Source organism: Tenrec ecaudatus, chromosome 9, assembly GCF_050624435.1.
Source record: "Tenrec ecaudatus isolate mTenEca1 chromosome 9, mTenEca1.hap1, whole genome shotgun sequence".
Taxonomy (NCBI): domain Eukaryota; kingdom Metazoa; phylum Chordata; class Mammalia; order Afrosoricida; family Tenrecidae; genus Tenrec; species Tenrec ecaudatus.
The window spans coordinates 19,565,093-19,709,271 of NC_134538.1; the positions used below are offsets into that span (position 1 = coordinate 19,565,093).

General features: G+C 43.1%; 1 long non-coding RNA gene and 2 pseudogenes across 3 annotated transcripts; 2 read left to right on the top strand and 1 right to left on the bottom strand.

The window, feature by feature from the left end:
* The first annotated feature begins 914 nt into the window (after nt 1-914).
* LOC142456718 (uncharacterized) lies at nt 915-59,433 on the top strand. 3 transcript variants are annotated; one of them, XR_012786091.1, is made up of 7 exons: nt 915-1,005; nt 1,326-1,369; nt 7,612-7,929; nt 11,532-11,723; nt 17,541-17,666; nt 58,109-58,201; nt 58,279-59,433. It is a non-coding gene; the product is annotated as an uncharacterized LOC142456718 (long non-coding RNA). The 3 variants fall into 3 exon arrangements; XR_012786090.1 differs by lacking the exons at nt 58,109-58,201; nt 58,279-59,433 and adding exons at nt 42,780-42,918; nt 44,834-47,115; XR_012786092.1 differs by lacking the exons at nt 1,326-1,369; nt 58,109-58,201; nt 58,279-59,433 and adding exons at nt 42,780-42,918; nt 44,834-47,115 and having other exon boundaries at nt 932-1,005.
* LOC142456302 (protein C1orf43 pseudogene) lies at nt 9,363-10,156 on the top strand (annotated as a pseudogene).
* Nucleotides 59,434-69,629: 10,196 nt separating the features above from the next.
* On the bottom strand, nt 69,630-76,708 carry LOC142457142 (targeting protein for Xklp2 pseudogene; annotated as a pseudogene).
* Between the last annotated feature and the right edge of the window lie 67,471 nt (nt 76,709-144,179).

Consider the following 144,179-nt stretch of genomic DNA (forward strand, 5'->3'; position numbering starts at 1 on the left):
TAAATTGCAAACCTCTCAATTTGGAAGAGTCTCTAAAAACATCTGCACATTCACTTGAAACCACTGGATTGATAGAACCTCTGGTCAGTGATAAATTAAATTATCAGTGAGATAATCATGATAGGCCTCATTGAACTGAACTGTATGTTTAATTGCCCCAATAGCATTCAAGCAAAACAAAACAAGATAAAAATACAAACTCCAACCCTAAGGGCAGTCAAGTTGAACAACCATCCCCCAAACCCCCCCTTTCTCCCATCAATATTTAGGGCTCCTGCTTGTTTTATTTTTAAATTTTGTTACACTGACATACTTTTCCTAGACCATATGATGCCAGGTATTTCTCTTTTCCTAAAGGCAGTCATACACGACAATGCTTTGGGGCGCGGAATGGTCCGTCACCTCAAGGTCATTAGTTTCGGTTCTTGCTTCAGCCCCATTAACACCTTGGCAGGGTTGGGTGGCTGGGTGGTTCGCATTAGTTACGAGGAGTCCCCATCTGGGGAATCTGATCACAGGCTTGCACATGTTCATTGTGCATCATTTTAAGTCCCCTGAGCACGCTCTCGGCGCTGGGGGAAAGTATCATTTCTGCCCGCAGGTGCCTCAGCCATCATTACCTGAGCCTTTGCAGCTGCAGCCTCAGCCAGCCTGAGGGCCCATTGTTGCCCGACCGCCTCTCCCTGGCTCCTCCCCGCGCCGCCCCAGGCCCCGCCCCCCGCCCCCGGCCCAAACAGCACCGCCCCTCTGCGCTTCGCCAGGCACCTGCATAGCAGCAGCAGCAGCAGCAGCAGCAATGGGCTGGTCCAGAGCCGCCTCAAAGGTGAAGTGAAGGCGGAGACCCTGACCCAGCAAGCTCCTCCCCCCGGGGGGTCGCTGTGAGACAGGACGGAAGTGGCGGTGTCCTAGCCGGAAGGGTGGCTTTTGGGGCGGGTCCTACTTTGCGCTGCGCATGGAGCAGGAGGAGCTTCCGCAACCTGAGCACCATGTAGCCCACGCTCCCAGGTGAGGGGCGCTCCTCTCCAGGGACTTGCTTGTGGGCGGCGGCCAGAGTGGGGTACCCTGGCGCACACAGCAGCCCTGCTGGGGTGCAAGCGCCCTTTCTCGCCTCCCCTTCCCCCATGCGGCGCCCCTCTGGTGGTGAGAGAGGAGAGCGGGCGCCCGGGGAGGCTGATCCCTTCCCCCAGATTTTGGATTGGCTGGGGTTCGTGGTGGGAATCCCTGTTGGAGAAAGGGCTAATCCCAGACTTGGGTTCTTGTCTTCGGGGGTTCCCAGGTTCGTTGCCTGGTGGGTTTCCACCTTTCTTTGTTTCCTTTCCGCACAGCGGTGCCTTCTCCAGGAGACTCCTTGCACCTCTTCAGCTCAAAGGTGAGCCCCGGGGTCTGTTATTTCTCTCACTACGAAGAAGAGAACACGTCTCCGGAAGCGCGTGGCTGAGGCTGGTGCGCAAAACATTAGGGCTTCCTCCGCAGGATTGCTAAATCTTGTCACCTGTGCGGGGGGTGGGGAGAACCCAAGGTCCAGGTCTGGAAACACCCTGGCTCTTCGTGCCAGCTGGTGTGTGGCCGCAGGGAGCACACTCAGCCTTGTGGGTGTTGAAGTAGGCTAGAGGAAGAAATCCATAGAAACGCATGTGTGTAAGAGTTTTCTATGAAGGGTAATGTAAAGGTGAAACTGAGGAACAGGGAGGAAGACGGATATAACTGACAGGACGAGGGAGAGCAGAAACAGAAATAGCTTTATTATGGGGCGGGAGGTCCAGGACGCGGTTCCGTGACCTAGGCAACAGGTCTGTGACGTCTACTCAGCAGCTGGGGGCGATGGTTCGTAAAGGGGTGGTGAGGCACGTATGGCACTTAGCTTATGGAGTATGGACGCCTCTTTCTTCGAACTTGGAACATCTGGTTTCACTGGTTACTTTATTTGACGCCGGCTGCTGCTGACCTTTAGGATGTGCAAGGAAGCATGTGCTTTGTGAATTGAGTACCCAAAGTTATATTTGCGTGTTGAAATGTAGCCTACAACGTTTATATATTTATTACCTATTTAAGGCATATCTTGACTATTTCATGGATACGATCATTAATGTATGATTCAAGCACTTTTTATTTCTCTTTGGCAGCCTCGTCCCTAAAAAACTTATTCTGAATGCGGTAGTTTTAATATACAGTCAATTTTGAATATCATTGGTGAAAGTGGATATTTTTGTAGTGTTTCTGAGGTGGGGTGATGTTTTTTCTCTTCTCTCTAATTCTGATATTTTGACCTTTTTTTAAAAAGGAGTGCTTATTAGCATATTAACATATTGAACTATATCTCTTGTATGTAAGGTTTGTGGAGGGTTTTTTCCCTTAACATTAAAATCCTTTGACTTTGTTTAGTATGTTTTATGTGTCTAGGTAATTGATAATTATCATTTTTTTTCTCTTTTCTTCTTTTACATTTTATTAGGAACTCATACAACTCTTACCACAATCCATACATATACATACATCAATTGTATAAAGCACATCCATACATTCCCTGCCCCAATCATTCTCAAGGCATTTGCTCTCCACTTAAGCCCCTTGCATCAGGTCCTCTTTTTTTTTCCCCTTCTCCCTCCCCATTCCCCCCTCCCTCATATGCCCTTGGTAATTTATACATCGTTGTTTTGTCATATCTTGCCCTATCCGGAGTCTCCCTTCCCCCCTTCTCTGCTGTCCCTCTCCCAGGGAAGAGGTCACAGGTGGATCCTTGTAATCAGTTCCCCCTTTCCAACCCACTCACCCTCCACTCTCCCAGCATCGTCCCTCACACCCTTGGTCCTGAAGGTATCATCCACCCTGGACTCCCTGTACCTCCAACCCTCATATGCACCAGTGTACAGCCTCTGTCCTATCCAGCCCTGCAAGGTAGAATTCGGATCATGGTAGTTGGGGGGAGGAAGCATCCAGGATCCGGGGGAAAGCTGTGTTCTTCATTGATACTACCTCACACCCTAATTAACCCATCTCCTCTCCTCAACCCCTCTATGAGGGGATCTCCATTGGTCGACACTTGGGCCTTGGGTCTCCACTCTGCACTTCCCCCTTCATTTAATATGATATATATACATATATATATATACATACATATACATATACACATACATACACACACTTATATCTTTTTTTTTTGCATGATGCCTTATACCTGGTCCCTTGGGCACCTCGTGATTATCAATTTTTTTGTAATGTGAAAAAGAGTTTTTTTTACATTAATTGGTATATTACAGTGCTTATTGTATGTTAAGTCAACTCTAGGGCAGATTTCAATTAATCATGGTATATAATTATTATTAAATCATTTTATTGGGGGCTCATACAATTCTTATCACAATCCATACATACCTCTATTGTGTCAAGAATAAATGTACATTTGTTGCCATCATCATTCTCAAAACATTTGCCTTCTACTTGAGCCCTTAATATCTGCTGCTCATTTTACCCCTCCCTCCCCATTCCCCCCTGCCTCATTAACCCTTCATCATTCATAAATTATTATTATTTTGTCATATATTACACTGTCTGACGTCTTCCCCACCCCACCCCACCCCCGCCTTCTTCTCTGCTGTCCCTCCACCAGGGAGGAGGCTATACGTAGATTCTTGTAATCAATTCCCCCTTTCCAATGCCCCCACCCTCCACCCTCCCAGCATCACCACTCTCACCACTGCTCCTGGAGGAGTCATCTGTCCTGGATTCCCTGTGTTTCCAGTTGCTTTCTGTACCAATGTCCATCCTCTGGTCTAGCCAGATTTTTAAGGTAGAATTGGGATCATGATAGTGGGGGGCAGAAAGTATTTAAGAACTACAGGAAAGTTATATGTTGCACCCTGCTTGGTTCATCTCTTCCCCACAACCCTTCAGTAAGGGGGTGTCTGGTTGTCTACCGATGGGCTTTGAGTCTCCATTCTGCACTCACCCACCTTTTCAATGATATGATTTTTGTTCCTTGATGTTTGATACCTGATTCCTTCGACATCTCGTGGTCACCCAAGCTGGTGTGCTTCTTCCATGTGGGCTTTGATACTTTTCAGCTAGATGGCCGCTTGTTTATCTTCAATCCTTTAGGACCCCAAATGCTATATCTTTTGATAGCTGGGCACCATCAGCTTTCTTCACCACATTTGCTTATGCACACGTTTGTCTTCATTGATAATATCAAGGAGGAGGGCACCCACTGATATGGTTTTCAGCTCTTTGATGTCTGATAACTGGTCCCTTCTGCATCTTGTGGTCAGACAGGCTGGTGTGCTTCTTCCCTGTGGGCTTTGATGCTTCTCAGCTAGATGGCCTCTTGTTTACCTTCATGCCTTTAAGACCCCAGATGCTAAATCTTTTGATAGCTGGGCACCATTAGCTTCCTTCACCACATTTGCTATGCACACGTTTGTCTTCAGTGGTTGTGTCAGGAAGGTGGGCACCCACTGATACGGTTTTTAGCTCTTTGATGTCTGATAACTGGTCCCTTCAACACCTCGTTGTCAGCCAAGCTGGTGTGCTTCTTCCATGTGGGCTTCAGTGCTTTTCAGCTAGATGGCCTCTTGTTTATCTTCAAGCCTTTAAAACCCCAGGCGCTATATCTTTTGATAGCCGGGCACTGTCAGCTTTCTTCACATTTGCTTATGCACACATTTTTCTTCAGCTATCCTCTCGGGAAGGTTTGCATCCTGGAATGCCAATTTATTAGAACAACGTGTTCTTGCATTGAGTAAGTGCTTGATTATTTTAATGTGTTGTCTGACTCAGTTCCCAATAATTCTAAGAACTTTTTCATGTAAATCCATTACCAATATTGGTCTAGAGTTTTCTTAATTATCATCTGACCTTGGTATCAGTTTTTTTTACTGGTCTCATAGAAAATGTTAGTAAGTGTACCCAATAACTTGAGCTTACACAACAAAACCTAAAGAAATACTGTGTGAATGCTCTGGTCTCTAGCTACCAGAATCTTTAGCTTTAATCTATTTTACAGTTAGCCTTGAAATTTTGCATGGAATTTAATTTTGCTTCGGTGATTGTAGACCTTTTGAGTATCCTGAATCCCACTTAACTCTCATAGATAACTTGCTCTGTCTGGATCTTCTGTACTTGTAGCTGACCCCTCAGTGTAGAGGGATAAATGATTTACATTCCTCTTGACAGACAAATAGTCACTCACACCTGAGTGACTGTATACTGCCCTCACATTTGAGCCCGTTTGGGAAATACTCTGTCATAAGACATTGTTTGGTGGATCTCAGAGGATTTCCTTCAACTCCCCTCCAGGAGAATGGTGTAAATCAATAAGGGGCAGGAATTCCTCAGTGATTTTGTCATTGCTTTGTTACACACACACACACACACACACACACACACCCAAAAAAAACAACAACATTCCTTTTTAATAAGAAAGCTTATGTTCCAGCAAATGTTGCGTGAAAGATTTGGCTTCCGTTACCATGGAAACAGTGTTTTGTAAACATAACTAACACACTGGTATTTTGTGCCTGTCTTGGGTACTGATCAGTGGTTTCTGAGGTTGTTGTTAGGTGGCATTGAGTTGATTCCACATCCTAGGGACCCAGTATACAACAGAAGGAAACACTGCCTTCTCCTCTGCCAGACTCACAATTTTGGATGAACCCATTGTTGCCATCACTGTGTCAATCCCTTTAGCTTGGGATTCCTATTTTTCCCTGTCCTACTTTGCCACATATACTATCCTCCAGGGACTGCTCCCCTCTCACAACATTGTCCAAAGTATGTAATATGAACTCTCAGTATGTTTACCTCTAACTAGCACTCTGAGTTTACTTCTTCGAAGGCAAATTTGTTTGTGCTTTTGGACACCCAATGTTATTTCCGTATTCTTGGCCAGCATTACAATTCAAACAAATCAATTCTTCTTCATTCTTCCTTATGCTGGGTTCAACTCCCAGTACATATGAAACAATTGACTGTACCATGTTTTGGGTGAGGTGAACCTAGTCCTCAAAAGTAAGAGCCCTGCTCTTCAACACTCTGAACAGGCCTAATAAGGCATATTTATCCAATGCAATATATCTGTTGGTCTCTTGACTTACTTTCACCATTCTGTTTTTTTGTATTTTTTGCACAAGCTATCAGTACTTCGGGAATGAATTAAAGCTTAGTCAAGCTTAGATTAAAAGTGTTGCTCAAGGAGGGGCCTGTAAGCCAACCTTACTCTGCAACCAACCAATGTAAGAGCCCTGAGTTGAAGCCTGTCCTTAAGACACGGTGGAATGGTGAGCCGTATATTCAAGGTATGCCTGATGACTGGTATACATGAGAGAGTTTAAAACAAATTGTGTTTTTCTGTAGGAACCTGACTTACTGATTAGTTTTAGACTAGCACTAATCCACATCCTTTATCCTATCCCTTCACCTCACACATCTCTTCCTTCAGAAACACTGGGTCTTGCAAAAGGTCGGTGTCAGTGATCCAACTAGTCACTCAGGCTACTGCCTCCCTAATTTATCACAGCATAGCTTCTTCCCAGCACATTCATTTTGTTATCCTGCCAAACTAGGTTCCTGGTAGAGCATGTTTCACAAGCTCAAGCCTAGGCATTAGCTTTTTCCTTTCTCCCTAGAAGACCACGACTATGGATGGGACATCCTAGAACCCAAGCCAATAAGCCCTCTCCTACAGTTTGTGTTGTGTGTCATCAGTCAGCATTACCTAGAGCTTGGAATCCAGAATCTAGGCCAAGATGACAGAATGGTTGATCAGTCATCTCTTTCCTGGATCCTTCTTGTTCTTTTAAGCTTCTGCCTTTACCTTGGTTCTTGGCATCACCCATCTACCTATCCCTTGCCATTCTTTGACTGTAGGATGCAATCTTTCCCAAAGGCTTTAAAATTGGACATGCATCAACCCACGAACTTAAGAGGGTAGCAAATAAGCATTCCCCTGGCTTATTTTCTTGTTTAGGATAACTCTGTCTTGGCCAAGGTACCTCTAGGTTGTCCTGTTGGTGTCCTTCTGTCTCTTGTGTACTTCCATAGCAAGTTTCTCTAATTACCACACTATTGTACATAAATGGGCTACCCAACCTTAGGCATTTCTTCACACACAATAGATATTGTAAAGAATCCACAGGATGGAAGGGAATTGTGGCAGGTTAAACTTGATGAAAAGCTTAGCATGGATTGGAGGGCATATGTGAGCATGATTCAGCCAAATATGATTTAGCCAAATATGTCAAAGGTTGGTCTGAGGGTCGAGTACAGGTTAGTAAATGTTTTTCATAAAATATTCCTTTCTTCAGATTGTTGGTGAAAAGGAGATATTTAGCTTCAATTGAGCTTGAGAATTTTGAGACTTTAAATACTTCCATTTTATTCTGAAAATAAATAAATAAATACTGTATATATAGGATGTGGATCCGAAGTTGAAAACGATATTTGAGAAATGAGTAAAATTACGCTGTAAAGATAGAGTGGGCTCTTGTTTAATGTAAACACCCTCAGATTGGAGCATGGTTTTGATCCCAGGGGGTGGGGTGGTCACTATTTAGTGCAAAAAGTACAGGCCAAGAACCTGACATGCCTTTCTCAACACTGATTCCTCTTCTGTTGCAGATCAAAGATTTGCCACAGTGAAATTTGATCCAGTCTAGGGAGCTAGAAATCTGTTACTACTGTCTTGCGCATTGAAGTGTCACAAGGAAGGATTTCAACTTCTGACTGGTTTGTGAAGCAAATCCGTTCACCTGACTCCAAGTAGGGTGAGAAGGCCTGGGGTTCCTGAGGGCAGTGCTGGTCGAGGAGCTTGAGGGGAGGCAGGAGGGATCCGTGTCTCCTGGACTCTGACCCCAGGAGAACGCCAGTGTACAAGGCTGTCCTGATGGTCAGCGTCCAAGGTCTTTACTCGTCTCCCTGAATGATAGCATTCACTGGGTAAGTAACTGTTTACAATTGTATTAGAACTTAAGTTCTGAGCACTCCAACTTAACAAAAGGCTGGTGTCGTAGTGGTTACAGATTCCAAGTCACACGTGGGGTGAAAGACGGGGTGTCTACTCTTGTAGAGAGTTAGTCTTAGAAACCCAGAAACAGCAGTTCATCTTCTCCTAAAGAATTGCTATAATCGGAATCCACTTGATGGCAGTGAGTTGGGTTTTAGGATTGGGTTGCTGATGACAGTGACAACTCAGTGTCCATTTGCTGTGTCCCCACTTTGATTAAGCCGCCATTAAATTCTCTCTGATCATTAACCTAGCAGGCAGATCATTTTCCCCTGGGGAAGAATGCCTTCGAAGTAGACTGCACTCCTTTCCAGCCAGCCTCTCTCCACTTGCCTGCCTAGGTGTATCCTTGATGGAGGTCAACTTCCTGAGGGAAGTACAGGGGCCATTGTCAGGAGTCTTGCCTTGACTGGCTTTGTGTAAAGACTCTGGACCTATTTTGTAAGTCCCTCTCTCTAATAATGTGCATATCCTAATCATGGTCTCATTCCTGCTGCTGCAGTCCCATCTGTACCTGTGATGTATTCCTATGCCACCAGTCATGATCTGTGACTTGCCTTTTGTAATACGCCCTTTTTATTCAGGGTCCCGACTGATTCTTCAGTTGTTATTTTGACTTTATGCTAATGGCCTCCCTTAAATATATGTGGTGTGTGTGCGTGCGTGCGCACGCGCATGTCTTTTGCTATCTCTTAAGTTTAATAAATGATCTCCTTAAATTATATTTGACAAATGGTTCACTTTTCTACCCTAACACACAATTTAGGATCATAAATGACTCAAGGTACAGTTCTTCTTTCGGACAGCACTTTGACAGATATACCTGCATCTAAGGTCAGGCCCTGTAGCCTCTTGGTCTCTGTCCTAAATGGGCAAATGTTACAAAGGTCTTTTAGCTCTGCGGAATAAATGCTCTCTATGCCCCTTAGCCTCAGACCAAATATACTCAGCTCTGTGTGGGTCGGCAAATCTAGTTCCCAAATAAGTACTCAGATGTACAGTACTTCACCTCCTAACCTCCTGCCCAAAGGCACTGAGCTCTCTTGTTCTGTGGCCTCTAAGCCCACTGCTCTCTCTCAGTCTCTTGGTTTTGCTGCCACCATGTCTCTGTTGTTGCTCCTCCCCATCGCTCTCTCTCTTGTGTCACAGCTCTGTCTTTTGGATTGAAGAGTTTTAATACAAGAATCTAGGATGTGCCTTCCCCCACCCCACCCCCTCCCGAAGCTGCCATGTTTCTGGCAGGGTCTCACTTAGTCTTCCCCCATAAGGAAATGGCCGGGGTGCTCCCGGAAACGCAGACAAACCTGGGCTGATGAGTCAAGGCATTGGGGTAAACCAGAGCAGCTCTGTGTAGGGTGGGAAGGCCATGGCATCCAGTAGTGACTGGCTGTCCGTGGTGAATGTCACGCTGGTGATGGCCTACGGGAGCTGGGTGTTTATACTACTATTTATTTTTTGTGAAGAGGCAAATCATGCACTTTGCAATGAAATCTCAGAGGGGACCTCGTGACCCTGTGGGACACAATGCCCCCAAGGATTTGAAAGAAGTAATTGATATTCAACTGTCCAGAGTTCAGGCTAGCAAGTAGGAACCCCATCTCCTTGCAGTTGATGATGCCAAACTGCCACAGCTGGAAACCTGGGGAAATCAAAATTGCTACAACTATCTGTACAAGACGAAAGCTCTTTTCGCCATTCCTGCCTCTTAGATCCCATTTCACAGAGAAGGCCGGCATCCCTGTTCCCTAATGGGCAAACATTTCTCCTACCTGCTCTATCTTTGGAACGCTGCTCTTCCTTTCAAGGGTATGTGCAAGACCCTCATTGATCCCCTGCTGCATGGCTATGAGGCAGTCCGCTATGGGGCAGGGGTCTTTGGCCAGAGTGAGTACCTGTGCTATCAGGAGGCCCTGACTGAGCTGGCCACTGCGGTCAAAGCACCAAGTGGGAGCTCTCAGTGACACCACCAGTCAGCAGCCAAAGACCTTACCCAATCTCTTGAAGCCTCCCCAACTACCTTCCAGGTGACATACCTCCCCTCCAGTCAGAAGAGTGAACGTGCCAAGCACGTCCTCGGATTGAAGGGCTTTAAGGACAACTGTAATGCCCTGGGGAGTGCTCTGTGATGGACCTGACAGACTCGCTGGAGATGAGCCAGGACTAGAGCGTGCTGCCAGGCAGTCCTCAGGGTAGCTGGCTGGTGGCCTGCACTCTGCTGCCTGACGTTCCCGATGTGTGCAAGATCATGCCTGGACGCCCTTGGGGGATAGTTCTAAACAACAATTAAGACTATTTTCCCCACCCCCTACTCCCCCCTCCTCAATAAAAATAAGAATCTTGGATCCAGGCTCTTCTTTTTTGATGGTAGTGAGATCCCAATTTCTTTTTCTGAAATGGATCAATGAAACCTAACACGATGTCTAATGTGACTAATTCCCTCATTAGGTTTTCAGACATACTCTTAAACAAAAAAAAAAAAACCAAACTCAGTGCTATCAAGTTAACACTGGCTCATAGAAAGCTTATATGACAGGGTAGAACTGCCCTTGTGGGTTTCAAAGACTATCTCTTTAGCAGAGTAGAGAGCCGTGCCACTCTTGAGAGAAGAAAATAACATCTTTCTTTCAAGGAGAAATACATGGTTTCCAACTGTTGACCTTGCAGTTAGCAGCCCAACAGTAGCCACTATTGCCACCAGGGCTCCTTTGCTTCATTCACATTGGTGGGCAACAAACCCGCGTAAATATTTGGAAGGAGTTAAGGGGCCATCTCTAGAGGGACTGTATACTTGTATGGGCCAACTAGCAAACTGCATTAGGTAATACAAATAATGCTACCTTAAAAGCACTATAAGGGGATGTATACTTCTTACTTCATTTCAAAATATATAAGTTTCAATCGGGTATGATACATAAGTATTTATTTTGGAGCCCTGGTTTTGACATGTATTAAGAGTTGGACTGCTAACCTCATGGTCAGAGGTACAAACCCATTAGCTGCCTGTCATGGCTTTAGAGTCTCAGAAACTCTGTGCAGCAGTTTTATTGTGTCCTAACGGGTGCTTATCCTTCTAACTCTACTTGATGGTAAGTTTTAAAGTGTTTCTAAAGTGATTTTAAAATTTAAAGTTCCTCCTGAAAATAATTTTCAGTGTATAATAGTTTTTATATAGCCCATATAAAATGTTGCCAGATGGTTTAATTAATGTAATCATCTTTAAAGTTCATTGATTTGTCATTCTCTTTGAGATTCACACAGTAAGTAATTGATAGTTCTGTATGCTGTGAGGTAGGGATCCAGCTTTTTTGAGATGTATATTTGATTGTCCACTCTCTAGTTGTCACAAACTCATCTTTTACTCGCATGTCTGAAAATTCAGAGTTTTTGATTTATTGGGCATGGTATAAGCATGTTTTCCGTCACTCAGTAAGGGCACCGTTAACAGGATTGAGGACTTTGTGTAAGAAGAGGGACAGAATAGTAACACATCTGGACCTACAGGTTATGTATTACTCACGTTGCATTCTCTCACCAGCCTGCAAATTGTGCGTCAACAGCAGCGAAGAAGAAAGAGGAAGTGCCTGGTTTGGGTATTATTATTTCTGGATATCCCCATGAGAGATTGAAATTTGTGAACATCGTTAGAGCTGATACAGATAAGACAAACATAGAGCATCCCACTTGCCGGCAGTGTCCTAAAGACCAAAAGAAAATGGCCAAGACTCAGGTGATTTTGATGTATTTTATCCTTTTCTATATTTCCTACTGGAAATGTAGAAGCCTGTATAATACTGATTCAGTTCATTGGAAAAGAGGAAATTTGAAATAGAAGTTATAGATAAACTCTGATTCTGACTTCAAGATTGGTCTGGAGAAGATTAGGAGTATGTATATTGTTCATAGGATTAAAACTAAACTATTGACATTGAACATAATACGTCACTGAGGAGTCTTTGGATGACATTATCTTTCAACTAATAATTCATTATTCTATGGCCAACTCATAAATGTCATTCAAATGATATGCTATGCCAAATTTGTTTGTTGAAGTCATTTTATTTGTGGAATCGTACAACTCTTTCCACAATCCATACATACATCTATTGTGTCAAGCACATTTGTGCTTCTGTTGCGTTGCCATCCTTCTCAAAACATCTTCTTTCTACTTGAGCCCTTGATTTTAGCTTCCCATTTTTTCCCACCTTCCCTTACCCTTGATAATTTATAAATTATTATTCATTTTTCATGTCTTACACTGTCCAGTGTCTCTCTTTACCCACTTTTCTGTTGTTCCTTCCCCAGGGAGGGGGTTAAATGTAGATCATTGTGATCGATTTCCCTTTTCTCCCCCACCTTCCCCTTACCCTCCTGGTATCTCTACTCTCATTATTGGTCCTCAGGGGGTTATGTATCTTGGATGACCTGTGTTTCCAGTTCCTATCTGTACCAGTGTACATCCTCTGGTCTAGCTGGATTTGCAAGGTAGAATTGAGATCATGATTGTGGAGGGGAAGAAGCATTAAAGAACTAGAGGAATATTGTATGTCTCATCGGTGCTATAGTGCACCCTAACTGGCTCTTCTCACTGCGACCCCTCTGCAAGGGGATGTCCAATTGCCTACAGTTGGGCTCTGGGTCTCCACTCTGCACTCCCCGCTCATTCACAATGATATGATTTTTTTTGTTCTTTGATGTATGATACTTGATCCCTTCAACACCTCGTGATCACACAGGCTGGTGTGCTTCTCCCTTGTGGGCTTTGTTTCTTCTGAGCTAGATGGCTGTCTGTTTATCGTCAAGCCTTTAAGGCTCCAGACGCTATATCTGTTGATAGCCGGGCACCATCAGCTTTCTTCACCACACTTGCTTATGCACTCGGCAATCATGTGGGGAAGGTGAGCATGCCAGGTTAATAGAACAAAATGTTCATGCATTGAGGGAGTACTTGAGTAGAGGCCCAAGGTCCATTTGCTACCTTAGTATTAAAACCTATAAAATATATGCACATAGATCTATTTCCCCATCATCATATATAAATATATTTATATTTGTACATGACTGTATTTAGACCTCTGTCGATACCCTTTCCCTCTTAGTTCCTTCCTATATTTCCTTTTACTTTATTCTTGTCACACTATCATGTACAGCCTTCATGTAGATTTCAGTAATTCCTCTCGGTTACATTGTCCTTGATAAGCAGTACTAGGCCTCCTACATGCTCCTCACCATCAATTTTACATCACTTGTTGTTCCCTTGTCTCTGGATTTATTAACAACCACTTCCTTTCCCCCTGCCTCCCCCTCTCCCATTGTTTTCTCCTCCAGTTTGTTTATCCTGCCTATCTTATCTACATAGACCTGCAGAGATAATAACATGCATACAAAAGAAGACAGAGCAAAACAAAGCAACAAAAGAAAACAAAACAACAACAACAAAACCAAAAACATACACAAAAAGCCTGTAAATAATTCAATATCTGTTAACATTTAGGAGTGTTTTCCTGATGGGGTGCCATGCCCTGGACCCAAAGTCTATTTTTGGTATTCCCTGGGGACTTCATTGTTCTGTTCCCCTTGCTGTTCTGTTGCCTACCCTTGTTTCGCCTCAGTATGATGTCAGATTGGGCGCAATGCCTGCACTGTGTCTCCAGTGTTGTCCCCTGTAATGCTGTGGGTTAGTTAGGGACATCCTGTCTTGTAGTGAGTCAGGCCCTATGGTCCTCTCGGTGTGTTGGCTGCTCTGAGCGGGAATATTGTCCTCAAGCCGTAGTGGGCCAGGATGTATACCACTCTCTTCCTCTCCCTTCTTTTGCTCCTGTGTGCTCTGGTCAGACATGTCCCTCTCCCTGAGCTGTAATTTCAGTAATGTGCTCTGAAGTGAATTCTTCTATTGGAGGGGGCACTCTCCACATTGTTGGGATTGGAGCTGGCTCCTCAGACCCCCCTATTGGCTCCCTGCTTCATGCCGGTATGTTACATTCATGTCTTGGTGCAACCGGTTGAAGTCTGGTCCCTCTTTCTCTGTGGAGATATAAACAATGTCCTCCCTTTGGATGGGTTAATATTCTGTTCCCTTGCTACCCATGTCTTTTTCTTTTTTCCCCATCCCCCCCATCTTTTGTATCCCTGGATTTGGTCTGGCCCCTGCCATACTACCTGAACCTCACCCTAGGAATGTTTGTATAAAGTAGCTTTTTCCCTATGACCCTTTTGCATTTTTAAGCTTACCTCAGCAGACTCATGCTATACTTGTCCTTTTGTGCTTGGCTTACTTCACTTAGCATAATTTCCTCCCGTTCTTCCCATGCGGTGATGTGCTTCATACGTTCATCACTGCTTTTTAAGGATGCATGGTACTTCATTGTATGTATGTACCACAGTTTTTGATCCATTCATCCGTTGATTGAAATTTGGGTTATTTCCAACTCCTTGACTATGCCTAGTTTTTAAGGAGAAATAAGGTCACCTCTTTAGGACAGGTCAGTATTACATGGGAATTTTGTCTGAGTAAGTTTCTTTAATGTTTCTTTCTAAAGGTGATGCATTACATATTCTTATTAATGCAGCTAAAATGGGCCTTGTAGCAATAGTAGTTTAAAAAAGGTTGACGGCTTCTCACCTACTCTAACTATAGATGCAGGAGAGAGAATCAGCCATCAGCATCAGCTCTGATTCATGTGAGGCAGAGCATAAACATACCTGTACTCTCCAATACTTTAGCAGTTTTGACCCTAGTATCTTTCCCACAGTCCTCTCCTACTCAGCTCATCATTTTTTTGCAGTGGCCATGTACAACTTACAGTCCAGAGTCACACGTACAAGTTTTATTCGGTAACAGAATGTACCTTAGTATCAGAATCCATATGGTACTCATTGGCATTCATATTACAGAACCATGTAGGCACATTTGCTCTTCTTCAGGGCAGGCCTTTTCTCTGTGTCGCTCTCAGACATTTTGCCCCCTGAAGGTAAGCTCTCTTCATAGTGCCATCTTTATAGGCTCCTCTCAGCTCCATAGAGATGTCCTCCTCTTGATCTTGCCTGCCTGTCCCATATCTTGGCTGAAAAGCCATTTCTGGACCTCTCACAATTGGCTCTGTCACTATGTCCCTTCAGCCCTCGGCATTATCTCCATTGGTATAGCCCTTGATTCATGAATATTACAGTACATTGTGCAGGAGCAGCAGTAGATCATTCCATATGAAGTAGAGGTTCAAGATGTCCCTTGATTTGCTCTGCAGTCTCTCAACAAAACTAAATAGTCATCAGGTAATTAACTCTTCAGGATGTTGAAGTTGGTGAATCTCAGATGTCAGGCAGCAATCTGTTGGCTCATGGAGTGGAGAAGCTCTTAAATCAGGTCACACGGGCAGCTCACAGTTGACAGGGATGTTACGGAAATGGCTCATGGAGTTCTGGAAGCTGGCAAATCCCTAATCCATTCTGAACTATGTGGCTGCAGGGGCTGACAATACCAAATAACACGTAACAGGCCAATGTCTCACTGTTTGTTCTCAACAATGCTTGCATGCAGTTCTCTCTCTCCCTCTTTTTCTAGCTCTTGATATGATGGCTTCTTGGGTCAACCTAGCACCTTGCCCACCTAGGCAAGATTAGGAGGGGCCTCTTGGAGAGCATGTGACGAACGAAGACAGGTTCAAGAGGACCTTTTAATTAAAGTCAATACTGTTCCAAGGTGGCTGAGAAGAATTTTTCCTAAGATTGACAAGAGGAGCTTGTCCAAAGGTGACTTATAAGAGCTTCCTGCCTCAGGAAGGGAGATAGTCCCTATGAACTTTCTGTGTTGGGATCTGAGTTATAGCTTCTTATTCCTGATCCCAGGTTTTACCTTGTTCATTAATAGACCACTTTGCTTTATGAGTTTTGTGTGGCCATAGCAACAAATTATCAAACCCAGAAGTGAGACAAAGAGTGGTGTGGGAGGAATGACTTGTGTAAGAATTGACAAAAAATGTTGGAGAGCTGAGGCATGTTTGACCTCCCCATCTGAACAGTTCCTGATACCTATTGCCACTGAAGATGCAGAGCCTTGTATACTGGTGATCCTGCCAGGACTCCTAATTCCATTTCACAATGCGTTGTAAACTTGTTTGTTAATATAAACAGGTGATTATCTACTTTGTGTGAGTATAAATTAGCGATTTCTAGCCGTTCAGATCATTTCACTGGTACTCAAAATTCTAATTTTATGAGTGGGTGGATTATTTTGGTGGCACAGGGTTCCCCAACACTCGAACCTTAGGAGTAACATTGCAATTGTGGCAAATATTAAAATACGGAGAGTAGACAGCCGGACACCAGGGCTCTCTTCCTATGCCAGGATTGAGAGAGTGAATGTATTTTCCAGTGGGTGTATATAATGGAGCTTACAGATCTTTCATAAGGCATGTACCTCATGCAGTTAGCGTATACATGGTCAATGGGTAATATCATAAGTGGGTAACATAACAAACAAGCAAAAAAGTGAGTCACCATCTTGACCTAGGACTAATTGACATCAAACATGCCCTGAGCCCTCCCCAGGCATTTGCCACATTTTATGGTGGACTGGCTACAGAACCTGGTGGTTCTAATCCACAGATAACCTTCAAGCATAGTTAGAAGCAGCCAGGCAGAGAAATGATTCTACTACTACTGTGTTTCCTCCAAAATAAGACACTGTCTTATATTTATTTTTCCTCAAGAAGACACTCTGTGGTTGGTTTTCAGGGGTGTCTTATTTTTATTAAGTATGGTCTAACAATCTACATTTATTCAAATATAGTTAAGTCGTCTTCTTCTGGAACATCGACCCACAGTGCTGAGTAAAATGGCAGCCACAGCTTTCCTCCGTCCCCCTTAGGACAAACAATGCCTGAAGCAGAGCGTCCTGCTCCTCACTTCACTGAGGAGACTTTTATGTTCATTTTCTGTGTCTCCCGCTGTGCCTCAGCTTGCAGCACACATGGTACAACCGGGACCTGACTGGGGGGCCAGCCAGGTTGATGGGGCTGCCCACACCTCTTCGGTCACCTCCAAGATAACAGCTGTAACGATGGGGCAGATGACAAGGGCTGCCCGTCTTCATTACCTCTCCATGGCGATATGCTGCATAGCCATGCCTATCACTGTCTTATTTTGGGGGTGTGGCTTATATTGAACAAATGCTTAGAAATCCTGCTATGGCTTATTTTATGGGTATGTCTTATTTTCAGGGAAACACAGTATGATAGCTTCTTTAAGACTGCTCCTTTATGGAGCTCTGTTGTCGGGTGCACATTATTTGGAGGACGTGTATTTGGGAACATTTCTTTATCCGAACAATGGAGATCTTTCTTAAAATAGGACTAGTTTTCCGTGCCCATGGTTGCAAGTCTAGAAAAATAGGTCAAATGCTTTCTACCAAGTCCTCAGTTGACCACACCTATAGAATGTACTAACACAGAATAGTTTTTATTATTATTTTGCTTTCTTTAGTGTAAGATGTATTTTTTTTAATCTTCAAATGGAAAATATGTCATTAAATAGACTCCTTTTACTACAGGAATCACTGACATTCAGTGATGTGGCTTAAAGTTCACCTGGGAAGAATGGCAGCTCCCGAACCCTGACCAGAAGACCCTATATCAGGATGTGATGTTGGAGAACTATCGCAACCTGGTTTCCATTGGTGAGGAGAATTCTCAAGTCATTGGCCCTGTCATTAGCTTTTCCTATCTTAAGTGTTGAAATCCTTACAGTGTCTGTTGTGTTCTCAAAGAAGTAGATTCTCATTGCATTCTCTGGTCCTAAGTTAGTGGGTAAGGTCGTCTGTCCTTGAGAGACTACCCTTTACTTTGTTCATTTGAACATGATTTTCCTAGAAATACAACATTCTGCAGGCTTTATAAAGTTTAGGTCAAGTTTGGTGTGTCTAAGATTCTATAATTTCTCATGAGCAGGTTATCCAGTTGTCACCTCAGAAGCTTCCTCTCAATAGGAACAAGGAGAAATGTGGTCGTTTTTAGAGACAAGCTGTGGTGGAAATTTTTCCGGTGCGTAGTCAAAGTACCTTAAGGGTAATTGGACAGGGCAGGGGAGTTGATTCAACTGGTAGAAGGCCTCACATCCATCACAGGTGTCCTTCGAATGTGAGACCTCACTTTTCCTACCGTTGCAATAGTACTCCAGTGCTCTTCTGAGATTAGATTTTTAGATTTCTATTTATTTGATATACATTAGTATATGTTTGGGTCTATAATTTTCTTTAAGATTGTCAAAACGTTCCCTCTCTTATATGCTTCTACCTTACTATGAAAGTCCATCTTGCGATCCTCTCGCCTCCACTACTGAGCAAGCATGGATCTCGAGCTCCCACCATAAACGTTCTCCATTGTGCTAACTTAGCTTCCCCCCTTGGAGTTTGTCTATTTTCCTTCTTACTTCACAATTAATTTTGCTACTGTTAGGAATCAGTGACCCCTGTGAAGGGGCTTTGGATCCCCAAAGGGGTCACAACTCACAGTTTGAGAATGAGTAAAGGTTTCGGTTTCCATTTTCTCATTTTGTCTCCTCTCCCTTAAAGTTTTCTTCATTCTAGTGAGATTAGTTATTTGTTTCCTATTAGAGATGGTCAAATTGCCTTCTCTGTTGGAATAGTTTAACAGACATATTTCTCCATATTTTACTCTTTTTGGTGAAATACGTGTGCGACTTCTGTTATTTTCAGGTGTCTATGATCATCTTCCCAGCAAGAAAATTGTTATCAGCTTAGGATATCTTTTAGCATTTACCTTCAGTTTTTTCTACCTGTACGATTTTTTCTTTATCATTTTACTTGGGGATCATACAACTCTTATCCCAATCCATACATATATCAATTGTGTAAAGCACATTTGCACAATTGTTGCCCTCATCATTCTCAAAACATTTGCTCACCACTTAAGCCCTTGGCATAGCTCCTCATTTTCTCCCCTTTCTCCCTGGTCCCCCCTCCCTCATGAACCCTTGATAATTTATAAATTATTATTTTGTCATTTCTTACACTGTCCGATATCTCCCTTAACCCACTTTTCTGTTGTCTGTCCCCCAGGGAGGAGGTTATATGTGGATCCTTGTTACAGGTTCCCCTTCTCTATCCCACTCTCCCTCCACCTCCCAGTATTGCTACACTCACCGCTGGTTCTGAAAGGATCATCTGCCCTGGATTCCCTGTGTTTCCACTTCCGATCTGTACCAATGTACTTCCTCTGGTCTAGCCAGATTTGTAGAATTGGGATCATGATGGGGGGAAAACATTTAGGAACTAGAGAAAAGTTGTATGTTTCATTGTTGTTACACTGCACCCTGACTGGCTTGTCTCTTCCTCACAACCCTTCCGTAAGGGGATGTCCAATTGCCTACAGATGGGCTTTTGGTCTCCACTCCGCACTCCTTTTCATGCACAATGATAGGATTTTTTGTTCTGATGATGCCTGATACCTGATCCCTTCGACACCACGTGATCACACAGGCTGGTGTGCTTTTTCCAAGTGGGCTTTTTTGCTTCTGAGCTAGATGACTCGATTTTTTTTAACAATTTATTAGGGCTCATACAACTCTTATCACAGTCCATACATATACATACATCAATTGTATAAAGCACATCTGTACATTCTTTGCCTTAATCATTTTTTTCTCCTCTTTTCTTTTTTTTACATTTTATTAGGGACTCATACAACTCTTATCGCAATCCATACATAGACATACATCAATTGTATAAAGCACATCCAAACATTCCCTGCCCCAATCATTCTCAAAGCATTTGCTCTCCACTTAAGTCCTTTGTATCAGGTCCTCTTTTTTTTTCCCCTCCCTCCCCTCTCCCCCCTCCCTCATGTGCCCTTGGTAATTTATATACATCGTTATTTTGTCATATCTTGCCCTATCTGGAGTCTCCCTTCCCCCCTTCTCTGCTGTCCCTCTCCCAGGGAAGAGGTTACATGTGGATCCTTGTAATCAGTTCCCCGTTTCCAACCCACGCACCCTCCACTCTCCCAGCATCGCCCCTCACACCCTTGGTCCTGAAGGTATCATCCACCCTGGATTCCCTGTGCCTCCAGCCCTCATATGTACCAGTGTACAGCCTCTGCCCTATCCAGCCCTGCAAGGTAGGATTCGGATCATGGTAGTTGGGGGGATGAAACATCCAGGATCTTGGGGAAAGCTGTGTTCTTCATCGGTACTACCTCGTACCCTAATTAACCCATCTCCTCTCCTAACCCCTCTATGAGGGGATCTCCATTGGCCGACACTTGGGCCTTGGGTCTCCACTCTGTACTTCCCCCTTCATTTAATATGGTATATATATACATATATATATACCCATACATACACACACACATATATCTTTTTTTTTTTGCATGATGCGTTATACCTGGTCCCTTGGCTCCTCGTGATCACACTGGCCGGTGTGCTTCTTCCATGTGTGCTTTTTTGCTTCTGAGCTAGATGGCCGCTTGTTCATCTTCAAGCATTTAAGACCCCAGACACTATCTCTTTTGGTAGCCGGGCACCATCAGCTTTCTTCACCACATTTGCTTATGCACCCATTTGTCTTCAGCGATCCTATCATGGAGGTGTGCAGTCAATGATATGATTTTTTGTTCTTTGATGCCTGGTAACTGATCCCTTCAGGACCACTCGATCACACAGGCTAGTATGTTCTTCCATGTGGACTTTGTTGCTTCTGAGCTAGATGGCCGCTTGTTTATCTTCAAGCCTTTAAGACCCCAGTCACTATCTCTTTTGATAGTCGGGCACCATCAGCTTTCTTCATCACATTTACTAGTTCACCCACTTTGGCTCCAGCCGTTGTGTCGGGAGAGTGAGCATCGTAGAGTTCCAATTTAATAAAAGAAGGTATTCATGTATTGAGGGAGTGTTTGAGTAGAGGCCCAAGGTCCTTCCGCCACCTTAATACTTAACCTATAAATATAGACACATAGATCTAATTCCCCATCCTCCTATATATATATATTTGCATGTACATGTCTTTGTCTAGACCTCCATAAATGCCCTTTGACTCCTAGCTCTTTCCTCCATCTCCCTTGACTTTCCTCCTGCCCTACTACCATGCTTCGTCGCCACCTGGGCTAGAGTATACCTCTCCTCTAAGCAACCTTACCCTTGATCATTCCCCACCAGGCCTGCCACTCCCCCCTCTCTACCATTTGGGTCCCATGTTTTTCCCTTGTCCCTGTGTTTGTTAACACCACTTCCTTATCCCCCCTACCCTCACAACCGAAGTCCCCCCGGAACTGTCGGTCCCGTTGTTTTTCCTCCAGATAGTTCATCCAGCCTGTCCTATTCAGACAGACCTGTGGAGACACTAACATGCACGAAAACAAGACAGAGCAAAACAAAGCAACAGTATACACCCAGACAACAAAACAACAAAAACAAACCACTGACAAAGAACAGAACAAAACAGTTCACAAGAGAAAAGCTTGTAGTTAGTACAGGGATTGTTTGCTGGCCCTAGGAGTGTTTTCCAGTCCAGTCTGTTGGGGCATCACGCCCTGGCCCCAAAGTCCACTTTCAGCATTCCCTGGGGACCTTTCACTCCATTCCCTTGCTATTCCGCTGCACTCCCCCAGTGATTTGCCTCGGTGTGGTGGGATCAGGTCAGGTGCAATTCCCACACTGTGTCTCTGGTGCAGTCCCCTGTATCACCCTTAGTCACTGATTGGCATCATTTCTCATAGTGCGGCCAGCCACGTTGTTCTCTCTGTGAACTGGCTGCTCTACTCAGGAACATCATCCTCACGGCCTGGTGGGCCAGGCTGTGCTCCGCTCTCTCCTCCTGCCCCTGCATCTGCTCCTGTGTGCTCTGATTAGATATGTTCATCTCCCGGAGCTGCAGAGTCAATGTCGTCTTTGGAACAAATTCTTTTCGGGGGAGGGGCAGGAATCCACTTAATTTATGGTGCTGGGGCCAGCCTCCCAGACCTCTCAACTGGTTCCCTACTCCACGCCGGGATATTGCATTCACACCTTGCGGCACTAGGTTGAAGTCTGGTCCCACTTTCCCTGTGGAGATATAAACAATACACTCCCCTTGGGTGGATTAATGCCCCATGCCCCAGCTCCCCTTTTCTTCCTTATATTCATCCTTTTGTTTTCCTTTTCCCCCCTCCTCCACCATTGTCTACCATGTACATCCCTGGTTTTGGTCTGGTCCCTTTCATACTACACAGTCTTCACCCCTAAAATGTTTGTATACAGTAGCTTTTTCCCCTATGCCACTTTTGCTTTTTAAAATTTTTTTTAATTCTTACCTGAGCGGGCTCATGTTGTACTTGTCCTTTTGTGCCTGACTTACCTTGCTTAGCATGATTTCCTCCAGTTCTTCCCATGCCGCTATGTGCCTCATACTTTCATCACTGCTTTTTTGTGATGCGTAGTACTCCATTGTATGTATATACCACAGTTTTTTAATCCAATCGTCAGTTGATGGAAATTTGGGTTGCTTCCAACTCCTTGCAATTGTGAACTGTGCTGCAGTGAACATTGGAGCACAGATGTCTGGTCTTGGTTTGTTTCTTGCCTCTTCTGGGTATATGCCCAGTAGGGGGATTGCTGGGTCATATGGTAACACTATTTCCATCTGTTTTAGGTATCGCCAGATTGATTTCCATAGTGGCTGTACATACTTACAGGCCCACCAGCAGTGGATGAGAGTTCCTTTCTCCCCGCAGCCCCTCCAAAACTTATTGCTTTCTGATTTTTTGAATTGGGCTACCTTTGAGGGTGTCAGGGGGTACCTCATTGTTGTTTTAATTTGCATGTCTCTTATGGCTAAAGATCGGGAACATTTTCTCATATGTTTGTTGGCCATTCGGATTTCTGTCCCTGTAAAATTTCTATTCAAGTCCTTTGCCCAGCTTTCAAGTGGGCTATTGGTTTTTTTCTTTTTGAATCTAGCAGAGTATTGTAAATTTAGTAATAAGGCCTTTGTCTGATGTGTCATTGCTAAAGATGTTTTCCCAGTCTGTAGACCCTCTTATTACTCTCTTGGTGAATTCTTTGGATGTACACAAGTGTTTTATCTTCAGTATATCCCATTTGTCAATTTGTGCCTCCTCTGTGTTTGTGTCCTTCCCTATTTCTGATAGCCTGTGTATTTCCTGCGCCAAAGTTCTCAAGTTGGTCCCAATTCCCTCATTGATGGCCCTAATAGTTTGGGATTTAACTTCAAGGTCTGTGATCCACCTTGCGTTTATTCTTGTGCATGGAGTGAGATAAGGGTCTTGCTTCATTTTTCTGCATGTTGATATCCATTTTTTCCAGCACCACTTGTTAAAGAGGGCATCTGCTTCCCATTTGATCTTATTGGGGCCCTTGTCAAAGATCAGCTGTGTGTAGGCTGATACTTTTATTTCTGGATTTTCAGTTCTTTTCCATTGGTCTTAGTATCTGCCATTGTAGCAATACCATGCAGTTTTGAGAACTGTGGCTGCATAGTATGTGCCAAAATCAGGTAAAGCAAGCCCTCCCACAGTGTCCTTGTTCTTGAGGAGTTCTCTGCTAATTCTGGGCTTCTTCCCTCTCCATATGAAGTTGGTAATGAGTTTTTCCATTTCTTTGAAGAAAGATGATGGTAATTGTATCAGGATGGCATTAAACTTATATATTGCTTTTGGCATAACTGACATCTTAACTATATTTAGTCTCCCAATCCAAGAGCATGGAATATTCTTCCATTTGTTGAGGTCGCTCTTAGTTTCTTGTAATAGTGTTCTATAGTTTTCCCTATATAGATCTTTTGTTTTTTCAGTCAGGTGTATCCCTAGATATTTCAATTTGTGTTTGGCTATTGTGAAGGTTACCACCTTTTTGATCTCTTCTTCTGTGGTCTTATCTGATATGTATAACAGTCCGATGGACTTCTGTTTGTTGATCTTGTATCCTGCCACTCTGCCAAACTGCTCTATTGCTTCCAGTACTCCCCTTGTGGAACTTTTGGGATTTTCCATATATAAAATCATATCATCTGCAAATAACGATAGTTTCACCTCTTCCTTCCCCAGGCGAATACCTTTGATGTCACTTCTTTGCCTTATGCTGTTAGCTAAAACCTCCAGCACAATATTAAATAGGAGTAGAGACAAGGGGCATCCTTGTCTGGTCCCCTTTTTCAGTGGGATTGTGTTAGTGTTTTCTCCATTGACTATGACTTTGGCTGTTGGCTTTTCATATATAGCTTGTATTGTCTTGAGGAACTTTCCGTCCATCCCTATCTTCGTTAGTGTCTTAAACAGGAATTGGTGTTGGATGTTGTCGAATGCTTTTTCTGCGTCTATTGATGTAATCATCTGATTCTTATACTTTTTCATGTCAATGTGACTAATAATACTAGTGGTCTTTCGTATGTTGAACCATCCCTGCATCCCTGGTATGAATCCCACTTGGTCATGGTGAATTATTTGTTTTATATACTTTTGTATTCTGTTGGCTAGTATTTTGTTAAGGATTTTTGCATCAATGTTCATTAGGGATATCTGTCTGTAGTTCTCGATTCTTGTGGGATCCTTGCCCGGTTTGGGTATCAGAGTTATACTAGCTTCATAGAAGGAGTTTGGGAGTTTGCCGTCTTTTTCTATGTTCTGGAAAAGTTTGTGTAGGATTGGTATTAGTTCTTCCCTGAATGCTTCATAGAATTCTCCAGTGTATCCATCTGATCCAGGGGATTCTTTTGTTGGTAATCCCTTGATAACCTTTTCTATTTCTTCTATTGCGATGGGTCTGTTGAGATTCTTGATGCCTAACGAGGAGAGTCTAGGGAGGGATTGTTTTTCCAGGCATGTGTCCATGTCTTCCAAATTGTTGAATTCATTGGAGTACAATCCTTCATAGTATTGTGTGTAACTATCCTTTTGATTTCATTATGGTCTGTTGTAATGACCCTCTTTCATCCCTTATTCTTGCTATTGAGATTTGTTCCCTCCTTTCTTTGGTTAGGTTTGCCAATGGTCTATCGATCCTGTTTCTCCTTTCAAAGAACCAACTTTTAGCGATATTAATTTTTTCCATAGTTTTTTTATTTTCCCTCTCCTGAATCTCAGCCCTGATTTTTATAGTTTCTTTTCTTTTGCTATTAGTAGGGTTGTCCTGCTGACTCAGCTCTAGTTTTTGTAAATTTTGTGTCAGTGTATCCGTCATGATTCTTTCTTTTCTTAGGTGTGCTTGTATTTCTATGAACCTTCCTCTGATGACTGCCTTTGCTGTGTCCCATAAGTTTTGGTATGTCGTGTGCTCATTTTCGTTGGTTTCTAGAAATTTCCTGATTTCGTCTCTGATCTGGACCAGTATGCACTCCTTTTGCAGTAGAGAGTTATTCATCCTCCAATTATTTGCTCTTATTTTCTTTGTCTTCCTTTTGTTGATTTCCAGTCTCATGGCAAGGTGATCAGAGAGAGAGGTCTGTATTATTTCAATGTGCTTAAATTTATGTAGATTTGCCTTATGCCCCAGCATGTGGTCTGTCTTCGAATATGTGCCATGGGGACTTGAAAGTGAAATTTTTTGTATTTGGATGAAAAGCTCTGTAAATATCTATTAGGTCAAATTGTCTAATTGTGGAGTTTAGCTCTCTAGTCTCCTTGTTGAGTTTCTTTCCCTGTGATCTATCTTTCTCAGTGAGTGGTGTGTTGAAGTCACCCAGTATAATTGTCCAGTCTGATTTCTTTCTTAATCTTTTGGAGTGTTTGGTTGACGTATTGAGCTGGTCTCTCATTCGGGGAATATATGTTTACAATGCTTAGTGGTTCATTGTCTATCATTCCCTTGAGCATTATATAGTGTCCCTCCTTATCTCTTTTTATGGTTTGCTCTTTGAGGTCAATTTTATCCGAGATAAGATCGCAACCCCTGCTTTTTTTGTATTGCTGTTTGCTTGGTAGGTCCTTCTCCAGCCTTTGATTCTCAGCCTATTTTTGTCTGTAGCCTTGAAATGTGTCTCCTGTAGGCAGCAAATTGATGGGTTGTGTTTTCTAAGCCATTCTGCTAGTCTCAGTCTTTTAATGCCTGAGTTCAGGCCATTGATATTCAGGGTTATTATCTCCATGTGCGGGCTCTGTGATGCCATTTTATACCTTTTGTGTTGGGAGTTTTCCTACTTTCCTTTCTCATTAGTGTGTGTGTATCATTCTTGACTTCTTTCCATCCTTAAGCCATTGCTATCTTGGGGTCTGTTTTCTCTTTGTTGTGCTCTGGGTGAGGTTGTTCTATGTGTTGGTCTCTTATTTGTGCTTGGTGAGTGTTGTTCTTCTGCCCATACTGAGTCGGCGAGGATCTTTTGTAAGGCTGGGTTTGTTGTAACGTATTTTTTGAGTTTTTCCTTGTCTGGGAAGACTTTTACTTCTCCATCGATCTTGATCGATAATTTGGCTGGGTAGAGTATTCTTGGATTTGCGTTGTTTTCTTTCAATTTTTGGAATATATTACTCCACTCTCCTTTTTTTCATAGTTTCTGCTGATAGGTCTGAGCATATCCTTATGTGGGAAACTTTATATGTGATTGCTTGCTTTTCCCTAGCTGCTCTCATGATTTTCTCCTTTTCCTCAAAGTTGGATAGTTTAACTATTATGTGCCTTGGTGATTTCTTCTTGGGGTCCCGTCATGCTGGTGTTCTTTCAGTCTCCTGGATGGTTGCTTGGTTTTCTTTCATTAGGCTGGGGAAGTTTTCCTCCAAGAATTCTCTCGCTATTGTTGCAGATGACTTCTTTGATGTGTCTTCCTCAGGTAGGCCAATTATTCTAATGTTGTTCCACTTCATAGCATCAGACATAGCTCTTAGGTTTTCTTCGGCTTCTCTGATGCTCTTATTAGATTTTTGTTCACGTTTATTAAAGTCTGCTTGGCTGTCCTCCACAACACTGATGCGGTTCTCTGATTCCTCCAATCGATTCTCAAGGAACACGATTCTGCTATTGTTTTTCCTTATCTGCTCCTTAAGCTCCTGTTTTTCCCTTTGGTGTATGTCTTTTATCTCCTCTATCATTTCATCCTTTTTCTGTGTTGTTCCCTCATATCCTGCACGGCTCCAAGCAGCATTCTGAGAGTTTCTTTGTATGGCATCCCAATGTCTGATTCTTCTATGTATGTTGCTATGTTCAGGACATTTTCTGCCTTCGTCTTTTGTTTCTCCTGTTTTTTCATTGAGGTCGTTGGGGGTGATGGCTGTTTGCGTTGAGTTGTTTTTGAGGGACCAGGTGCCATTTTCTAGTCTCTCTCTGGAAGACTTATAGGAATGCTTCTTCGATCTGCCTACAGCTGATTTTGCTATGGGATTAACCTACAGCTGATTTTGCTGCAGGATTAACCTACAGCTGATTTTGCTAAGGGATTAACCTACCACTTTATCTTCCTATGGCTTCCCTATCAGGGGAGTGCCCCAGATGCCAGGTCTACTGCCTGCCCCAGTGATGCAGAGGCTGGGCTGAAGTTCCCGCTATTGGTTTGAATATTGATAAGTGTTGCCTGAGCTGCTTTATGTCCCCAGGTACACAGGCAGGAACTCCCTGGTGAGAAGTCTGAGGAGTATCCCCTGGAGAGCAAGCAGGCCTTTCCCTAGCCTTGGGCTATCTATGCAGGGTGGAGCTCACCTAGCTGGGTGTGACCCAGGCGCAAATGCCCTAGGGCAATGGGAGTGCCCCGTAAGTCCGCAATGGAGTGTGAGAGAGCAGGGCAGGAACAAGGGGTGGGGGGGAGAAAAATCAAAAAGTGAGACTAGACTGTGCAGGGGTACAGGGAAGCAAGGGAAGCAAAAGAAACTATATAGCTGAATCCCACTCCCTGCCTGTGGATCTGAAAGGGCTTACTCCCTGCCCCAAGCCCCAGCGGTAGTCTGCAGCTGAGCCCCAAGAAGGAGAAGGGTCGCAAGAAAACTTCTGAGCAGCCCCTAGAGAAGTGGGGGGGGACAGAGAGCAGAGATGTTAACAGACGCTGCAGTGTAGCTGAAGCTTGATCCCTGCCTATGGAGCTGTGGGGGTTTGGGTTTAGTCCCTGCTCAGACCATGCGGCGCGGCTGCGGCTGTGCCTTGAAAAAGCCCCTGCGCAGCCCTCCAAGGCTGTGTGGGAATATAGAGCAGAGAAGCAAACAGAAGCAACAATGTAGTTGAACCCCCATCCCTGCAAGTGGAGCCGCAAGGGTCCTGTCCCTGCCCTGAGGCAGGTAGGGGAAAACTGTGGCTGTGCTGGGACCAAGCCCTGCTACAGGCTCCAAATGGTCCCGGCTTGGGCAGATCGGGCAGCTGGACTAGGGTCGAGCCCCAGCTGGCTTCCACTGAGGTAAGCCAAAAGCCCCCAGCCCCTCAAGATCCTGTGGATCTGTGCCTACTTATCTTTATGATGCACCTCCTGCGATCCAGTGGTGTTGAATTTCACTCTGAGCAACTCTCCTTGGTTGGATTCTGCGGAGTCCCTCTGGTGTGTGTCACTCTGTCGCCATCTTCCGGGCTCTCTCTTCTCGATTTTTTTTTTAAGTTGCCTGTTCCTCCAATAATTTTGTAAGCGGAAAGGACATTATTAACACCCTGCTTTCTGTTTTCTTTTTTCACTAAACACATGTCTGATGTATATTCCTTACTATACAGTGTGCTTCCTTAAGCCCACACCTTCTTAATAGGTCCAAAACCCGAAAGATGCCCTGCTGTTTCTAAAGAATACTTTGGCTGTGTATTCCAACACTTAATTTTTTTGTTGTTATTCAAACAATGCATAGTATATTCAATATTGCTGTCTTTGTTTATTTTCTTTTTAGTAGTCTTTTGGGTTCCATGTGTATGATGTCCTTGGTGTCATCCCACAACTTATCTGCTCCTCAGTCATTAGTGTTCAGTCCTCAGTCTTTTATTCCTTAAGTTTATTCTTTAGATAGTCTCTAAGCTCTGTGATCTAAGTACTTTGGCTAGCTTCAACTTGCATTTGAGCAATTAATGATCAGTTCCACAGGTAACCCCTGGCCTTGTTTTGACTAATGAGCTTCCTCAGCATTTCTTTGTAGCGATGTGGTTGATTTGCTTTTCATTTGTTCCATTCAGAAAGATCTATATGTGTAGTTTCCATTTCTGTTGTTAATAAGGAATTTGTTGTGAAATCATTAGTCTCAAAATTTTGTTGGTTAACTTGTGTCATTTCTGTCACTAAGGCCACATTTTCCAATTACTGATAATGTTCCCAAATTTTACATTCATCAGTGCACATGATTGTATGGTTGATCAATGTCAAGTTGCAAAAATTATGCAAATTATATATATATATATATCTTTAATCATTTTATTGGGAGATCTTACAGATATCATAACAGTCCATAGTTCAATCACATCAAACAGTACTGTACAATTGCTACCACAGTTTCAAAACATTTTCTTCTTGAATTCCTTGATATCAGCTCCCCTTTTTTCCCTTCATCCCCCACCCTCAATTTCTTTATTGTAGAAATCAGAACCTGGATCAAAGTGTAAGCAGCCTTATCTCTATACTCCTGACCATAGGGCTTGGAAGATCAGTGCTAGTGTTAGAAGAAAACCTCCACAAGCCCCAAGGATAAAGCTAGAGCCAATAATGCACAATCTCCTGATAACGTTTTATCCACACTGCCCTCCAGTAAGATGTTAGTGTACAGCTCCTACAGGTGACTGACAACTTGCTACTCAGCTAAAAGATGCCTAGCTTTAAAAGCAATCAGGTTCCCTTTGTTGCTATCACTCAAGGAATCAACTATCCTTTTGTCTCTTAAATGTCTTCTGGATGGGTCCTAAGGGACGGTTGTGTAATTGAAGGGCAGACATTAAAAGGCAGTCAGAAGTATTTAGGCACTCACCTCTTCCATGATGCCAAATCTGAGCAGGATAGAGAGAGAATGTATTCTTTCACCAATTTGCCATATATGCTTGTGTATATGCCGAGTTTTTCAGCTCAATTTTTATTCAGTTTTTGTGTTATTTGGGTTGCCTTATACTCGAGTAAAAGTGGTATAAAGTCCTGGGGCATGCAACCGCACAACTCCCCCCACCCCCAACCCCTACCCACCCACCCCCCCCACCCCCAGGACACCTATGTACCTAGCAAGGTAGGCAGTATCTTTACCCTGGACGTCCCTGAAGTACTTGGCTGCGCAATTTTAGGCAAGTACTCAGGGCAGGTGGGGGTGGGGTGTGGGGGCTGGAATAACTGTCCCCTGAGCAGGGAGGCCAATAACAACATGTCTTCTCTTATAGTTAAAGCCATGTGCTTGTATGAGGCATCATTAAGGTAGCACTATAATGAGGGGATATTGTGGGCATGGTTTTTAATTAGGAGAATGTGACAGGGACTCTTTTCCAACTTACAAATATGAATGCCTCCCTCTTCCCAGATACCTGGCTTTGCAGTCTTCTTTAATTCTGAGAATAAAGAATTTGTCTGCATCCACCCTCTTCTTGGTCCTAAGTTTCCCACAACCTGCTACTTATCTTGAAGTATTCTAAAAGAATTCAGGATATTCCCACATTCCCACTTGTCCATTCTGTGTGTCTATGCCTTCTGGAGGCTTCCGCATCTTACTACTATATAAATTCACTGTTAAATGACCTCGCTGTCTTATTGTGGCATCGTAGATGAGGCCACTCGTACCCCATTTTTGCTGTCTGCTTTATCTTCCTTGATGCACATGCTATTCCTAGGGGCCCGTTTGGCTGTGGGGTAAATCCCACATTTTATGTTTGCTTTATCACTTGGTGCAAAAATTTAAATAACACTTGTAGTAACTGGTCTTACCTGCAAGCATATGAATACTAACCTACTACAGACAGAATTATACTTCAGAGAATTCTTGCAATGTACTTTTTGCTGATGAATATGACATGAGTGTTCTTGAATTTGTCTATCTCACCCTTATAAACCACTTGATTATCTCATTAAAAATGGCCAGTTCCAGTCTATTTAAGTATAATAAGCCATACACCATCAATATTTAAACATTTCATTTTGTTTTGACATCTTGCAATTGTTCTCGATAATCCTTCATTTATTCCTCCTTCAAATTATTAGAGAATGTTTGTATGTTAGACAGGGTTTTCTAGAGAGATAAAACTAGATTGTTGATAATTATGTATATATTTATAAATAAGAAATGAACAGTTAAATTATAAAGCAGTACAAATGGCTCAGTGCAACTCACTCCCGTGAGAGAGTTGTGAGACACTAGCCGTCCTTCAAGTCTTGAGGGCCGTCTGGTAGTCCTCTGTAGAGAGAGAGAGCTAGGCTATCCCAGCACAGGCAGCAAACAGTAAGGCAGGTCACCAACTGTCTTCCAGGTCACCAACAGTCAGTCCCTAGTTCAAGAGATGTAAATTCCAATCTTGTGGTCTTAAAGGGACCCCAACATACAGCGAAACAGTCCACAGGCTAGGCGTCCCACAGGTAGAGTAGCTTATAAATGGAGGCACAGAACAAGCAAGGCAACTGCACACTGGCCCGATGATAAAGGAGGGAGAGACCAGAAAGGCGAGGCTCACCAAGCCATTTATCTTTCTGTCCTTCAATTAATCCCACTCATGTTTATCTGTCAGGCTGGCACAATAAACTAACAATCTCAGTTTGCATCTATTTTTTTCTTTTCAGTCATGACCTGTCAACCACTTCAAGTTCCCAAAGCTCTCCTCCACCCACATCATCACTGTTGAATGCACTTTGAGGATTTAGTACTTGTTCAGTGTTACTTCATTGCCATTAAACCTGGGGGGTTCATGTTCCAGAAGTAGGTCACCAGGTATTCCTCGCAGTCCCTATTTCTGGAGATTCCACTAAGATCCATGCACCATGGGTGGTCCTGCTTGTATTTGAAACACTGGGTGGCATTGCTTCTGGCATCACGGCAACATGCAAGCCACCACCACAGGACAGCACTGAAAGCTGGTGGTGTCAGCTAGAATACAGGCTCCATGAACATAAAGAATACGTTTGTGTACCGTAATACCTTTCATATACACCTGTAAAAATGGTTTTCTCCCAAGTAGAACATTCTTCATTTTCACATTCCCAACTTTATGTATGTAGTACTTAGTTGTGTCTCAATAAAGATTGATGGAATGAATACATCTGTCATCTACCAATTAAAATTAGCAAGCCTTAACTACCCCTTTGGTCTATTGGTCTTAATGTCTTGTTTGTATTACATTTGTTGTATATTTTCATGGCCTTATTTAAGCAAATACCAAATCTGTGTTCATTCATTACTTTCATGTCCAATGTCGTTTCTATAATAGCTGTTTTTATAATTTGGATTGTTTACATGATTGTATTTCTTTCAATGGATAAACTTTAAACATAGTGTTTTATTTACATTTCATATAAGAGGGTTGTCACTACAGATTTACCTTGTATCAATGCAAATTTTAAGAGGTCCATTGTAAGTCAAGATAATGGAAAGATTCAATGCTCTGTTCTTTTATAGTCCTCCAGAAAGATGGTGATCATATGCTCGAACACTTGCAACATGAAAGATACATGGATAGAACAGTGCTATAAATTTAATATATTGGAAATTATTGTTTCTCAGCACAAAAATAATTTTCCTCTCAAGGAAAATTATGAGATGTTTAGCTTTCATGAAGAAGTTATAAAATCATTTTTAATCATTCTGAAATTAAATCAGAGCAGAAGCAACAAAATAAAGAAGTCAGTTGTGCTCAGTGGAGATGAAAAAACTTTTGTCCATGTTGAACAGAAGAAATTTTGTACTGACATGAAATTCCATGAGTGTGAACAACCCAGGCACATGAAATTACAGTGGATTCAGCATCAGGAATCTGATTAAATTGAGAAACAACTCACAGGTGATAAATGTGGGGCAACCTTCATTGAGGAGTCTTTGCTCTGTGAGCACCAGGTCATATGTATACTAGATAAGACCTATGAATGCAGTCAGTGTGGGCAAAAATGAGATAAAATGTTCAAACTCAATGAACATTATCAAAAAGCTCATAAAGGACAAAAACTATATAAATGCTTGGAATGTACTAAAGCTTATCACAGTATGTCACACCTCAAGGAACATCAGAAAACGCATGTGGCGCAGACACCCTGTGTATGCAGTGAATGTGGGAAAGGCTTCACCAGGAAGAGTGATCTCACTGCTCATCAGCGAATTCATACTAGAGAGAAACCCCATGTCTGTACTAAATGTGAGAAAGCTTTTATTAGGAAGAAGTACCTCACTATTGATCAGAAAAGTCATACTGGGGAGAAACCCCATGTCTGTGGTGAATGTGGAAAAGCATTCATTCGGAAAGCACGTCTCAAGAGTCATCTACGAACTCATGCAGGAGAAAAACCCTATGTATGTCGTGAGTGTGGTAAGCTTTCAGCCAGAAGCAATGCCTTATAGCACATCAGGTGTTTCACACAGGAGAAAAACCCCATGTATGTGGTGAATGAGGAAAAGCCTATATGTGGAAGCGTGCTTTCATTTATCACCAGCGAACTCATACCGGAGAGAAACCCCCTGTATGTGGTGAATGTGGCAAAAGCCTTTATCAGGAAGACTGCTCACACTGATCATCAGCAAATTGATACTGGAGAGAAACCCCATTATGTGGTGAGTGTGGCAAAGCCTTTATCTCGAAGACTGCTCTCACTGATCACCAGTGAACTCATACTGGGGAGAAACCCCATGTATGTAGAGACTGTGGCAAAGCCTTTTTCTGGAAGAAGGACCTCACTGTTCATCATCGAACACATACTAGAGAGAAACCCCATGTGTGTGGTAAATGTGGCAAAGTCTTCACTCAGAAAGCACCTCTCAAAAGTCATCTACGAACTCATACAGGAGAAAAACCCTTTGTATGTCATGAGTGTGGTAAAGCTTTCAGCCAGAAGCAATCCCTTGTAGCACATCAGGCGTTTCACACAGGAGAAAAACCCCATGTATGTGATGAATGTGGAAAAGCTTTGATCAGGAAGACTACTCTCACTAATCATCAGCGAACTCATACCAGAGAGAAACCTCATGTATGTGGTGAATGTGGCAAAGGCTTCATTCGGAAAACATCTCAAAACTCATCTACGAATTGATACCTGAGAAAAACCTTATATATGGTGTAGGTAGTAAAGTTATATCTTGAAGAATTTCCTTATAGCACATCAGAGATTTCACATAGTAAAGCAGTCCTTTGCATGTATTCAGTGTGGAAAATCTGATATGTAGAAGTCAAGTCTCATGAAACGAGAAAATTTCCAAGAAAACTTTTCATTCGGGTTAGTGTAACATGTTTTCAAAACAAATGAAGAGGTGCTAGAATTTGTCATGGATCAAGCATGGGAACCGACAATTGTGACTTACCAGGCAGGTACCCATTCTCTGAATTGCTGTTCCTCTACTGACATGGCTCATCAGTGTGGGAACAGGGCCTTCCAGACCTCCACATGGCACAAGGGCACCTCATTGCTCTTCCAGCTGTCAGTGCCTGAAAGAGCTGAACCTGTTTTTTCTGGGTCACAGCTATACCAAACAGTACATTGCCCACTCAGATGCCAGTAGTGCCCGCCCCATCTACATGCTCATTGTTACCCCCAGAAACAGCACCAAAGTACTATAAAATAAGATGATAGAAGATGTATAGGAACAATTAATCCAGAGAACCATTTCACCACAGCGAACCTCAGCCTACACAACCCTGAGATAAGAAGTAGACGGTGCCTAGCTTCACCTGCTAATTACTAAGAAAGGGATCACAAAAGAGAAGCATGAGTTGAATGGGAGAACAAAGTGGAACAAAACCACAAATCATAAACTAGATCAGGCATCCCCAGACTATGTCCCTTAGTGACTCTTCACTCCAGGAAATGTACTCACTCCTCTGCTCAGCTAAACATTATACAGGCTTGGAGGGGAAGAGAAACATCTGAGATGTATTCAGTCCTTAGAACAATCAACCATATCAGATCAAAAGGATAGCATTTGCTTATGGATAAACTCTTAAAAAGCAAGAAGGAACAGGAAAGAAGGTTGAATAATGATGGTAAAACACAGGGAGGGTGGAAGTGGGAAGAGTGCTCGTACATCTTGGGGACTGCAATCAAGGTGTGAATTGTTGAATGGAAAACCAATTTACTGTGTAAAGTTTTAAATCATAAACTTTTTAAGCTCATGTCACATCAGTTATTTCATGTAGGTTCGTTATCATTTAGCTGTCATGAGTGTGGGTAAAGATTTGCCTGTGTTTCTAAGTTTTTTGACATAAACACACAACGTTGAAAAAGCTTTAAATTCAGTCAAGGTGAGAAAGCTCTCCACAGGGAGTCATGTGTCATCACATAACACTGATCTCATGCAGGAGAAAAGCTCTGGCCTTTTAATAACTTGACAAATACTTTTGGCTTCTGTTGTGTCAGTAAACTACATTAGGATTCTAACTAATGTAGTTTGGTTGGCTGGCCAATAACCAAAAAGTAGTCGTGACAATAGGGGATTTGTACAGCAGAGAACATATGAATTTAGGGAATACCTTTAATGACTGGTAGTGCCTCCAGTATCCAATTACATTTTCTTTTATGTTTTAGAACGCCCATAGGATAAACTCTGATGCAGTAATTGGACAGGAGGGTTGAGCAAAATGTCTGCCACATTGTATGACTTCAGTGTAAATCATGCAGGAAATCAGGAATACAAAGACTGGGAAAGCCTGATAGATTCATCCTGTGTGCATACATGTACATTGATATCAAGACCAATATATTTTTTTTTACAATTAAAAAAAATCATTTTATTGGGGGCTCATACAACATCACAATCCATACATACATCAATTGTGTAAAACACATTTGTATCATGCTCAAGACTTGCTCTCCACGTGAGCCCCTGGCATCTAAGGCTCTCTATATTGTGGAGACAAACACTTTCTCCCTTGGAGGGGCTGGTGGGTTTGAACTGCTGTCTTGCAGCAAGGCCACACAGCAGTGCTCAAACCCAAGTCCCATGCCTCCAGATATTATTTTAATCGTTTTTTAATTGTTTTATTAGGGCCTCATACAACTCATCACAATCCATCCATACATCCATTGTGTAAAGCACATTTGTACATTCATTGCCCTCATCATTCTCCAAAAACGTCACCTCTACTTAAGCCCCTGGCATCAGCTCCTCATTTTTCCCCGCCCTCTCCACTCCCTCCTCCCACATGGGCCCTTGATAATTTTTTAATTATTTTGTCATATCTTGCCCTGTCTGATGTCTCCCTTCACCCCCTTTTCTGTTGTCCATCCCCCAGGGAGGAGGTCACGGGTAGATCCTTGTAATTGGTTCCCCCTTTCCAACCTACCCACCCAGTATGGCCACTTACAGCACTGGTTCTGAAGGGATCATCCGCCCTGGATTCCCTTTTTCCAGTTCCTATCTGTACCAGTATACATCCTCTGGTCTAGCCAGATTTGCAAGGTAGAATTGGGATCATGATGGGGGTTTTGGGGGCAGGAACCATTTAAGAACTAGAGGAAACTTGTGTGTTTCATTGTTGCTACATCACACCCTGGCTGGCTCATCTCCTCCCCGAAACCCTTCCGTAAGGGATGTCGAATGGTCTACAAATGGGCTTTGGGTCTCCACTCTGCATTGCCCCCCCCACCAATTCATTGTGGGCTTTGTTGCTTCTGAACTAGATGGCCGCTTGTTTACCTTCAAGTCTTTAAGACCCCAGATGCCATATCTTTTGATAGCCAGGCACCATCAGCTTTCTTTGCCACATTTGCTTATGCACCCATATGTCTTCAGCGATCTTTTTTTTTTTAACGTTTTATTAGGGGCTCATACAACTCTTATCACAATCCATACATACATCAGTTGTGTAAAGCGCATCTGTACATTCATTGCCCTCATAATTTTCAAAGCATTTGCTCTCTGCTTAAGCCCTTGGCACCAGGTTCTTTTTTTTTTCCCCTTCCGCGTTTGCCCTTGATAATTTTAAAATTACTATTTGTCAAATCTTGCCCTGTCTGACATCTCCCTTCACCTTCTTTTCTGTTGTCCGTCCCCAGGGAGGAGGTCACATGTAGATCCTTGTAATCTGTTCCCTTTTTCCAACCCACTCTCTCTCTACCCTCCCAGTATGGCCACTCACACCTGGTCTTGAAGGTATCATCATCCCTGGATTCCCTGTGCCTCCAGCTCCTATCTGCACCAGTGTACATCCTCTGCCCTATCCACACTTGCAAGGTAGAATTCAGATCATGATAGAAGAGGGGGCGGGGAAGCATTTAGGAACTTGAGGAAAGCTGTATTCATCAGTGCTATATCACACCCTGACTGACTCATCTCCCTTAGACCCCTCTGCAAGGGGATCTCCAGTGGCCGACAAAAGGGCTTTGGGTCTCCACTCTGCACTTCCCCCTTTATTCACTATGGTAAATTTAATATATGTGAGTATCATATACATACATGTGTGTCTATATATGTATTTATATAGTCACTCTAAAATGTGCACACAAATTCCTTGTTTTAGTTCATTAACTCACCAGTACCTGAGAACCTTCAACACTCCAGAAAACTACAAGACCCTAAATCCATGACTTTCATCACAGAATGGGTGGGATCCTGTTTCAGGGTTATAATCTAAATGATTTTGCACTTCCTTTTCTGTAAGATAAATGCTGTACTTTTGATCATGCTGTATTTTCTTTTTTTTAAATTAAATAATTTTATTGGGGCTTGTGCAACTATTATCACAATCCACACATCCATCCATTGTGTCAAGCACATTTGTACATTTGTTGGCATCATCATTCTCAAAGCATTTTTACTACTTGAGCCCTTGCTATCAGCTTCTCATTTTTATTCCCTCCTTCTCTCCCTCATGAACACTTGATAATTTGTAAATTATTATTTTTTCATGTCTTACACTGACCGATGTCTTCCTTCACTCACTTTTCTGTTGTCTCTCCCCCTGGGAGGGGGTTATATGTAGATCATTGTGATAGGTTCCCACTTTCTTCCCCCCACATTCCCCGTACCCTCCTGACTAGCAATTAATAATTAGTGAGTTAAGTACCGAGTTATTTCAGCATGTTGAAATGTAACCTACAACATTTTAATATTTATTAGCTATTTATGGAATACCGTGTATATTTTATGGATATGATCATTAAAATATGATTAGAGGAATTTTTATTTCTTTTTGGAAGCCTCTTCTTCCTTAAAAATGCTAATCTGATTGCTCTAGTAAGAACATACAGTAAATTTTTAATATCACTGGTAAAAGTGGACATTTATGTTTGTCCTTTACTGACATTGGGTGATGTTTTTTCAAGTATGACATTTTGAGTTTTTCTTTTTAGGAATGTATATTAGCACATTAACAGATTGAACTCTATCTGATTTATGTTAGATTTGTAGAGGTTTCTTTCTTAGCATAAAAAGCCTTTGAGTTTGTTTAATATGTTTTATGTGTCTATTTAGATTATTAATTTTTTACATTAATTGGTATATTACAATGCTTATTTTCTTATGTCAAATCAATTCTTGGATAGATTCCCATTAATCATCATATGTAATTATTTTAATGAGTTTTCTGACTCAATTCCCAATATTTTCAAGAACTTTTTCATGTAGAGCCATTACCAATATTGGTGTACAGTTTTCTTGAACTATCATTATCTGACCTTGTTAATAGGTCATTACTGGTCTCATAGAAAATGTTAGTAAGTGTACTCTCACAATTATTGTTATATTTCACCCAATAACGAACTTAGACACAAAAACATAAAGTGTTTATTCATACTGTATGAATACTCTTGTGTCTGGCTGCCAGAATCTTCAACTTAAATCTGTCTTAAAGTTAGTCTTGAAGTTTCTCATGGCATTTCATTTTGGTTCAGTTGATTATAGACCCGAGCATCCTGAAACCCACTCAACTTTAATAGATCACTTTCTCTGGCTGGATCCTCTGGTCTTGCTGCTGACCCCTCAGTGTAGAGTGATAAATGATTTACACTCCTCTTGACAGACAAATAGCCACTCACACCTGAGCCTATGGATGGGACATCCTTGAACCCAAGCCAATAAGCCCACTCCTACAGTGTGTGTTGTGTGTCATCAGTCAGCATTACCTAGAAAGCTTGGGACCCAGAATCTAGGCCCAGACGATACAATGGTTGATCAGTCATCTCTTTCCTGGATCCATCTTGTACTTTTAAGCTTCTGCCCTCACATTGGTTCTTGGCAACACCCATCTACCTACCCTTTGCCATTCCTTGACTTTGGCTGCAGTCTTTCCCGAAGGATTTAAAATTGGACATCTAAACCCAAGAGCTTAAGCGAGTAGCAAATAAGGATTCCCCTGGCTTGTTTTCTTGTTTAGGAGATCTCTGTCTTGGCAAAGGTACTTCTAGGATGTCCTCTTGGTGTCCCTGTGTCTCTTGTTGTCCACCTGTACAACAATTTCCCTAGTTACCACACTATTTTGCATAAATGGTCTACCCAACCATAGGCATTTCTTCACACGCAATAGATTTTGTAAAGAGTAGCCAGGATGCAAGGGGATTGGACCATGTTAAACTTGATGAAAAACTCCTCATGGGTTGGAGTGGCATATATGTTTTATGAGCATGATTCAGCTTGATCCCTTTAGCCAGATAGGTCAAGGGTTATGGTTGGAAGTACAGTACACACTGGTAAAGAACGTTCTTCATAAAATATTCCTCTCTTCAGTTAGATGTCTGGTGAAAAGAAGATATTTACCTTCAATGGAGCTTGAGAACTTTGAGGTCTTAAATACTCCCACTTTATTCTAAAAAAAAATTTTGTATATGTAGGATGTGGATGCAAAGTTGATAATATTTGAGAAATTAGTAAAATTGCTCTGTAAACATAGAATACTCAGATGTACCCCGTTTCACCTCCTCACCTCCTGCCCAAAGGCACTCCGCTCTCTTGTTCTGTGGCCTGGGAATCCCACTGCCGTCTCATTCTCTTGGTTTTGCTGCCACCACGGCTCTGTTGCTGCTTCTCCCCTTCACGTCATCTCTTGTGTCACAGCTCTCTGTCTTCTGGATTGAAGACTTTCCATGCAAGAATCTAGGATCCAAAGGCCCCTCCTCCTGGCTCTTATTTTTTGATGGCAGTGAGTTCCTAATTTCTGTCTCTGAAATGACTCAACATGATTTCCAATGTGACTAATCCTCAGGTTAGGTTTCAGACAGAATATTTCCATAGCTCTAAACCACAAAGTTACCAGTCTATTGTTTGGCAATCTGCCCAATCATCTTAAACCAAAAAAATCCCCAAACTCACTGCCATCAAGTTGACACTGACTCAAAGCGAGCCTTTATGACAGGAAACCCTCATGCTTTCCAAAACTGTAACTCTGTGGCAGAGTAGAAAGCCATGTCACTCATGGGAGAAGAAAGCCCATCTTTCTCTGGGGAGAAATTGGTGGTTTCCAACTGCTGACCTTGCAGTTAGCAGCCCAACAGTAAGCACTATGCCGCCAGCACTCCTTTGCCTCATTCACATTGGCGGGTGAGAAACCCACCTAAATATTTGGACGAAGTTAAGGGGACATAGCTAGAAAAACTATATACTTGTATAGCCAACCATCTAACTCAGTGGTTCTCAACCTTCCTAATGCTGCGACCATTTAATACAGTTCCTGATGGTGTCGTGACCATTTAATACAGTTCCACTGTATTTTTATTTACGTTCAAGTTAATAGGGAACTGAGTCAGACGACATTTAAAATTCACTTTCCAATATTTTAAAGAATTTTTTCATGTAGTTTAATTATTAATATTGGTCTACTGTTTTCTTGAAGTATCATTATCTGACACTGGTATCCAAATATTACTGGTCTCATAGAATGTATTATGAAGTGTTCTCTCACAAACATTGTTACATTTGTACCAAATTAACTCAAACTTAAATAACCATACGGGAAAATGCCAGGTTGTTAAAACAAAGTGCTCTTGTGTTGAGGGAGGGCTGGCGCAGAGGCCCAAAGTCCATCTACTTCTTCAATGTATGGCCATATGAATGTATGTACGTAGGGCAATACCTCTATTTTATGAATTAATATATCTATATATGTACATCCCTATGTTTATACCTCTATCCTTTGCTTTGCTTCCTAGATCTTTTCTCTATTTCCTTTTACCTTTCTAGTGTCCCACCACCACACTCACCCCTTTTCTGCCTCTTAGTAATGCCTCTCAGCTAAATTGCTACTGCTCCAACACTCCTAGAATCCCTAAGTCTTGCTCATTGTTGATTTTAATTGCCTAATTGATCCCCTATTTATGGAAATGTTTGATCACCAGTCCCTCACCCCCCCTTCCTCCCCCAAGACCCTCCAGAACCATTGGTGTAGTTGCTTCCCATGCCTATATGTGTAGGCAAAACAACAAAAACTGAGACAAAACAAAAACAAAAAGATTGAATAAAAAGAGGGGGGGAAAACTAGCCAACCCCACCGCCCCCCCAAAAGCATACATAATCCCAAGTCCGTCTGCTGACCATTATGACTTTCTCCCCACTGGTCCTGGGGGATTCTGGATACAACGACTCCTAGCCTGAAGTCTATTTTGGGGGCTCCTCAGGCGCTTTATGGCTTGGCTTTGCTCCCTTTGTTGACCTGTTCTGTTCCCTTACTTGTTCATCCCACTGTGGAGGGAAGTGGGGGTCAGCCCAGGCTCACTTCCCACCATGTGTCCCTCTGTCAATGTGTTCCCCAGCAAAGAGACATCATGTTTCAAGCTGTGGTCGGCCCTATAGTCTTCTCTGTGTCCCCGGGCACATTTTGCAAATAATGGTGATTTAAATATCTGACCATTTATTGTTAATCCCATTCATTCTAATATCTCCAAGTAAGAAACACATAAGTAAAAGGATATAACTAAGTGAAACAATCTTTATAATTAATTTATTTTATTGGTAATTATGCCATGCAACGATGACATAATACATTCTTAGAATTCATAAATTACAAATGAGAAAAAATTTAAGCAGTCCACACTGAAAAGAGAAAAAACAGAGAGAGGGGGGGGAGAGAATATGTAAAATGTAAGGGGTGGTTACGGTTGAACAATGAAGTTTGACAAGGGTTCATTTACTGACAAACACACCTTGTCTGATAATTGAGATGAACAGAAAAAAAAGTTGTCATCAAGTATTACATTTCATAATGCAACAAACGTGCAGATCACGATACTAAGCTCAGGGTTTTGGGTGAGCCCTTATTTTTAGTTAAATATTTATACATGTCTGTTACTTTCACCCAGATTTTGAATTCTCTATGGGTACATGTTAGGTTCTTGTTTGCTAATATTAGATACTTTCGTGTGTTCGTCTGTGTGTCTGTGGGTGCAAGGTGTTCCGAGGGCTGCCAAGTGTTTCCTAAGAACATCTCCCACAGCAACTTCACCCAATCCACCTCGAGTTTATTCTGCCTACATCTGGACCAGCGGTTTGCAACCTGTGGGTCGCGGCACCTTTGGAGATTGAACGACCCTTTCATGGGGGTGACATGATGCATAACAGTAGCAAAATTGAACTTATGAAGAAGCAACAAAAATAATGTTATGGTTGGGGGTCACCACCACATGAGAAACTCTCTTAAAGGGTCATGGCCTTATGAAATTTGAGAAACCCTGATTTTCTGGACTTATCAAAGGATGGATATTCGAAATATGGAAGGTACCTGGAGGATAAATTACATTGATTTAATAATGATGCTGAAATATTTACAGGTGATTAATCTTTAATCAGTCTCTCACCTTCCCTCCTTTATTTCCAAGCTTCTGCTCAGGAACTAGGTGAGCTTGGAGGCAGATAATTCAAGGTGCCGAAATTGGGGCAGATGTGGATTTCAGATCAGGCTGTGCTGTGTGGAAAGACTAGATCATTCTTGCTTGGATGTTTTGTGCTTCCTGGAAGGTAAGAGTAACTGAGTCTGGACATGGGGACCTATTAGAGGCCGGGAACCCTCAGCCAGTAGGTATGTAAGACAGGTTCAGGGAGGAACATTGCCTTTTGCCTCCGGAAGCCCCTGGGGTTGAGCTCACAGATATGTAGCCTGTGCCAACATCCTGACTCTGAAACCTCCACTAAGGGCTTCTTAGTTGCTGATTTGTCCACATCAGGGCCTCACTTTCATTCCAGGGTATATGTAGATATCCACACGCCCAGGGTGCCTGGTCAGCATTTATCTGATTAAGTCAGCATGGGGTTGGCATACTGTTGTTATCAGGAATGACTCTTGCAGGACTTACTTCTCCATGAGTGGAGAGCCCCAGTGTGCTGAGAAAGGGAGTTCCTGGCAGTGGACCCACACGGTGTCCCTGGGATGAACATCTTTTTGCTTACGGGGCGAAGCTATAGCTCCTACTTGAAGTGTTTGTGACGTTCAGTTGTTGGTTTCCTGGAAACTCAAGTAGTCAGAGACCCAAATATGTTAAGGTTAGAAGGGTGTATTAAATCTTCCTCTGAGCCCTTAATTCTGAGGAAAAAGTCCAATGTTGAGAAAAATGGAGATCATGGTTCCAATATTAGTACTTTTAATTTGATACTACCTCCATCTCTAGTGACATGAGGGTCCCTGGGAAAGGAGGAGTGAGGGGACCAAAGGTAGAATAACCAGTAATTTATTTGTTTCATTAAACAAGGTTTTGCTACATCTTTGAGGCAGAAACCAGGTGAAATTATGATGTGCAAATTAGTGAATAAGTACAATTGAGCTCTTGATCACCTTGGCTATTGGGTAAGACATCACAGCATATGTCTAATAGCAGAGAAAAGTCCTTGAGGGTAGGACACAGTAGAGTGGAAGACCACAAGAGTCCTGTGATAGACCTTGGTCATAATGTTTCTGTCCTATTTACATACTTTTATATCACTTCATTTTGCTAAATTCCATGAACCATCTGTAAAAGTTACCTGAAAACAGAAGATGTGTTTGTGTTTCCTAATTTTGCATGTGTTCCTACCGCAGTGCCTTACATTTAGGTGAAAACTGGGAGAGAAGACAGGTCCACACACATAATTAGCAGCATGAGTTTTCGGTGTGCTAGGTTCGGTGCTTAGCTTAGGGTTTTAGTGTGCTAGAGGCAGAGTCTCAGCTTAAGATCGGAATCTAGGTCCTGAGATTAATCAAAGTTCCTGGTTCAAGAACAAGAATCAAAGGATAGAAGTAGGAGTTAATTGTGATGATTTGAGATTCAGGGGTTGTTGGACAAATTAAACGTCATCATTTTTAGAAGGTTTCTGCCTAACAGATTATGTTTTGAGTTGACTAAGAGTGTATGTGTTAAGGTCTAATGATGTAGAGATACTGTTTAAGGATTCGAGTTTTCAGGGGTAGCTTGTGAATTTGAGATTTAGGGTCATAACGTTAGGATGAAGTTGATAGAGTATAGTCCGGGTGGTGACTCTGATTCTAAGAATTAGAATAAAGGCATTAGGCTAGGTTTTGTGTGCATGGTCATTGGATTTGTTAGGCACATGTTAACTTTGTTGTCAGCATCAGGCGATGCTCAGGGTGTTAGTGGAAGTTCTGGAGGATGAGTGGCTTTTCAGCTAGTTATCAGTGTGTTGTAAGGACACTCAGCACGTTCACGTATTTGGGAGATGGTGATTAGCAGTGAATGCGTAGGGATTGAAGTACAAGTTAATATTGTGTGCGGAAATATAGCCTACAACATTTTTCTGTTTATCAGCTATAGTATTTATGATATATTTAGAATCATTGATGCATAAGATCATCTTTTTTTTATGGAACGAGGAATTTGTCTTTCTTCTCTTGGGAAGCCTTTTTTCTTCCTTAACTAAAAATGTCTTGATTTGGGATTTCTAGGCATGGCCACGGCCTTGTTCCTCCTCTGCCCGGGATGCAGCCAAGGGCACGCTGTTGCCCCTGAGCTCCTGAGAGGGCTGGGGGTCCGCCCTCGTGTTTCCCCAGCTGCCGAGCCTTTGCCAGCATAGTCTGTGTGCCCTCAGCGTTCAGCCAACAGAAGCTGGACCACAGCATGCTGCCAGTATCCAGGCCCTGTGAGCTCTGGGCGGAAGCCAGGCTGAGGCAGGATGTGGGCCCCACTCAATCCAGCCCAGCAGGCTCAGTGAGGATGTCAGCCTCCAGGGTGGCGCGGAGCAAAGGAGAAAGACCAAGAAGAAACCTGCCACTCCGGAAGAAGGGGAATTGTTGGAGGGCTGCCATGAATGACCTGCGAAGATTGCATACTCTGTGTGATGTGACTCGTGGTCCAGGAAAGCGAGATCCCTGCTCATCGTGTGGTCAGTTTTTAATGTCATGTTCACAACTGCCACGCTGGAATCAACGTCCTTTGAAGTAGAACTCAAGGACGCCGACCTGACATGATTGAGCACCTGGTGGAAAGTGCTTACACTGCTAGGGTCTCTGTGAATCGCAACAACGCGCAGTCTCTGTTGGACACTGCAAACCAGTACCAGCTTCAGCCTGTGAAGAACACGTGTGTGGATTTTTTATAAGAGCAAGTGGATGCTTCAAACTGTCTCGGTCTAAGCGTTCTAGCAGCGCGTGTAGACTGCCCTGAGTTGAAAGACACTGCGAAGTAATAAAACTTTGCCTTGGATATATTTTGCCATTTACTAGGTCCCATTTATAATTTTTTTCATCTTAATTATTTCTAATATAATAATTGCAGAAAGAGCTTTCATTAGAAATCATTTACCTTGCCTCATCCAAAGTGAACATTCGTTTATAGGCTCATGTAAGTAGACTAATTATTAAAGAGGATTGTATAGTAATTATTTTTAAATTCTTGCCCTTGGCATTGTTCAGAAGTGTTGGAATGTAATTAGCTGTTGTTCACTGAGACCTACCGATAGGTGCCCCATACCTGCCAGGAATAGTTGCTTTTCCTTGCTATTATTAAATCGATCTCCTTCAGAGAACATTTTCAGTAGTAACTTGTAATTATCCAGATTTAACCCAATATTTTTGAGCTAATAAACTTATATATTTTTATCGCTATATACTCCCAGAATTTCAGTGATAACAGGAGAAAATGTGTATTAATTACTGGCTGAAAAGTGATAGAAAAGAAAACCTTGAGCTTTTTTTCTGAGTATTGTCAGGAAATGACCTCTTGGCTCTCTATTTTAAAGGTAAATCATATCATTCTTTGGAGGCCAGGGAAGAGCAAAGAACTTTTAATCCATGAAAGGAGGACAATTGACAAAGTTTTATAAGAACCATAAGGGAGGGGGTGGGCACATTTAATATAAATATTTAATGCATATTTTGATGGAATTCTAATAATGCTGGCTTCAGGGAATAACAGGCCTTTTGGAAAATCCAGGGTTAATTCTTCAGTTATTTAAAGTGTTCTACTTGAAGAACACAAACGTGTGGTTGAATATACAAAATCGTTATCAAGACAGGACATTTTAAAGAGCAAAACACGCACCAAGTGAGATTTCTGAAGTTACATTCTCACTTCAGGATCGAGTAGCATATCCCCCTTGAGTTTCAAATAGTCACTGAGAAATGTAATTAAAAAATAACAAGTCTTCTTTTTTTCACAATCTTTGGAAAGACTATGATCCTGAGGGAAGGAGGTGGTGGGGGCGGTATGTTGGGCTGAAATTGTATTAACAATTGTGCATTTCAAGAAAGGTTCAGCATTGCCATTGGGTGTTCTAATTGTTAAATCCTCTTCTAGAGATGATAAACTATTTCTTGTGCTCCTCATTTTAGGTGGGGTTCCTCTTTGGGCTTGTTATCTCTGCATCACATAGGCGATGGGTTCCGTGGTCCTTTGTGCTCACTGTAGTTTGACAAAATGGCAGGCCATTCTTAGGCCTGGCACACTCGATAGATTTTTATATAGAAAACCTAGTTTTTGGGGTTTTTTCCCCTCTTACCATATGTATACATGTTTGGGTTATATTTCTTCTAATTCTTATATTGAGGTGGGTATTTCTCAACCTACTGACAGTCACATGTGAGACAACTTCGAATTCGGTTTCAGACCAATGCCCCTATCCTTTTGTGGGAATTTTATTATATACCCTGAAGTCTTTAAAGAGTCCTGTGTACATTTTCTATTTACTATACAGTTTATAATGAATGTTGGAATTTGAGTCTGAACATGGCAAAGGTAATTTTCTTTTTTGTATTATTCAAACTAGAACCAACAACTCTGTTTTTTCAATAGAATGTGAACACATGGTCTCTTAATAAACACTTTCTTAACTAAGAGTGTGATAGACAACATTTTTCACCTGTTGAAATCTACTATGTGGTTCATTTTGCATAAGCATGACTATAAATGTAAGACAGGTGTTCAGTACTCAAGAAAAGGAATGAAAATAATGAAGTCATCATTATGAATGTCACAGAAAGCATGTACTCCCTTTGTTTGGTGCTCTTAGCTCAGAAACTGTTCACAGAGGTTACTGCTTCTCAGCTGAGATTAGATGGATGATAGGATAGAGATAGAAAAACCCTTGCTTACAGTTAAACCTTGTGCATGTCAATTAAAAGCTTTTGTAAACTGTGTTTCTCTATATATTTGTAAATGATGGTGTAGCAATCCCTGGTGACACAAAGTTCAAGATCATGGATGCTATTTGCAAGGTGATCAGTTACCACCCATCAGCTGTCCTTTGCATGATTAAACTGACAATCTGTGTCCAAAAAGATTACAGGTTAGAGAGCCCTATGGGGGCAGTTCCAGTCTCTATTAAAATGTCACCTTTAGTCAAAATGGATAATACATATACAAAACAACAGGTCATTCTCAAATATGATGCAGCCTGGCTCTCCCCAAAAGATATTAACTACGTTTCTTCCTGGTGCTCCTAATTGAATTGCTAGTCCTAATCTACTGTTTTTCATAATGGCAAGTTTAGTCTTTTATGATACCACTTAGGTTTCATAAATAATTTGCATTTTCTCTTTTAAACTTGGTGGCTTTTCCTTAGACTTCAGGCTTCAGGTATTATGTTCACGAGAGTTTGATAATTGTTAATTGCTATTTATGTTTTCTTTATTCACTGCTACACCTGACTTACTCTCTGTTAGAATGTGATCATCTCTTAAGTCTCCTCACTAAATAGAAAACAACAACAACATTTTATTGGGGGCTCTTACAGTTCTTGTATCCTTACATCAGTTGTATCAGGAACATTTGTACATATGTTACCATCATTATTTCCTAGACATTTCTTTATTTTAAATTAGTTTATTGGGGGCTCGTACAGCTCTTATCACAATCCAGGCGTCCATCCATTGTAGTCTCACTCTTAGTTTGCAGATTTCAATATGCTCTCCAGATAACTTTTCCCCAGGGATCCTCTTCTCTGAAAAAGGACTCTGGTTCATCCAGCACTCCGTTTCCAGAACCATGTGTTCTGCACACTTCTATTGGACAAACTACAACAATTTGTTACAGTATAGTGATTCATGGAGAGACTGAAAATAATAGTTCAGTTTTCAATATAAAATAAAATTTTAAAACCCTCAATAAGACTAATGAGTTAAAGTTGAGCTATGGCAACACAGAAAATCAGTCTACATATGAGCTGGGTGTATTCAGATAAATGAAAATTTATCTTAGTATTTACTGTTTCCTTGAAATAGATACATTTTCCACATTATTCTCCGAACTAAGTTTTATGGGGATTTTTGCTAATCTGGGAAGAGTTAGACCACAGTAATGTTTGCTATATGTCATTTGTTTTGTTTTGTTTTATTCTCCTGAGAGGAGCAGATTCTTCCCATTCTAAATTGTAACCCACGGCTGTTGTGCTGGGAATCTACATGGTGATGAAGTGGTAGAACAGGGAGTTTTCTCTGTGTTCTTCTGATTGAGCCTAAACATTTTATAGCACAGGGGTAGCAAGGTTCTGACCTTCATGCCTGTGATGGAGTTTATATTTTGGCCTGTCCATGTTCCTTTCCTTCATTGCAGTATCGCCTTTCTTTATCTTTGAACTTTTAATACCTGTTCACTCTACCCTCACACTTAGGTCTCATGGGATGGTTATGGGGTGTGTGGTTGATAGGGGAACTATCTTACCTCCAGCTATGAATTGACCTTCCCCTGGTGAGAAATCTTTTGAGTTCATAAAAGTCTTCCCCTCCAGTGTCTGAAACACAGGGCATATTTTGAATGTTCACTTGAAAATCTGGAGGGATTTTATTTTCATTTATTTTTATTCTTTTTTTTTTTAAAAAACCCTAACCCTAACCCTCTGGAGGGATTTTATAGTCAAAGCCAAAAAATTTGGGGCTCCACTAATGGCCGGCCCCAATAGCTTCTCACTGTCACAGTAAACAATACTCGGTCTCTAGAAATTTATAAAATTTTAATTTATGTTGTTTTATTCTGCTTTGTTTTCTCAAAAACATGGATTCAGTAGCTTCGGATTCAGGTAATCAGAACACAGCTGTGCCTCTCTGAATAGGCCTCTTCTAGACTTTGGATGGAATTTGATATTCCAATTCACTTCAGCTCCCTGATGGTGCATGCATGGACTCCCAGCATCAGTGCACCCACGGCTCATGTTGCAGAATAAGGGGCACAGGTGCCTGACTCAGAATAGGAGGGGACAGTCGAAGAGCGACAGAGCAAGGGTCCAGAGTGGACATGGAGTGGCAGAAGTCCAGAGAGGGCCTAGAGCTACATGGGCAGAGAGGTGTGGTCATCTCCACATGAGTAGACATTATAGAGGGATGAGTGGATAGATGGTATAGGGTGTTTCATTGCCCAGCATCGGGAAACTGATGTACATTTGATCGACCCTTATACTTTGTCCCTAGGTTCTTTGAGCTGAAACCTGAGAAATTAGTGCCCAGGACTTGAAATGAAGAGCATCCAATGTTTAGTGAGTTTCCACAAGCCCTAAGCACTTGAATTGTTTTAAGGCCATTCAGGCAAGGAAAGATTTTTCTTTTCAGAAAATAGGTACTGTACACTAGAAATATTTTTGAGTTTGTCAGATATGTCCTAATTTATTTGGGCAATACAATCAGACTTATGGTGATAAAGTAATATTTCCTTATATTTTATAGATTGTATTCCTTGTTTTTTATGTTTTTTGAATACTTTACATACTTTTATATTATTCAATTGGTTATTTGTCAGTTTTCCTTATGTTACATTTTGTAGGCTTGTTTTTATGTGAAGAAAGGAAATAAGCAAACTTTACACCTATTAAAATAATATTTTGGTGTACATTATTTTCAACAACTAAGAAAATAGAAGTTCATGGAAGATATACCTTCCTCTTTATGAAAGCACTCTCAATACATAAATAGTAATAGTGAGAATGATATAGTAAAATGAGTAAGACTCCCCTCACACCCACCCCAGTGAGTCAGTGAAACATCACTATACCTCATCACAGACACAAAAGAATGTCCCCCTTGATTGGTCAGTATTAGTCCATGAGGATCTGATTTTGTCAGATCTCATCTAGGAAGTCAATGAAATTATAAGGATAGTGTATAAGTGGATACATTCGTCCCAGTCATGACCAGCTGTCAAACCACATCATGTGATACACCCACCACTAGCCATCAGGATTCCAGACCACATTTGAGATGAGCAGCTGGGCTATCCTGCTGTGTGGCTCTGACCGGTTCTCTTGGTTTCCTATTATTTCTACCTGACGTAGACCAGAAATACATTCATGAATGTGAATTATATGTCCATACAAGGGCCCTATGGAGTTTAAAGCTGAAGCCATCTCCCCTGATACAGCAGTATGCAAGGACATTGCCATGTAGGCTGCACCTGAACCACTGACACCAAAGTGCACTCATCAAGCAGTGACTGTGGAGCTTCATTTTCCTATCGGCAGTCGTCCTGGGTAAGATACGACATGAATGAGGCTGGAGAGAAGACTGCAGTTCCAGAGCCCTCACCTGCTGGTGTACTTCCTCCCAGGTGTGCGTGCCTAGATCACTTAGTAAAGTCTGGGGCCGTGATACAGAAGGCGCTAGCATAGGTGAAGGTGTCCTGCAGGACTTCCAGATACACCTTCACCTGCTGCAATATGAATTGGGTGTGACAAGCACCAGGAAAGGCCTTCAGTGGATGGGCTGGATCAACACCCACACTGGGAAGTCAACGTATGTCCAGGGCTTCACACAGGGCTATGTCTTCTCCTTGGATTCCTCAGTCAGCACAGCACATCTACAGATTAGCAGTCTGAAGTCCAAGGCCACTGCCACCTGTTACGGTGTGAGACACACGCTGTAATATCTCACATGCTGTGAGTATCAATCCACCTGAAGGGATGGCAGCTGTGCTTCTATTTGCTGGTTATTTACAGAGCATGCACCTAGAGATGAGAAACAAGGAAAGTGACTCCCTGTGAAATTAAATCAGCCCCTCAAGGGAGGAGGACACAAAATACCTTGGTGTGGACAGTTTCCTCCTCTCTCTCTGTCAGCCCTTCACTGCAGTACTACACACCATTCAGACTCCAATAAATGTCAATTCACCGTCTCCCGAGACGAGGGCAAGAACACAGTTTACCTGCAAATGGAAGACAAGGTTGTCTTTTACTCCATGAGAAAGACAGTCAGAGGAGGTCAGTGTCATCCCAGAAACAAATTCCCTGCAGGGAGAGATCTGGGCTGCACAGGGTGCTCAGGATCCACAGATCATAGGATACAACCCAAGAGCATATGCACATGGGCAGTTTCAGGGCTGGTTTCCTTTTGTGCTCTGGGGATGCTTCTCCATCTTACAGTTTCACCCAAGGGATCTTTCCCATTTTTATGACTCCTGGTCTACAATTGGTGTCTATGAAGCAACAATTGTAACAGGAGAAACTATTGTCTTATGCCTGTCTTGTATGGTAGAGAAATAACTCCACCTGAAATTCCAAACACCAGTGTTTGGTGTACCTCAGGGAACCTGGGAAACTTTCCTAAACTCCCTGAGTGCAGCTGGAGGCTCTGGGTGGTGAAAACCGTTCATGCTGGAAAACAAGTTGAAAGTTAGAGAACAGTTCTGTTGACCAGACTCACTGGGGATATCTCAGTGGCTTACTACAAGTGGGACAGTCTGAGGACGAAGTCAGGTCGAAGTCAGATGGGTCTGGTTCAGGATGAGTAACATGTCACAGCAGAATGACGTTCATATCTGACCCTCTGTCCTCTCACACAGAAGTGTCCGGGCTGGAGCCAACTGTGACCTGGCATCACTTTTCCCCGAGTTTTTTCTTTTTCTATTTCAGCACTGTCTCATGGTTCATGCTCTGAATGTAAACATGTTCATATTATCAAGATATATATTTTTAAATGTATGCTATTGTGGGTTTGCCCTGATGCATACAGCCAGATAAATTGAGTTTGATTGTTTCAGTTTGCACTGTTGTGGTTATGTGCCATCGAGTGGCCTCTGTGCATTTGAACAAAGCACTGCCTGGCCCTGGGCCATCGTCACCATCGGTGCTTGAGTCTGTGTGGCCGCTACTGAGGGCTTACATTTCACTACCATCTACTTCACCAGTCATCATGCCATCCACAAGGACTGGCCCCTCTGGATCATCTGTCCAACATGCATTAGATGAAGTCCTGTCATGCACACTTCCACAGAATTCTGGCGGCGCTAGTTCCTACACAGGAATCTACTACATATTAAGTATCCATCATCAATGCCATCATCCAAAGGTATCAAGTGTTCTTTGCTTTTTCTAACATATGGTCACACTTTTTTCAGGTGAATACCATTGAAACTGCTGTGGCTTCTGTAAGGTGCACTCATTCCTCAAGGTGACGGCTCTATAATTAGCACTCTAGAGAGCTCTTCCACAGTAGACTCCCCCAAATGCAATATGGTGTTTAATTCAATTATGGGGACAAGTAAAATGAACTCTTGAGAGACTTCACTCTTTAGTCTTTTTAAGTGGGTGCACTGATGTGTGTGTGTGTGAGTGTGTGTATGTCTCACTTAAAATCCCTTTGTAGGAGATGTTTCTCTCTGTCCCTACTTATTTCATTCATTCAATCATTTATTAATATGGTAAGGACTCAGAGATCTTGTTTTTAAGCTTTACTTTATTATCCAAATCTATATAGTGTTTTGTTACTGTTCAAAATTGTCCAACTTTTTTATCGTACTGGGGACATTTTTATTTCATTTCTCATTATGCATTTCTCGTTATGTAATTTTAATTGCAGTATACATGTATAACAATTTCAAATTCTTGAGCCATGTCGCCAAAGAAGTGGAATCTATAGAGTGAAAGAAAGGTGCTGTGTGCGCTTATTTTGCCATTAGGTTTACAGACTATGTTCACCTTATCGTTACTCATGTTAGCATGTTGTCCTACCACCTTCAGAGATTTGTTTCATACCTTTTAATAACATCACTTTTATAAGCTGATCTCTCTCTTGAGAACCCTGACCTTTTTTTTTTTTTACTTTTGGCATACTGAAGGCTGACTTTTGTATTGTGGAGTTTTAAATGCTTTTATAAGTCAAAATGCCATATTTCCACGGCACTAAAAATGAGAAGAATTTTGCTTCCATCAAATAATTCCTCTGCAGCAACTGTTGAACGCTGTCTTCCCGAAGATCAGAGGACATCGTCTGTCAACGTCTTGCAGGGCAGATGAGCTGTGTCTCGCGAGGAAGGGCAGCGCAGATTGATGCTCTATCAGCGTCTTGCAAGGAAGATCCTATCATTTGTCGGTTCTGGAGGAGAGGTGTTAGCTTTCCTCAGCGAGAGTACCCAGCTGCTGCTTGTGAGTCGGTATTATCAGCATGTTCCTCTTAACACGGGATTCGACTGTGTTTCTTTTACACCACCTTAGCAAGTGTGTGCATTCTTGAGTTAGGCCATGCCGGGGCTTGACTCATCTGCCTTTTTCAGGTACACACACACACCATTTTCACACACCAGACACGCACACATGCCAGGGTTTTTAAAGAAAACTATTAAATATAACCAGCCCGATTTTAAAATTAATTATTTTTAAATGATACATTTGAGAAATGAAACCATTACTCAGAACTATTCAAAAGGAAGAGGAGGGGATCCTGTTTGCCAGAGCTGGCCTAACTGCGTGCGGGACTCCAAGGGGTAGGGTCAGGAGGAAGGTGCACACATCCGCCCAGGAGGACATGCATCCATTTGCCTGACCCGGACATTGGGCGGCCACCCCTGAGTGGTAAAAAACGACTCTGCACAAGCAGGTGTGTATGGTGCATACACAAGCACACAGACACACACACAGCATCCCCGACATGCATGTACCATGCACAGCGCAGACAGACAGTATAAGGTTGTGTTTTGAAGTAAAATTATGAAATACAGATAAAGGTCGATTTTTTTTCTTGAAACATTTTGAAACAATGATAAAATTAGAAAAAAGTTAGTGGAACCTAACCCATTACTACCCAAAAGTTTGCCAGAAAGGAAGAGGGATAGTAGTTGGGCCACCTGTAGGCTAGCTGAGGGCAGGCCTGGGGTCAGATCCCCAGGCGCCAAGGAGCATGAACACATCAGAGCATCTCCCACAGGTTGCCAGCATGGGACTGCTGGTCAACCTCCCACGGGCGGTGAGAAAAATGACAAAGTCCCCACTCGCTACTGGTCTACCCACCTTAGCGGCCGCCAGTGGCCCTGGATCCAGGGCAAGGCCAGCAGGGAGGGTGATGGCTAAGAATCAAGCAAATGAAGAGTCCACAAGAGTCAAGATCACCGGTCTGGAGTAGTACATATGGTCTATCAGCATCTTGCATGGAAGATCAGAGTAGATCTTGAATCAGCATCTTGCAAGGAAGATCAGAGCAAAATGTTCCTCTATCAGGGTCTGGCAAGGAAGGTCCTTCTGGTGTGGCCTTTGTGGATGCCATGTTCTCTGTAAGGCCAGTGTTTATTGTCATCAGAGTGCTCAGTCCCTGGCAGGTTCACAGAAGTTTGGCCAGAAACTCACTCAAAGGGTTTCCTAGAAACACAGAATCCAGTTTGATCTCCCCTTAGCGTCCCTGCAGTTACTGGTTAGCATCCGTTCCTGACCTAAGTTTGTTCTTTGTCATTTCCACCAACGGAAATATCAGTACCTGTTCTCTAATGTAGATGTTCCCTTCCCCTGCTCTTAACTTGATTTTTGGGAACGTTCTCCTCTCAGTCTGTGGCGTGTCTGCTGATTGATTGCAGTCCTGACTCAGTGCTGTATGGCACAGAGTGCGTGGTTTTCTCCCTTTTCCCTCTTCTGAAAACAGTGGCCGCAGTCTATGTTTGACCTCCTCTTTCCGGGTTGTCGGTTTGAAATGCGTATATGGGGGTGAAGTATGGTTCACGGACTGTAGGCAGACTTTCTACCCTTTTGTCTGGGACTTGGTCTCACAGAATTGTTTAATTGATGTCGATTAAATCATTTCTGATGCACCGACTGGCTCAACCACTTTGTCTCAGGCTTTGTATGCCCCTCCTCTAATTCCTCCCATCTTTGGGCATCTGTCTCTGCTGCCCCTTTTCCATGGGATCTCACTTCTGGTCAAGCCAACTTATCTCCACTCATCCAATCAGGGATTTTCTTCTCGCAGTTTATCCATTGTATTAATTCACATCACCTATATACCCCTGGTCATCACAGGCAGATTTTCAACTCACCTGGTTCTTTCCAATTTAAGTTTGTTGGTTTGTTTTACTAAGTAGTTGTGAGAATTGCCACAAGAATATGGAGAGAGGAAAAAATGAAAACCTGAAGCCAGGGGTTTAAGTGGAGAGCAAATGTTTAAAGAATGATGAGGGCAATGAATATACAGATGTGCTTTACACAATTAATGTCTGTATGGATTGTGGTAAGAGTTGTATGAGATCCTAAAAAACAATCATATTATGAAAAAATTTTTAAATAATATGGAGAGGCAGTACACCTTTTATTTATTTTTGTCATAGATTTAAAGTGCACGCACAGAATATACCACCTTACCTGCCCTGTGTCAACTTTCCTCTGGTATAAGTGTCCTCTTCTGTCCAGGGCACCTACAGGTTCTCCACAAGTCCACTGCTTGGCTACATTACCAAACATCGCTTTAGAGAAGGATATCCTTCTCTAGAGATATGTCCATACTATCATGTTCCCTCGTCAGTGTTTTATGACTGCTGAGGATGTGATTGTATATTTCTGTGCCAGACATACCGAGAGGAAAAGGCAGGGGATCAAAATCACAAATCCCCATACAGGGGAGGGCTTGGCTTCAGGAGCTGCTCAACACCCAAGGATAACAGGACCTCTCAAGAGAGAAAATGCAGAGGAGCCTATGAAAGAGTTGTTAGCTACTTATTTGCTCCGGCTGCGTGTATCTGTTCTTGTGTGTACTTTATGTCTGTGAGTTTGTGTGCATTAATTACTTGTTTGTTGGAATAAGTACAGTCAGAATGATCCTTAGAGGCAAAGATGGCAAGACTTCATCTCACATATTTTGGACATGTTGCCAGGAGATACCGGTTTCTGGAGAAGATTAACGATAGTGCTGTCTTTGTAAAGTTGTTGTTACCTAGCTGAAAATGTTTCTCACTATTAAAATTTGAAAACAAATTTTACATTAATCATATTGAATGGTTGTTTCCATAGGTAATATTAAGTTTATGTTTTCTATCTTTTGTTAGTAAATGTCATAAATTACAGGAATTGTTTGGAGTATATGTACCAATTTTGCACAGTTCAGAGAATTTTTTTGTATTTAGGTCAATTAAATTTATAGCCATTTTTCCATAACTGTAATTAATTTGTCTCATTTTAGCCTTTTCACGATGCTATTTTTTGCGTTTTCAAATTCTATGATTTGCATTTTAGCATACATTAAGAAGGGTTTGTTCTTTCCTTTTCAAGATTGCATGTAGGAATGTGGGGCTTTCTCAGAATGAAAGTTCCCAGGCTGCAATCATCTGCTTGATAACCCTGTGTTCAATCTTTATTTTTGTTCATGATCCCAACTGGTAATAGACACATGTCATGCACAACAGTTCATGGGTAAGTCAGAGTTACCCTAGCTACGTGTGCACACATGTGTGCCACACACAGTTGAACACCCATCGTCCTCATCCGTGTTTGACCACTCTACACACTCTCTCCCAATGTGGATTCCAGGCAAGGTCGGCCAAGTCTTCATTTGCTAACAGTAGGAAACAAAGTGAAAGTAGAACTGTCTCACCACAACATGTGTGCTAACACCAAAACATCAGATGATACGGATGAGCACCCTCCAGGAGACCCCATGAGTATCTCCACTGATGTGCCATTTGTTGGCTTGTGAACAAACAAGAGAATGTAAGCACGGATAGAAGCAATAACTAAACCACTATTTTGCTGTCACCGAAGTGTGTGTGCTGCTGGTGTTTGATAGTACCCTCAAGACCAGTATTACAAACTAAGGCCATGGAATCCACAAACACTAATGATACCCATTGCCAAGACCTCAGGCACCCCTTGTGCATGTTATTCTAGGTGACCTGTTTCTAGGTGACAGTAGGCTTGAAGCCAAATCCATTTTTTATATCAGGAACATTTTCAATCACTTCTTGGAATGCACAGGAAGTAGCAAAGAGAGGCCCTGAAGGTCAGCTGATCATGTGATATCATATAAGAAAATCCCAAACTGGTAATATGAGAGTAGAAGCTGTTGGGACACAGCTGACTATGTACAAAATTCAGTTTCCTTTCATTAACACCACTTTGACTTTGTAGGGACAACAGTAATGTTCATTTCCTCTATGCAGCCTCTTTCTGGACGTAACTGATGATATGTGCTCATACCATGGAAGTACCCAGGCAGGGTTGACATTTTCTGTTTTTTTCACAAGTCCACAGCGGAGATGTGGAGTTCTCTGAGCCTGTCCTGGAAAGGCTCTGACTGTGCCTTCACTAATTACCTTCCCATTTCCTCCTATTTCCATCGTGTTTCTTGCCCAACCTGCCTTCTATCCATCGTTCTGGGACAAACACAGTCTGTCTGCTTGCATGTGGTCCAGAGAGACAAAAGCAGAGTAACCCTGAGCATCATGTCTAAGGAATCCATGATGGATGGTACATATATGTCTAGTGGGAGAGAAAAAAAGTAAATGCAGTTCCTCCTCTTCTGACATGAAAATCACTTAATGCTCTGTGTGTGCAGGTCCTGGAGAAGCATCCCTGGCCTGTGCTCTTTCTCACTGTCCACATCATGGCGACAGCTCTGATCTGGTTTCCCTTCTCATCGTGGTCAAAGGTAATATCCCTCCTACATCAGATCTGCTCTAACTGCTGCTTCTTGAATTGAGCTTAACCTCTGTTCTCCATATGCAGGTTCCCTGTGTGAACTTCATCTCGTAGAGTCTGCGGGAGATGTGACAGAGCCTGGGACTTCTCTGTGCCTCCTGCAAAGCCTCTGGATTTGCCTTCTCTGATGATGCCAGGAATTGAGTTTGTCACGCACCAGGGTTTGGGCTGGAGTGGGTGGCACTAGTGAGTAAACCAGTGGTACTCTCCATTACTTCAAGGAAGATTCACTTTTCCAGGGACACCCGCACAAGCACAGCTCTCTAAATATGACAGACTTGATGTATTACTGTACAAGGGACACAGTGTGGAAGTCATAGTGAGCCCAGACACAACCTTCCCCTTCAGGATAAGGGTGGGCCTGCAGCTGATGCTCACCTTGGATGTCGTAAAGGAACCCTAATGGGACAAGTGCTGAGGAAGCCCAAGTGTTCCTTTTTATCTCACTGCGTAGTGTTCACACTCCGCAAAAGAAAAAGTCTTAGACAAGGACATTAGAGCTGTTCTTGTACATTAGTGCTTAGACAAGAACATTAATGCTGTCCTTTGTAACTCCTGGTTATTCTCAGGCAAAAATTTTTTTAACATTTTAATAGGGGCTCATACAACACATCAATCCATGCATACATCAATTGTGTAAAGCACATCTGTACATTGTTTTCCCTCATCATTTTCAAAGTATTTGCTCTCCACTTTAGACCTTTGCATCAGGTCCTCTTTTTTTCCCCTCCCTCCCCGTTCCTCCATCCCTCATGAGCCCTTGATAGTTTATAAGTCATTATTTTGTCATATCTTCTGAAGCAAAAAAAATTTGTCATAGAACAATGATTCAGTTTATTATTTACACCTTAATTTTTAAATATTTTTCTAGCAATACTTTTAGATACAATTTTGATGATAAACACAGCTTTCCACCAGATCCTGGATGCTTCCTTCCCCCAACTACCATGATCCGAATTCTACCTTGCAGGACTGGATAGGGCAGAGGGTGTACACGTGTGCATATGGAAACTGGAGGCACAGGGAATCCAGGGAGGATGAAACCTTCGGGACCAGGAGTGTAAGGGATGATACTGGGAGAGTGGAGGGTGAGTGGGTTGGAAAGGGGGAACAGATTACAGGGATCTATGTGTGACCACCTCCCTGGGAGATGGATGGCAGAGAATGGGGGGAAGGGAGATTCCAAATAGGGCAAGATATGACAAAACAATCTGTAGAGTGTTGGGGGCTCATGGGGGAGAGTGGAGTGGGGAGGGAGGGGAAAGAAAAGGGGAGCGCCTGATACAGAGGGCAAAGGCTTTGAAAGTGGTTGGGGTGGGGAGTGTGCGGATGTGCTTTATACAATTGATGCATGTATATATGTGGATTGTGATGTGAGTTGTATGAGCCCCTAATAAAATGTAAAAAAACCCATAACAGAAAACATATACATAAACGTTTGTGACCTTGGATTAGGGAATGGTTGCGTGTGTGTGTTTCTGTTTTTCACGATGATTGATTTATTTTTATTTTTTAAAACATTTTGTTGGGGACTCGTATAACTCTTATCAAAATCCATACTTACATCGTTTGTGTGGGGCACATCTGTGCATTCTTTGCCCTCGTCATGTTTGGGGGATTTGCTCTCCGCTGGAGCCCTTTGCATCAGGTCCTCGTTCTTTCCCCTACCTTGCCACCCCCCCGCCCCCCGTGAGCCCTTGATAATTTGTAAATTATTATTTTGTCATAGCAGGGAATGGTTTCTTAAGATATCTGCCATTTTAAGCATTTATAACATCTTAAGCATAAGCAACCCCTCAAAATGCACTTAAGTTGAACTTCATCAAATTAAAATCCATTCTAATCGGAAAGACAAAATCAAGGATTTGGAAAAGGCAACCTACATCAGTAAGTATTCATCTCGTTTTCAGAATATAAAAGGAAGTGTTACCAGTCAACAACTAAAAGACAAACAATTACACATTGGTCAAGACATTGGGTCTCCACTCACATACTCCCTCAATGCAAGAATACTTTCTTCTATTAAACTGACATTCTATGATGCTCACCCTCCCGATACAACCGCTGAAGACAAAGTGGGTGAATAAGCAAATGTGGTGAAGAAAGCTGATACTGCCCGATTATCAAAAGATATAGCATCTGGAGTCTTAAAGGCTTGAAGATAAACAAGCGGCCATCTAACTCAGAAGCACCAAAGCCCACAGGGAAGAACACACCAGCCTGTGTGATCATGAGGTTCTGAAGGGATCAGTTATCAGGTATCAAAGAACAAAAAATAATAGCATTGGGTGCACACCTCCATGATAAGATCACTGAGGACAAACAGGTGCATAAACAAATGTAGTGAAGGAAGGTGATGGTGTCCGGCTATCAAAAGGTATAGTGTCTTGGGTCTTAAAGGCTTGAAGGTAAACAAGTGGCCATCTAACTCAGAAATGGCAATGCCCACATGGAAAAAGCACACCAGAAGGGATCAGGTATAAGAGCTCATCAGGAAAAAAAAATTCTTATCATAGTGAATGAAGGATGGAAATGCAGAGTGGAGACCCAAAGCCCATTTGTAGGCCACTGGAGATCCCCTTGCAGAGGGGTCTAGGGCAGGAGAGGAGTCAGTCAGGGTGTGATGTAGCACTGATGAAGAATACAGCTTTCCTCTAGTTCCTAAATGGTACTTCCCTCCCCCCTACCCCCCACTGTCATGATCTGAATTCTACCTTACAAGTCTGGCTAGACCAGAGGATGTACACTGGTTCAGATAGGACCTGGAGGCACAGAGAAGCTAGGGCAGATGATACTGTCAGGACCAGGGGTGTGAGTAGTGATACTGGGACGGTAGAGGGAGAGTGGGTTGGAAAGAGAAAACTGATGACAAGGATCTACATATGACCTCCTCCCTGGAGGACGGACAACAGAAAAGGGGGTGATGGAAGACGTCCGACAGAGCAAGATATGACAAAATAATAATTTATAAATTATCATGGGCTCATGAGGGAGCTGGGAGCAGAGAGGGAGGAGAAAAAAGAGGACCTGATGCCAAGGGGTTAAGTGGAGAGTAAATGCTTTGAAAATGATGAGGGCAATGAATGTACAGATATGCTTTACACAATTGATGTCTTTATAGATTGTGATAACAGTTGGATGAGCCGCTAATAAAACGTTTTTAAAAAAGAATAAAACAAATAAATAAAATAGTTACAAAGATGTTTAAAAATTTTTACAGATTAGGAGATCAGGTTTCCTCAATCCAAACCAAGTAATATATCAGTGAGTCGGTTCTTAATCATAGTGACTCCATGTACAACAAAAGAAAACACTGCCTGGTGCTGTCATCATAATACTATTTGGCATGTCTTATCACATCGTTAAAGTGTCAATCCATTTTTCTAAGAAGTCTACATAAAGGCATGCACATATGAAAATATGTTCATATATGTAAATGGGAAAATAGATCTATGTGCATATATTTATAGGTTTAGTATTAAGGGAGCAGAAGGACATTGGGTCTCCAGTGAAGTAGTCCCTCAATGCAAAAATACGTTCTTCTATTAAAATGGCATTCTATGATGCTCAGCTTCTCAACACAACCACTGAAGGCAAAGTGGGTGAATAAGCAAATATGGTGAAGAAAGCTGATGGTGCCCGGCTATCAAAAGATATAGCATCTGGAGTCTTAAAGGCTTAAAGGTAAACAAGCGGCCATCTAGATCAGAAGCTACAGAGACAACATGGAAGAAACACACCAGCCTGTTTGATCATGGGGTGCCAAAGATATCAGTAATCATGCGTGCTCAGCTCCCTGATACGATCGCTGAAGACAAATGGATGAATAAGCAAATGTGGTGAAGAAAGCTGATGGTGCCTGCCTATCAGAAGATAGAGTGTCTGGGGTCTTAAAGGCTTGAAGGTAAATAAGTGGCCATGTAGCTCAGAAGCAACAAAGCCCACATGAAGGGAACACACAAGCCTGTGCGATCATGAGGTGTCAAAGGGATCAGATGTCAGGTATCATCAGAACAAAAAATTGTATCATAGTGACTGAGGGGGGAGTGAGGAGCAGAGACCCAAATCCCATTTATTGTCCACTGGACATCACCTTACAGAAGGGTCTTGTTGAGGAGAAGAGCCAATCAAGGTGGGATGTAGCAACAATGAAACATACAACTCTCATCTAGTTCCAAAATGCTTCCTCCTACCCCACTATCCTGTTCTAAATTCTACCTTACAAATATGGGTAGACCAGAAGATGTACACTGGTACAGATAGGAACTGGAAATGCAGGGAATCCAGGCCGGATGATCCTTTCAGGACTAGTGGGGTGTGTGGTGATATTGGGATGGTGATTTGGAAAGGGCAATGGATTACAATGATCTATATGGGACCTCCTCCCTGGGCGATGGACAACAGAGAAGTAGGTGATGGGAGACATTGTACAGGGCAAAATATAACAAAATAATAATTTACAAATTGTCAAGGGTTCAACGAGCAGGAAAATGAGCTGCTTCAGGGGCTTAGGTGGAGAGCAAATGTTTTGAGAATGATGAGTGTCACGTACGTAGAAATGTGTTTTACACATTTATATATGTGTGGTTTGTGATAAGAGGTCTATGAGCCGCTCATCAATAATGAAAAAGAAAAATGGTTACATTATGGAAAAAAGACCAAAGAAACAAAAACCCTGAATATTGAAAGTAACAGTCAAGATATCAATAGTTACATTGCATTAGATAAATCTGCTGAACCATGCCTCTTTAGAATATGGAAAAGAAATTACCTTGACCACTAGCCTCACCTGACCAAAACATCCTATTGTCCATTGCTTCATGTGCATGTGAGAGATGGACGAAGGAAGGCTGAAGAAGAATCAATGCATTAGAATTGTAGTTCTAGCCAAGAATATCTCACATACCGTGGATAGCAAGAGGACAAACAAGTGTGTCTTGGAAGGAGTAATGTCAGAGTCCTACTTAGAGGTAAGGATGGTGAGGGTTCATATAATATACTTTGGACATATTGTCAGAAAAGAGCATTCTTTAGAAAGGATATTCTGTGGGGTAAAGATGAGGAGCAGTGAAAAATATGAATCCCTCTACTCAACAGATTAACAAAGTGATTGTGACAATGTGTTGACCCTCACATCATGGCCCACCAAGCCCTGAGGACGATATTCCTTCTCAAAGGAGCCAATGCACAGAGAGGACCATAGGGCCAGCCCCACCACAAGACATGGAATCCCTCAATGACCCATAGCGCTATGAGGGACAGCATTAGTGGAACAGTGTGCGAAATGTGCCCGATCTGACCCCACCACACTGGGGTGAAACACTAAGGGCATGCAAAAGAGCAGCAAGGGGAGTGAAGCAATTAAGTCCCTAGGGAATACAAAAAATAGACTGTGTGCCAGGGCGTGTTACCCGATCAGACTCAACCGACTGGAAATACTCTTAAGGGACAACAAACAGACCTGGGATGATTTCTAGTCTTTTGCTTTTTTTTGGTCAGTGGTTGTTTTTGTTGTTTTGTTTTACTCTGTCTTGTTTTTGTGCTTCTCATAATTATCTCTGTATGTCTATCTAGATAAGATATGCAGGATAAACACATCAGAGGAGAAAACAATGGGACTGATGGTTCTGGGGAGACACAAGAGACGGGATGCGGGGAGGGGGTGCGCAGAAGGAAGTGGGTGTTAAACTGGGAACAAGGGCACAACAAGTGATCTAAAAAACGATGTTGAGGAGCGTGTAGGATGCCTTGTAGGGCTTGATCAAGGGCAATGTAACCAAGTGGAATTATTGAAACCTGAATGAAGGCCAAACATGATAGTGGGACAAGAGGAAAGTAAGAGGAAAGAACTAGGAGACAAAGGTCATTTAAAGAGGTCTAAATACAGTCCTGTACATATATAAATATATTTATATATAAGGAGAGGGAAATAGATCTATGTACATATATTTATATGTTAAGCATTAAGGTAGCAGACAGACATTGGGTCTCTACTCAAGTACTCCCTCAACGAAAGGACATTTGTTCTAATAAATTGGCATTCCATGATGCTCAGCTTCCAGACACAATTGCTTAAGACAAAGTGATGCATAAGCAAATGTGGTGAATAAAGCTGATGCTGCCCGGCAATCAAAAGATATAGCATCTGGGGTCCGAAGTGCCATCCAGCTGAGAAGCAACAAAGTCCACATGGAAGAAGCACACCAGCCTGTGTGATCATGAGATGTCAATGGGATCAGGTATCAGGCATCAAAGACCCAGAATAAAACATCCTATCAATGTGAAAGGGGGAGTGGGGAGTGAGGCTCAAAGCCCATCTGTAGGCAATTGGACATTGCCTTACAAAAGGGTGTGTTATAGAGAGTTGTCTAGAGAAACAAAACCAGGACACTTGTAATTTTATATGCATGTATGATATAATTTATATAAAATCATATATGCTGTATATGTCTATTATATATATAATATGTAGAATCATATATAATCATTATAAAATCATTATCTATAAAATCATTATATAGGACACATACACTCCTTTATATATGATTTTATATATAAATATATAATGGATGGCTACATAAGGCACAAAAGAATATAGCAGCTAATAAGTCCACACAGCAGTACAGAGTGCTCAGTTCAACTCACTTCTGTGAAACATGTAATATACTGGAAGGCCTTCAACTCATGAGGGCCACTGTGTCCAAGGTCTGTGAAGCAGACAGGTGAGTCTTATGTAGGTCAATGCAGGCAGTTTGGACAAAGCTAGCAAACAGCAGGGCAGGTCATCAACAGTCAGCAAAACAGGATCCGACAGTCCCAAGCTCAAATGATGTATACACCAGCAACATGACAATGCAGTTCTCAAAGGAACTTCAACCTCTAGGGACAATATCCACAGGTTGGCAGTCCACCAGTTAGTGTAGTTTACAAGTTGGAGCAGAGAAGTAGTGGGCACACGCTGATCTGATCACAAGAGACCAAGGGAGAGAGAGGCAGGGATTGCCTAGCCATTTATCTCTTTGCCCTCCAATCAAACTGCAACATTAATAATACCATATGTTCCTATTGCCCAGGTTGGCACAATAAACCTACCTATCAGAAAGGGTCACCAGGAAGAGAGGAGTCAGTCAGGGTGTAGTATTGCACCGACGAAACATACAACCTCCCTGTAGTTCCTTAATGCTTCCTTCACGCCACCATCATGACCCCAATTCTACCATACAAATCTGGCTAGAGCAGAGCATGTACACAGGTACAGATAAGAGCTGGAAACACAGGGAAACAAGGGCAGATAAAACCCATCAGGACCAATAATGAGCGTAGCAATACCAGGAGGGTAAGGGGGAGATGGGGGGTGAAGGGGGAAAGGATCACAATGATCTACATATAACGCCTTCTCAGGGGGACGGACAACAGAAAAGTAGGCGAATGGAGACATCAGTCAGTAAAGACATGAAAAACTAGTAATTTATAAATTATCAAGACTTCATGAGGAAGGAAAACAAATGAGCTGATACCAAGGGCTCAAGTAGAAATAAAATGTTTTGACAATGATGATGGCAACATATGTACAAATGTGCTTGACACAATGGATGGATGTATGGATTGTAATAAGAGCTGTACAAGACACTAATAAACTGAGTTAAAATATATAAATTGTTTAAAAGAGAAACCCATACGTTCATCCTCAATTGTGAGGATGGCACAAGAGTGTGCCGTGTCTTGCTCTGTTGTGCAATGGGTCGCTGTGGGATGGAGTTGACTCAATGACAGCTGACATGACAACCGTCTCAGAAACTGTAAATATACACCCCGCACAAACACAAAGACATATTAGTGTGTTGTTAGTTATGTTTGCAAAGATATTTCTCGCATTAAAAAGGGAAGAGGTTTCTTCCGTTAAAAAAAATTACAACAAACAAGGTGACAACAAAACCACTGAGGAATTTCTACCCCTCATTCATCCATTCTTTGGAGGTGAGCCGATGGCGATACTCTAAGGGCCTCACAGCATGCCATAAGGCAGAGTATTTTCATGAACATGGGCTCGAGTCTGAGGGCAGCACAGTCACTAACTTTTGAGCAGCTACTTGTTTTTCAATGGGAATTGTAATTCATGTAGTCCTGGACAGACACTGAAGGGTCAGCTGGAACATCCGAGGATCCAGCAGAGCAAGGGACTGACCACAGTTCCTCACTGGATTTCAGGATGCTTAGAAGGTCTATAATCAATTGAATTAAAATAAAATTCCTTGAGAAACTTCCAGCCTAACTGTAAGATAGATGAAAACTGTAGATTCTGGCAGCTAGAGTATTCACATAGAACGAGTGAACACATTTTTAAAATGATTTGTTGCTTAAGTTCAACTTATTGGGTTCCAACATAACAATAGTTTTGAGAGAGCACTTAGTGACACCTTCTAGGAGACCAGAAATAACCTGATACCAATGTCAGATAATGATACTTTAAGAAAAATGTATCGTTGATAATGGATCTGAATGAAAAAGTTACTTTAAAAATTAGAAATTGAGTCCGACAATATATTAAAATAAGCATATATCATGAATAATTCTAATTCAATCCAGAATTGATTTAACACAAGAAAATAAACTCTCAAACATGCCTACTGAAGGGGAAAAGAGTCAATTATCTAAATAGACATAGAAAAATAGAAAGAATACCTACTAAACAAAGCCAAAAGCTTTTCCTGTTAAAAAGAAAACAACTACAAACCTAACAAGAAATAGGTCAAAGCCAATATGCTACTATACATGTGTGGAAAAAACAAACAAACATTGCAAACGTCACATGTAGGAGAAAGAGAAAAAATTGACCCCACCTCAGAATCAGAACAAACGTGTCCATTTTCATCACTCATATTAAAAATTGTACTAGATAGACTAAACAGAAAAACACAGTGAAAGAATATTATTTCCAGAAAAAAATGAGAATTCATTATTCATCATGAATTAATGCTTTCATATAGAAAGATTCCAAATAGGTCATAAATACTATAGTGAGTAAATGAAAAAAGTTGTAGGCTGCATTTCAACATAAAAAAATAACTTGTTACTTAAATCCCTAACGATTAACTGCAAATCCCCAACACCCAAACCATTAACCATGATATATTAACATGCTGAGCATCTTTACAACATACTGATACCCTCCTAAAACACAAAAGGGGGAGGAGGTGATGCTGTTTGCCAGAGAGCAGTGAGAGCTGGCCAGCCTACCTGCAGGGCTAAAACGAGCAGAAAAAAATTAGCCGGCTCACATACAAATTCAGCATGTAGCACACAGTTTGCCCGAATGGGACTACTGGTCGACTTCCGAAGTGGTTATCCAAAAGGATTGTGTGGTACACACACATGCACGTATACACGCACCAAGATCACATAAGTAAAATAACAAAATGTGAATGTAGCTCTTTTGTGAAATATTTTGAAACAAAGACATCTGAGAAAACAAAACGGAATCCAACTCAGAACTTTGCAAAAGTTTGTGAGCACAGGAGGGAGAGCCTGTGGACCCACAGGGTGGGAAAGTGCAGACTGCGGGCCAGGGCTCCAACTCACACAGGCACAACCCACACACAAGCGCTTATGTGAGCTTCTCCAACCTGTTGTCCCAAGAGGACCTCCTAGTGGACCTCCTAAGTAGAGACGAGAAAAATAAGTCCCAGCTCAGTGGCTGGTCTATCCAGCTTGTAGAGCAGGGGGCGGCCAGGGCTCTGGGTTAGGGGGCATCAGGTAGTGTGGCAGCTGCTCCAATCTCTCCCTCTCTCCTCCTTCCTCTCCACTGTCCTCCCTCCTCTCTCCCAACCCCTCACCCCTCCATCCCCATCTTTCCAGGAAGATCTGATCAGATCATTCCGACTTTGAAGAAATAAAAAGTGATGACCCTATGAACGCTTGGGAACCATAAGCCAGTTATCCCTGTGGTAACTTTTCCAACACTTCCTGCTTAAAACCCCAAAGGTCAGAAGGATGGTGAGGTTCCCCTTTCATGGTCTGTATTCCTACTGAAAATCAAGATCCATTGAGCTTGCGCCCTTCTGCTCCACAACCAAGAGGTTTCTGTCTGCCTTGAGCTCTCCTTAGGACACCTGCGTTACCTTTTCCAGGTGCACCGTCCCAGTGAAACAACCCACCTGAAGCTGCGAAGGTCCTGCCTGCCAAGGGAGTGGCCCCAAGGAGGCTGCAGCTAAGGCTAAGAGGATGCACAATAATTAATACCAGAGAAGCAAGGAGACCTATTCCCTGTATGTGCTCAAGGTGCTCAAGCAGGTCCACAGGGACATCAGCGTCTCTTCCAGGAAGATGTGGGTCATGAACTTGTTGATCAATGACGCCCTCGGGCACATCGGCCGCAAGGCATCTCAACTGGCACTTTCCAAGCAGCGCTGAAACATCACAGACTGAGACATCCAGGCAACCTTGCGCCTGCTGCTGCCTGGACAGCTGGCCAAGCGGGCCATAGCCCAGGGCACCAAGCCTGCTGCCCACTACACCAGTTCCAAGGAAATTGTCTTTCAGCCTCACCGCGCTCAAACCCAAGGCCCTTTTCAGGTCCACATCTGTGGTCTTCCCAAAGAAAGGGATTGAACGCATCGGCATTACCTCGTTTGTGGTTTGTCTGTTTTGGTTTGGTTGAATCTTTCATGCATAGTTTATTTAGTTAGAGAGTTTTCATGATGGAAATCTTCTTTCCTTTGGAACATTTTTTAGCCCATTAAAGCTACAAATCCCACACATTTCCTCAATTCAGTAGTTCAATCATCTCAAAAAGAACTGCCACATTACCTCAATTGATTTCACCACATTATGTATTTTCTCACCACGATTAAATTGCCTTTCAAATGGCTTGTGTAGTCACCTTCAGTTCTAATGCTCCGTCCCCTCCATCCTTCATTCTTTATTCCAAGTTCCCTCACCCTCCCAACTCCGCCAGCCCCGCTGGCTCCACCCCACACAGACATCCTTACAAACCCTCACATCTTATTTCATCTCTAGAATCCACTCCTTCTGTGCTTGACAAACCTGCAAACTCAATGGAAACAATAAAAAATAGAAAGGAAATCAAGTGGGAATGATTTTTTGGCACTTAACGATCTTTATTTTCATAGTGAATTTTTTTTTTAAATAGGACATATTCTTTTGTAACTCCGTTCCAGTCAGAGACTGCAAATTTTATTACAGCCAAGGCGGGCTTTAAGGAACCCATGAAACAGTCAGTCCTAGATAAGTGAGCACTGTCAGGCCAGAGTAGCTAACAATGTCTTTGCCATGCCCATGCCCTTGGCAGTGAACAAAGGCTCTTGGCAGAAGTGCAGAGCAGCTCCTGGTCCCAGGTGGCACCTCACTCCCCGCTGAGCTTACCAGTGGAGTTGGGCAGAGGACTTGGGAGATACGGGCATGGTCCGAGGCTGGTCACTTGACTTGACCTCCACAGCCTGATAGTTGCCTATAGATTGCGGCCTTGTGGAATACTCCTTCCATAGCTTGACCAGCTCCTCTCCCTGCCGCAACTCCTCTAAGCACTGGGCATTTTGGGCATCCAGCTCAGCAATTTTCCTTTCCAGCTCCCAGTGCTCCTGGGCTGTCTTCTCTGTGGCCAGCTGAAAAGGTTCCAGGACAGCTGTGTTTTTCTTCTCTTGCTCAGCAATAAAGGGCTCCTGGGAGACGGTGGTGTTTGGTCGGGCCTGGAAGCTAGCTGCTTCCTTCTGCTGTTTTAGTTCTTCCTCCAGCTTGTGCTTCCTAGCCTGCATCCTCAGAGCCCCCCTTCTGTCAGGCTCGAAGCAGAAAGGCTCAATCTGTGTCGCTGCTTTCGCCTTCTTCTCTGGCAGGTCCACGCTGTCAAAATGGGGCAAAGGACATGCTTTGAACTCGGGCATCTTCCATGTCTGCAGTTCTTTTATTTTCCTCTCCTTCTGCAGCTGGCGCTCCTTGTCCCGAGAGTCAAAGGAGAAAGGGCACACTTTCACAGTTCTTGCTCCTGGGATCTGGGCCTTGAAAGGCCTTCCATAATATGGCCCTGGTTGAGCCTTTATCACCACCGCCTCCTCCTCTTCCTCTTTTTCTTTGGTGAGCACTCGAACTCTGCTCTTCAGAGAGAAGGCCGGGGACTTAGGGATGGTAAGCGGAAGTTCCTTCTTTTCTGGCACACCCACAACCTCTTGCAGAATCTTGGTAGGGCAGGGTCTGGAATGAAACTCAAAGTGCCCTTCCTCTGATTTCTTCCTGGGCTCTTGCTCCGGAATTCTTTTCTTCGTTACCAAATCAACCCCGATGGAGTGAGTGGGTGGCTTCATAGGTGGTTTCTTGGGCAACATGGGCCCATCTTCAGGAATTCTGGGATCAAGCTCCTGGGCTCTGCATGTGCATTGCTGCATTTTCTGTAGCAGCTCAGCCTCCTGGTCTGTTGCACTTCCGTAGACCACCGGCTCCGTGTGCTGTTTGGTTTGTAGCATGGGAGAATGTGGGTCTCTGCTGATCTTGACCTATGAAGATGTGAATGGTAACAGGTTCATTTCATTATTCTTGCTCCTCCAGCGATATCTGTCCGGGATTTGTTTATGGAAGGCCTCAATCTGCTGTGCAAGGGGCACATATGTAGAAGTTGCTTCTTTGAATGTTCTTTCCTTTCCTTGGGACAGGTTGAAAGGCCTGATAATAGTGAATCCCTTAGTCACTCGGGCAGAAGAGGGAGGATACTTCCGCAGTTCAGCTGTGAAGTTCACTTCCTTGTACTCCTGCCTCTTGGGTGGTTTGATTCTCTCATAGGTGCAGAAGTCAAAGTCCACAGACTTGGTTACCTGGCTGGCTGACTTCTTCCCAGGTTGGCCTGCTGCTGCAGGAGTAAAGTTCTTGAATTCTTCAACTTTTTTTTTGCACTCCCACACCTTCCTGCTGCATTTCCATTCGCTTTTCCAATTCTTGCTCCTCGGTGCTTTCTAGACCCTTCTGCCTGACATGAAGCGTACACGGCACAATGAGTCCGCTCTTGGCTCTCTCTGGAGTCACTGGCTGAGCACGACTGTCTTCCACTGGCTTCTTGTTGTTGCTAGAAGCTTTCATTTGATCAGAGGTTGGAATTTCAGTTGTGATGACAGAAGTGGCACACCGCTTGGCATTCAGATTGACACAATGCTTCTGTTCCATATCCTTCTGAGCAGAGAGCCAGGGAGATCTCTTCTGAGGATGGGCCTGGGTAAAAATATAAACAAGGAGTAAGGAAAAAGTGCCACCATCACTATTTTAAAAGCCAGCGAAGACATCTTTGTCATAGACCCAGCAAGAGATTTTGCACCAAGAACAGACACTGGTCCAGTCTAGAGGGAGTTCAGCAGAAGCAACAGACCCGGGCTCACCTTTCAGCTGAAGAGGCGGACAGAGTCTTGGGGAGAGGCACCGCTGTTGTGGGACATAGCCTCAGCAAAGCCATTTTGTACTTAAAAGTCATACAAGAAGTGGGGTGGGTAGGGGAGGGTATTGTTTATATCTCCACGAGGTAAGTGAGACCAGACTTCAACCCAGTGCTGCAAGGTGTGAATGCAATATCCCGGCGTGGAGTAGGGAACCAGTGGAGAGGTCTGGGCGGCTGGCCCCAGCAATAAAAATGAAGTGGATTTTTGCCCCTCATGCGAGAAGAATTTGTTTCAAAGGACGACATTGATTCTGCGGCTCCAGGAGATGGACATATCTGATCAGAGCACACGGGAGCAGATGAAGGGGGAGGAGGAGAGAGTGGAACACAGCCTGGCCCACCAGGCTGTGAGGATGATGTTCCTGATTAGAGCAGCCAGTCCACCGAGAGAACAACATGGCTGGCCCCACTATGAGACATGATGCCCCATAGTGACCAAGGGCGATACAGGGGACGGCACCGGAGACACAGTATGGGAATTGCACCTGACCTCTTCCCACCACGCCAAGGCAAAGCACTGGGGGAGTGCAGCGGAACAGCAAGGGAATGGAGTGGCAAGGTCCCCAGGCAATGCTGAAAGAGGACTTTGGGGCCAGGGCGTGGTACCCCGACAGACTGGACTGGAAAACACTCCTAAGGGCCAACAAACGACCCTTGAACTAAATACAAGCTTTTCTTTCGTGATGTGTTTTGTTTTGTTCTTTGACAGTGGTTTGTTGTGGCTGTTTTGTTGTATACTGTTGCTTTGTGTTCCTCTGTCTTGTTTTTGTGCATGTTATTGTCTCCACAGATCTGTCTAAATAATACAGGCTGGATGAACTATCTGGAGAAAAAACAACGGGACCGACGGTTCCGGGCAGAATTGGGATAGGGGGAAGTGGTGGGGGGCGGGTAAGGAAGTGGTGTTAACAAACACAGGGACAAGGGAACAACATGGGACCCAAAATGGTTGTGAGGGAGGAGTGGCAGGCCTGGTAGGGAATGATCAAAGGTAAGGTTACTTAAAGAAGAGGTATAACTGTAACCCAAGTGGGGACGGATCATGGTAGTAGGGCAGGAAGAAAGTCAAGGGAGATGGAGGAAAGAGCTCGGAGTCAAGGGCATTTATAGAGGTCTAGACAAAGACATGTACATGCAAATATATATATATAGGAGGATGGGGAAATAGATCTATGTGTCTAACTTTTTAGGTTTAGTATTAAGGTGGCAGAAGGACCTTGGGCCTCTCCTCAAGCACTCCCTCAATGCATTAATACTTTCTTTAATTAAATTGGCACTCTACGATGCTCACCCTCCCAACACAACTGCTGAAGCCAAAGCGGGTGAACAAATAAATGTGGTAAAGAAAGCTGATGGTGCCCGGCTATCAAAAGAGATAGTGTCTGGGGTCTTAAAGGCTTGAAGATAAACAAGCAGCCATCTAGCTCAGAAGCAACAAAGCCCACATGGAAGAACACACCAGACTGTGTGATCACTTGGTCCCAAAGGGATCAGTTATCAGGCATCAAAAAACAAAAAATCATATCATTGGCTGCACACCTCCATGATACTATCACTGAAGACAAACCGGTGCATAAGAAAATGTGGCGAAGAAAGCTGATGGTGCCCGGCTATCAAAAGAGATAGTGTCTGGGGTCTTAAAGGCTTGACGGTGAACAAGCGGCCATCTAGCTCAGTAGCAATAAAGTCCACATGGAAGAAGTACACCTGCCTGTGTGATCACGAGCTGCCAAAAGGACCAGGTATAAGCCATCTTGCACACAAAAAATTATATATATAAAATTATATAATATTATATATATATATAAATTATATATATATATATAAATTATACACACACACACAAACACATACCATAGTGAATGAAGGGGGAAGTGCAGAGTGGAGACCCAAATCCCATTTGTCGGCCACTAGAGATCACCTCATAGAGGGGTTTAGTAGTGGAGATGGGTCAGTCAAGGTGTGATGTAGTACCGATGAAGAACACAGCTTTCCCTCAGATCCAGGATGCTTCCTTCCCCCAACTACCATGATCGAATTCTACCTTGCGGGACTGGATGGGGCACAAGTTGTGCCCTGGTGCATGTGGGAGCTGGAAGCACGGGGAGTCTGGGGTGGATGATGCTCAGGACCAGGGCTTTGAGGGGCTATACTGGTAGAGTAGAGGGTGAGTGGGTTGGAAAGGGGAGACTGATTACAAGGATCCACATGTGACTTCCTCTCTGGGAGACAGACAGCAGAGAAAGCGGGAAAGGGAGACTCCGGATAGGGCAAGATATGACAAAATAACAATCTATAAATTATCAAGGGCTCGTGAGGGAGGGAGGAGTGGGGAGGGAGGGAAAAAAAGAGGACCTGATGCAAAGGACTTAAGTGGAGAGCAAATGCTTTGAAAATGATTAGGGCAAAGAATGTATGGATGTGCTGTATACAATTGATGTATGTATATGTATGGATTGTGATAAGAGTTGTATGAGTCCCTAATAAAATGTAAAAAATAAGAAAAGAATGATGGCAATATATGTACTAATATGTCTGATACAATTGATGTATGGATTGTAACAAGAAGTGTAAGAGCCCCCAATAAAATTATCTTAAAATAAAAAAATTTTTAAAGTGGAGTGGAATACTTCCTATAATTGGCTCAAATGCTGAGGAAAATCAAAACTTAGTAACATTTGTTGAACCACAAAGAGGCTAGAGGAGGTAAGGACCAGAAACTTACAGTTAAGGTCCCCAGAATGCTCAGGACATTGTGATCAGAAACTTACAGATAAAGATCCCTAAATATTCCAGAGGGGCCAGTCCTTGGGTATGGCATGATGACTGGTGAAGTAGATGGTAGTGAAGTGTAAGCTCTCAGTAGCTGCCACACAGACTCAAACACTGATGGTGACGATGGCCCAGGGCCAGGCAGTGCTTTGTTTGGTTGCACAGAGGCCACTCGATGGCAACTAACAACAACAATGCAAACTGAAACAAACTTAATTGATCTGGCTGTTTGCATCAGGGACAGCTCAAAATAGCATCACTTAAAAATAGATATCTTGATAATACGAACGTGTTTACATTCAGAGCATGAACCATGAACCAGTGCTGAACTAGAAAAAGAAAACAGACTCGGGGAAAAGCACTGCCAGGTCATAGTTGGCTCCAGGTGGGACACTTCTGTGTGAGAGGACAGAGGGTCAGATATGAACATCATTCTGCCCTGACATGCTACTCATCCTGAACCAGACCCATCTGACTTCGACCTGAAACCCTCAGAGTGTCCTACTTGTAGTAAGCCACTGAGATCTCCAGAGTGAGTCTGGTATTTCAGAAGCAGGTCAACAGAACTGTACTCTAACTTTCATCTAGTATTCCAGCGCTGAACGGTTTTCACCACCCAGAGCCTCCAGCTGCACTCAGTGACTTTAGGAAAGATTCCCAGGTTTCCTGAGATTCATCAAACACTAGTGTTTGGAATTTCAGGTGGAGTCATTTCTCTATCATATAAGACAGGCTACCTTCTCTGCATGAGACAATAGTTTCTCCTGTTACAATTGTTTGCTTCATAGATATCACTTGTAGAAGAGCAGGAGCCATAAAAATGCAAGAAATCCTTTGGAAGAAACTGAGATGGAGAAGCATCCCCACACCACAACAGGAAACCATGCCTGAAACTGTCTATCTGCACCTGCTCTTAGGTTGTATCCTGTGATCTGTGGGTCCTCAGCACCCCGTGAGGGCCCACTTCATCTCGTGCTCACTTCCACAGAATTCTGGCAGCGCTAGTTCCCACACAGAAATCTACTACATATTAAGTATCCATCATCCAAAGGTATGAAGTGTTCTTTGCTTTTTCTAAAATATGGTCACACTTTTTCAGGTGAATAACATTGAAACTGCTGTGGCTTCTGTCAGTTGCCCTCATTCCTCAAGGTGACGGCTCTATAATTAGCACTCTAAGGAGATCTTCCACAGTAGACTCCCCAAATGCAATATGCTATTTAATTTAATTATGGGGACAAGTAAAATGAACTCTTGAAAGACTTCACTTTTTAGTCTTTTTAAGTGGGTGCACTGGAAAATAACCAAGTCCCTGCACAGTGGCAGATTTACCCACCTTGTCGATCAGGGCGCGGCCAGGGCTCCGGGATAGGGACCATCAGGGAGAGTGGCAGCTGCTCAAATCTCTCCCTCTCTCTTTCTGCCTCTCCTCTGTCCTCCCTCCTCTCTCCTCTACCCCAGCCCCTCACCCCTCCATCCCCATCTTTCCAGGAAGATCTGATCAAATCATTCCGACTTTGAAGGATTAAAAATTGAGGTCTCTATGAATGCGTGGACACCACAAGCCAGTTATCCCTGTGATAACTTTTCCAACACGTCCTGCTTAAAACCCCAAAGGTCAGAAGGATGGTGAGGTTCCCCTTTCATGGTCTGTATTCCTACTGAAAATCAAGATCCAGAGAGCTTAAGCCCTTCTGCTTCACAACCACAGGAGATTTCTGTCTGCCCTGAGCTCGCCTTAGAACACCTGCGTTACCTTTTTCCAGGTGCAGCGTCCTAGTCAAACAACCCACCTGAAGCTGCGAAGTTACTGCCTGCCAAGGGAGGGGCTCCAAAGAGGCTGCAGCTAAGGCTCAGAGGAAGCACAATAATTAATACCAGAGAAGCAGCAAGCAGACCTACTCCCTGTATGTGCACAAGGTGCTCCAGCAGGTCCACAGGGACACCAGCATCTCTTCCAGGGAGATGTGCGTCATGAACTCGTTGATCAATGACACCCTCGGGCATATCGGCCGCAAGGCATCTCAACTGGCACTTTCCAAGCAGCGCTGAAACATCACGGCCCGGGGCATCCAGGCGACCTTGCGCCTGCTGCTGCCTGAACAGCTGGCCAAGCAGGCCATGGCCGAAGGCACCAAGGCCGCCGCCCACTACACCAGCTCCAAGGAAATTGTCCTTCAGCCTCACATGCACAAAACCCAAGTCCCTTTTCATGTCCACATCTGTTGTCTTCCCAAAGAAAGGGATTGAACACATCGGCACTACCTCGTTTGGGGTTTATTTGTTTTGTTTTGGTTGAATCTTTCATGCATAGTTTATTTAGTTAGATAGTTTTCATGATGGAAATCTTCTTTCCTTTTTGAACACTTTTTGGTCCATTAAAGTCACAGATCCCACACATTCCCACAATTCAGTACTTCAATCATCTCAAAAAGAACTGCCACATTATCTCAACTGATTTCACCACATTGTGTATTTTCTCACCACGATTAAATTGCCTTTCAAATGGCTTGTGTAGTCACCTTCAGTTCCAGTGCTCCATCCCCTCCATTCTTCATTCTTTACTCGCAATTCCCCTCACCCTCCCAACTCCGCCACTCCCCGGCTCCACCCCAGGCAGAGATCCTTACAAACCCTCGCATCTTATTTCATCTCTAGAATCCACTCCTTCTGTCCTTGACAAACCGGCAATAGTTGAAACAATAAAAAATAGAAAGGAATTGAAGTGGGAATGATGTTAAAAACCATAATAATATATAGATAAAAATATAAAAAAGGAGTAAGAAAAACGTGTCACTATCAATATTTTAAAAGCCAGGGAAGATGTCTTTGTCATGGACCCAGCAAGAGATCCTTGCACCTAGGAGAGTCTCTTGTCTGGTCTAGAGGGAGTTCAGCAGTAGCAACAGACTCAGGGCTTACCTTTGACCTGGAGAGGTGCAAGGAGTCTTGGGGGGAGGCACTGCTGGGTGAAAGGAACAGGGGAGGGGAATCAGGAGACCTGCAAAGCAAAGAATCTGGTAACCCCAAAGCCCGGCCGGTATCCCCCTTTCTCCAATAGGGACTCCCACCATGAACCCCAACCAATCCTAACGTGGTGAAATAGATTCTGCCTCCAGGGACACCCGCCCACTTCTTACCAAGAAAAGCAGGGTCACCCAGCCCACATGCAGGTCCAGGAGCCCAGCGCCTCTCACCTGGGAGCGCCGGCAACAGGGTGCTCAGGGTGTGGGTGCTTCTCTGGCACCTCGAGCAGAGCATGGGCCAGAGGGATCCTCTCAATCAGTTGCAGTTCCCTCTAAGAAGCTGTCACTTCTGGCCCCCTCTGGGTGTGACAGGAGTGGGAGGAGCTGGCGTGGTCAGGGAGGAGTAGGGTCTCTGCCTTCATTCCTCTCAAGGCAGCTCTTGCCCCGCCCACTTCTGCTGAGGCACCAATACAGGTGCATCGAGAGGGGGTGGGCGGTTCTGGGGGAAGATTCAGGGAGAGGAGGTCCCTGCCAAAGGGTCACCAGCTGTGGCTTAGGCAGCAGCTGCAAAGATTCAGATAACAATGGCCCAAGGCATCAGTATTTGCCCCCATGCAGAGAGCGTGCCTGGGTGACATGGGTGCAATAGAACCATGTACGTCGATGTGTAAACCTGTGATCAGATTCCCCGCATGTGCATCCTCCTAACTCGAAACATTCAACCATCCAATCCTGTCAAGAGGTTAATGGGGCTGCAGCAAGAACTAAGAGTTCTAGCTTAGCCTCTGCGGGGAAGGACCATTCTGCGACCTACCGCACTGTCCTGTATGACAGATTTTTAGGAACAGACAAGTACCCAGTGTGCACGTCCAGGTAAATTACCTGTCAGTTTTACAAAATGTAAAAAGAAAACTTAAGCAGGAGCACTGAAAAGGGAGTAGAGGAAGGTGGGCGGGAAAAAGGTTGTTAACCTTGTCTGTGCTTAGAGTAGGAATTTGTACTACCCTCTTGTTTGATTGTGCCGTGAAGTTTGGGGGACAGTTAAACATGCAAGTTAAGTTATTTGATGATGCTTATCATGATCTATGCACTCTGCTAATCTAATTAATCACTCACTCGAGGTTCTATCAACCCAAGGGGTCAAGTATATGGGCAGTGTTTGGGGAGACTTCTCCAAGTTGAGTGGTCTGAAATTTAAATTTGCTTCCTGCAAGTAACTCTTTGCTGCCGGAACTCTCAGAACAAGTGTTTATGGGGAAGATCAAACTGAAGTATTTCCCGATTAACTTGCATCCGTAAGGATTGTGCTTCTTTTATGCTTGTTATACTTGGGAATTCCTATATGAAAGTTCAAGTGAGATTCCAAAGTTGCTGGCTCAAAAATGAAGACAGGAGAATTTTAACACTGTGTTACATTTCCCAAGATGATCAGATAGTTCCCCAGACTGTACAGACACTGTCACCTCACTTTATCAGGAATCAACAAGTCACTTATCAGCAAATATGTACTGAATTAAACCGATTTATGTTCCCAGTCCTGATGTAGCTACCTTAGCCTTAAATCTCGGGAAATGTAGCCTAGATTTTGCAACTAAAGGGAAATTTCTGTGGAAATACCTGCTGTGTTAGACTGGGTAGACTAGAGAAATAAATCCAGGGACACTGAAATATGTGTAGGAAAGAGATTTATATCAAAGACTAATAGAGAACAAGAAAACATTACAGCCCAGTCCAGATCAAGTCTAAAAGTCCGATATTAGGCCATATTTCCGATACTAGTCCATCATTTCCCCTTCAGACTCACACGGCACATGGAATGATAATGAATGCAGGAAGACCCTAGGCCAGTGGGTGAAAGTCTTGTATATTCAAAGGAGGTAGAAGCATCTTAGTGCTGGCGTGGGTCTCCATTGGGCTCTTCCAGCTTTCCAAGTGACTCAACAGCAGGAAGGCGAAACAGAGAGGGTAGCCCAGCTCCAGGGAGAAAGAGTAAAAGTTCCCAAAATCCTCAGGAGAAGGTCATGCCCACCAGGAGACATCATCAGGCGGTGACCTGACGGACAGGCTACCCTCCACCCTTAGACTTAGTCACCAAGTTGAAATTATGTAGCTACTACACCTGCTTTCATGTGAGGTTTTCTGTTTCCATGGATAAATCGTTAATTTTCCCCTTCCCCCCCGAAAAAAAACCCATCGTCATCGAGTCAATGCAGACTCAGAGTGACACTATAGGACAGGGTAGAGCTTCCGTGGTGAGTTTCCAAGAAGGTAAATCTTTGCTGGAGTAGAACACTCCATCGTTCTCCTGTGGCGTGACAGGTGCTTCCAAACTGCTGGTCTTACAGCTAACAGCCCAACTTCTACCCACCACTCAAACAGGGGTTTGCTCATACATTGTAGATGCACCCACATGGTACATGGAAGTAGAGTCCAAAAGGTCCCCTCAGTTGTACAAGCTATTTTCCATTGGGTTGCTAACCTAAAGTCAGTGATGGATCAGCACAATGAGATGTGCCCAGCCACCACGACCAAGTTCTCCAAAAGGAGTCCCATTAGAAGGTCCTGGATAGAGTGGGAGGAAAATGTGGACCCAAACTCAAAGTCACAAAAGAGACACTCAAGTCAATGGCCTTTAGTCACTTTTGTGTCTGGAACTGAACTCGCCCCCTGCTAGGATAACCAGTCATGTAAGTAACATCAAGGACAGAATTTAGCTGATGGGGAAGAATGGAAACAGGTAAGTCTTGGACAAAGTGAGGTCAGTGATAGTGTGTTGTTGTTGTTTTAGTGGCCCTCAAGTAAGTTCCTGCTCATAGAGAACCTAGGTACAATAGGATGGAACACTGCCAAGTCCTGCTCCATCTCAGGGTGGTTTTTATGTTTGATCCCATTGCTGCAGCCAATGAGCCAGTCCTTCACAAAGGCCTTCCAGTTTTCAGTTGCCCTTTTACTTTACCTAACATGATATGGTTTTCCCAGAATGGATCGCTCCTGATAACATATTCAAAGGCCATGATACAACATGTCACCATCCTCGCTTCTCTGGACATTTGGATGTGAGATCAAAGCTATTGTTAGTCTTGTTAATTCCCGTACAAAAGTGCTTGAAACAGTGGATGGTGATAAGAGATGTAAAAGCCCCCAATACAAGTATTTAATAAAATAAATAAAATTCCATGAGACACATCCAGGCTAACTGTAAGACTTTTAAAGGTGCAGATTCTGGCAGTTATGAATAAATACCATTTTACTGTATAAAATAAATACCATTGTACTGTATAATACATGTAACAAATACATTCCCTATGAACAAATACCAGTTTATTGTATTGTTATTTAAGTTCCCAATATTTTAAAGAACTTCTTCATGTAGCTCCATTATCAATATTGGTCTACAGTTTTCTTGAAGTATCCTTATATTACTGGTCTCATAGAATGTGTTATTAAGTGTTCTCTTACAACCATTGTTACATGTGTACCCAATTAACTCGAACTTAAATAACAATGCAGTAAAACGCCAGGTTTTTAGAACAAAGTGCTCTTGTGTTGAGGGAGGCCTGATGCAGAGGCCCAAAATCCATCGAGTTTCTCAATGTATGGCCATATCAATATATGCACATAGGGCAATGCCTCTATTTTATGAATTAATATATTTATATACGTACACGCCTATGTTTATACCTCTATCCATAGCTTTGCTTCCTAGATGTTTTCTCTATTTCCTTTTACCTTTCTAGTGTCCCACCACCACACTCACCCCTTTTCTGCCTCTTAGTAATGCCTCTCAGCTAAATTGCTATTGTTCAAACACCCCCAGGATCTCATTGTTGATTTTAATTCTCTAGTTGATCCCTTATCTATGGAATTTTTTGATCACTGCTCGCTGTCCCTATCCCTCCTCCCCAAAGGCCCTCCAGAACCATTGGTTCATTTGCTTCCCATGTCTACATGGGTAGGCAAAACAACAAAAACCAAGGCAAAACACAAAGAAAACGAAAGATTAAATAAAAATAGGGGGGGAAATTAGACAAGAAAACTTCAACCCCAAACAAAAAAGGATGCATAATCCTAGGTCCATCCACTGACCTTTATAACTATCTCCCCAACAGTCCTGGGGAGTGTCCAGAAACTGCCCCTCCTAGCCTGAAGTCTATTTTGGAGGCTCCTCAGGAGCTTTGTGGCTTTCCTTGGCTCCCATTGCTGACCTGCTCTGTTCCCTCATTGCTTCACTCCACGGTTGAGGGGGTGGGGGTCAGACCAGGCTCACTCTCCGCCATGTGTCCTTCTGTCAATATGTTCTCCAATGAGGGGACACCATGTCTCAAGCTGTGGCTGGCCCTACAGTCTTCTCTGTGTGCCCGGGCAGATTTTTGCAAATAATGGTGAATAAAAAATCTTACCATTTGTTGTTAATCCCATTCATTCAAATATCTCCAAATAAGAAACACATAATTGAAAAGACATAATTAAGCTAAACAATCCTGTTTTTTTAAACTTTTTTTGTTTAATCTTTTTATTGGGGATCATAAGGCTCTTCTCACAGTCTGTACGTACATAAATTGAGCAAAGCACCCTTATACATTCGTTCCAAGTGGAAGGGGAATTATGAGAATGACGAGTGGAACAATCTTTATAATTAATTAATTTTCTTTGATTGGTAATTATGCCCTGCGACGATGGCATAGTACCCTCTTAGTATTCATAACTTACAAATGAGGAAAAACAGACAGAGAAAGACAGAAAGAGAGAGAGAGAGAATATTTAAAATGTAATGGGTGGTTACCGTTGAACAATGAAGTTTGACAAGGGTTTATTTAATGACAAACACACATTGTCTGATCATTGAGATGAACAGAAAAAAGTGTCATCAAGTATTACATTTTATAATACAATAAACATGCAGATCACGATTCTGAGCTCTGGGTTTGGGGTGAGCTCTTATTTTATTTTAAATATTATACATTGTCGATTACTTCACTTGGTTTTGAATTCTCTCTGCATACATTTTAGGTTCTTGTTTGCTAATATTTTCATGTGTTCCCCTGTGTGCATGTGTGTCTGTCCGTGCAAGGTGTTCCTTGGACAACTTCACCCAATCCACCTCGAGTTTATTCTGCCTTCATCTGGACGAGCGGATTGCAACCTGTGGGTCACGACCCCTTTGGGGGTCGAACGGCCCTTTCGCAGGTGTCATATGATACATAAGAGTAGCAAAATTACATTACGAAGTAGCAACAAAAATAATGTTATGGTTTGGGGTCACCACACCATGAGGAACTCTCTTAAAGGGTCATGGCCTTAGGAAATTTTAGAACCCCTGATTTTCTGGACTCATCAAAGGATGGATATTCCAAATAAAGAAGGTACCTGGAGGATAAATTACATTGACTTAATAAGGATGCTGAAGTATTTACAGATGATTAATCTTTAATCAGTCTCTCACCTTCCCTCCTTTATTTCCCAGCTCCTGCTCAGGAACTAGGTGAGCGTGGAGGCAGAAAATTCAAGGTGCTGAATTTGGGGCAAATGTGGATTTCAGATCGGGCTGTGCTGTGTGGAAAGAGTGCATCATCCTTGCTTGGATGTTTTGTGATTCCTGGAAGGTAAGAGTACCTGGAATCTGGACATGGGGACCGATTCCAGGCCAGATTCCCTCAGCCAGTACGTAACCCAGGCTCAGGGAGGACATTGCCTTTTGCCTCCGAAAGCCGCTGGGGTAGAGCTCACAGATATGCAGCCTGTGCCAACATCCCGACTCTGAAACCTCCACTAAGGACTTCTTAGTTGCCGATTTGTCCACACCAGTGCCTCGCTTTCATTCCAGGGTATATGTAGAGATCCACACGCCCAGGGTGCCTGGTCAGCATTTAACCGATTTGACTCAGCACGGGGTTTGTGTACTGTTGTTATCACGAGTGACTCTTTGAGATCTTACTTCTCCATGTGTAGAGAGCCCTAGTATTCTCTGAGAGGGAGTTGCTGGCAGTGGACCCACAGGGTGTCCCTGGGATGAACATCTTTACACTTAATGGGCGAAGCTACAGCTCCTACTTGAAGTATGTCTTGTGACTTTAGTTGTTGGTTCACTGGAAACTCAAGTAGTCACAGACCCAAATATGTTAATGTTAGAAGGGTGTATTAAATCTTCCTCTGTGCCCTTAAGTCTGAGGAAAAAGTCCAATGTTGAGAAAAATGGAAATCATGGTTCCAATATTAGTACTTTATATTTGAGACCACCTCCATCTCTATTGACATGAGGGTCCTTGGGAAAGGAGGAATTGAGTGGGTCAAAGGTAGAATAACCAGTAATGTATTTGTTTCATTAAACATGGTTTCGCTACATCTTTGAGGGAGAGACCAGGTGAAATTGCGATGTACAAAAAAGTGAATAACTTCAATTGAGCTCTAGGCCACCTTGGTTATTGGGTAACACATCCCTGCATATGTCTAATAGCAGAGAAGACTCCTTGAGGGTAGGACACAGTAGAGTGGAGGACCACAGGAGTCCTGTGATAGACCTTGGTCATAATGCTTTCTGTCCTATTTAAACATTTATACATCACTTCATTTCGCCAAATTCCATGAACCATTTGTAAAAGTTAACTGAAAACAGAGGGTGTGTGAGTGTTACCTAAATTTGCATGTCTTCCTATCGCAGTGTCTTACATTTTGGTGAAATCTGGGAGAGAAGACAGGTCCACACACATAATTAGCAGCATGAGTTTTCGGTGTGCTATGTTCGGTGCTTAGCTTAGGGTTTTAGTGTGCTAGAGGCAGAGTCTCAACTTAAGATCAGAATCTAGGTCCTGAGATTAATCAAAGTTGCTGGTTCAAGAACAAGAATCAAGGGATAGAAGTAGGAGTTAATTGTGATGATTTGAGATTCAGGGCTTGGTGGACAGATTAAAGGTCATTATGTTCAGAAGGTTTCTGCCTAACAGATTATGTTTTGAGTTGACTAGGAGTGTATGTGTTAAATTCTAATCATATAGAGATACTGTTTAAGGATTTGAGTTTTCGGGTGTAGTTTCTGAATTTGAGATTTAGGGTCATAAAGTTAGGATTAAGTTGATAGAGTATAGTCCGGGTTGTGACTCTGATTCAAAGAATTGGAATAAACGCATTATACTAGGTTTTGTGTGCATGGTCATTGGATTTGTTAGGCACATGTTTACTTTGTTGTCAGCATCAGGCGATGCTCAGGGTGTTAGTGGAAGTTCTTGAGGATGAGTGGCTTTTCAGCTAGTTATCAGTGTGTTGTAAGGACACTCAGCATGTTCACATTATTTGGGAAATGGTGATTAGCAGTGAATGCGTAGGGATTGAAGTACAAGTTAATATCATGTGCGGAAATGTAGCCTACAACATTTTTCTGTTTATCAGCTATAGTATTTATGATATATTTAGAATCATTGATGTATAAGATCATCATTTTTTGTGGATCATGGAATTTTTCTTTCTTCTCTTGGGAGCCTTTTTTATTCCTTAACAAAAACTATCTTGTTTTGGGATTTCCAGGCTCTTCCACCGCCTTGCTCCACCTCTGCCCAGGACACAGGCAAGGGCACGCTGTTGCCCTGAAGCTGCTGCAAGGGCTGTGGGGTCCAGCCTGTTGTTTCCACAGCTACCGAGCCCCTGCCTCTGCCCTGGTCAGTGCGCCCGCAGCGTTCAGCCAACAGAAGCTCGCCCTGGGCCCTCTGCCCTGAGAGCCAGCCACCAGGAGAGCCCGCCGCCCAGTGAACCCACAGCCCGCATCCTGGCAAACCCACATCCCAGGAAACCCACAGGACTGCTGGCGAGCCCACAGCCCTCAGCCAGTCCTGGGAGCCTTTGCGGGAGCTGAGCTCAGGGAGGATGTCAGCCTCCAGGGTGGGGCAGAGCAGCAGGAGAAAGACCAAGAAGAAACCTGAGGCTTGGGAAGAAGCGGAATTTTTGGAGGGCTGCCATGAATGACCTGCGAAGACGGAGCACTTTGTGTGATGTGACTTGTGGTCCAGGAAAGCGAGATCCCTGCTCTCATCTTGTGGTCAGTTTTTAATGTCATGTTCACAACTGCCACGCTGGAATCAACGTCCTTTAAAGTAGAACTCAAAGACGCCGACCAGACATGCCTGAGCACCTAGAGGAATGTGCTTACACTGCTAGGGTTTCTGTGAATCGCAACAACGCGCAGTCTCTGTTGGACACTGCAAACCAGTACCAGCTTCAGCCTGTGAAGAACATGCGTGTTGATTTTTTGAAAGAGCCAGTGGATGCTTCAAACGGTCTCTGTCTAAGCGTTCTGGCAGCGCCTCTAGACAGACTGTCCTGAGTAGAAAGCCGCTGCAGACGCCTTTGTTCACCAGCTTTTCACTGGCGTTTCCAAAACTGAGGAGTTTCTCCAAACCGATGCTCAGGGAGTTACTCAGCTCCTAAACCAGGACGCCCTGACGGTGAGCACAGAGGAGCAGGTTTATGATGCTACCGTCGGGTGGCTGGAATCGCCCGCCTTTTGTGGTCCATGTCCTTGTTACAGTTAGATTTCCTTTCATCTCACAGAATGTCTTAAGGAAAACTTTCCCAGCTGAACCACTCATTCAAGACAGCCCTGAGTGCCTTACGATGGTGATGAGTGGAATGCAGTATCCATCTACTGTCTCCTGAGGATCAGAAAGAACTGGCAGATGGAACAAGGCCGCGAAGACCACAGTCTTGTAGATATTTTAACCCAAAGTAGGGAAAAGGTGCATATGCTACTCGATCCTGAAGTGAGAATGTAACTTCAGAAATCTCACTTGATGCGTGTTTTGCTCTTTAAAATGACCTGTGTTGATAACGATTTTGTATATTCAACCACGCGTTTTTGGTCCTCAAGTAGAACATTTTAAAGAATTGAAGAATTAACCCCGGATTTTCCAAAAGGCCTCATTCAATAAAGTATCTGTTATTTCCTGAAGCCAGCATTAATAGAATTCCATCACAATATTTTTTAAGTATTTATATTAAATGTGCCCACTCCTCCGTTATCTTTGTTATAAAACTTTGTCTTGGAAATATTTGCCATTTAATTTTTTTCATATTAATTATTTCTAATACAATAATTGCAGAAACAGATTTCATTCCAAATCATTTACTTGCCTTATCCAAAGTGAACATTAGTTTATAGGCACATGTAAGTAGACTACTTATTAAACAGGATTATATAGTAATTATTTTTAAATTCCTGCCCTTGGCATTGTTCAGAAGTGTTGGAATGATATTAGCTGTTGTTCAATGAGACCCACCCATAGGTGCCCTATACCTGCCAGGAATGGTGGCTTTTCCTTGCTATTATTAAATCGATCTCCTTCAGAGAACATTTTCAGTAGTAACATGTAATTATCCAGATTGGAGCCAATATTTTGAGGTAATAAACTTATATACTATTATCGCTATATACTCCTTGCATTTCAGTGATGACAGGAGAAAAATGTGTATTAATTACTGGCATAAAAAGTGATAGAAAAGAAAATCTTGAGCTTTTTTTCTGAGTATTGTCAGGAAATGACCTCTTGGCTCTCTATTTTAAAGGTAAATCATACCATTCTGAGGAGGCCAGGGAAGAGCGAAGAACTTTTAAGCTATGAAAAGAGGACAATTGAGAAAGTTTTAGAACAACCATAAGGGAGGGGTGAGCACATTTAATATAAGTATGTAATTTATATTGTGATGGAATTCTAATAAAGCTGGCTTCAGGGAATAACAGGTCTTTTAGAAAATCCAGGGTTAATTCTTCATTTATTTAAAGTGTTCTACTTGAAGACCACAAACGTGTGGTTGAATATACAAAATCGTTATCAACACAGGTCATTTTAAAGAGCAAAACACGTATCAAGTGAGACTTCTGAAGTTACATTCTCACTTCAGGATCGAGTAGCATATCCCCCTTGAGTTTCAAATAGTCACTGAGAAATGTAATTAAAAAATAACAAGTCTTCTTTTTTTCACAATCTTTGGGAAGACTATTTTATGATCCTGAGGGAAGGAGGTGGTGCGGGCAGTATGTTGGGCAGAAATTGTATTAACCGTTGTGCATTTCAAGAAAGGTTCAGCGTTGCCATTGGGTGTTCTCATTGGAAAATCCTCCTCTAGAGATGATAGACTATTTCTTGTGCTCCTCATTTTAGGTGGGGTTCCTCTTTGGGCTTGTTATCTCTGCATAACATAGGCGATGGGTTCCGTGGTCCTTTGTGCTCACTGTAGTTTGACAAAATGGCAGGCCAATCTTAGGCCTGGCACACTCGATAGATTTTTATATAGAAAACCTAGTGTTTTGGGGTTTTTTCCCCTCTTACCATACGTATATATGTTTGGGTTATATTTCTTCTAATTATTATATTGAGGTGGGTATTTCTCAACCTACTGACAGTCACATGTGAGACAACTTCCAATTCGGTTTCAGACCAATGCCTCTATCCTTTTGTGGGAATTTTATTACATACCCTGAAGTCTTTAAAGAGTCCTGTGTACATTTTCTATTTACTATACATTTTATAATGAATGTTGGAATTTGAGTCTTAACATGGCAAAGGCAATTTTCTTTTTTGTATTATTTAAACTAGAACCAACAACTCTGTTTTTTCAATAGAATGTGAACACATGGTCTCTTAATAAACACTTTCATAACTAATAGTGTGATAGACAACATTTTCACCTGTTGAAATTTACTATGTGTTTCAATTTGCATAAGCATGACTATAAATGTAAGACAGGTGTTACAGTACTCAAGAAAAGAAATTAAAATAATGAAGTCATTTTTATGAATGTCACAGAAAGCATGTACTCCCTTTGTTTGGTGCTCTTAGCTCAGAAACTGTTCACAGAGGTTACTGCTTCTCAGTTGAGATTAGATGGATGATAGGATAGAGATAAAAAAAAAACCCTTGCTTACAGTTAAACCTTGTGCATGTCAATTAAAAGCTTTTGTAAACTGTGTTTCTCTATATATTTGTAAGTGATGGTGTAGCAATCCCTGGTCACACAAAGTTCAAGATCATGGATGCTATTTGCAAAGTGAGAAGTTACCACCCATCAGCTGTCCTTTGCACAATTAAACTGACAATCTGTGTCCACAAAGATTACAGTTTAGAGAGCCCTATGGGGGCAGTTCCAGTCCTAGTAAAATGTCACCTTTAGTCAAAATGGATGATACATATACAAAACAACAGGTCATTCTCAAATATGATGCAGCCTGGATTCTCCCCAAAAGATATTAACTACGTTTCTTCCTGGTGCTCCTAATTGAATTGCTAGTCCTAATCTACTGTTTTACATAATGGCAAGTTTAGTCTTTATGATACCACTTAGGTTTCATAAATAATTTGCATTTTTCTCTTTTAAACTTGGTGGCTTTTCCTTAGGCTTGAGGCTTCAGGTATTATGTTCACTAGATTTTGAAATTAATTAATTGCTATTTATGTTTTCTTTATTCACTGCTACACCTGACTTACTCTCTGTTAGAATGTGATCATCTCTTAAGTCTCCTCACTAAATAGAAAACAACAACAACATTTTATTGGGGACTCTTACACTTCTTGTATCCTTACATCAATTGTATCAAGAACATGTGTACATATGTCGCCATCATTATTTCCTAGACATTTCTTTATTTTAAATCAGTTTATTGGGGGCTCGTACAACTCTTATCACAAGCCAGGCATCCATCCATTGTAGTCTTCTCACTCTTAGTTTGCAGATTTCAATGTGCTCTGCAGATAACTTTTCCCCCCGGTCTCCTCTTCTCTGAAGAAGGATGCTCTCATCCAGCACTCTGTTTCCAGAACCATGTGTCCTGTACACTTCTATTGGACAAACTACAACAATTTGGTACAGAATACTGATTCATGGAGAGATTGAAAATAATACTCAGTTCAGTTTTCAATGTAAAATAAAATTTTAAAACCTTCAATAAGACTAATGTGTTAAATTTCATGTAAGGCAACACAGAAAATCAGTCTACAAATGAGCTGGTGTACTCAGATAAATGAAAATTTATCTTAGTATTTACTGTTTCCTTGAAGTAGGTACATTTTTCACATTGTTCTCCGAACTAAGTTTTGTGGGGATTTATGCTAATCTGGCAAGAGTTAGATCATAGTAATGCTTGCTATATGTCATTTGTTTTGTTTTGTTTTCTCCTCGGAGGAGCAGATTCTTCCCATGCTAAATTGTAACCCACGACTGTTGTGCTGGGAATCTACATGGTGATGAAGTGGGAGAACAGGGAGTTTTCTGTGTGTTCTTCTGATTGAGCCTGAACCTTTTATAGCACAGGGTTAGCAAGGCTCTGACCTTCATGCCTGTGGTGGAGTTTATATTTTGGCCTGTCCGTGTTCCTTTCCTTCATTGCAGTATCGCCTTTCTTTATCTTTGAACTTTTAATACCTGTTCACTCTACCCTCACACTTAGGTCTCATGGGATGGCTATGGTGTGTGTCGTTGATAGGGGAACTATCTTACCTCCAGCTATGAATTGACCTTCCCCTGGTGAGAAAACTTTTCAGTTGATGAAAGTCTTCCCCTCCAGTGTCTGAAACACAGGACTTATTTTGAATGTTCACTTGAAAATCTGGAGGGATTTAATAGTCAAAGCCAAAAAAATTGGGGCTCCACTAATGACCGGCCCCAATAGCTTCGCACTGTCACAGTAAACAATACTCGGTCTCTAGAAATTTATCAAATTTTAATTTATGTTGCTTTTTTCTGTTTTGTTTTTTCAAATACATGGATTCAATAGCGTCCGATTCAGGTAAGCAGAACACAGCTGTGTCCCTCTGAATAGACCTCTTCTAGATTTTGGATGGAAATTTGATATGGCAATACACTTCAGTTCTCTGACGGTGCATGCAAGGGCTCCCAGCCTCAGTGCACCCACGGCTCTTGTTGCAGAATAAGGAGCAGATGCCTGACTCAGAAGAGGAGGAGACAGTCGAAGAGGGACAGAGCAGATGTCCAGAGTGGAAATGGAGTGGCAGGGGTCCAGAGAGGGCCTAGAGCTTGTACATGGGCAGAGGGTGTGGTCATCTCCACATGAGTAGACATTATAGAGGGATGAGCGGCAGATGGTATAGGGTGTTTCATTGCTCAGCATAGGGAAACTGATCTACATTTGATCGACCCTTATACTTTGTCCCTAGGTCTTCGAGCTGAAACCTGAGAAGCCAGTGCCCTGGCCTTGAAATGAAGAGCATCCAGTGGTTAATGAGTTTCCACAAGCCCTAAGCACTTGAATTGTTTTAGGACCACTCAGGCAAGGCAGGATTTTTCTTTTCAGAAAATAGGTACTGTACACTAGAAAAATTTTTTAGTTTGTCAGATATGTCCTAATTTATTTGGGGAATACTGTCAGACTTATGGTGATAAAGTAATATTTCCTTATATTTTAAAGATTTTCTTGCTTGGGTTTTTATGTTTTTTTGAAAACTTTACATACTTTTATATTATTCAATTGGTTGTTTGTCAGTTTTCCTTATGTTACATTTTGTTGGCTGGTTTTTTGTGAGGAAATGAAATAAGCAAACTTTACACCTATTAAAATAATATTTAAACAAGTAAGAAAATATAAGTTCATGGAAGATCTAGTTGGCTCTTTATGAAAACACACTCAATACATAAACAGTAATAGTGAGGATGATATAGTAAAATGAGTAAGACTCCCCTCAAAACCCACCCCAGTGAGTCAGTGAAACATCACTATACCTCGTCACAGACACAAAAGTATGTTCCCCTTGACTGGTAGTATTAGTCCATGAGGATCTGATTTTGTCAGATCTCATCTATGAAGTCAATGAAATTATAAGGAAAGTGTATAAGTGGATACATTTGTCCCAGTCATGACCAGCTGTCAAACCACATCGTAAGATACACCCACCACTAGCCATCAGGATTCCAGACCACATTTGAGATGAGCATCTGGGCTATCCTGCTGTGTGGCTCTGACCGATTCTCCGGGTTTCCTGGTATTTGTACCTGACGTAGACCAGAAACGCATTCATGAATGTGAATTATATGTGCATACAAGGGCCCTATGGAGTTGAAAGCTGAAGCCATCTCCCCTGATACAGCAGTGCGCAAGGACATTGCCATGTAGCCTGCACCTGAACCACTGACACCAAAGTGCACTCATCAAGCAGTGACTGTGGAGCTTCATTTTCCTATTGGCAGTCGTCCTGGGTAAGATACGACATGAATGAGGCTGGAGAGAAGACTGCAGCTCCAGGGTCCTCACCTGCTGGTGTACTTCCTCCCAGGTGTGCGTGCCTAGATGCACTTAGTAAAGTCTGGGGCCGAGGTGCAGAACGCGGGAGCGTAGGTGAAGGTGTCCTGCAGGACTTCCAGATACACCTTCACCTGCTGCAATATGAATCGGGTGTGACAAGCACCAGGAAAGGCCTTCAGTGGATGGGCTGGATCAACACCCACACTGGGAAGTCAACGTAGGTCCAGGGCTTCACACAGGGCTATGTCTTCTCCTTGGATGCCTCAGTCAGCACAGCGCATCTACAGATTAGCAGCCTGAAGTCCAAGGCCACTGCCACCTCTTATGGTGTGAGACGCACGCTGTGAAAACTCACATGCTGAGAGTGTCAGAATACCTGAAGGGATGGCAGCTGTGCTTCTATCCGCTGTTTATTTACAGAGCATGCACCTAGAGATGAGAAACAAAGAAAGTGACTCCCTGTGAAATTAAATCAGCCCCTTAGGGGAGGAGGACACAAAATACCTTGGTGTGGACACTTTCCACCTCTATGTCAGCCCTTCACTGCAGTACTACACACCATTCCGACTCCATGAAGTGTCAATTCACCGTCTCCAGAGACGAGGGCAAGAACACAGTTTACCTGCAAATGGAAGACAAGGTTGTCTATTACTCTGTCGGGGTTTTCAAATAAAAGTTTTAAATATAACCAGCCCGATTTTAAAATTAATTTATTTAAATGATACATTTGAGAAATGAATCCATTACCCAGAACTATTCAAAAGGAGGAGGAGGGGACGCTGTTTGCCAGAGAGGAGCCGGAGCTGGCCTTGCTGCTTGTGGGACTCCGAGGAGCAGGGTCAGGAGGAAGGTGCACACATCCGCCCAGGAGGACCTGCCTCTGTTTGCCAGACCTGGACACTAGGCGGCCACCTCCTTAATGTATGGTAAAAAAGACTCTGCAGATACAGGTGTGTATGGTGGAGACACATGCGCATGCACACACACACACACAGCGCCCCCCAACACGCATGCACCATGCACAGCCCAGACGGGCAGCATAAGGCAGTGTTTTCAAATAAAATTATGAAATACAGATAAAGGTCGATTTTTTGAAACAATGATAAAATTAGAAAAAAGAAAATGGAACCTAACCCATTACTTCCCAAAAGTTTGCCAGAGAGGAAGAGGGATAGTTGTTGGACCCACCTGTAGGCTAGCTGAGGGCAGACCTGGGGTCAGATCCCTGGGCACCAAGGTGCATGATGAACACATCGCAGCATCTCCCACAGGCTGCCAGCATGGGATTACTGGTCAACCTCCCACGGGCGGTGAGAAAGATGACAAAGTAACGTTCTCCTTCAGTCTGTGGCGCATCTGCTGATTGATTGCAGTCCTGACTCAGTGCTGTATGGCACAGAGTGCGTGGTCTTCTCCCTTTTCCCTCTTCTGAAAACAGTGGCCGCAGTCTATGTTAGAACTCCTCTTTCCGGGTTGTGCGTTTGAAATGCGTATACGGGGGTGAAGTATGGTTCACGGACAGTAGGCAGACTTCCTACCCCTTTGTCTAGGACTTGGTCTCACAGAATTGTTTAATTGATGTAGATTAAATCATTTCTGATGTACCGACTGGCTCAACCACTTCGTCTCGGGCTTTGTATGCCCCTCCGCTAATTCCTCCCATCATTGGGCATCTGTCTCTGCTGCCCCTTGTCCACGGGATCTCACTTCTGGCCAAGCCAATTTATCTCCATTCATCTACTCAGGGATTTTCTTCTCGCAGTTTGTCCATTGTATTAATTCACATCACCTACATACCCCTGGTCATCACAGGCAGATTTTCAACTCACCTGGTTCTTTCCAATTTAAGTTTGTTGGTTTGTTTTACTAAGTAGTTGTGAGAATTGATACAAGAATATGGAGAGAGGAAAAAATGAAAACCTGAAGCCAGGGGCTTAAGTGGAGAGCAAATGTTTTGTGAATGATGAGGGCAATGAATGTACAGATGTGCTTTACACAATTGATGTCTGTATGGATTGTGGTAAGAGTTGTATGAGCTCCTAAAAAACAATCATATTATGAAAATTTTTAAAAGAATATGAAGAGGCGGTACACCTTTTATTTATTTCAAGGTGCACCCACAGAATACACCACCTTTCCTGCCCTGTGTCGACTTTCCTCTGGTATATATGTGTCCTCTTCTGTCCAGGGCACCTACAGGTTCTCCACAAGTCCACTGCTTGGCTTCACTTCCAACCATCGCTTTTGAGAAGGATATCCTTCTCTAGAGATGTCCAGAGAATCATGTTCCCTCAACAGTGGTTTATGACTGCTGAGGATGTGATTGCGTATTTCTGTGCCAGACACACCCAGAAGGAAAGGCAGGGGATCACAATCACAACCCCCCATGCAGGGGAGGGCTTGGCTTCAGGTGCTGCTCAACACCCAAGGATAACAGGGCCTCTCAAGAGAGAAAATGCAGAGGAGCCTGTGAAGGAGTTGTTAGCTACCTATTTCCTCCGGCTGCGTGTACCTGTTCTTGTGTGTATTTATGTATGTGGGTTTGTGTGCATTAATCACTTCTGTGTTGGAAGAAGTACAGTCAGAATGATCCTTAGAGGCAAAGATGGCAAGACTGCATCTCACATATTTTGGACATGTTGTCAGGAGATACCGGTTCCTGGAGAGCATGTGATATTAATGATAGTGCTTTCTTTGTAAATTTGTGGTTACCTAGCTGAAAATGTTTCTCATTATTAAAATTTGAAAACAAATCTTACATTAATCGTGTTGAATGGTTGTTTCCATAGATAATATTATGTTTATGTTTTCTATCTTTTCTTAGTAAATATCATAAACTACAGGAATTGTTTGGAGTAAATTGTACCAATTTTGCACAGTTTAGAGAAATTGTATGTAGGTCAATTAATTCTATAGCCAGGTTTCCATTCCTGCAATTAATTTGTCTCATTTTAGCCTTTGTACAATGCTATTTTTTGTGTTTTCAAATTCTATAATTTGCATTTTAGCATACATTAAGAAGGGTTTGTTCTTTCATTTTCAAGATTTCAGGCAGGAATGTGGGGCTTTCTCAGAATGAAAGTTCCCAGGCTGCAATCATCTGCTTGATAACCCTGTGTTCAATGTTTATTTTTGTTCATGATCCCAACTGGCAATAGACACATGTCATGCACAACAGCTCATGGGTAAGTCACAGCTACCCTAGCTACGTGTGCACACGTGTGTGCCACACACAGTTGAACCCCCGGCGTCCTCATCCGTGTTTGACCACTCTACACACTCTCTCCCAATGTGGATTCCAGGCAAGGTCGGCTAGGTCTTCATTTGCTAACAGTAGGAAACAAAGTGAAATTAGAATGGTCTCACCACAACATATGTGCTAACACCAAAACACCAGATGATATGGATGAGCACCATCCAGGAGACCCCATGAGTATCTCCACTGATGTGCCATTTGTTGGCTTGTGAACAAACAAGAGCATGTAAAGAAGGATAGAAGCAATAACTTAACCACTACTTTGCTGTCACCGAAGTGTGTGTGATGGTGGTGTTGATAGTACCCTCAAGACCAGTGTTACAGAGTATTACAGAGTATGGCCATGGAATCCACAAACACTAATGATACCCACTGCCAAGACCTCAGACATATTATCAGCAACATGCCACCTGTTGTGCATGTTATTCTAGGTGACCTGTTTCTAGGTGACAGTAGGCTTGAAGCCAAATCCGTTTTTGATATCAGGAACATTTTCAATCACTTCTTGGAATGCACAGGGAGTAGCAAAGAGAGGTCCTGAAGGTCAGGTGATCATGTGATATCATAGAAGAAAATCCCAAACTGGTAATATGAGAGTAGAAGCTGTTGGGACACAGCTGACTATGTACAAAATTCAGTTTCCTTTCATTAACACCACTTTGCCTTTTTAGGGACAACAGTAGCGTTCATTTCCTCTATGCAGCCTCTTTCTGGACTTAACTGGTGATATGTGCTCATACCATGGAAGTACCCAGGCAGGGTTGACATTCTCTGTTTTGTTCACAAGTCCACAGCGGAGATGTGGAGTTCTCTGAGCCTGTCCTGGAAAGGCTCTGACTGTGCCTTCACTAATTACCTTCCCATTTCCTCCTATTTCCATCGTTTTTCTTGCCCAACCTGCCTTCTATACATCGTTCTGGGACAAACACTGCCCGTCTGCTCACTTGTGGTCCAGAGAGACACAAGCAGAGTAACCCTGAGCATCAAGTCTAAGGAATCCATGATGGACAGTACATATATGTCTAGCGGGAGAGAAAAATGTAAATGCAGTTCCTCCTCTTCTAACATGAAAAGCACTTAATGCTCTGTGTATGCAGGTCCTGGAGGAGCATCTCTGGCCTGTGCTCTTTCTCACTGTCCACATCATGGCGACAGCTCTGATCCGGTTTCCCTTCTTATCACTGTCAAAGGTAATATCCCTCCTACATCAGATCTGCTCTAACTGCTGCTACTTGAATTGAGCTTAACCTCTGTTCTTCGCATGCAGGTGCCCTGTGTGCAGTTCATCTCGTAGAGTGTGCGGGAGATGTGACAGAGCCTGGGATTTCTCTGTGCCTCCTGCAAAGCCTCTAGATTTGCCTTCTCTGATGATGCTAGGAATTGAGTTTGTCACGCACCAGGGTTTGAGCTGGAGTGGGTGGCACTAGTGAGTAAACCAAGTGGGAGTAAACAGTGGTACTCTTCATTAATTCAAGGAAGATTCACAATTTCCAGGGACACCCCCACAAGCACAGCTCTCTAAATATGACAGACTTGATGTATTATTGTACAAGGGACACTGTGGAAGTCATAGTGAGCCCAGACACAACCTTCCCTGCAGGAAAAGGGTGGACCTGCAGCTGGTGCTCAGCTTGGATGTAGTAAAGGAACCCTAATGGGACAAATGCTGAGGAAGCCCAAGCTTTCCTTTTTATCTCACTGTGTAGTGTTCACACTCAGAAAAGAAAAAGTCTTAGACAAGGACATTAGTGCTGTTCTTGTACATTAGTGCTTAGACAAGAACATTAATGCTGTCCATTGTAACTCCTGGTTATTCTCAGGCAAAAAAATTTTTTAACATTTTTTTAATTTTAACAATTTATTGGGGCTCATACAATTCTTTTCACAGTTCATACATATACATACATCAATTATATAAAGCACATCTGTACAGTCTTTGCCCTAATCATTTTTTTCTCTTTTCTTCTTTTACATTTTATTAGGGACTCATACAACTCTTACCACAATCCATACATATACATACATCAGTTGTATAAAGCACATCCATACATTCCCTGCCCCAATCATTCTCAAGATATTTGCTCTCCACTTAAGCCCCTTGCATCAGGTCCTCTTTTTTTCCCCCTCCCTCCCCATTCCCCCCTCCCTCATATGCCCTTGGTAATTTATACATCGTTGTGTTGTCATATCTTTCCCTATCCGGAGTCTCCCTTCCCCCCTTCTCTGCTGTCCCTCTCCCAGGGAAGAGGTCACATGTGGATCCTTGTAATCAGTTCCCCCTTTCCAACCCACTCACCCTCCACTCTCCCAGCATCGTCCCTCACACCCTTGGTCCTGAAGGTATCATCCACCCTGGATTCCCTGTACCTCCAACCCTCATATGCACCAGTGTACAGCCTCTGTCCTATCCAGCCCTGCAAGGTAGAATTCGGATCATGGTAGTTGGGGGGAGGAAGCATCCAGGATCCAGGGGAAAGCTGTGTTCTTCATCGATACTACCTCACACCCTAATTAACCCATCTCCTCTCCTAAACCCCTCTATGAGGGGATCTCCATTGGTCGACACTTGGGCCTTGGGTCTCCACTCTGCACTTCCCCCTTCATTTAATACGATATATATACATATATATACATATATATACATAATAGGGGCTCATACAACTCATCAATCCATATAAACACCAATTGTGTAAGGCACATCTGTACATTCTTTTCCCTCATCATTTTCAAAGTATAGTATTTGCTCTCCACTTAAGACCTTTGCATCAGGTCCTCTTTTTTTCCCCTCCCTCCCCGCTCCTCCATCCCTCATGAGCCCTTGATAGTTTATAAGTCATTATTTTGTCATATCTTCTCAGGCAAAAAAAATTTGTCATCGAACAGTGATTCAGTTCATTATTTAAACCTTAATTTTTAACTATTTTTCTAGCAATAATTTAAGATAAAATGTTGATGAAGAACACAGCTTTCCCCCAGATCCTGGATGCTTCCTCCCCCCAACAACCATGATCCAAATTCTACCTTACAGGACTGGATAGGGCAGAGGTTGTACACGGGAGCCTATGGGAGCTGGAGGCACAGGGAATCCAGGGTGCCTTCAGGACCAGGGGTGTGGGGGGCGGGGAGACTGGGACAGTGGAGGGTGAGTGGGTTGGAAAGGGGGAACTGATTACAGGTATCCACGTGTGACCTCCTCCCTGGGAGATGGATGGCAGAGAAGGTGGGGAAGGGAGATTCCAGATAGGGCAAGATATGACAAAATAACAATCTGTAGATTGTTGGGGGCTCGTGGGGGAGGAGGGAGCGGGGAGGGAGGGAAAGGAAAGGGGAGGGCCTGATGGGGAGGGCTTGAGTAGAGGGCAAATGTTTTGAAAGTGGTTGGGGCGGGGAGTGTGCAGATGTGCTTTATAAAATTGATGTATGTATATGTGTGGATTGTGATGGGAGTTGTATGAGCCCCTAATAAAATGTAAAAAAACCCATAACACAAAACATATACATAAATATTTGTGACCTTGGATTAGGGAATGATTTCTTGTGTGTGTGTGTGTGTTTCTGTTTTTCATGATGATTTTTATTTTTTAAAACATTTTGTTGGGGACTCGTACAACTCTTATCAAAATCCATACTTACATCGTTTGTGTGGGGCACATCTGTGCTTTCTTTGCCCTCGTCATTTTTGGGGCATTTGCTCTCCGCTTGAGCCCTTTGCATCAGGTCCTCTTTTCTCCTTCTCCCTCCCACCCTCCCCACCCCCCCCGTGAGCCCTTGAAAATTTGTAAATTATTATTTTGTCATAGCAGGAAATGGTTTAAGCATTTTAAACATTTATGACATCTTAAGCATAAGCAACCCCTCAAAATGCACTTAAGTTGAACTTCATCAAATCAAAATCCATTATAATCGGAAAGACAAAATCAAGAATTTGGAAAAGGCAACCTACATCAGTAAGTATTCGTTAGTGAGATATCTATTGATGTAGTTTTCAGAATATATAAAGAAGTGTTACCAGTCAACAACTAAAAGGCAAACCATTACAAATTGGTCAAGACATTGGGCCTCCACTCATGTACTCCCTCAATGCAAGAATACTTTCTTCTATTAAATTGGCATTCTATGATGCTCACCCTCCCGAGTCAACCGCTGAAGACAAAGTGGGTAAATAAGAAATGTGGTGAAGAAAGCTGATGGTGCCCGACTATCAAAAGATATCGCATCTGGGGTCTTGAAGGCTGGAAGGTAAACAAGCGGCCATCTAACTCAGAAGCAACAAAGCCCACATGAAGGGAACACACCAAACTGTGTGATCATGAGGTGCCAAAGGGATCAGATGTCAGGCATCATCAGAACAAAAAATTGTATCATAGTGACTGAGGGGGGAGTGTGGAACAGAGACCCAAATCCCATTTGTTGGCCACTGGACATCACCTTTTTTTTCCCACCTAGTTATTAAAATATTTATTTTTGATGTCAATATATCCAATCAAATATATGTCTATTCACAGTATTTACTTGAATAGCCCAATAGCATTGTTACATATTTCAGGTTGCATTAATAATCTACCTCTACCTATAGTGTTTCTTCACCACTGATTTGAGCTCTCTGCCTAATTTATAATTCTCTGTGTACTTCAGATTAATTCTTGTTAGTCAGTAAGACTCATAAAGAAAAGTCTCCAGAAAAGCATCATGTGATGGGCAAATATTCTTCATCAATTAGACAAATTGTTGTTGAGCTTGATAATGATTTTATGGAATAGTTTTGGTTCGTGTTTAAAAGATTATTTCTGGACATTAAATTCAACAATGAATATCAGAAAAATTGTTTACCCATAAAGTGTATGGAGCATAACACACTATAGATTGCATTGAGAAGAATGGCAAGCACTGGACATTTCATTGTTACCATTCAGAACCTGTAGATGGATTAAGAGGCAATTGTGAGAACAAAACAAAGGAACACTGCATAGTTTAAAGCCATGAAAGGTGTGCATCAGTGTTATATCCTCTCGCCAGACTTACTCAGTCTATATGCTGAGCAAATTATCAGAGACGCCTGACTGCATTTAAAACAGAGCGTCATATTTGGAGATAGGTTTATTAACAATCTCTGCTATACAGGTGACACAATTTAACTTCCTGAAAGTGAGGAGGATTTGAAGTACTTGCTAACGAAGAGCAAGGATTGCAGCCTTCTGTGTGGATTACAACCCATAGAGAAGCTCAAAATCCACACAACTGCACCAGTAGGTAACATCGTGATAAATGGAGCCACGAAAGGGTTTTGTCAAGGATTCTTTTTTTGCCTCGAACCACAGTCAGTGCTCGTGGAAGCAGCCGTCAAGAGAGCACACGATGGGATGCATTCCATTGGCTAAGTCTGCTACACAAGATTTCTTTACAGGTGGAATAGCATGATGTTGTAAGGTCGCTCTCTCCAGGACTAGATTTCAGCCTCGGTCCTTGGCTCCACGCGAGAAAGATTTCATGCCGAAACCGGGCTCGTGATCCAAGTGAATTTAATGAGAGTTAAAAGAAACTTCAGGTTTTACGCGGCACCCATAGGATTCCTTTGACCATGCGGCCTGGCAGAGACTGCCCCAGGTTACACAAGGATCTCTCTCCTCCCACAAAGACCACCAGACCGGCCAAGCAAGCCAAGACCCTCTCCCTTCCGGTCCCTGCCTTTTCAAGGGTTCCCAGGGGAGGCGTGGTGAACGACCCCAGGTTGATCCCATTGGCTGAATTGCAGTCACCTGGCCCAGGTGGGCTGCTCCAAGTGTAACGCCCATCTCCATCCACTAGCGGGAAAATCCAGCTTTGTCCTTTGCTGGCTCTCCTGGGCATGCGTCAATGGACTTCCCAATTCCCTAAGCTAAGCTGCCTAACATTCCCCCCTGAAGAGATATGAACCCAAATCTTTGGGGTACTGGACGAGGACATCTCTAGCTGCTTCCTGCTGACAAAGGGGCACAGTGGGGTTTTGGGTCCATATCCTTCCTACTCTGTTAGAAGGGGTTCTCCATTAAGAGCCCAGGATAGATAAATAAGGTCGAGGTGGGTTGAGGAGGTGGTGGTCCTGCAGCTGGCACACTTGGTTTATAGGCCTTTGTAACCTGAGAACTGGAAAACAAACAAACAAACAAACAACAGGTGAACAGATTAAGTGAGACATGGGTACGATTGTAAGGTGGCAGTGCCCTTGAAGTTAGGTTAGTGTCACAGACTTTGGTCATTGTGAACACAGGAACGGAGGAAAGGTCTTCACTGGCCTAAAGGCTGTGAGGGGTTTGAGGTAGACTTATCTGTCCTGGGGTGGCGATGAAATATCATCCTTAGACCATCCAGAGGCTCAACCAGGGCCACATTATGGAAGGCCTTTCAAGGCCCAGATCCCAGGGCAAGAACTGTCAAAGTGTGCCCTTTCTCCTTTGACTCTGGGGACAAGGAGCGCCAGCTGCAGAAGGAGAGGAAAATAAAAGAACTGCAGACGTGGAAGATGCCCGAGTTCAAAGCACGTCCTCTGCCCCATTTTGACAGCATGGACCTGCCAGAGAAGAAGGCGAAAGCAGCGACCCAGATTGAGCCTTTCTGCTTCGAGACTGACAGAAGGGGGGCTCTGAGGATGCAGGCTAGGAAGCACAAGCTGGAGGAAGAACTAAAACAGCAGAAGGAAGCAGCTTGCTTCCAGGCCCGACCAAACATCACCGTCTCCCAGGAGCCCTTTATTGCTGAGCAAGAGAAGAAAAACACAGCTGTCCTGGAACCTTTTCAGCTGGCCACAGAGAAGAGAGCCCAGGAGCACTGGGAGCTGGAAAGGAAAATTGCTGAGCTGGAAGCCCAAAATGTCCAGTGCTTAGAGGAGTTGCGGCAGCGAGAGGAGCTGGCCAAGCTATGGAAGGAGTGTTCCACAAGGCCGCAATCTATAGGCAACTATCAGGCTGTGGAGGTCAAGTCAAGTGACCAGCCTCTGACCATGCCTGTATCTCCCAAGTCCTCTGCCCAACTCCACTGGTAAGCTCAGCGGGGAGTGAGGTGCCACCTGGGACCAGGAGCTGCTCTGCACTTCTTCCAAGAGCCTTTGTTCACTGCCAAGGGCACGAGCGTGGCAAAGACATTGTTACCTACTCTGGCCTGACAGTGCTCACTTATCTAGGACTGACTCTGTGTCATGGGTTCCTTAAAGCCCGCCTTGGCTGTAATAGAATTTGCAGTCTCTGAATAGAACGGAATCACAAAAGAATATGTCCTATTTAAAAAAAAATTCACTATGAAAATGAACATCGTTAAGTGCCAAAAAATCATTCCCACTTGATTTCCTTTCTATTTTTTGTTTCCATTGGGTTTGCCGGTTTGGCAAGCACAGAAGGAGTGGATTCTAGAGATGAAATAAGATTCGAGGGTTGGTAAGGATGGCTGCGTGGGGTGGAGCCAGCGCGGCTGGCAGAGTTGGGAGGGTGAGGGGACTTGGAATAAAGAATGAAGGATGGAGGGGACGGAGCACTAGAACTGAAGGTGACTACACAAGCCATTTGATAGGCAATTTAATCGTGGTGAGAAAATGCACAATGTGGTGAAATCAGTTGAGATAATGTGGCAGTTCTTTTTGAGATGATTGAACTACTGAATTGTGGGAATGTGTGGGATTTGTGGCTTTAATGGCCCAAAAAGTGTTCAAAAAGGAAAGATTTCCATCATGAAAACTATCTAACTAAATAAACTATGCCCAAAAGATTCAACCATGGGTTAATTAGGGTGCAAGGTAGTACCGATGAAGAACACAGCTTTCCCTCATATCCTGGATGCTTCCTCCCCCCAACTACCATGATCCAAATTCTACCTTGCAGGGCAGGATAGGGCAGAGGTTGTACACTGGTACATATGAGGGCTGGAGGCACAAGGAATCCAGGGTGGATGATACCTTCAGGACCAAGGGTGTGAGGGGCGATGCTGGGAGAGTGGAGGGTGAGTGGGTTGGAAAGAGGGAACTGATTACAAGGATCCACATGTGACCTCCTCCCTAGGAGAGGGACGGCAGAGAAGGGGGGGGAAGGGAGACTCCGGATAGGATAAGATATGACAAAATAACGATGTATAAATTACCAAGGGCACATGGGGGAGAGGGGAGCGGGGAGGGAGGGGGAAAAAAAAGAAGACCTGATGCAAAGGGCTTAAGTGGAGAGCAAATTCTTTGAGAATGATTGGGGCAGGGGATGTATGGATGTGCTTTATACAATTGATGTATGTATATGTATGGATTGTGATAAGAGTTGTATGAGTCCCTAATAAAATGTAAAAAAAGAAAAGAGGAGAAAAAAAAAGAAAATGATTAGGGCAAAGACTGTACAGATGTGCTTTATACAATTGATGTATATAAATGGACTGTTATAAGAATTATATGAGCTCCTAATAAATTGTTTAAAAAGAAAAAAGATTCAACCAAACCAAAACAAATAAACCGCAAACGAGGTAGTGCCGATGTGTTCAATCCCTTTCTTTGGGAAGACAACAGATGTGGACCTGAAAAAGGTCTTGGGTTTTGCGCCCTGTGAGGCTGAAGGACAATTTCTTTGGAGCTGGTGTAGTGGGCGGCGGCCTTGGTGCCTTCAGCCAAGGCCCGCTTGGCCATCTGTTCAGGCAGCAGCAGGCGCAAGGTCACCTGGATGCCCCGGTCCGTGATGTTTCAGCGCTGCTTGCAAATTGCCAGTTGAGATGCCTTGTGGCCGATGTGCCCGAGGGTGTCATTGATCAACGAGTTCACGACGCACATCTCCCAGGAAGAGATGCTGGTGTCCCTGTGGACCTGCTGGAGCACCTTGTGCACATACAGGGAGTAGGTCTCCTTGCTGCTTCTCTGGTATTAGTTATTGTGCTTCCTCTGAGCCTTAGCTGCAGCCTCTTTGGGGCCCCTCCCTTGGTAGGCTTCTTTTTGTTGCTAGAAGCTTTCATTTGTTCAGAGGGTTGAATTTCAGTTGCGATGACAGAAGTGGCACACCGCTTGGCATTCAGTTTGACACAATGCTTCTGTTCCACATCCTTCTGAGCAGAGAGCCAGGGAGATCTCTTCTGAAGATGGGCCTGGGTAAAAATCTAAACAAGGAGTAAGAAAAAAGTGCCACCATCACTATTTTAAAAGCCAGCGACGACGTCTTTGTCATAGACCCAGCAAGAGATTTTGCACGTAGAACAGACACTGGTCCGGTCGAGAGGGAGTTCAGCAGAAGCAACAGACCTGGGCTCACCTTTGAGCTGAAGAGGCGGACGGAGTCTTGGGGAGAGGCACGGCTGTTGTGGGACATAGCCTCAGCAAAGCCATTTTGTACTTAAAAGTCATACAAGAAGTGGGGTGGGTAGGGGAGGGTATTGTTTATATCTCCACGGGGTAAGTGAGACCAGACTTCAACCCAGTGCTGCAAGGTGTGAATGCAATATCCCAGCGTGCAGTAGGGAACCAGTGGAGAGGTCTGGGCGGCTGGCCCCAGCACCAAAAATTAAGTGGATTTCTGCCCCTCATCCGAGAAGAATTTGTTTCAAAGGACGACATTGATTCTGCGACTCCGGGAGATGGACTCCGGGAGATGGACATATCTGATCAGAGCACACGGGAGCAGATGAAGCGGGAGGAGGAGAGAGTGGAGCACAGCATGGGCCACCAGGCCATGAGGATGATGTTCCTGAGTAGAGCAGCCAGTCCACAAAGAGAACAGCATGGCTGGCCCCACTATGAGACATGATGCCCCATAGTGACCAAGGGATACAAGGGAGAGCACCGGAGACACAGTGTGGGAATTGCACCTGACCCGATCCCACCACACCGAGGCAAATCACTGGGGGAGTGCAGCGGAACAGCAAGGGCATGGAGTGGCAAGGTCCCCAGGGAATGCTGAAAGTGGACTTTGGGGCCAGGGCATGGTGCCCCAACAGACTAGTCTGGAAAACACTCCTAAGGGCCAACAAACGAACCTTGAACTAAATACAAGCTTTTCTTTCTTGATGTGTTTTGTTTTGTTCTTTGTTAGTGGTTTATTGTTGCTGCTTTGCTGTATACTGTTGCTTTGTGTTCCTCTGTCTTGTTTTTGTGCATGTTATTGTCTCCACAGATCTGTCTAAATAGGACAGGCTGGATGAACTATCTGGAGGAAAAACAACGGGACTGATGGTTCCGGGGGGACTTGGGATAGGGGGAAGTAGGGGTGGGGGCAGGCAAGGAAGTGGTGTAAACAAACACAGGGACAAGGGAACAACATGGGACCCAAAATGGTAGTGAGGGAGGAGTGGCAGGCCTGGTAGGGAATGATCAAGGGTAAGGTTACTTAAAGAGGAGGTATAGCTGTAACCCAGGTGGGGACGGAGCATGGTAGTAGGGCAGGAAGAAAGTCAAGGGAGATGGAGGAAAGAGCTAGGAGTCAAAGGGCATTTATAGAGGTCTAGACAAAGACATGTACATGCAAATATATATATGAGGATGGGGAAATAGATCTATGTGTCTATATTTATAGGTTTAGTATTAAGGTGGCAGAAGGACCTTGGGCACTCCCTCAATGCATGAATACTTTCTTTAATTAAATTGGTACTCTACGATGCTCACCCTCCCGACACAACTGCTGAAGCCAAAGCTGGTGAACAAGTAAATGTGGTGAAGAAAGCTGATGGTGCCCGGCTATCAAAAGAGATAGTGTCTGGGGTCTTAAAGGCTTGAAGATAAACAAGCAGCCATCTAGCTCAGAAGCAACAAAGCCCACATGGAAGAACACACCAGCCTGTGTGATAACGTGGTCCCGAAGGGATTAGTTATCGGGCATCAAAGAACAAAACATCATATCATTGGCTGCACACCGCCATGATACGATCGCCGAAGACAAACAGGTGCATAAGCAAATGTGGCGAAGAAAGCTGATGGTGCCCGGCTGTCAAAAGAGATAGTGTCTGGGGTCTTAAAGGCTTGAAGGTGAACAAGCAGCCATCTATCTCAGCAGCATTGAAGTCCACATGGAACAACACAACAGCCTGTGCGATCACGAGGTGCCAAAGGGACCAGGTATAAGGCATCTTGCACACAATTCTATATATATATATATATACCATAGTGAATGAAGGGGGAAGTGCAGAGTGGAGACCGAAAACCCATTTGTCGGCCACTGGAGATCACCTCATAGAGGGGTTTAGGAGAGGAGATGGGTCAGTCAGGGTGCGATGTAGTACCTATGAAGAACACAACTTTTCCCCAGATCCTGGATGTCTTCCTCCCCCCAACTACCATGATCGAATTCTACCTTGCGGCACTGGATGGGGCAGAGGTTGTGCACTGGTGCATGTGGGAGCTGGAGGCACAGGGAATCCAGGGTGGATGATGCCTTCAAGACCAGGGGTGTGAGGGGCAATGCTGGGAGAGTGGAGGGTGAGTGGGTTGGAGAGGGGGAACTGATTACAAGGATCCACATGTGACCTCCTCTCTGGGAGATGGACGGCAGAGAAGGCGGGAAAGGGAGACTCCGGATAGGGCAAGATGTGACAAAATAACAATCTATAAATTATCATGAGGGAGGGAGGAGTGGGGAGGGAAGGGGAAAAAAGAGGACCTGATGCAAAGGGCTTAAGTGGAGAGCAAATGCTTTGAAAATGATTAGGGCAAAGAATGTATAGATGTGCTTTATACAATTGATGTATGTATATGTATGGATTGTGATAAAAGTTGTATGAGCCCCTAATAAAATGTAAAATAAAATGGCAAATATGTACTAATATGTCTGATACAATTGATGTATGGATTGTAACCACAGTTGTAAGAGCCCCCAATAAAATTATCTTAAAATAAAAAATGTTTTTAAAGTGGGTTGGGATACTTCCTGTAAATGGCTCAAATGCTGAGGAAAATCAAAACTTAGTAACATTTGTTGAACCACAAAGTGGCTCGAGGACGTAAGGACCAGAAACTTACAGATAAGGTCGCCAGAATGCTCAGGACATTGTGATCAGAAACTTACAGATAAAGATCCCTAAATATTCCAGAGGGGCTAGTCCTTGGGTACGGCATGATGACTGGTGAAGTAGATGGTAGTGAAGTGTAAGCTCTCAGTAGCTGCCACACAGACTCAAACACTGATGGTGACGATGGCCCAGGGCCAGGCAGTGCTTTGTTTGGATGCACAGAGGCCACTCGATGGCAATTAACAACAATAATGCAAACTGAAACAAACTTAATTGATCTGGCTGTTTGCATCAGGGACAACTCAAAATAGCATCACTTAGAAATATATATCTTGATAATACGAACGTGTTTACATTCAGAGCATGAACCATGAACCAGTGCTGAACTAGAAAAAGAAAACAGACTCAGGAAAAAGTGCTGCCAGGTCATAGTTGGCTCCAAGTGGGACACTTCTGTGTGAGAGGACAGAGGGTCAGATATGAACATCATTCTGCCCTGACATGTTACTCATCCTGAACCAGACCCATCTGACTTCGACCTGAAACCCTCAGAGTGTCCTACTTGTAGTAAGCCACTGAGATCTCCAGAGTGAGTCTGGTATTTCAGAAGCAGGTCAACAGAACTGTTCTCTAACTTTCAACTAGTTTTCCAGCGCTGAACGGTTTTCACCACCCAGAGCCTCCAGCTGCACTCAGTGACTTTAGGAAAGTTTCCCAGGTTTCCTGAGATTCATCAAACACTAGTGTTTGGAATTTCAGGTGGAGTCGTTTCTCTATCATATAAGACAGGCTGCCTTCTCTGCATGAGACAATAGTTTCTCCTGTTACAATTGTTTGCTTCATAGATATCACTTGTAGAAGAGCAGGAGCCATAAAAATGCAAGAAATCCTTTGGAAGAAACTGAGATGGAGAAGCATCCCCACACCACAACAGGAAACCATGCCTGAAACTGTCTATCTGCACCTGCTCTTAGGTTGTATCCTGTGATCTGTGGGTCCTCAGCACGCCGTGAGGGCCCACTTCATCTCGTGCTCACTTCCACAGAATTCTGGCGGCGCTAGTTCCCACACAGGAATCTGCTACATATTAAGTATCCATCATCAATGCCATCATGCAAAGGTATCAAGTGTTCTTTGCTTTTTCTAACATATGGTCACACTTTTTCAGGTGAATACCATTGAAACTGCTGTGGCTTCTGTCAGGTGCCCTCATTCCTCAAGGTGACGGTCTATAATTAGCACTTTAGAGAGCTCTTCCACAGTATACTCCCCCAAATGCAATATGGTGTTTAATTTCATTTAATTGTGGGGACAAGTAAAATGAACTCTTGAGACACTTCACTCTTTAGTCTTTTTAAGTGGGTGCACGGAAAAATAACCAAGTCCCTGCACAGTGGCAGATGTACCCACCTTGTCGAGCAGGGGGCGGCCAGGGCTCCAGGTTAGGGGCCATCAGGGAGAGTGGCGGCCGCTCTAATCTCTCCCTCTCTCCTTCTGCCTCTCCTCTGTCCTCCCTCCTCTCTTCTCTACCCCAGCCCCTCACCCCTCCTCATCCCCATCTTTCCAGGAAGATCTGATCAAATCATTCCGACTTTGAAGGATTAAAAAGTGATGTCCCTATGAACGCGTGGACACCACAAGCCAGTTATCCTGTGGTAACTTTTCCAACACTTCCTGCTTAAAACCCCAAAGGTCAGAAGGATGGTGAGGCCCCGCTTTCACGGTCTGTATTCCTACTGAAAATTAAGATCCAGTGAACTTCAGCGTCTTCTGCTCCACAACCACAAGAGGTTTCTGTCTGCCCTGAGCTCGCCTTAGGACACCTGCATTACCTTTTCCAGGTGCACCGTCCCAGTCAAACAACCCACCTGAAGCTGCGAAGTTCCTGCCTGCCAAGGGGGGCGGGGGCCAAGGAGGCTGCAGCTAAGGCTCAGAGGAAGCACAATAACTAATACCAGAGAAGCAGCAAGGAGACCTACACCCTGTATGTGCACAAGGTACTCCAGCAGGTCCACAGGGACACCAGCATCTCTTCCAGGGAGATGTGCGTCGTGAACTCGTTGATCAATGACACCCTCGGGCACACCGGCCACAAGGCATCTCAACTGGCACTTTGCAAGCAGCGCTGAAACATCACAGCCCGGGGCATCCAGGCGACCTTGCGCCTGCTGCTGCCTGAACAGATTGCCAAGTGGGCTATGACCGAAGGCACCAAGGCCGCTGCCCACTACACCAGCTCCAAGGAAATCGTCCTTCAGCCTCACAGGGCGCAAAACCCAAGACCCTTTTCGGGTCCACATCTGTTGTCTTCCCAAAGAAAGGGATTGAACACATCGGCGCTACCTTGTTTGGGGTTTATTTGTTTTGGTTTGGTTGAATCTTTTGTGCATAGTTTATTTAGTTAGATAGTTTTCATGATGGAAATCTTCTTTCCTTTTGAACACTTTTTGGGCCATTAAAGACACAAATCCCACGCATTCCCACAATTCAGTACTTCAATCATCTCAAAAAGAACTGCCACATTATCTCAACTGATTTCACCCCATTGTGTGTTTTCTCACCACGATTAAATTGCCTTTCAAATGGCTTTGTAGTCACCTTCAGTTCTAGTGCTCCGTCCCCTCCAGCCTTCCTTCTTTACTCCCAAGTCCCCTCACCCTCCCAACTCCGCCAGCCCCGCTGCCTCCACCCCACGCAGACATCCTTACCAACCCTCGCATCTTATTGCATCTCTAGAATCCACTCCTTCTGTGCTTGACAAACCAGCAAGCCCAATGGAAACAATAAAAAATAGAAAGGAATTGAAGTGGGAATGACGTTAAAAACCATAATAATGTATAGATAAAATATAAACAAGGAGTAAGAAAAACGTGCCACGATCTATATTTTAAAAGCCAGGGAAGACGTCTTTGTCATGAACCCAGCAAGAGATCCTTGCACCTAGAACAGTCTCTTGACCCGTCTAGAGGGAGTTCAGCAGAAGCTACAGACTCAGGACTTACCTTTGACCTGAAGAGGTGCAAGGAGGGGCGGGGGGGGGGAGGCACTACTGTGTGAAAGGAACAGGGGAGGGGAGTTAGGAGACCTGCAAAGCGAAGAATATGGAAACCCCAAAGCCCCAAACCCCGGCCGGTATCCCCCTTTCTCCAACAGGGATTCCCACCATGAACCCCAACCAATCCTAATGTGGGGAAATAGGTCCTGCCTCCTGGGACACCCGCCCACTTCTCACCAAGAGAAGCAGGGTCACCCCGCCCACACGCACGTCCAGGAGCCCAGCGGCTCTCACCTGGGAGCGTCGGCAACAGGGTGCTCAGGGTGTGGGTGCTTCTCTGGCACCAGGAGCAGAGCATGGGCCAGTGGGATCCTCGCAATCAGTTGCAGTTCCCGCCAAGAAGCTGCCACTTCTGGCCCCGTCTGGGCGTGACTGGAGTGGGAGGAGCTGGCGTGGTCAGGGAGGAGTAGGGTCTCTGCCTTCATTCCTCTCAAGGCAGCTCTTGCCCCGCCCATTTCTGCTGAGGCACCAATACAGGTGCATCGAGAGGGGGTGAGCGGGGCTAGAGGGCCTGGGGCGGGGTAGGGGAGGAGTCAGGAAGAGGAGGTCCCCGCCAAAGGGTCCCCAGCTGTGGCTTAGGCAGCAGCTGCAAAGATTCAGATAACAATGGCCCAAGGCATCAGTATTTGCCCCCATGAAGAAAGCGTGCCTGGGTGACATGGGTGCAATAGAACCATGTACGTTAATGTGTAAGCCTGTGATCAGATTCCCCGCATGTGCATCCTCCTAACTCGAAACACTCAACCATCCAATCCTGTCAAGGGGTTAATGGGGCTGCAGCAAGAACTAAGAGTTCTAGCTTAGCCTCTGCGGGGAAGGACCATTCTGCGACCTACAGCACTGTCGTGTATGACAGATTTTTAGGAACAGACAAGTACCCAGTGTGCACGTCCAGGTAAATTACCTGTCAGTTTAACAAAATGTAAAAATAAACCTTAAGCAGGAGCACTGAAAAGGGAGTAGAGGAAGGTGGGCAGGAGAAAGGTTGTTAACCTTGCCTGTCCTTAGAGTAGGAATTTGTACTATCCTCTTGTTTGATTGTGCCGTGAAATTTTGGGGACAGTTAAACATGAAAGTTAAGTTATGTGATGATGCTTATCATGATTTATGCACTCTGCTAACTTAATTTATCACTCACTCGAGGTTCTATCAGCCCAAGGGGTCAAGTATATGGGCAGTGTTTGGGGAGACTTCTCCAAGTTGAGTGGTCTGAAATTTAAAATTGCTTCCTGCAAGGAACTCTTTGCTGCGGGAACTCTCAGAACAAGTGTTTATGGGGAAGAACAAACTGAAGTATTTCCCAATTAACTTGCATCCGTGAGGATTGTGCTTCTTTTATGCCTGTTGTAGTTGGGAATTCCTTTCTGAAAGTTCAAGTGAGATTCCAAAGTTGCTGGCTCAAAAATGAAGACAGGAGAATTTTAACACTGTGTTACATTTCCCAAGATGGTCGGATAGTTCCCCAGACTGTACAGAAACTGTCACCTGACTTTATCAGGAACCAACAAGTCACTCATCAGCAAATATGTACTGAATTAAACCGATTTATGTTCCCAGTCCTGATGTAGCTACCTTATCCTTAAATCTCGGGAAATGTAGCCTAGACTTTGCAACTAAAGGGAAATTTCTGTGGAAATACCTGCTGTGTTAGACTGGGTAGACTAGAGAAATAAATCCAGGGACACTGAAATATGTGTAGGAAAGCGATTTATATCAAAGACTAATAGAGAACAAGAAAACATTACAGCCCAGTCCAGATCAAGTCTAAAAGTCCGATATTAGGCCATATGTCCGATACTAGTCCATCATTTCCCCTTCAGACTCACACAGCACATGCAATGATAACAAATGCAGGAAGACCATAGGCCAGTGGGTGAAAAGTCTTGGGTATTCAAAGGAGGTAGAAGCATCTTAGTGCTGGCGTGGGTCTCCATTGGGCTCTTCCAGCTTTCCAAGTGACTCAACAGCGGGAAGGCGAAACAGAGAGGGTAGCCCAGCTCCAGGAAGAAAGAGTAGAAGTTCCCAGAATCCTCAGGAGAAGGTCATGCCCACCAGGAGGCATCATCAGGCTGTGACCTGATTGACAGGTTACCCTCCACCCCTAGACTTAGTCATCAAGTTGAAATTATGTAGCTACTACACCTGCTTTCATGTGAGGTTTTCTGTTTCCATGGATAAATCGTTAATTTCCCCCTCCCACCCGCCCCCCGCAGAAAACCCCATCATCATCGAGTCAATGCAGACTCAGAGTGACACTATAGGACAGGGTAGAACTTCCGTGGTGAGTTTCCAAGAAGGTAAATCTTTGCTGGAGTAGAACGCTCCATCGTTCTCCTGTGGCATGATAGGTGTTTCCAAACTGCTGGTCTTACAGCTAACAGCCCAACTTCTACCCACCACTCAAACAGGGGTTTGCTCATACATTGTAGATGCACCCACATGGTACATCCTTGCTTGGATGTTTTGTGCTTCCTGGAAGGTAAGAGTACCTGGAATCTGGACATGGGGACCTATTCCAGGCCAGATACCCTCAGCCAGTACGTAACCCAGGCTCAGGGAGGACATTGCCTTTTGCCTCCGGAAGCCCCTGCGGTAGAGCTCACAGATATGCAGCCTGTGCCAACATCCCGACTCTGAAACCCCCACTAAGGGCTTCTTAGTTGCCGATTTGTCCAAACCAGAGCCTCGCTTTCATTCCAGGGTATATGTAGAGATCCACACGCCCAGGGTGCCTGGTCAGCATTTAACCGGTTTGACTCAGCATGGGGTTTGTGTACTGTTGTTATCACGAGTGACTCTTTGAGATCTTACTTCTCCATGAGTAGAGAGCCCCAGTATTCTCTGAGAGGGAGTTGCTGGCAGTGGACCCACAGGGTGTCCCTGGGATTAACATCTTTACACTTAAGGGGCGAAGCTACAGCTCCTACTTGAAGTATGTCTTGTGACTTTAGTTGTTGGTTCACTGGAAACTCCAGTCGTCACAGACCCATATATTTTAGGGTTAGAAGGGTGTATTAAGTCTTCCTCTGTGCCCTTAAGTATGAGGGAAAAGTCCAATGTTGAGAAAAATGGAGATCATGGTTCCAATATTAGTACTTTAAATTTGATACCACCTCCATCTCTATTGACATGAGGGTCCCTGGGAAAGGAGGAATTGAGTGGGTCAAAGGTAGAATAACCAGTAATGTATTTGTTTCATTAAACACGGTTTCGCTACATCTTTGAGGGAGAAACCAGGTGAAATTGTGATCTACAAATTAGTAAATAACTTCAATTGAGCTCTAGGCCTCCTTGGTTATTGGGTAACACATCCCTGCATATGTCTAATAGCAGAGAAGACCCCTTGAGGGTAGGACACAGTAGAGTGGAGGATCACAAGAGTCCTGTGATAGACCTTGGTCATAATGCTTTCTGTCCTATTTAAACATTTATACATCACTTCATTTTGCCAAATTCCATGAACCATTTGTAAAAGTTAACTGAAAACAGAGGGTGTGTTTGTGTTTCCTAATTTTGCATGTCTTCCTATCGCAGTCCCTTACATTTAGGTGAAATCTGGGAGAGAAGACAGGTCCACACACATAATTAGCAGCATGAGTTTTCGGTGTGCTAGGTTCGGTGCTTAGCTTAGGGTTTTAGGGTGCTAGAGGCAGAGTCTCAACTTAAGATTGGAATCTAGGTCCTGAGATTAATCAAAGTTCCTGGTTCAAGAACAAGAATCAAGGGATAGAAGTAGAAGTTAATTGTGATGATTTGAGATTCAGGTGTTGGTGGACAGATTAAAGGTCATCATGTTCAGAATGTTTCTGCCTAACAGATTATGTTTTGAGTTGACTAGGAGTATATGTGTTAAGGTCTAATGATGTAGAGATACTGTTTAAGCATTCGGGTTTTCGGGGCTAGCTCGTGAATTTGAGATTTAGGGTCATAAAATTAGGATTAAGTTGATAGAGTATAATCCGAGTTGTGACTCTGATTCAAAGAATTGGAATAAACGCATTGGGCTAGGCTTAGTGTGCATGATCATTGGATTTGTTAGGCACATGTTAACTTTGTTGTCAGCATCAGGCGATGCTCAGGGTGTTAGTGGAAGTTCTGGAGGATGAGTGTCTTTTCAGCTAGTTATCAGCGTGTTGTAAGGACACTCAGCACGTTCACATATTTGGGAGATGGTGATTAGCAGTTAATGCATAGGGATTGAAGTACCAAGCTAATATCGTGTGCGGAAATGTAGCCTAAAACATTTTTCTGTTTATCAGCTATAGTATTCATGATATATTTAGAATCATGGATGCATAAGATCATCATTTTTTGTGGATAGAGGAATTTTTATTTTTCTTTGGAAGCCATTTTTCTTCCTTAACAAAAACTGTCTTGTTTTGGGATTTCCAGGCTCTTTCACCGCCTTGCTCCGCCTCTGCCTAGGAAGCAGCCAAAGGCATTCTGTCGCCCTGAAGCTGCTGCAAGGTCTGCAGGGTCGGCCAGGTGTTTCCAAAGCAGAAGAGCCGCCACCGCCGCCTCAGTCAGTGCGCCCTCAGCGTTCGGCCAACAGAAGCTCGCCCGCCGCCCGCTGCCCGGCGAGCCCGCAGCCCGGCGAGCCCGCAGCCCGGCGAGCCCGCAGCCCGGCGAGCCCGCAGCCCGCAGCCCGCAGCCAGGCCTGGCAAGCAGGTGCGCGAGCCGAGCTTAGCCTCCGGGGTGGGGCGGAGCAGCAGGAGAAAGACTAAGAAGAAACCTGAGGCTCGGGAAGAAGCAGAATTGTTGGCAGGCTGCCGTGAATGACCTGCGAAGACGGAGCACTTTGTGTGATGTGACTCGTGATCCAGGAAAGAGAGATCCCTGCTCATCGTGTGGTCAGTTTTTAATGTCATGTTCACAACTGCCACGCTGGAATCAATGTCCAAAGACGCCGACCTGACATGACTGAACACCTGGAGGAATGTGCTTACACTGCTAGGCTTTCTGTGAATCGCAACAACGCGCAGTCTCTGTTGGACACTGCAAACCAGTACCAGCTTCAGCCTGTGAAGAACATGCATGTTTTTTTGAAAGAGCCAGTGGATGTTTCAAACGGTCTCTGTCTAAGCGTTCTGGCAGCTCGTCTAGACAGACTGTCCTGAGTTGAAAGCCGCTTCAGATGCCTTTGTTCACCAGCTTTTCACTGGCGTTTCCAAAACTGAGGAGTTTCTCCAAACTGATGCTCAGGGAGTGACTCAGCTCCTCAACCAGGACGCCCTGACGGTGAGCGCAGAGGAGCAGGTATATGATGCTACCGTCAGGTGGCTGGAATCGCCCGCCTTTTGTGGTCCATGTCCTTGTTACAGTCAGATTTCCTCTCATCACACAGAATGTCTTAAGGAAAACTGTCCCAGCTGAACCACTCATTCAAGACAGCCCTGAGTGCCTTACGATGGTGATGAGTGGAATGCAGTATCCACCTACTGTCTCCTGAGGATCAGAAAGAACTGGCAGATGGAACAAGGCCGCGAAGACCACAGTCTTGTAGATATTTTAACCCAAAGTTGGAAAAAGGTGCATATGATACTCGATCCTGAAGTGAGAATGTAACTTCAGAAATCTCACTTGATGCGTGTTTTGCTCTTTAAAATGACCTGTGTTGATAACGATTTTGTATATTCAACCACGCGTTTTTGGTCTTCAAGTAGAACAGTTTAAATAACTGAAGAATTAACCCCGGATTTTCCAAAAGGCCTCATTCAATAAAGTATCTGTTATTTCCTGAAGCCAGCATTAATAGAATTCCATCACAATATTTGTTAAGTATTTATATTAAATGTGCCCACTCCTCCGTTATCTTTGTTATAAAACTTTGTCTTGAAAATATTTGCCATTTAATTTTTTCATATTAATTATTTCTAATATAATAATTGCAGAAACAGATTTCATTCGAAATCATTTACTTGCCTTATCCAAAGTGAGCATTAGTTTGTAGGCTCATGTAAGTAGACTACTTATTAAACAGGATTATATAGTAATTATTTTTAAATTCCTGCCCTTGGCATTGTTCAGAAGTGTTCGAATGATATTAGCTGTTGTTCAATGAGACCCACCCATAGGTGCCCTATACCTGCCAGGAATGGTGGCTTTTCCTTGCTATTATTAAATCGATCACCTTCAGAGAACATTTTCAGTAGTAACATGTAATTATCCAGATTTAAGCCAATATTTTGAGGTAATAAACTTATATACTATTATCGCTATATACTCCTTGCATTTCAGTGATGACAGGAGAAAAATGTGTATTAATTACTGGTTGAAAAGTGATAGAAAAGAAAATCTTGAGCTTTTTTTCTGAGTATTGTCAGGAAATGACCTCTTGGCTCTCTATTTTAAAGGTAAATCATACCATTCTGAGGAGGCCAGGGAAGAGCGAAGAACTTTTAAGCTATGAAAAGAGGACAATTGAGAAAGTTTTAGAACAACCATAAGGGAGGGGTGAGCACATTTAATATAAGTATTTAATGCATGTTGTGATGGAATTCTAATAATGCTGGCTTCAGGGAATAACAAGTCTTTTAGAAAATCCAGGGTTAATTCTTCAGTTATTTAAAGTGTTCTACTTGAAGACCAAAAATGTGTGGTTGAATATACAAAATCGTTATCAACACAGGTCATTTTAAAGAGCAAAACACGTATCAAGTGAGACTTCTGAAGTTACATTCTCACTTCAGGATCGAGTAGCATATCCACCTTGAGTTTCAAATAGTCACTGAGAAATGTAATTAAAAAATAACAAGTCTTCTTTTCCCCACAAACTTTTGGAAGACTATCTTATGATCCTGAGGGAAGGAGGTGGGGGGCAGTGTGTTGGGCAGAAATTGTATTAACCATTGTGCATTTCAAGAAAGGTTCAGCATTGCCATTGGGTGTTTTAATTGGAAAAACCTCCTCTAGAGATGAGAGACTATATCTTGTGCTCCTCATTTTAGGTGGGGTTCCTCTTGGGGCTTGATATCTCTTCATAACATAGGCGATGGGTTCCGTGGTCCTTCGTGCTCACTGTAGTTTGACAAAATGGCAGGCCATTCTTAGGCCTGGCACAGTCGATAGTTTTTTATATAGAAAAACTAGTTTTTTGCGTTTTATTCCCCGTCTTACTCTATGTATACATGTTTGGGAAATATTTCTTCTATTGATTATATTGATGTGGCTATTTCTCAACCTACTGACGGTCACATGTGAGACAACTTCCACTTCTGTTTCAGACCAATGCCTCTATCCTTCTGAGGGAATTTTATTTCATACCCTGCAGTCATTAAAGAGCCTTGTGTACATTTTCTATTTACTGTACATTTTATAATGAATGTTGGAATTTGAGTCTGAACATGGCAAAGGTAATTTTCTTTTTTGTATTATTCAAACTAGAACCAACAACTCTGTTTTTTCAATAGAATGTGAACACATGCTCTTAATAAACACTTTCATAACTAATAGTGTGATAGACAATATTTTTCACCTGTTGAAATTTACTATGTGTTTCATTTTGCATAAGCATGCCTATAAATGTAAGACAGGTGTAACAGTACTCAAGAAAAGAAATGAAAATAATGAAGTCATTTTTATGAATGTCACAGAAAGCATGTACTCCCTTTGTATGGTGCTCTTAGCTCAGAAACTGTTCACAGAGGTTACTGCTTCTCAGCTGAGATTAGATGGATTATAGGATAGAGATGGAAAATCCCTTGCATACAGTTAAACCTTGTGCATGTCAATTAAAAGCTTTTGTAAACTGTGTTTCTCTATATATTTGTAAGTGATGGTGTAGCAATCCCTGGTGACACAAATTTCAAGATAGTGGATGCTATTTGCAAGGCGGGCAGTTACCACCCATCAGCTGTCCTTTGCACAATTAAACTGACAATCTGTGTCCACAAAGATTACAGGTTAGAGAGCCCTATGGGGGCAGTTCCAGTCTCTAGTAAAATGTCACCTTTAGTCAAAATGGACGATACATATACAAAACAACAGGTCATTCTCAAATATGATGCAGCCTGGATCTCCCCAAAAGATATTAACTAGGTTTCTTCCTGGTGCTCCTAATTGAATTGCTAGTCCTAATCTACTGTTTTACATAATGGCAAGTTTAGTCTTTTATGATACCACTTAGGTCATAAATAATTTGCATTTTCTCTTTTAAACTTGGTGGCTTTTCCTTAGGCTTCAGGCTTCAGGTATTATGTTCACTAGATTTTGAAATTAATTAATTGCTATTTATGTTTTCTTTATTCACTGCTACACCTGACTTACTCTCTGTTAGAATGTGAGCATCTCTTAAGTCTCCTCACTAAATAGAAAACAACAACTACATTTTATTGGGGGCTCTTACACTTCTTGTATCTTTACATCAATTGTATCAAGAACATTTGTACATATGTCGCCATCATTATTTCCTAGACATTTCTTTATTTTAAATCAGTTTATTGGGGGCTTGTGCAACTCTTATCACAATCCAGGCATCCATCCATTGTAGTCTTCTCACTCTTAGTTTGCAGATTTCAATGTGCTCTGCAGATAACTTTTCCCCCCGGTCTCCTCTTCTCTGAAGAAGGACTCTGTCAATCCAGCACTCTGTTTCCAGAACCATGTGTCCTGCACACTTCTATTGGACAAACTACAACAATTTGGTACAGAATACTGATTTATAGAGAGACTGAAAATAATGCTCAGTTCAGTTTTCAATGTAAAATAAAAATTAAAAACATTCAATAAGACTAATAAGTTAAATTTGATGTAAGGCAACAGAGAAAATCAGTCTACAAATGAGCTGGTTTATTCAGATAAATGAAAATTTATCTTAGTATTTACTGTTTCCTTGAAGTAGGGACACTTTTCACATGGTTTTCCGAACTAAGTTTTGTGGGGATTTAGCTAATCTGGGAAGAGTTAGACCACAGTAATAATGCTTGCTATATGTCATTTGTTTTGTTTTGTTTTCTCCTCGGAGAAGCAGATTCTTCCCATGCTAAATTGTAACCCACGACTCTTGTGCTGGGAATCTACATGGTGATGAAGTGGGAGAAAAGGGAGTTTTCTGTGTTCTTCTGATTGAGCCTGAACCTTTTATAGCCCAAGGGTAGTAAGGCTCTGACGTTCATGCCTGTGATGGAGTTTATATTTTGGCCTTTCCGTGTTCCTTTCCTTCATTGCAGTATCGCCTTTCTTTATCTTTGAACTTTTAATACCTGTTCACTCTACCCTCACACTTAGGTCTCATGGGATGGCTGTGGTTGCTAGGGAAATATCTTACCTCCAGCTATGAATTGACCTTCCCCTGGTGAGAAATCTTTTCAGTTGATAAAAGTCTTCCCCTCCTGTGTCTGAAACACAGGGCTTATTTTGAATGTTCACTGGAAAATCTGGAGGGATTTTATTTTCATTTATTTTTATTCTTTTTTTTTTAAACCCTAACCCTAACCCTCTGGAGTGATTTTATAGTCAAAGCCAAAAAATTTGGGGCTCCACTAATGACCGGCCCCAATAGCTTCGCACTGTCACAGTAAACAATACTCGGTCTCTAGAAATTTATCAAATTTTAATTTATGTTGTTTTATTCGGTTTTGTTTTTTCAAAACCATGGGTTCAGTAGCTTCTGATTCAGGTAACCAGAACACAGCTGTGCCTCTCTGAATAGACCTCTTCTAGACTTTGGTTGGAATTTGATATTCCAATTCACTTCAGCTCCCTGATGGTGTATACAAGGACTCCCAGCATCAGTGCACCCACAGCTCATGTTGCAGAATAAGGAGCAGGTGCCTGACTCAGAATAGGAGGGGACAGTCGAAGAGAGACAGAGCAGGGGTCCAGAGTGGAATTGGTGTGGCGGAAGTCCAGAGAAGGTCTAGAGCTTGTACATGGGCAGAGAGGTGTGGTCATCTCTACATGAGTAGACATTATAGAGGGATGAGTAGACAGATGGTATAGGGTGTTTCATTGCTCAGCATCAGGACACTGATGTACATTTGATCGACGCTTATATTGTGTCCCTAGGTTCTTCGAGCTGAAACCTGAGAAATCAGTGCCCTGGCCTTGAAATGAAGAGCATCCAATGGTTAATGAGTTTCCACAAGCCCTAAGCACTTGAATTGTTTTAAGGCCATTCAGGTAAGGAAAGATTTTTCTTTTCAGAAAATAGGTACTGTACACTAGAAATATTTTTGAGTTTGTCAGATATGTCCTAATTTATTTGGGGAATACTATCAGACTTATGGTGATAAAGTAATATTTCCTTATATTTTATAGATTGTATTCCTTGTTTTTTATGTTTTTGAATACTTTACATACTTTTATATTATTCAATTGGTTACTTGTCAGTTTTCCTTATGGTACATTTTGTGGGCTTGTTTTTATGTGAAGAAAGGAAATAAGCAAACTTCACACCTATTAAAATAATATTTTGGTGTACATTATTTTAAACAACTAAGAAAATAGAAGTTCATGGAAGATATAGCTTTCTCTTTATGAAAACACACTCAATACATAAATAGTAATAGTGAGGGTGATAGAGTAAAATGTGTAAGACTCCCCTCACAACCTACCCCAGTGAGTCAATGAAACATCACTATATCTCGTCACAGACACAAAAGAATGTCCCCCTTGATTGGTCAGTATTAGTCCATGAGGATTGGATTTTGTCAGATCTCATCTATGAAGTTAATGAAATTATAAGGATAGTGTATAAGTGGATACATTTGTCCCAGTCATGACCAGCTGTCGGCCCACATCGTGAGATACACCCACCACTAGCCATCAGGATTCCAGACCACATTTGAGATGAGCACCTGGGCTATCCTGCTGTGTGGCTCTGACCGGTTCTCTGGGTTTCCTATTATTTCTAGCTGATGTAGACCAGAAACACATTCATGAATGAGAATTATATGTGCATACAAGGGGCCTATGGAGTTGAAACCTGAAGCCATCTCCCCTGATACAGCAATGCACAAGGACATTGCCATGTATGCTGCACCTGAACCACTGACACCAAAGTGCACTCATCAAGCAGTGACTGTGGAACTTCATTTTCCTATCGGCAGTCGTCCTGGGTAAGATACGACATGAATGAGGCTGGAGAGAAGACTGTAGCTCCAGAGGCCTCACCTGCTGGTTTACTTCCTCCCAGGTGTGTGTGCGTAGATGCACTTAGTAAAGTCTGGGGCCGAGGTGCAGAATGCGGGAGCGTAGGTGAAGGTGTCCTGCAGGACTTCCAGATACACCTTCACCTGCTGCAATATGAATCGGGTGTGACAAGCACCAGGAAAGGCCTTCAGTGGATGGGCTGGATCAACACCCACACTGGGAAGTCAACGTAGGTCCAAGGCTTCACACAGGGCTATGTCTTCTCTTTGGATGCCTCAGTCAGTACAGCGAATCTACAGATTAGCAGCCTGAAGTCCAAAGCCACTGCCACCTGTTACGGTGTGAGACACACGCTGTAAAATCTCACATGCTGAGAGTGTCAATACACCTGAAGGGATGGCAGTTGTGCTTCTATCCGCTGTTTATTTACAGAGTAGGCACCTAGAGATGAGAAACAAAGAAAGTGACTCCCTGTGAAATTATATCATCCCCTCAAGGGAGGAGGACACAAAATACATTGGTGTGGACACTTACTTCCTCTCTCTGTGTCAGCCCTTCACTGCAGTACTACAAACCATTCAGACTCCATTAAGTGGCAATTCACCGTCTCCCGAGACGAGGGCAAGAACACAGTTTACCTGCAAATGGAAGACAAGGTTGTCTATTACTCTGTCAGGATTTTCAAATAAAAGTTTAAAATATAACCGGCCCTATTTTAAAATTTATTATTTTTATATGATACATTTTTAATTACCCAGAACTATTCAAAAGGAGGAGGACGAGACGCTGTTTGCCAGAGAGGAGCCAGAGCTGGCCTAGCTGCTTGTGAGACTCCAAGGAACAGGGTCAGGAGGAAGGTGCACACATCCGCCCAGAAGGACCTGCCTCTGTTTGTCAGACCTGGACTACTTTGAGGCCACCTCCTTAATGTATGGTAAAAAAGACTCTGCAGATACAGGTGTATATGGTGGAGACACATGCGCATGCACACACACAGTGCCCCCCAATATGCATGCACAATGCACAGCCCAGATGGGTAGCTTAAGGCAGTGTTTTCAAGTAAAATTATTGAAATACAGATAAAGGTCGATTTTTTTCTTGAAACTATTTGACACAATGATAAAATTAGAAAAAAGAAAATGGAACCAAACCCATTACTTCCCAAAAGTTTGCTAGAGAGGAAGAGGGATTGTGGTTGGACCCACCTGTAGGCTAGCTGAGGGCAGACCTGGGGTCAGATCCCCGGGCGCCAAGGTACATGAACACATCGGAGCACCTCCCACATATTGCTAGCATGGGACTGCTGGTCAACCTCTCACGGGCGGTTAGAAAAAATGACAAAGTAACGTTCTCCTCTCAGTCTGTGGCGTGTCTGCTGATTGATTGCAGTCCTGAGTCAGTGCTGTAAGGCACAGAGTGCATGGTCTTCTCCCTTTTCCCTCCTCTGAAAACAGTGGCCGCAGTCTATGTTAGACCTCCTCTTTCCGAGTTGTGCGTTTGAAATGTGTATACGGGGGTGAAGTATGGTTCACGGACTGTAGGCAGACTTTCTACCCCTTTGTCTGGGACTTGGTCTCACAGAATTGTTTAACTGATGCAGAATAAATCATTTCTGATGCACCGACTGTCTCAACCACTTTGTCTTGGGCTTTATATGCCCCTCCGCTAATTCCTCCCATCATTGGGCATCTGTCTCTGCTGCCCCTTGTCCACAGGATCTCACTTCTGGTCAAACCAACTTATCTCCATTCATCCAATAAGGGATTTTCTTCTCGCAGTTTATCCATTGTATTAATTCACATCACCTATATAACCCTGGTCATCACAGGCAGATTTTCAACTCACCTGGTTCTTTCCAATTTAAGTTTGTTGGTTTGTTTTACTAAGTAGTTGTGAGTATTTATACAAGAATATGGAGAGACAGTATACATTTTATTTATTTATTTTTGTCATAGACTCAAAGTGCACCCACAGAATGCACCACATTCCCGGCCCTGTGTCCACTTTCCTCTGGTATATACATGTCCTCTTCTGTCCAGGACACCGACAGGTTCCCAGAAATCCACTGCTTGGCTACACTTCCAAACATCACTTTAGAGAAGGATATCCTTCTCTAGAGATATGTCCATAGAATCATGTTCCCTCATCAGTGTTTTATGACTGCAGAGGATGTGACTGCATATTTCTGTGCCAGACACACCTAGAGGGAAAGGTAGGGGATCACAATCACACCCCCCCCATGCAGGGGAGGTGTTGGCTTCTGGTGCTGCTCAACATTCAAGGATAACAGGGTTTCTCGAAAGAAAATGCAGAGGAGCCTATGAAGGAGTTGTTAGCTACCTATTTGCTCTGGCTGTGTGTATTTATATATGTGGGTTTGTGTGTGTTAATCACTTCTGTGTTGGAAGAAGTACAGTCAGAATGATTCTTAGAGGCAAGATGGCAAGACTGCATCTCACATATTTTGGACATGTTGCCAGGAGATACCGGTTCCTGGAGAAGACATGATTTTAATGATAGTTCTGTCTTTGTAAATTTGTGGTTAACTAGCTGAAAATGTTTCTCACTATTAAAATGTGAAAACAAATTTTACATTAATCGTATTGAATGGTTGTTTCCATAGGTAATATTATGTTTATGTTTTCTCTTTTGTTAGTAAATATCATAAATTACAGGAATTGTTTGAAGTATATTGTACCAATTTTGCACAGTTTAGAGAAATTGTATTTTGTATTTAGGTCAATTAATTCTATAGCCAGATTTCCATTCCTGCAATTAATTTGTCTCATTTTAGCCTTTGCACGATGCTATTTTTTGTGTTTTCAAATTCTATGATTTGCATTTTAGCATACATTAAGAAGGGTTTGTTCTTTCCTTTTCAAGATTTCAGGAAGGAATGTAGAGCTTTCTCAGAATGAAAGTTCCCAGGTTGCAATCATCTGCTTGATAAACCTGTGTTCAATCTTTATTTTTGTTAATTATCCCAACTGGTAATAGACACATGTCATGCACAACAGCTCATGGGTAAGTCACAGCTACCCTAGCTACGTGTTCACACGTGTGTGCAACACACAGTTGAACCCCCAGCGTCCTCATCCGTGTTTGACCACTCTACACACTCTCTCCCAATGTGGATTCCAGGCAAGGTCAGCTAGGTCTTCATTTGCTAACAGTAGGAAACAAAGTGAAAGGAGAACGGTCTCACCACAACATATGTGCTAACACCAAAACACCAGATGATATGGATGAGCACCATCCAGGAGACCCCATGAGTATCTCCACTGATGTGCCATTTGTTAACTTGTGAACAAACAAGAGCATGTAAGCAAGGATAGAAGCAATAACTAAACCACTATTATTTTTGTCACCGAAGTGTGTGTGATGGTGGTGTTGATAGTACCCTCAAGACCAGTATTACAGAGTATGGCCATGGAATCCACAAACACTAATGATACCCACTGCCAAGACCTCAGACATATTATCAGCAACATGCCACCTGTTGTGTATGTCATTCTAGGTGACCTGTTCCTAGGTGAGAGCAGGCTTGAAGCCAGATCCATTTTTGATATCAGGAACATTTTCATTCACTTCTTGGAATGCACAGAGTTGCATAGAGAGGTCCTATAGGTCAGCTGATCATGTGATATAATAGAAGAAAATCTCAAACTAGAAAAATGAGAGTAGAAGCTGTTGGGACACAGCTGACTAGGTACAAAATTCAGTTTTCTTTCATTAACACCACTTTGACTTTGTAGGGACAACAGTAGTGTTCATTTCCTCTATGCAGCCTCTTTCTGAACTGGTGATATGCGCTCATACCATGGAAGTACTCAGGCGGAGTCCACATTCTCTGTTTTGTTCACAAGTCTACAATGGAGATGTGGAGTTCTCTGAGCCTGTCCTGCAAAGGCTCTGAATTTGCCTTCACTAATTCTCTTCCCATTTCCTCTTTGGGTGTCCGGTTTCCATTTTTCTTGCCCCACCTGCCTTCTATACATAGTTCTGGGACAAACACTGCCCATCTGCTCTCATGTGGTCCATAGAGACACAAGCAGAGTAACCCTGAGCATCAAGTCTAAGGAATCCATGATGGACGGTACATATATGTCTACTGGGAGAGAAAATAGTAAATGCAGTTCCTCCTCTTCTGACATGAAAAGCACTTAATGCTCTGTGTGTGCAGGTCCTGGAGGAGCATCTCTGGCCTGTGCTCTTTCTCACTGTCCACATCACGGCGACAGCTCTGATCTGGGTTTCCCTTCTTATCACTGTCAAAGGTAATTTCCCTCCTACATCAGATCTGCTCTAACTGCTGCTTCTTGAATTGAGCTTAACCTCGGGTCTACGTATGCAGGTGCCCTGTGTCCAGTTCATCTCATAGAGTCTGTGGGAGATGTGACAGAGCCTGGGACTTCTCTGAGCCTTTCCTGCCAAGCCTCTTGGGTTCTGCAAGCCCCAGTGATGAGGCGGGAGTGGGTGGCACTAGTGAGTCAATCAAGTGGGAGTACTCAGCGGTACTTTGCATCAGCTCAAAGAAGAGTCACAATTTCCAGGAACATCCCCACAAACACAGTCTCTGTAAATATGACAGACCTGATGTATTACTGTACAAGGGACACAGTGTGGAAGTCACAGGGAGCACAGACACAAACCTTCCCTTCAGGAGTGGGGTGGACCTGCAGCTGGTGCTCAGCTTGCAGGTAGTGAAAGAAGCCTGCTGTGAGCAGGTGCTGAGGAAGTTCAAGCTTTCCTTTTTATCTCACTGTTTACTGTTCACACTCAGCAAAAGCCTTGGACAAGAACATCCATGTTTGTCCTTTGAACTCCTGGTTGTTCTCAGGCAAAAACACTAATTATAAAACAGTGATTTTGTTCATTATTTAAACCTTCCTTTTTTTAAGTATTTTTCTAGCAATAATTTTTAGATAAAATTTTAATGATTAGGAAATCATTTTTCCTCAATCCAAATCAAGTAAGATGTCATTGAGTTGGTTCCTAATCATAGCAACCCCATGTACAACAAAATGAAACGCAGCGTGATCCTAAGTCATCATCATACTATTTGTCATGTCTGATCACATCTTTACAGTGTCAAGGCATTTGTTTATCCTCTCCTTAGAAATCAAAATGTCAGTCTCCAGGGAGTGGCCCCGCCTGATATTTTCCACGGTTCCTTTTTTAAAAATCATTTTTAAGGGCTCATACAATTCTTATCACAACCCATACATAGATCAATTGTGAAGCACATTTGTACATTAATTGCCGTCATCATTCTCAAAATAATTGCTGTCCACTTAAGCCCCTGGCATCAGATCCTCATTTTTTCCACTTTCTCCCTGCTACACCCCCTCTCATGAACCTTTGATAATTTGTAAATTATTATTTTGTCATATCTTTCCCTGTCTGACATCTCCCTTCACCCATCTTTATGTTGTCTGTACCCCAGGGAGGAGGTCACATGTAGATCCTTGTAATTGGTTTCCCCTTTCCAACCCACCCTCCCTCTACCCTACCAGTATCACCACTCACACCACTGGTGCTGAAGGGATCATCTGCCCTGGATTCCCTGTATTTCCAGTTCCTATCTGTACCAGTGTATATCCTCTGTTCTAGCCAGACTAGCAAGGTAGAATTTGGATCATGATAGTTGGGGCAGGGCGGGTGGGGGGTGGGGAAGAACTTTTAGGAACTAGAGGAAACTTGTATTTTTCATCGTTGTTACATTGCACCCTGACTGGCTCGTCTACTCCCCAAGACCCTTCTGTAGGGCGATGTCTAGTGGCCTACAAATGTGCTTTTGGTCTCCACTCCGCACTCCCCACCCCACATTCACTATGGTAAGATGTTTTGTTCCGATGATGCCTGATACCTGATCCCTTCAACACCTCAAGATCACACCGGTTGGTGTGTTTTTTCCATGTGGGCTTTGTTGCTTTTGAGCTAGATGGCCGCTTGTTTACCTTCAAACCTTTAAGACTCCAAACGCTATCTCTTTTGATAGCCGGGCACCATCAGCTTTCTTCGCCAAATATGCTTATGCACCTATTTGTCTTCAGCAATCATAAGGTGAGCACACATTGATATGATGTTTTGTTCTCTGATGCCTGAAAACTGATCCCATCGGCACCTCGTGATCACGCAGGCTGGTGTGCTTCTTCCATGTAGGCTTTGTTGCTTCTGAGCTAGATGGCCACTTGTTTATCTTCAAGCTTTTAAGACCCAAGACGCTATATCTTTTGATAGCCGGATACCATAAGCTTTCTTCACCACATTTTCTTATTCACCCACTTTGTCTTCAGTGGTTACGTCGGAAGGGTGAGCATCATAGAATGCCAATTTAATGGAAGAAAATATTCTTGCATTGAGGGAGTACTTGAGTGTAGGCCCAATGTCCTTCTGCTACCTTAAAACAAAACTAAAGTGAACAGACGTCCCGCTTTTGGTGGGGAAGTCCCGATTTTTAACAATTTTTTCCGAGTCCCGCGGTGTTTTTAAAAAGTCCCGATTTTTTTGAAAGAATGCACGACAAACTAGGGTATATGGTTTTCGGCTGCCATGTGGCTATTTTGCCAGGATATGAGTTTTATCAATGGTGTCCTGCTTTACCAAAGTTAAAATCTGATCACCTTGTACTAAACCTTTAAATATATGCACATAGATCTATTTCCCCATCCTCATCTACAAATATATTTCCTCATGTACATGTCTTTATCTAGACTCTATAAATGCCCTTTGCCTCCCATATCTTTCCTCTATTTCCTTTGACTTTCCTCCTGTCCCACTATCATGCTCTGTCCCCACCAGGGTTTCAGGAATTCCTCTTTGTTACATTACCGTTGTTGATGCTCTTCCAGGCCTCACACACCCTCCTCACCACCCATTTGGATCACTGCTTGTTCCCTTGTCCCTGGGTTTGTTAACGCCACTACCTTTCCCTCCACCGTCCCCTCTCCCATGTTCCCCAGAGCTGTCGGTCCTGTTGTTTTCTCCTTTAGATTGTTCTTCCAGCCTTTCGTATTTAGAGAGACAGAAAGAAAAGCTTGCAGTTAATTCAAGGATTGTTTGTGGGCCTTTAGGATTGTTTTCCAGTCCAGTCTGTTGGGGCACCATACCCTGACCCCAATGTCCACCTCGCTGCTCCATTCCCCTGCTGTTCTGTTGCACCCCATTAGTGTTTTTTCTCCTTGTGGTGGCATCAGATCGGTTCCAATTCCTACACTGTGCCTCTGGTGTTGTCCCCTGTAGGACTATGGGTCAGTGAGGGATGTCATGTCTCACAGTGGGTCCGGCCATGTGGTTCTCTCTGTGGACTGGCTGCTCTAATTGGTAACATCATCTTCACTGCCTGGTGTACTACGATGTGCTCCACTCTCCCCCCCCCTGCCCCTTCATCTGCCTCTGTGTGCTCCGATCAGCTATGTCCCTCTACCGGAGCTGCAAATTCATTGCCGTCCTTTGAAATAAATTCTTCTTCAGAGAGGAGCAGGTGTCCACTTAGTAGTTGGGATTGGGGCCAGCCCCCCAGACCTCTCCATTGATTCCCTACTCCACGCCGGTCTTGTACAGTTTCTGATATGACTGTCAACATTCAACCTTCTAACAATATTCTTATAGTATTTCTGCCAACACATAACTTTATCATTATCCTTGAAGTCAATGATATCCTCAGTATTCCCCCAACACCTAATTATAAGGACAAACTCTGCATCACTCTTTTTAATCATTACACAGCTTTCTCATGAATATGAGATTTTCCATGAAGTACACTTGCTTGGATCAGGTTCACCTTAGTCCTACATTTGACCACATTTGCTCTTTAATCATTAAAATCTGTCATTTGTAGCAAGACATGAAAAGACAGAGACTCTGAGTTTATGTATATTGGCCTTGCATAAGGATAAGAAAAAAAGGTATATATTTAATAGAGTTTTCTGTTCATATACATGCCAATTTATATAGTATAGTATACATACATATTTGGTTGATTAACATTTTCCTTATTGTTGTTACATGCCATTGATTTACTTCAAACATTGAGATCAATGGAGAAAAACTGATATCATTCTCTTTGCAAATAGGAGCCACATAAGCATGTTTCCTATCACCACTTTTCTTCACCTTTGAGCTTGAAATCTTACTGAGAAATATTACATAAGAAAATGACTTAAGAGGAATATAATTAGGCAGACAAAAAGTAAATGTCTCATTATTCACAGATATAATAAACTATGTAGAAAGAACAAAGATGCAACCAAGTTTGTGCGAAGTCATCAAAATATTCAACAATGTGGCAGGATATAAGACAAACACAAAATAATAAATAGTATTACTGTAAACAAATGAAGAGTGCTCTTGGAAAAAAGAACAATGAGAAAACAGTGTCATTTAAAATAGCCACACAAAAGATGAAATAACCAGGGTTAAAACAACCCAGAGAAATAAAATATGTGTACAAAGAAGAGTATAGAACAAGGCAGCCAGAATGTTCCTAGAGTGAAGGACGACAAGACTTACCTCACACACATTGGAAATGTTGTCAGTGGAGAATACTTGCAGGAGTAGAACAACATGCTTAAATTCAGGTACGGTGATATGCAGTTAGACTACAGGGCCGAAGATTCCTCTCTCAACATGGTTTTAAAACATTTATCCTAGGGTCTATTGAAAGACAACAGGTGCCCCATGGGTGTCCTTGGTAAGACCTTCTACCGTAAAAGAACAAGCATCAAATACTAGAGCCCTTGGTGGATTTACACCTATATTCAATTTTCAATCACCTCTGAGTTCTGCCCTGCCGCCGAGTGGATTCCATGCACGGCTGCCCTATATATGGTTCCTGAGGCTGGAAATCCTCACAGGAGCACATAGCCATTAGACTATGCCACCGTTTGGTAGCATGGCGCCCCCATCCTCTGTAATATTTGGTGAAAGTATGCCCAATATGATTCATTTGAAAATCTCCTAGACCAAGATGATAATCAACGTGAACATTTGGGGCATAATGAAATGATTTGAACTTCCAGGAAACTTGTTTATTAGGATTGTAAATCAAACAACAAGTGTTTATTGAAATTGATTCACCTTTGACATTGAACTCATTCAAAGAACTAGCTATCTTGAGCCAGGGACTCTTGGTTGGATTGTAAACCATGCCTTAAAAGGGTAAATGGCTAAGTAAGCACAGTTCCTGGTAATGTATGATGACAATGTTGCTCACCTGGAGTTTGTGGGTTTGTGTTTGTAAGATCTCTGCCACAGGTCTTCACATTTTGGATTCCATAAAGGAATTGTTGGTAGGAGCCCTTGTTGCTTAGCGGCTAGGTGTTGGGCTATAACCCACAAGACCAACAGTTTAATAAACAAAAGCCTCTCCCCCAGTGGGAGAAAGATGAGGGCTTCTTCTGTAAAGAGTTACAGTCTAGGAAACCAACAGAGCAGTTAGTTCTATTCTGTCTATTCTATTCTGTCACAGTAAATTGGGATCGACCTGATGGCAGTGTGCTCGGCATGGGGTTGTTAAGTAGAAGGTAGGTCCAGCAACATGGCTGGCCCCACTATGAGACACGATGCCCCTCACTGACCCATGGCGCTACAGGGGACAGCACCGGAGACACAGTGTCGGAATTGCACCTGACCTGATCCCACCACACCTAGGCAAAGCATTGCAGGAGTGCAGCAGAACAGCAAGGGAATGGAGCAGCAAGGTCCCCAGGGAATGCTGAAAGTGGACTTTGGGGACAGGGTGTGGTGCGCCAACAGACTGGGCTGGAAAACACTCCTAAAGGCCAACAAACATTCCTTGAACAAACTACAATCTTTTCTTTCTTGATGTGTTTTGTTCTTTGTCAGTGGTTTGTTGTGCTGTTTTGTTGTATACTGTTGCTTTGTTTTCCTCTGTCTTGTTTTTGTGCATGTTATTTTCTCCACAGGTCTGTCTAAATAATATAGGCTGGATGAACTCTCTGGAGGAAAAACAATGGGACAGACAGTTCCGGGGGGACTTGGGATAGGGGGTGGTGGGAGGTAAGGAAGAGGTGTTAACAAACCCAGGGACAAGGGAACAACATGGGTTCCAAATTGGTGGTGAGGTGGAAGGGGCAGGCCTGGTAGGGAATGATCAAGCATAAGGTAACCTAATGAAGAGGTATAGCTGTAACCCAGGTGGGGACGGAGCATGATGTTGGGGCAGGAGGAAAGTCAAGGGAAATAGAGGAAAGAGCTAGGAGGCAAAGGGCATTCATAGAGGTCTAGACAAAGACATGTACATACAAATATATATGAGGATGGTGAAATAGATCTGTGTGCCTATATTTATAAGTTTAGTATTAACGTGGCAGAAGGACCCTGGGCACTCTCTCAATGCATGAATACTTTCTTTAATTAAATTGGTACTCTACGATGCTCACCCTCCCGACACAACTGCTGAAGCCAAAGCGGGTGAACAAGTAAATGTGGTGAAGAAAGCTGATGGTGCCCGGCTATCAAAAGAGATAGTGCCTGGGGTCTTAAAGGCTTGAAGATAAACATGCGGCCATCTAGCTCAGAAGCAACAAAGCTCACATGGAAAAACACACTAGCCTGTGTGATCACGTGGTTCCGAAGGGATCTGTTATCAGGCATCCAAGAACAAAAAATCATATCATTGGGTGAACACCTCCATGATATGATCACTGAGGACAAATGGGTACATAAGCAAATGTGGCAAAGAAACCTGATGGTGCCCAGCTATCAAAAGAGATAGTGTCTGGGGTCTCAAAGGCTTGAGGGTAAACAAGCGGCCATCTAGCTCAGAAGCAACAAAGTCCACATGGAAGAAGCACACTTGCCTGTGTGATCACGAGGTGTCGAAGGGATCAAGTATAAGGCATCATCAAAAAAAAATCTTACCATAGTGAATGAAGGTGGAAATGCAGAGTGGAGACCCAAAGCCCATTTGTCGGCCACTGGAGATCCTCTCACAGAGGGGTCTAGGGGAGGAGATGAGTCAGTCAGTGTGCGATGTAGCACCGATGAAGAATACAACTTTCCTCCAGTACCTAAATGCTTCCCTCCCCCACGCCCCCGCTACCCCCCTTAAACCCACTACCATGATCCGAATTCTACCTTGCAAGTCTGGATAGGGCAGAGGTTGTACACTGGTGTACATAGGAGCTGGAAGCACAGGGAATACAGGGTGGATGATACCTTCAGGACCAGGGGTGTGAGGGGCAATACTGGGAGGGTAGAGGGTGAGTGGGTTGGAAAAAGAGAACCGATTACAAGGATCTACATGTGACCTCCTCCCTGGGGACAGACGACAGAGAAGGGGGTGAAGGGAGTTGCCGGATAGAGCAAGATATGACAAAATAATAATTTATATATTATCAAGGACTTATGAGGGAGGGGGGGCAGAGAGGGGGTAAAGAAGACTTAATGCAAAGGGCTAAAGTTGAGAGCAAAAGCTTTGAAAATGATTAGGGCAACGAATGTACAGATGTGCTTTATACAATTGATGTATGTATGGACTGTGATAAGAGTTGTATGAGTACATAATAAAATGTTAAAAAATAAAATTAAATTTAAAATGTCAACAACAAAAAAAGAGGTAGGTACAGAATTCAGATGGAATTGCGCTGACCTTGCTTCACAGGTTTCTTGAAATTCTCATGCTTATTTAAAGAAGCTCCAAAGAAGCCAAGCTGTTTTGTAATGGGGTGGTGCACTGGTTAACCCCTGGTTGACTACTAACCCCATAGTTTGATTATTCTCACTCAATGTCAGCTCTTCTAAAGAAAGACATTACTCTTTGCTTCCGTAATATTATAGGTTTGGAAACTCCATGGGAAAGTTTTACTTCATTTTATTGGGTGACCGTGAATTGGAATCAGCTAGATTGGGATTTGGGGGTCTTGGTTGACTGACCTCAGTGTAAAATTCTTTGACAATGTCACAATTTCTTCCCCTTCCCACACCTTGTTCTTGCTAAATTTGTTTACTCTCAGAATCTAAACGTTGACCTTGAAGTGTACAGTCATGTACCACGTGTTGTATTCACTGTCTTAGGTTTGGCATCTATTTGGGGGGAGAAGCTGGGGAATAACCTTTCTGTATCTCACACAATGCGCTCTCTCTATTGCTGTAGTCCCTTGTCTCTAATATTTCCTTCCCCAATCATGGTACCTTTCCTGCTTCTGTAATTCTGCATGCAACTGTGAAGATTGCATGCAGAGACTCCATTTTTGTTAGCTGCTAGGTGACTTCCCACTACCCCCTCTCATCTTGGAAAAACCGACTGCTAGTTGATCTGCCCTCCCAGCCTTTCCTTCTAGGATTTCAAAGATCCTCTCTCAGCTTTACAAAGGAGGGCAGACACCTATTTACACACCTTACTCCACCCATCTTCCTGCTCAATTCAGTGATATTGGCTCACCAAACCTGGTGCCTGGCTCAATCAAGCAATCTGCACCAACCAGAAAGATGCTCGGGATTCATCATGTCTACAAAATTTATAGATGACCCAAAGACTTCAATACCCAAGAACACCAGTTGTTCTCTCTCTTGCTGTTCCTTGCTTTCTCTTGCTCTCTACGCCAATTGAAATACTAGGCTCTCTCTCTCTCTCTCTCTCTCTCTCTCTCTCTCTCTCTCTCTCTCTCTCTCTCTCTCTCTCTCTCTCCCCCTCTCTCCCTCTCTCCCTCTCTCCCTCTCTCCCTATTTCCCTTTCCTGAAGACACCTTCCAGCTCTGGTTCCTGCAGAAGCAGTGGCCATGGCACCAGACCCATTTAACTCTTTTCAAACCAGACTCTGTTGCAGTTTGTTAGTGGGTCCATATTAAAGCGAATTTTTCTTCCTTTATGTAATAGCGACTATCATTTTCTTTAAACCTTTTAAAAATATAAATCTTTTTACTGGGGGCTGGTACAACTCTTATCACAATCCACACATACATCCATTGTCTCAAGTACAGTTATACATAAATTGACATAATCATTTTCAAAGCATTTTCTCTCCACTTCAGTCCTTGGTATCAGCTTATCTTTTCTCCTCCAGCCCCTTTCCTCCCTCCCTCATGAACCCTTGATAATTTACAAATTATTTTTCATGTCTTGCACTGTCTGATGTCTCCCTCCCGCCCACCTTGTCTGTTGCCCATCCCCTGGGAGGGGGTTATTGTGATTGGTTCCCCCATTTCCCCCACCCCTTCCTGGTATGCCTACTCTCAATATTGGTCCTGAGGAGTTTATCTCTCCTAGATTCCCTGTGCTTCCAGCTCTTCTCTGTATGCATGTCTAGCCATATTTGTAAGGGTGGGGCAGGAAGCATTAAAGAATCAGAGGAAAGCTGTATGTTTCATTGGTGCTAAACTTCACCCTTACTGGCCCGTCTTCTCCCCACAAACTTTCTATAAGAGGATATCTGATTGCTTACAGGCTTTGGGCCTCCACTTTGCACACCCCCCATCATTCACATTATGATTTTTTTGCTCTGGGTCTTTGATGCCTAATACCTGATCTTATCAACACCTCATGATCACACAGTCTGGTGTGCTTCCATGTGGGCTTTGTTGTTTCTCAGCTAGATGGAAGCTTGTTTATCTTCAAGTCTTTAAGACTCCAGATGCTATATCTTTTGATAGGCAGGCACCGTCAGCTTTCTTCACATTTGCTTATGCACCCGCTTTGTCTTCAGTGATCATGTCGGGAAGGTGAGCATCTAAGAGTGCTCGGTTATTAGAACAAAGTGTTCTTGTGTTGAAGGAGTACTTGAGTAGAGGCCCAATGTCCATCTGCTTCCTTAAGACTAAACCAATAAATATAGCTCCATATCCCCATTGTCATATATACCTTTATACCCTTTAAGTTAGCTAATTCTCTAGCTTTAGACAAAGGGGCAGCTCTAACCTTTCTTTATCTGGCTATCCCAAACTCCTTTCACTTCATTTCCTTTGATTTCCTGTTCCCTTAAAACTTTACCTCCCTCAATAGATCTATTAATTAATGGTCTCGCTCTGTCTCTTGTCTCTGAAAGACCTAACAACCCCATCCATTGCTTTGTGTGTATTCTGAAGTATATTGACCTTTTAGAGTACAGATGCACCTTCCAATTGCTGAGATGACATTTCTCTTTTGGAATAGAGAGATTCTTCTTTGTCCCACGGAGCAGCAGGTTGGTTCTAACTGCCAGCTCTGTGGTTAGCAGCCTAACCCACTGTGCCAACAGAGTGCCTTGTAATAGAGAAAAACAGATTCAGTCCATAAGGAAATCACCCAATTATCCTCCACCCAGAATATGATCACTTAGAGAACTTGATCTAGCAAAATCTTGTCACCTACCATGGGAACTTCTACCTAGGAACTGGAAAGTGGTCAGATGAGGCTCCACAAACATGAAGGCAGAAAAAGGAAACAAGGCCTATACAAAAAGGAAGGACTCAAGATGTACTAAAGACCTAAATGTAAACCCCTCAACTCTCATGGTTTGGAAAGTTTTCTCCGAGTACATTCACCAGGTTCCTATGTCTAACTTCCATCTCTGCAGACATCACATTTCTGGGTGCATCAGGCTCTGGGACACAAAATCTATATTATCTGGCAGCAAAGCCTAATGAGGAGAGTCTTCGTGACGATCCAGTCTTCACATATAAACGTACTGCAACTAAAATAGCTCAACCAGCTGGGTGTGTTTGAACTGAAAATCTGAACCCTGTGGACAATGGCACGTATCACACTGTGGAGGAGAAGTAACCAGGAGACACAGGGAAGGGAACACGGTCAAACATCTCAAGCAGCAGGAGGCCAAGCGGGCAGCAGAAGGAGCTCAGGGTACAGGGCACACAGTGTTTACCACAGGAGCAGCTCCAGGGGAAGCTGCGTTTGTTACTCTTGTATCTAGAGCTTCTCAATTCACCCAAATTGAGAGCCACTCCAAGGTCTCTTTCAGCAACTACAGTTCTCACATCTCTTATTTTTCTGTAGGGAAGATCCTGGAAATGAAAAGCCCTTGGTTGTTCCTGAAAAGAAAGGGGAAAAACAAATCAATCGTGGGACAACTTGAAGTGCAATGCTAGAAGAACAGCGGTCTCTCGATACTGCAAAATTGCTGTCCTGGATCCCCTTCCCCTGGGCTATACAAGTCCTATTCAGTTCAGGGCACCCACATGTTCCCTACACATTCAGTGGCTGGCTATGCCTCCAAATATTGTTCCACATCAGAATATCCTTCTCTAGAGACATGTCCAGGGACTGATTTCCCTCAGCTAGTACTATGACTGATGTACTTATGATATGTCTGATTCAGACACACACAGAGAAACTCCCATGCAGGGAAAGCTTCAGGGGTCAATCAAAACCCACAGATAACAGGGACCCTTAGGCGAGAAATGCAGAGGAGGCTAACAAGGATTTGTTAAATTACTTACCTATTCCCTCCACCTGCACAGAAAATGCCTGTCACAGACCTCCACATTCTTGTATTGCTGTGTGCATATGTTCTTGTCTGTACGTTATGTCTGTGTTTTTGTGTGCTAGTACACAGGTACTACTCCTTGACTTAATATATCATACTGTGTGATAGAATTTGTAGCCTGGCCTGCATTTGTTTTATTTTTTAATTGTAGTATATTTAGTGTTGTCTTTGGTTTTCTTTTGTAGATGTATGTATATTTATTAATCTCAGTGGGTATTGTATGAAGGTTTGCTAGTGCTAGAATATGTGCTAATTACTTCACCATATGCATATGTATCTTACTTACTATGACTGTTAGAATACAAATACCACTATGTGAATTTCTCGTCAGTATGTGTTCACATTTCACATATGTGAGTATGATAATATGTATGCATTCGTATGTGACTATTTTTCTACATGTATTTTATCCACTAAAGCAGGAAGACCCTGTACTAGATGAATAGAATGTTAGGCTCAAATATAAGAAAAATTGTGAGGCTGTCTCAGCACTGAGTGGTGTTTCAGTCTGTTGTACTTAGGATCACTATGAGTCAGAAATGACAGCTGTCAGAAACCATATTTTATCCTATGTGTTCTCTGAGAACATTAATAAACAAAGGGCCTGAGTGTTTTACAATTGGTTTTACAGTTCAGAATGAAAGTTCTGAGGATACAATAATTTGTGTGATGACTCTGGGTTCACACTTTTTTTTTAAATGATCACACTGGTAATTGACACATGTAATTCACAAACGCTCATGGATAAGCCACAGTTAATTTGAGTTGCATGTGCACACCCGTGTGCCCCACCCAGTTGAACATACAAAGTCCTCATCCCTGTTTGACCACTCTACCCACTCTCTCCGAATCCTGATTCCTGGAGAGATCAGCTAGGTGGTCATTAGGTAATATTATTAAGCAAACTGAAAGTATAGTGGTCTCACCACAGCATAGTTTCTAACAACTAGGACAAGGACCATATATGGCTGACATGGAGGAGCACCACCCCAGCGACCACCTGAGTGTCTCCTTTGCTGTTCCACTAGTTGACTTGTGAACCAAAAAGGGAATGTAAACAAGGATAGAAACAATAACAAAACCGCTGTTTTGTTGTAACTGATGTGCATGGGCTGGTGGTGTTGACAGCATCATCCAGTCCAGTGTTACAGACTATTTCCATGGCATCCACTCACACTGCTGCCCCCTTTTGCTCAGACACATTATCAGCATCATGCTACCAGTTGTGTATGTCATTCCAGGTAAACTGTTCCCAGGGGAGAGTGGTATGGAGTACAAGTCCGTTTTGATATCAGGAACATTTTTATGCTCGTCTTTCCATGCACAGGGAGTAGCAGAAGGTGATCTCTGAACATCAGCTGATCATGCAGCGTCATAGGATAAAATCACACAGTGGCCTCAGGACGGCAGAACCTGCTAGCACAGCCCTGGCCGTGCACACACCGGGTCTCCTTTTATTAGCACCAAACACCTCACAATGGCTTATATCCTTAAAGGAGACCCAAACTACAGCTGAATGCCCATTTCCTCTATGCGGCCTCTTGCAGGATATAACTCATGATATGAGGACTCCATTTCACCCAATGTAATGGAATTAAAAGTACAAAACCAAACATATACATTTGATGTAAACTGACTTTCTAACAGAGTGATAATTTCATCCAATTAAGGGTTTCTTCAATAATTGAATGTGGAAAAATTTCGTCATCGTGTGCAGAAGGATTATCCAGAGTCTGTGCAGCAACAACAGCTCAAAAGCAAGCAAGATCTAAACATGAACAAAGAAGCCATCACATTCCAAAAACGAAATAGAAGGGTGTGGACTCAGAATTCACTGGAATTAAAACTGGAAAGATCATATATGAAAATGGAAGCATGAATCATAAGAGGCATATTACAATAGCACCTTGCCCTGCTAAACGGTCATTGCATGATACCCACCTTCACGACATGATCACTGAAGACTGACGTGTGTGTAAGCAAACGTGGTGAAGAAAGCTGATGGGTCCCGGCTACTGAGAGATATAGCATCTGGGAACTTAAAGGCTTGAAAGCAAACAAGCGGCCATCTAGCCCAGAAGGAACAAAACCCACACGGAAGCAGCACACCAACATACGTGATCGTGAAGGCCAGAGGCAACCAGGGCTCAAACAACAAAGGCGGGGTGGTGGTGAGAATCACATCACCGTGAATGAGGGGGAGTTCGAGATGGGGACCAATGCCCATCTGTAGACATCTGGACATCTCTTCCAGAGGGGTAGTGAGGAGGAGATGAGTCACTCACGGTTCAGTGTAGCAACAATGAAACTCAAAACCTTCCTCTAGTTCCTGAACGCATCCTCCCCTCCCAATGATCATGACCCCAATTCTACCTTGCGGACCTGGTTATACCAGAGGATGTACAGCGGTGCAGTCGGGCCTGGAAGCACAGGGAATCTAGGATAGACGAACCCCTCAACACCCGCGGTAGGAGTGGTGACACCAGGATGGAAGGGGGTGTAGAAAGGGAGAACCGATCTTGGAGATCTATGTGTAGCCTCCTCTCTGTGAGATGGGCAATGGGGAGGTGGGTGAGGGGAGACGCCGGGGAGTGTAAGATAAGATATAATAATTATTTATAAACTATCTAGGGACCAGGGGGAAGGGGGGAGCGGGGAGGGAGGGGAAAAAAAGGGAAACCGAACTGATTCCAGGAACCCAAGTGGAAGGTGAATTTTGAGAATGACAAGTGCAAGGAATGTATAAGGGTGCTTTGCTTAATTGATGTATGTATGGATTGTGATAAAAGTTGTATGAGCCCCAATAAAAAGATTTATTAATTAAAAAAATTTAAGAGCTTGGATACACAAAGGGATAGTTCTTCTCTTTTCTATAGGGTCAATGTCAGTCAGAGTTGACTCAATGGCAGTGATGTTAGTTTTTGAGGGTTTTTTATTTTTTTGGTTTAACAAGAAATTAACAGCAAATTAACAGCTGTGAAGTAGGCTCATGCAATCTATTGTATAAAGTTATTCTGCATATTCTTTTTGTCTTTTATTTTTAGGGATTATTTCAAAGATTGTAATAGTTTCATGAAGAATTTGCATGCCTTAATCTTTGGGTGGTAATATTTGGAAACCTCATAATTAGAGTCATTAAATTATACTGCAAACTAAAATAAAAGACATATTAGATTAAGGTTTCCATCATCTCGAACTTAGTTTGTGACTCAAGGCTAGAGACATACATGTACTTAATGAAAATTCCTAAAATATCATTCCTAGTTATTTCATTTTTAATATATGTCACCTGAAACAACCCCAGGACCAAAGAATTAGGTTGTAATTGTTGTTGTTGTTGTCGGGTGCCATGGAGTCCTTTCAGGCTCAGAGTGTCTGTGCAAGAGAAGCAAATGCTGCCCAGTCCTTCCCCATCCTCACAAGCACTGTTCTGTATGAGCCCATGGTTTCAGCCACTGTCTCAATCCATCTCTTGAGGATTTCTCTCTCTCTCTCTCTCTCTCTCTCTCTCTCTCTCTCTCTCTCTCTCTCTCTCGTGCTGTCCTGTTTTAACCAGAATAATGTTCTTCTCAAAGGGCTCTTCCTTCATGAGACCATGTTCAAAGTACAGGAGAATAAGGCTCATCATTCTTGTATCTAAGCATCACGTTTCTTGTCCTTCTCCTAAGGTAGATTTATTTTTCTGACAATCTATGTGACTTTCAGTAGTCTTTCCCAGAAACATAACTTGAATGCATCTATTCTCCTTTGGCTTTTCTTCTAACTGTCCCATGTTCAAATGCATATGAGGAAATTGAAAATACCATGGTATGGATCAGACACAGCTGATTCTTAAACAGTCTCTTCCTTCTGAGCCTCAAACTGTATCCATGGAACTCCATGTCATTACACTCTGGGCTCCTTTGAGTGGACACTGCTCATGTAGCTAGTACATCCACCAAGCTCACTGTTTGATTGATTGCAGGAAAGGCCACGAACATCAAACCAGAGAAGACTCTCATTCTCTACGGTTACGTCTAGAACCCAGGTTTCCCTTTGGTGAGATCTGTGAGTTTTCAGCAGATGACTCCGTTCTATACAAGAAGGGGGATGTGTTGGAAACTCAGACAACTATATGTACCTTAGCAAGATTGTGGTGTGGGCTTCAGGGCAATGAGGATCCATTGCAGTGACAACGTGCAGAGGGAGCCTGAGGAAGAATTTCTAAATTAGTGCATTTCCTTTTCCTGCACAGAAACATCTTTCCCACAAAATATTCATGTTATCTTTTACACATCCAACACACACCAAACCTGCATTTACCAAAATAAACCCCCAGATTTAATTAAATATAAATCTATCCATATGGTATTTTTCACATCTTTTAATTCAATGGTTGTGCCTTGATGGTCTCTCACATTAATTACTTCCTATGAGATATTACCTGTGGAGCTTCATTCTTTCTAAGATGATGCATTTGAGAAACATTTCCTTGTATATTTATTTTTATAATGAGTCATTATAAAGAAAACTCATTATACAACTTTGATTACTAAACAAATATAAGTACAAATATAAATAATTACAAATATGAGGTGAAGAAAATACATCTTTTTATCCACTTGTTAATAAATCTTTTAAAAAGCACGAACTGGTTTCTCTTTTTCATTCATGAATGAAAGAGGAAGCGTCACACTCACATTATTTCATAACAGAAAATAAAGATTGCAACTATCATTCCTCTGGTTTTTCGTGCTGAACCAATACTGAGACATTGACTTTGATTTTCCAAACAGTCTATATAAGCTCAAAAACAAAAGAAGAATTGGAAAGAAATGGCTGTGGGGAAATCATGAGGAAGGGTCCATGTGTGTGATGTTTGTGACCCCACCTGTGACCACTGGTAGCTCCAGGAGTGTCTCCCTCCTTGCTTCAGTTTCCTACATAGAGTCAGACTCCATAGGAGCCTATTGTGGGGAAGGCTTCCATGACCACTCCTCCCACAATCTGTCGAAGGCCCTTTTCTAGCTAGAGACCCATTCTTTGTATGGAACTATCCCTGCAGCACTCAGCAAGGCGATTCAAGCCAGTTCTGTGCTGTTTTAAGCCTCCTTGAGCCCCAAGGCCCCAGAAGGAAGCTTAAATTGATATGGGGGAATCCTTTATCATCGTTCAACAAGATTAAGGATAATCAGTGCTGATGTGTGCTATGTGACAAATTGTGTAAACAGGCAGGCCTTCCTGAATCCAATGTGTATGTTTGCAGGTTTCCATTGTGAGGTGCAGCTGATGAAGTCTTGAGACCTGAGAAAAACTGGGGGTTTCCTGACACTCTCCTGTGTAGGCACTGGTTTGACCTTCAGCAGATTGGTGTAAACTGGATCGATCTACCAGCCTCCAGGGAAGGGACTAGAGTAGGTGGCTGTCATATAGTATGCTGGAAGTACAACATTAGATGCCGATTCTGAAGGGCCGGTTTATCATCTCCAGTGACAACTCCCAAAGCACAATGTATCTACAAATGAATACTCTGAGACCTGAGGACACAGTCATGTATTACTGCGCATGTGCCACAGTGGCGGGAAGTCAATAGGAGATCACACACAAAACCTCCACAGGAAGGAAGCCCTTATACCAGATACATGGGCTCTATCACCTCCCAGACCAAGTGCAGAAAAGGCTGGGAGGGCTATTTCTGTGGCATCTGGAAGTACCTCGCAGAATCTGAGTATACGCTATACCACATGATTTGTTTTCTGATCCATATATTTATAACTCTGGGACACCATGAGAATGAAAATGCAGGAAAATCCAGTGGGCAGCTGTGATGAAAACTGACTAAGAATGTTTGCAGAGGGGGGTGAGGTAAATCTACATTGGGGATGATCAGATATAACAGAAGTGCTGACCACAGATATCCATGATCAGGGTATCTAAAAAGACAACTGAAGGTTCTAACTAGAGACTGCAAACTGAACCACTAGAACCGGGAATGATAGTGTTTGGGGGGACCCAGAGTGGCCATGACACATCTCACCTGACAGTGATGCTAGGCTGTCAGCAAAGGGTTCTCAGTACATACTATACCAAGGAACTACCCCAACACTAGGTTCACGGGAGGACAAATGTGATCCTTATTAGAACCTCTGGTTTCTTTTAAACTCACAGAGAGCAGCACCCAGAAGGATCCTCCTTTGATTGTGACTACAAACTTAGAAGATGACTTTGAATGATGAGGATTTCCTCCTCTCTCTATCCTTCATGGATGGATTGTCAGAGGAAAAGGCAGTATTAGAGGCTATGTTACCATTGTTCCTGGATGCATCCTTGTGAGAAAGCTGTTGGAGGTATTGTCTAGATGTAGGATCTGCTGAAATTCAATTATTTCATCTCCCCATGGGCAGTCCTGAGGATCATGTATAAAAGCAGTAACTATACACTATCCATGGGCAGGTATTCATAACAAAGGAAGGAAAGTAAACAAACACCAGCCCCATAGTACATGTAAAACAATCCGTGAAATATTAGATGTGTTTTACTCATAAAACGAGTCATTGATCCTCAGCAAAGTGTCCTTAGAGTGATAACATTTGCTTACAGCATGGATTTGTCTTCCTTTTCTGCCCTTCCACTCAGATCATGTCCATTAAGGAATTTCTGAAAGAATACTGAAAACACACTACTTGGGGCTTAACATGTTCATAGAAAAATTCTATCTTCTTTCCAATATTATTATATAATTCAATATTATTTCATGTATCCACAAAGTGTTTTAAAGCCCTTGGTATGTGCCTTATCAGGGAAGGTGGTGACTCCCTTCATTCCACCTCTCATCCAGGGTGGGGTTTATTCTCATGGCCATTGTCAAGGTAAAGGATCCAGTGGGATGCTGAGAGATTTGCCCAAAACTGAGCCTCCAATTTGTGGTCACTTTTTCACAAAACTCTCTGCTATGTGTGTTGTCCCGATGTTCTTGGAAGTAAAATTCAGATAGAAGTTAGGAGGAAGAAAGTGTGTGCTTAGAAATGAGAAAAGGGGCCTGAAAGCCTTTCTCAATTAGAGCAGGCTACTTAGGAAATCCGAATGTTTCTTGTGTGCACGGTCTTTGGGGCTGCCATTTCATTTACCCCCTGAAGAGACTCCTAGATTCTTAACCACTGACAGCTACCATGGTGAGGGAGGCTGGCTTTCCATCTAGTTTCTGACACAAGATGGAGAACAGTCCTGACATTTACCTGGTTCACACTTGGGACTTCTAACGTGCATATGACCTCTTCACCTTCCAGATTAAATTTCAAAACCTGGTGAGACTCTTCTCACCCTAGGCCTCTGCATTCTTCTGGAACCACAGACCTTTTCCAGAAATCAAGGTTTTCCTCTGCGTTTCAAATGCAAGCAGGGCCATCCAAAGTGCACAGGTTTCACTAGTGTTTCCAGACAAGAAGAAACTACTGAATGAATCCATTGCCACTCCAGCCACTGAGCCTCACCTCCAGGCCCTCCCTCCAGGTCTCCCTCATTATCTCCAGGCCCCGCCCCTTCGCACAGACACCCCCACACCACTCCCTCCTCTGTTTCTGCGGACATTACAGTTCCAGCACCCTGCCTGCCAGTGTTCCAAGTCACCGCGACCCCCTGGGACATTTCTAGTTAAATTCTTTTGGAACTGGTTGCAGACTTCTGCCTTCGGGCCTGGAAACACTCTGGCCACTTTTCTTGCTCAGCGCCTCTTGCACCCTCACCCCTCCCTCTAGAAAGGGCCCCCGATTGG